The sequence below is a fragment of the Colletotrichum aenigma genome, assembly GCF_013390185.1.
Source record: "Colletotrichum aenigma strain Cg56 chromosome Unknown KSG_Cg56_contig06, whole genome shotgun sequence".
Taxonomy (NCBI): Eukaryota; Fungi; Ascomycota; class Sordariomycetes; order Glomerellales; family Glomerellaceae; genus Colletotrichum; species Colletotrichum aenigma.
Genome location: NW_023500912.1, coordinates 422,289 through 552,013, shown reverse-complemented (window position 1 = coordinate 552,013; position 129,725 = coordinate 422,289). Strand labels below are relative to the sequence as shown.

The following is a 129,725-nucleotide window of genomic DNA, read 5'->3' as shown; positions in this document are numbered from 1 at the left end:
GTAAAAAATAGTTAGATATAAATAGAAATATAAAAAGAGAAAAAAGAGACTTATTTACTCTTTACAATATTTTATTAATAATAAAAAAATTAAAATCAAAGTTCTAATAAATTAAATTTATAAGTACTAAAAATTAGTAATTAGAGGAAACTAAAGAGTTTAAAAAAAATTATATATTATTTAAGAGAAAGTTACCCTCTTAAGTATCCTTAAATTATAAACCTATAAAGCTTATACTAGTTATATAACTTACTCTTTTAGTAAAGCTTACTAAAGAGGCTACATATATAAAGCAGAAGATATATTATAAGATTAACTATTATAATATAAAATAGTTTTTATTAATTATAATATATACTTCTATAATTATATCTAATGTAAAATTACTTATATAGATATTTTTATCTTTTATAATATTACTATTGTTATTTTTATTAGTTATAGTAGTATTAAGTATATTAATAGGGGAATTTATTTTAATAGCTATATTAAAGTCTTTTAAATAATTAGCTAAATCATTATTATAATTATTTCTTTTATTAGATTATAAATTAGAATTTAATATAAAGGTTTTAGTATTGAAATCTCTAACAATAAAAGCTTTATTTAGTAAGCTATTATTAATATTATTATTAAGATTTTTAGAGATATTTTAATTTTTAAAAGCTAATGCTAAATTTTAATCAAAATATTTATTAATATTATAGCTAGTAATTTTATAATTATTATATTATTATAAGCTTTCAGTTTTTTTAGTTAATTTTATTTTTACTTATTTTATGAGATTTATTATTAGAGTTATTATTATTTTTATAATCCTATTTCTTTTTATAAGTTTTATAATTAGTACTTAATATTTTTATTTCTTTGTTTTAGAGTTAATTCTCTCAGATTTATTTATAGTACTATTAATTAAAATAGTTATGATATCAAAATCTAATTTATTTCTAAAGTATCAAGTAGTATTATATATAAAACCTTTAGATATATTATTATTAAGCTTATTTAAAATCTAAACTAATAATAAGTTTTTAAAAATATCTAATTTTTAAACTTTTAGCTTATTAGATATTTCTTTGACTTTATTAATATATTCTTCAATATTATTACAATTAAATAACTTTTTATTTAGGAAGTCCTAAAAGAATAAGTTATGAAAACAGATCTTTTAAAATTGTAAGTTTCTTTTAATATATCCTATATGGATTTAGTAGTTTTTATATATTAGATTTATATGAGAGGATTTGTTTTAATATATATAAATATTAAGCTAAAAGCTTCTTTTATTTCTTTGATAATAAGATTTTCATCATCTATATTAGAATTATTATTATTAAGTTTATAGTTATAATATAGCCCCCCTACTTAAGACTATAGCAAAATTCACTCTATATATAGGTATAATTATAGAAATTTTATATAAATACTTTAACCTATATCTTCTATTAATTAAAGAAAATAGTATAGAAACCTTATACATTCTTATTAGTAAGTAAACCTTCTGAATATTACTACATAAAATTAAATATATCTCTTAGCTAAATAGACTAATAGAATAGTAATAGCGCTAACTATATAGCGCTGAGCTAGTAGCGCTATATATAGTAGGGCTAATTATATTAAGGCTAAATAGGTTACTAAAGCTTTTATGGTTTAATAATAGCTTTATTAAACTTTTCAGTGAGGTACTATAAATATTACTATATAAGAGATAACTCCTTAACTAAAGAGGTTATTAAAAGAGGTTCTTATAGCTAGAAATATAAAAACTCTATTATATATAAAGCTTTATACTTTTCCCTCTTCTTTTTTTTTATTTAATAACTTATAATAAATCCTAAAATATCTTTATAATATCTAAATTATGTGAAGTATTTAAGTTTACTAAATATAAACTAAATAATACCTTTATCTCTATAAATAATATATAATATATTTAGAATAAGTTTAACTTTAGTAAACTTAATAAAAAGCTCCTATTTAAAGAATAATCTAAAAAAAAACCAAAAACGTCTTATTTTAATAGCTCTATTAATAAACTTCTCAGAAACCTTTATAAGTAGTAATATTATCTCTCTTACTAAAAAAGCTTTAGATAACATTAACACAAAGTTTAATTATATTTTTAGCTACTTTAATAAATAGAACTTCTTCTCTAAAATACGTAAAGGTACTAAAGAGGATATAAACCTTATATAGAGGAGTATAGTAAATACGCTTTACACTAAATAGAGAGAGCGTTACTAATAATAATATAACTACTATAAAAGCGTTAGCTAATTTAATTAAATAGTAAAACTATAATAATAACAATAACTTAATAGCAGATAGTAAAGCAGTTATAAAGATAGTGTTAATAGCGTATGTAATACGTGAGAGAGAGAATAGGTAAACAGTTTAGTAGTCTATAGTAATTAAGTAATTATAAAATATATTATTACTAAAGTGAAATTAAAGATTACAAGGATGTTTAGTGTGATATATATATATAAATACAGCTGAGGTTAAGAGAGGGATATAGTTAGAGATTATAATTATATAATTAAAGGGTATACATATTATTAAGAGGTGTAGAGTTAGGAGGTCTATCGCTGTAAAAGCGTGTATAATGGAGGTAATGTTATTAAGAGTAGGGGTAGTATTTAATATAATAAAAGGGGGAAACTTTTCGTTTTGTTGATTATTATAATAGAATTCCTCGTATTCAATAATAACCAATTATAACCAATATAAATAGTTATTACTAATATAAAAGAAATACTACTAATAATAATGAATAGTAGGTAGTAATAATAAGTAGTAGTTAAATGGATAAAACTGTTGAATTGCTTGCTTCCTCAAAATCTGTTCTAAGTGGAAAAATCCATCGTATATATAATACATTTTTTCCTCGCAAACCTTTACTTAGTTTTTATTCGTTTTAGCTAATCGTAGGAATTACTATAATAAGTAATTTATATAGCTACACTTTTTATTCTAATTAGATAAAGTTATATAATTAATTTATTCCTTTTTGTTATATTAATATATAATTAATAGGTATAAAGTTATTTACTTAATTATTAGGTATAGTTTTACTAGTTACACTAATATTAGTAATACTAGCTCTATATCTTTTTTATAGTGCTAGTTATATTTAGTTTTACTTAAATTCTCCCTTAAGTATTTAGTTAGGACTTAGTAGTTTTAAAACTTCTTTAGTTAGCTAGTATTCTTTAATTTGTTATAAAGGTTTTGTTATTTAGCTATTTTATTAATCTTGTTTTATTACTTATATTGATTAAGCTCTTTTTATTAAATATTTATAGTTTCTATAGTTAGTCACTATAAGTTCTAGTTATATCTAAGAGAGAAAAAAGTTAAATAAAGTTAATATTATAAAAGTTAGAGTTTTATAAATTTAGCTAATAATTAAAGTTTATATAAAAGATTTAGATATTAATAAGATTATTGGTAATAAGAATAGGAAGCTAAGCTCCAGCTCCTTAATATAAATACTTTTATAAAATAAGATAAGGAGATTTTTATTATAAATAGAGTTTTTATATCAATAATATTAGAGTATATTAGTTTACTCAATATTTTTTATTTCTAGTTACTAGCTTAGATACGTTAAAGCTTAAGTATATAATATATATTAAATTAAGTTATATTTAATAGTTATAGCTTATATCGAACTTAGATAAGATGTCTATTTATTTTTTAGAAGTTTTAAGTTCTTTTTCAGCTTTTAATTAAGCTATATAGTTAATATAGCTCATTAATTATTATAAATATAAAACTTAAAATTATATTTAAAGTTTTAATAACCAATTAGCTTAATACTTAGCTATGTAGAATATTACTGTAAGGGGCTGGCCCCTAGGCTTGTTCAACGTAGAGGTGCCGTCGATTGACTATTCTAAGCTGAAGAAGGAAGAAAGGACTTTACAAGAGTAGGCACCTAACAGCGGTGAAGCAGGCCGGGTTAGGCGGCGTACTGCGGCAGAATAGTGGGTCCAACGGAGCCGGATCTCAGTAACTGCTCCGGCGAAGCCGGAGATATCAATCCGGGCTCTAGCCCGTGACAATTACTAAAGCTTATAATTATTACTAACTAGTTAGTAAAGAGTTTAGTATTTTTATTAATTAGATAAAAGTTATATTCTTTAGGTTAAAAGGGATATATAAATAAAAGTTAGCTATATATATATTAAAGCTTTTAATTAAGAGAATTAATATAGTTGTAATCTTTAAAGTTATACTACTATTTAATAAATCCTATACTACAAAGTAGATTAACAAGTATATATAAAGATACCTTCTTAATAGCTATATTTATAGTTATACCTATAGCTTTATCTATAGCTAATATAATAGCTATATTAATACCTATAAGTGGGGCTATTAATTAGGCGCATTATTTAGCTATTACTACTTTAATAATATATTACTAATTAATTAAAAAGTACTTATTAAATTTAAAAGTCTTATTAAGCATATAGACATTATTTTAAATATCAATACTTTTAACTATTTATCTATAAAAAAGCATATTTTATAAAGGATTAATATTTTTATAGTTATATCTCTTATAATATATATATATTATAAAGGATTTATTATAAATTAGAAAGGAAGAAGAAAAGAGATAAGTATAAAGCTTTATATATAGTAGAGTTTTTATATTAATAGCTATAAAACTCTCTTTTAGTAAGCTTTTTAATTAAGGAGTTATCTTTTATGCAATATTATTTATAAAACTTTATTAAGAAGGTTAATAAAGCTATTATTAAATTATGAAAGCTTTAGTAACTTATTCAGCCTTAATATAATCAACTTTACTATATATAACACTATTAGCTTTATACTACTAGCTTTATACTACTACCTTTATATTATATAGTCTAAAACTACTAAGTACCCCCTAAAAGGAGAATTTAAGTAAAACTAAATATTACTAGCGCTATAAAAAAGATGTAAAGCTAAGATTACTACTACTAGTGTAGCTAGTAAAACTACACCTAATAATTAAATAAGTAACCTTATAACTATTAATTACATATTAATATAACTAAAAAGAATAAAGTAACTACAACTTAGTCTAAATTAGAATAAAAAGCACACTCGTATAAATTACCTATTATAGTAATGCCTACGATTAGCCAAAACGAATAAAAACTATATATTAGGTTAGTTACCATAAAAAGTATATATCAACGGAACAACAATTCCCTAAAAGTTAATAATACAGTTATTATTGACTAAAGTTAATATTAAGTTAAGATTTGAAACCAAAACAACGGAAACTAATAATCCGTAACAAATCTATAAACTATAACTATAATAATACTACGGATCTAGAATACCCGAATCGGATTAAACAAAGCCGTAATAATTAACTTTATAATAAGGTTTTTACAGTTAATTACCTATTATAGTAATTACTTAATTAAGTAATTACCTAACTAAGTAAAGGTTTGCGAGGAAAAAATGTATTATATATATGATAGATTTTTCCACTTAGAACAGATTTTGAGGAAGCAAGCAATTCAACAGTTTTATCCATTTAACTACTACTTATTACTACTACCTACTATTCATTATTATTAGTATTATTTCTTTTATATTAGTAATAACTATTTATACTGGTTATAAATGGTTATTATTGAATACGAGGAATTCTATTATAATAATCAGCAAAACGAAAAGTTTTCCCCTTTTATTATATTAATAACTACCCCTGCTCTTAATAATATTACCTCTATTATACACGCTTTTACATATAGCTCGCGTTATTATTATTCTATTAATTTGTTTAGTTAAAATATATATCTAACTTTATAATATTTAGAGAGGTTTATTTACTAATAAAAATATATAAAGTTTCTATAACGTGGTTCATCAGTCAGCAACAAATATCAGTCAGCGACAAACTTTTTCCCAAACGCGGTTTGCACCAAACCACTTAAAGCTTCGGCGCGTAATTACTCCGCAACCATCATGCTAATTTACACACAAGAAGACAAGATACTTCTAGCTATCGAGGCGATCCGATCAGCCTGCGCTGCCGGCCGAAAGCTAAGTGTGTTGCGTGCTGCGAAGACTTATGGTGTCCCTAAAAGTTCCGTACGCTATAGAATGAACGATCGACCCCGACGCAAACCTGCCCAACCCTAACGACATAAACTTAATCTAATTAAAGAAAGAACACTTCTCTAATACGTTATTGAACAGGATTCTAAAGGATTTCCTTTACGCCTCAGCAGTGTGGAAGATATGGCTAATCTCCTGCTGCTCGCGCGTAATGGCAAGCCTGTTGGCAAGCGATAGGCCAGGCGGTTTATAGACTCACAGCCTGCTCTGAAAACCAAGTTCAATCATCTATACGATTATTAAAAGGCTCTGTAAGAAGATCCTGAGGTTATATTAAAGTGGTTTGCACTATTACGCAACAAAATGGCTAAGTATAGCATCTAAGAGGGGGACCTAGATAATTTCAATAAAACTGGCTTCATAATAGGCATAATCACTACGTTAATAGTAGTAATATACGCTGATTGACGCAGCAAAGCAAAGTCTGTCCAGCCTAGCAACTGTGAATAGGCTATAGTCATTAAATATGTTAATTTGGGTGGGTGGTGCATCCCTCCGTTTGTGATTATTAAGGGCGTATGTCAACTTGCCAGTTAGACCATGGAATCAGGTTTTCTGGGCAACTAGGTGATTAAACCCACAGCTAATAGATGGACGGATAATCAGATAGGCCTTGACTGGATTAAACACTTCAACAAACACACTAAGAACTGAATAGAGGGCGCCTACTAGATGCTTATTATTAACAGCTATAAGAGCTATTTATCAGCTGAATTTAATAATTACTATAAGCAGAACAATATTATAACTATTAGTATGCCTGCACACTTATTATATCTACTACAGCTATTAGGTATTACCCTTTATTCACCTTTAAAACGCATATATAATGATGAAATCAACCTATTCATCAGAGCCTCTATAAATCACATCACCAAGTCAGAGTTCTTTATTGCCTTCTAACAGGCCCACAATAAGGTTTTTAATAAGGAAGACATCAGGTCTGCTTTCTAAGGCGCTGGAATTTCACTATAGGACCTAGACCATGTTATCAAAAAGCTTGATATGTATTTACAGACGCCTACACCTCCTATAGCTAACCTTTTAACACTACCACCTTAGCAGTCGCAAACGCCCTCTAACCTATAACAAACTATCTCACAGTCTAACTTCATCAAAAGTTATATCTCTACTTATTAAGGAAGCTTACTAACACTAATTATTACTGCAGTTAAGCAATTATTAAAGGGTGCATAAGTAATAGCGCACTTAATCACTATTTTGACTGATCGGCTTCATACCCTTGAGGATGCAAATATAGCACTTACTAAGCGCCAGAGGGCTAAAAGAACGCAGGTCCAGCTTAGAGGGGCACTTAGTATAGAGGAATCTCAGGTTTTGCTTGAAGGGAAACAAAAAGGGAAACGTCCAGCACCTCGAGAGGATGAGGAGGGGGTTCTATTAAAGAGAGCCCAGCTAGCTCAGAGACGCTATAGTGTGTGTGGCGAGACCAGTCATAATGCGAGAACCTGTTCTAAGGATGTGGAATTGTCAAATGATTTGAGTAGTAATGAGGAATAGTTAATTGAATGTGTTGTGGTTGTGCAATAGTAAATACCACTATGTGGATAGGAAAAGGTTTGTTGCTAACTGATATTCGTCGCTGACTGATAAACTATGTTACTATTTTCTACTATTAATAGAAGGTATAAGTTAAAGTTTTTATATAGTGTTTTTAGAATTATACTTATATATAAGGTGAATTTTACTATAGTTTGTTTTATAAGTAGGCTGCATTATAACTATAACCTTAATATAAATATAACTTTTATTAAATTATATTCATTTATAATTTCTACTATTTTCATTTCTTAAGTTATATAGTTTTTTAATAAAAAGTTAATTATTAGAAAGAAGTTATGTAGTACTATTTTTATGATACCTTTTTCTTCTTAAGTTTTAAATAACTTAAGAAATATAATAAAACAATTAAAATAAAATAAAATTAATTAAAATTAAAAAAGACTAATAATATTTTCTTTTATCTAAGTTTTAAATAGTAGAACTTAAGAGATATTTACTTTAAATTAAACTGAAAAACTTTTATAGCTTACTTTAAAGATTACTTACTAAGCCTATTTAATAAAATAATAAATATAAAAAAAACTATTTCTTATTTATTAATTTAAGTTTATTATTAATTATTAATTAAGTTTATATTTATGTATCTAAAAACTACCAACACCTAACTAAGTACCCCCTAAAAGGAAAATTTAAGTAAAAGTAAATATTACTAGCGCTATAAAAAAGATGCAAAGCAATTCAACAGTTTTATCTATTTAACTACTTATTATGACTACCTACTATTCATTATTATTAGTATTATTTCTTTTATATTAGTAATAACTATTTATACTGGTTATAAATGGTTATTATTGAATACGAGGAATTCTACTATAATAATCAACAAAACGAAAAGTTTCCCCCTTTTATTATATTAAATACTACCCCTACTCTTAATAACATTACCTCCATTATACACGCTTTTACAGGTTATGAGCCCAGGGGTTTTGATTCCTCTGAATACGACAAAATACCTGATTATATCACTTATTTTCACTTAATACCCGATTTAAACCTATCAAAAAAGGAGGATTTCGAATTTTATTATACCACAGAACCTGGTATTAATGAAATCCTATATCAGGAATTAAAAGAGTATCTTTCAAGAACTTTTATTCCTATTTTTTAAGTCTTAAAGGGACTATTTATCTAGAAATAGACAACCTTTTAATAAAACTATTCCCAGTTTTTATTAAAATATAATTCCTATCATAAAAGATCTTTATCTTTTATATTAAAGGAATATATAGAATTATAAGCATCTATCAGTCTTATAATTCTTTAAAAATACGCATCTATCAGTCGTATTTTAATCTACTTATATAAGTAAAATTAAGTAGTTTTGTTTTATTTTAGTATAAATAATAATAAATATATTATTGTTAATATTAAAAAATGGACTCTTCTAATAATAAGTCCCTTTCTATTCCTAAGCTTAAGGGTAGTATAAACTATACTACTTGGGCAGTTAGGATGCAGGATTGTCTAATTACTAAAGATTTAAGCCACGCTATTATAAAAAATCCTATTAATGATAATAGTGATAATAATAGTGATAATTCTGATGTAGAGGATAAAACTCCTACTATTAAGGAAACAAAAAAAAAAGGCTTTTAGCCTAATATTATTATATGTTGAAGATGGTCCTCTTATACAAATCCAACACGCAGAAACTGCTAAATCTGCGTGGGACATATTAAAGGAAACCTATAATCCTAAAGGATTTACTTCAAACAATCTATTATTTCAGGATTTCCTAGATAATAAGTTATCCAATTATAATAATATTGAAGAATATATTAATAAGGTTAAAGAAATATCTAATGAGCTAGAAGCTCGAAAATTAGATATTCCTAAAGACCTATTATTAGCCTGGATTTTAAATGGGCTTAATAATGATATATTCGAGGGTTTTATATCTAATATTACCCAGCACCTTAGAAATAAATCAGATTCTTATACTATAACTACTTTAATTAGTAGTATTATAGATGAATCTAAGAGAATTAATTCTAAGGAAGAAGAAACAAAAATACTAGTTACTAATTATAAAACTTATAAAAAAGGGCAATATTATAAAAACAATAATAACCCTAATAATAAGTCTTATAAAGTAACTAAGGGCAAAAACAGCTGGAAAAAGACTAAAGGATTATGGTGTAATAACTGCAAAGTTACTAGCCATAATACTAATAAGTGCTTTTACTTAAATCCAGCCTTAGCCCCTGAAAATTGGGATATCTCTAAAGATCCTAATAATAAAATCAATAATAGCCCACCAAATAGGGCTCTTATTATTAGAGACTGTAATACTAAAGCCTCTACATCAGATTCTAACTCAGAATCTAATAAAACTAATAATTATGATGATAATTCATCTAATTATTCAGAAGACTTTGATACAGCTATCGAGGTAAATTCCCCTATTAATATACTTAATACTACTATAACTAATAAAAATAATAGTAGTAATATTAAGGAAAATAAGGATATATACATATATAATTTTGTATTAGATACGGCTGCAGAAGCACATGTCATAACTAATAAAAATTATTTTATATCCTTAAAACCTTGTGATAAACAAGTAAGCTGGGGAAAAGCAAAAACAACTACGATTAAATTACATGGAGACTGTTATATTAAATTTATAGATACTAATACTAAATTACTCCTTAAAAACTGTCTATACATGCCTCAAATTGGTATTAATCTAATAAGTCAGGGAGTTCTTAGTACTCATAATAATATAACTACTACCTTTACCAAAAACTACGCTTTTATTAAAAGAAATAATGAACTTTTAACTAAAGCTAGTAAAAAGAGAAATTTATATCATTTACCTATTAAAGTATTAAAAAATAATACTAATAATATAAATATACTAAATACTCTAAACAATGAAATGCTTATTCATAATAGGTTAGGACATATAAGTACTAACCACTTAAATAAACTAAATAATAGTACCATAGGTTTAAACCTACCTTTTAAACCTAATAATTTCACTACATGTGAAATTTGTATTAAATCTAACCTAACTAATAAAATAAATAAAATATCTAATAATGATAGGACTACTAAATACTTAAAAAAAGTCCATAGCGATCTATGTGGCCCTATAAGACCTAAAACCTATAATAATCAAAGATATCTTATAACTTTTCTAGATAATTATACTAAATATCTAGAAATTAAATTATTAGTTACTAAAGATGAAGCTTTTGAAGCTTTTAAGCTATTTAAATCAATAGCTGAGGCAAATAGCCCTAATAATGAAAAAATAACTATTTTAAGTACTGATAATGGTACTGAATACGTTAATAGTAGGTTTACAGCTAAATTAGCTGATTCTGCTATAATACATCAAAGGTCTAGTCCTTATACACCAGAACAAAATGGTACTGCAGAAAGAATAAATAGAACTTTACTTAATAAAGGTAGGGCTATATTATATAACAGCTATTTACCCTTAGAATTCTGGAGAGATGCTATTTGTACTGCAGTTTACTTATATAATAGAACCCCTAATAGTTCTATTAATTATAAAACTCCATACCAATTAAAATATAATAAGAAACCTAATATTTCACACTTAAGGGTTTTTGGATCTTTAGTTTATTATAAAAATAAAAATAATAAACTAACTAAATTATCACCTAGAGGTATTAAAGGTATCTTGATAGGCTTTAGTATAAATTCATCTCAATATAGGGTTTTTAGCTTAGAAACTAATAAACCCTTATGGACCAGGGATTTAGTTATTATAGAAAATAACTTTCCTTATAAGTATATTAATACCATTAATAATAATACTATTAACACTGAAAATATAGATATAGATACTATATCTAATTCTTTTGAAAATAATAGTGTTAATAATAATATTAATAGTAATAATAATGTTAATAACAATATTAATTCTTCTAATTCTATAGATGAATTAGCTATAGAAGAACAAGATGTTAATATTAATAATAGTAATAGTAAATTATCTACTATTACTTATTATAATAACGAAGAAGATGAATTAAATGATATATTGGTATTAAATACTAATATTGACGATCCTAATACCTATAAACAAACTATTAATTCAGCTAATAAATTAGACTGGGAAAAAGCTATGGATAGCGAAATAAACGAGTTAATAGCACAGAAAACGTGAATTTACCTAATAATAAAACCCCACTTAATACTAGGTGGGTATTTAAAAAGAAAAAAGATAAAAACGGTAAGATAATTAAGTATAAAGCAAGATTAGTAGCCAAAGGCTTTAATCAAATTATAGGTATTGACTATATATATGGATACCTTTAGTACTACCTGTAGGCCTGAAACCTATAGATTATTAATGATTATAGCACTAAATAAAGGCTATATAATACGCCAATTTGACGTTAAAAATGCCTTTATACACGCCCCTATAGACAAAGAAATTTATCTATACCAGCCAGAAGGTTATATTAATAAAAAAGACCCTAAAAAGGTATTAAAACTATTAAAAGCTCTATATGGGCTTAAACAGAGCCCTAGATTATGGTATGAATTTTTAGCTCTACAATTAGCTAAATTAGGATTTATCATATTTCCTTATGATAATGGCGTTTTTATTAATACTATAACTAAAGTTATACTATTATGCCACGTTGATGATATCTTGATATGAGGGCCTGAAAAAGAAGTAGAAGAATTAGCTATAAAAATAGCTAATTTAATGAAATTAGAACCTATGGGCGAAGTTAGTACCTTTCTAGGTCAACAAATTAATATAAATAAAGAAAAACAATACTTTACTATATCTTTATATAATTATACTAAAACTATAATTAAGAAGTTTAACAAGGAAAACATATATAAATATACTACACCAGTAGATTTAACCCTTAAGTTAACTAAGAATAAAAATCAAGCTACTAAACAAGATATACAGATATATCAGCAGGAAGTAGGCTCTTTAATCTGGCTAGCAATAAAAACTAGGCCTGATATAGCCTTTGCAGTAAATCAAGTAGCTAGATTTATGTCAAATCCTTCTATTATCCATTTTAAAGCCTTAGATAGGATTTGGGGTTACTTAAATTATAATACTAATTATGTGTTAATTTTTTACTATAACATTCCCATTGTAAGAATGCAGGGTTTTTCTGATTCTGATTGGGGTAATTATATACCAGAAAGAAAATCTACCTCTGGTTATATATTCTTTTTAACTAAAAATATAATAAGCTGGAATACTAGCTTACAAAAAAGCCCTGCTACTAGTACTTGTGAAGCTGAATATATGGCTTTAAAGGAAACTACTAAAGAAGCTATTTTTTTAAATAATATTCTTACTAGTATTAATAATTTATTAAGGTTTAATTATAACCTAACTATTCCTAGTATAATTACTGACTCTCAATCAGCCCAGTATTTAGCTGAAAACCCAGAGTTTCATAAAAGAACAAAGCATATAGATATAACCTATCACTTTGTTCGTTGGAATATTATGAATAAAAAAGTGCTTTTAACCTATACTAAGTCTAATAAAAATATTGCTGATGGCCTAACTAAGGGCTTAAATACTACGCAATATAGACAATTTATTAAATATTTAGGCCTGTATAACCCTACTAATTTTTTCTAATTTTAGGAGAATTTAAGTAAAATTAACATTACTTAACTTCTGGGGGGCTCTAAAAACTACCAAGACCTAACTAAGTACCCCCTAAAAGGAGAATTTAAGTAAAAGTAAATATTACTAGCGCTATAAAAAAGATGCAAAGCAATTCAACAGTTTTATCTATTTAACTACTTATTATGACTACCTACTATTCATTATTATTAGTATTATTTCTTTTATATTAGTAATAACTATTTATACTGGTTATAAATGGTTATTATTGAATACGAGGAATTCTATTATAATAATCAACAAAACGAAAAGTTTCCCCCTTTTATTATATTAAATACTACCCCTACTCTTAATAATACTACCTCTATTATACACGCTTTTACAATATAAGCTATTCTTTTTATAATAATACTTAATACTTAATACTTATTAAACTACTTATTTATCTCTTTATATTTAGGTTAAATTATTAACAGTTTTAAGAGATTTACCTCTTAAGATTTCTTTATCTTTAAGTAAAATATAAATCTAAAAGATACTATATTAAAAATCTTCTAATCAAAAGATAAATCTCTTAATAAATCTTCTAAGTAAGTTTAGGTTTTTAAACTTTAACTCTTTTTATTAGCTTAAAAAGGTTACTTTAAATATTTTAATAAATATTAATTAAATAATAAATTTAATAACTAAAGATTAAATCTTAAAAAAATTTATATTATATTTAACGATAAAAGAATTAATAAAGTATTTAAAGAGTATTTATAAATTAAATTATAGTTATTTCTAATAGAGATTTAAAAGCTTTTCTATATAATTTATACTAAAGTAAGTTTAAATAAATATTATAACTGATACTAAAGAGGTAATTACTAACTTAAGCATTTTATATATAACCTAGCTTAATAATTAGTAGCTTGAATTCCTATTATTAGAAGTATAGACTCTTAGGAGAATGCTATTAGATTGCGTTTTGCATAGATATAAAAGCTCGTTAACTTAATTAAACTTTTCATACTCTAAACATACTAACTCAAAACCATAATTAGGCACCCTTTGAGATGAGAATGCCATAGCTGTGTCAGCGAAAGATTTAGTCGCAGCGATCCACCGTGTACGTATACTTAACCGACGGCCAATCTGTGGCATGTTCTGACAACATCTGCGGATCTTCTAGTATGAACTTGTCTAACAGACCCCGAACAAGATATAGTGAGGTAGGAACCGTGGAAAAGGACCGTGATGCGCTGAGACAGACCCTACTGGCTGAATTCGGCACCATTCAAGCTTCCAGCCCGATCTGGCTCAAGTCGCAGCTGAACCAAGTCCCCCTTCCTTGATGTAGCTTGCTGATGCCCACGGCCAAACCTCCTCAATGGTTACATGGGTGGCCGGAAGATATGCGTTCTGAGCCAGTGCTTGGCCGGGAGGCTCAACAGCAGCGGCGCGCCAGTAGCCTTCGATGGTGCCAGGTTTGCAGACCGACCCAATTCCCGACTCGGATTGCCACGAGACCCTCTCCAGTGAGAGTCCTTGCCAAATAACCTTGAACTGCAGAGAAAGACCTGAGAGCTTCCGATGGCCAATGATGGCCATGACTCGGGGACAATGGATCCATCCACCATTGAAAGCGAGGACTGCTTCGTTCCGACCGCCAGGGAAGCGTTTCCAAAAGTCAAGCACCTTAGAGTGGGCCAACCAAGAGATGTCGTACTCAGACTTCCAGGCTGTGGATTTATCAGCGTATCTGACGTTCAGCTCAACGCCATCGACGATGTCTACCCTATATCCGAGGATAGAAACGATGACATCAGCGAAGGTGTTCAGGCAATCTGTGGTAGCCTTTTTTATACGGTAGCATCGAAGGTCAGCAAAATGTGTAGCGGTCAGGTGACAAGAATGGATGAACATACCTCGGGGGGAACCGCATGGTCTGCAACTTCTTGTGCGGGCCGGGCGGCGTCATCCTCCTAGGACTGGATCCGGACTGGCTTTTGCACACGGCGAGATCGGGCCATGGGAGACTGGAATCCTGGTGAGAAAGGGATATACCGGCTTGGAGGTTGAAACAGCTTACATCATCGAATGAAGCAGCGGCAGCAGGGGAAGCGTTTGGCGAGGTGCGTCTCTGAGCCTCTAGAGCGAGGCGTTCCGCTTTGTTGCGTCGTCTCGTCTCCCATCCTCGCCTCATGGCTTCGCTACGACTGATGGAAGTCATGGTTTGGATGTGGAGCGACGACTTTGAGAGTGAGATGGCGTAGGGGAGGGAAAAGGATAGGTCTTCCGGATCTTGAGATGACGGAAGGTAGTGCTCGCTCAAGCCAGACAAACCCCCACCCCACACCCCTCACCTTGGCTAGGGGCGTGAGACTGCCCGTGCGCCGGCACATAGTGGGGTTCTTGCCAGATCAGGCAGGATGCAGGGATTCGCACTACTGGCACTGGCGGGGACCCTTGCCCTGCGGCCAGCACCAGGTCTAGGGGGTGGGGGGAGGGCCTGATACGACGTCACTTTTAATGCTTCGAGATTTTGGCCTGTGACATGTTCGCCAGGAGCGTAGTATGCATGTGGACTCTGAAATATTTGTTACTAATTGATGAGTGTGTGGGGGAGGTAACATGGGATAAGTAGTGCCGGCCTGCTTTCTATTTTGACGTAGGATGTATGACTGGGGAAAAATCTATGCAGATTCCTCGTTATGGTTTCGAGAATTCCCAGGATGCAACTGCTTGTTTGATGTTGTTTTTCACCTTCGTTGCTCTTCCTATTGTTCCTTTCCCAGTGTTATGGGGGTAAACACGGCTGGAGGATGATTGGTTTTTCGTTTATTCACCCTGCGGCCGCTTTCATCCCCCGAGCGAACCAGAAGGCTGATGCCGAGTGTGGGTGGTGGAAAAACAACCCTTCACTTGTAGTTATCCTGCTTCTTGTCGACCAATCATCCAATCAGCCAACCAACAACTCGGCTGAACCTCATTTAAGTCGCAGCACTAATTCCCGATGAAACTGCCACCCACATCGCCACGGAGGAAACAGGGCCGCCGTCGTCCTTGAGATGAACATTCAGCCAGAGACCTCCATAATAAGACCATTTTGGAAGCCATGGAGACCCAACATCATGCTCTCTCACAAGAGGTCGGCAAACATGGTGCTAGGATAAATACTCGCTGGCGCTCATTCACCAGCAAAGAACGGGCTCAATGCTTATCGACAATCAATGGCACCAAGAGCCCCCAAAACCGGAAAGAGACTTCTTGTGAAGACATCTTCTTCGACATACCAGGCGTCAGCCTCCGGCTGCAAGACATCACTTCAGACCCGGAAGTGCTTCTGAGATGGCTCGAATGTCACGTAGCAGGGGCTGCTGGGGGACAAGTCAGGTAGGTTCATACCGCAGGCAATCGAATCTCATGCCCGACTTCCAGCGAAGTTAGCAAGATGACGATCCTCGACAACCCCGATGAAGTCCATGGCACTGACGAGGAAAATCTTGATGGCAGCCGCAGCGTCACCCTGCCAGAATCCGAACTTGCCCCAGGAGAAAGTATCCACTCACCATGCGCCGCCCAATTAATCTCCCCCCAATATCAACTGCACATGCTCAAATTCCTGAATGAAATACTCGCCCGAGTGCTCAAGTTCCGCCCCCGAACTGGACAGAGACAGGAGCGACAAGCAACAGAAGAATTTTTACCCGAAATCTCACGACTACAGGTCAGAGACGTATCAGCACCACGCAAGCTAGAATATAAGGAAACGCTCAGCACTCCGGCCCCGCCGAAGACAGTCAACTTGGTCACCGCTGAGGCATTCTGGACCATCATGGGGAAAAACAGAGCGAGAACAAGAGTAAGCTGGAACGCCTTTGAGAGAGCAATGGGATGTCTAGGGTTTTCAGTAGCACGGTGCTCCGGTTCGGCAGTGACTTTCGCTCCGGAAGCTGGAGCGATGGAGAAAAGATCAATTACACTGCACCGTCCTCACAACGGACAGATCGAGGGATATCGCAGCCTGATACTAGAAAGACGACTGGGGAAGGTCTACGGATGGGAAAAGAACCCCTTGTTTGAATACGATGGCGAAACATTCATTGTTCGCCAATACAGTTGTCCGTCCTGCCGAGGCCGAGAAAAGTTGAATTACACTCCCAGGAGGTTCTTTTCCCAGTTGACGATCAAATAAAGTGGAAGCGCGGTAAGACGGCCTACCACAGGTATGAGGCAAAAAAGAAAAATGCAGGTGGGCCGTCACGAAAACGCAAACAGCCTCGTTCAACTTCTTCTGCTCAACTCCTATCGAGAAAGCAAGCAATATCTAGTTCTAAGTCAAACACACAAGGGCTAAAAGGCTAAGAATTATTATAGATGAATAAGAAGAAGAAGAAAAAGAAAATAATAATAATAATAATAATACTTCTTATTAAGAAGGTAATAATAATTATAAAGAAGAAGATAATATATAATGCTCCCCTACACACCTTTATATATTATATTACTATCTCCTACTTCTACCTTTAGTTAATGAATTACTATATACTTCTAATATTTACTTAATCTATTTTTATTAAGTGTTTATATATATAAATTTATTAATATATACTTAAAATAATACAATCTTATTTCTATTATATTGATATTTTTTTGAGTTTTTTTTTTTGAGTAAATACTTTTTACCACTCCTATATAGGCCGTTATGCCTACCTAGAGAGGTGAAAAGCTCAAACATTTACCTCAAAATGCAACGAAAGATTGGCGATTGTTGTTCAGGTGGTTGAGGTAGAATATAAGAAGAGTTGGACTGGTTTTTCGATTGGAAGATGAGAAGGGTTGGACTGACTTGTCGATGAGTGCGAAACGCTCGACGAATATGAGCTTGTATTTCGTGTGCTAGATGTCTTGAATGTAATTTGTGTACCCACGTCTCCTCGCACTTGAAGTACTCGTCTCTACGTAGTCCACATACCCCTCGATCCAGGCCGCAAATTGGATGATGGAGGCAACATATGAATGCATGATTCCGAAATAGCATTCGAGTTGTTCCGCAATTGCTTCTCTGAGACTGTGAGTGGTACAAGACCTGACCATGAACCAGACAACTGACGTGCATCTTCACAACGATTCGCTTATTGAGTCCCATCTGCATCAACTATCGCAGACGTCGCCTAAGCAATTGGCATTTACCCTAGCTTATTGCTCAATGCCATGATCACCAACATTGCCGAAGGAGTCGCATCTCTGCGAACATCCCTTCACTGACCTGAAGGGCGTGATTTGACGCGACCACATTCAAGGAGAGACACTCATTCAAACAGCGTCACTCTCCCAAAAGGATGTCTTCATTCCTGTGTACTAAGTGAGAGTCTGTTGGCCTTGCGCTTGACATTCGAATTGCTTGACTGATATTTATTATTCGACGAATGCTGCGCCTTGGCTACTTTGGCACCTTTGCAACCTGCAAGGCAGCTTTCTCTGCGCGAGCGGTCAAATAGATTTTCCAGTCATTATCCACTGCATCCTTGGCTTAGACTTGGACGTTTTCTTGTTGATCCCGATGAATCCGTAGCCGGCATGATGAACGATACGTGCCCCTTAACCCACGTCGACGCGGTCATCACCACGCATTCTGTCATGCAGTGCCGAATTTTGCATAGACCTCCTGCCCATAAATTTTGGCCGACCGAGCAATTCGAATCAAGCTCCCTCTTTCCAAGTGCCTCTGGCAGTTTGCTCTCTCCAGTTCTAACGAGGCAAGACTCTTGTTCTTTTCTTCTCTCTTGCCAGTTTTGTATGCGTTCTCCACGTCTTCTGTAACATTATCATTTAGCATACGTCAAATGAACATCATCATCAGGTTCAGCATTATCATTAGATCTATTCCCAGTCGGACATTTCCTAGCTTTATATTCTAAGAAATAATATATTCTAAGAAATAATATATTCTAAGAAATAATATATTTTAAAAATAATATTAAAGTTTTTATTAAATTCTTTTAAAACATTCTTTAAATCTTTTTAAAATCTTTTTAAATTTTTTATTAAGTCTTTTTAAAATCTTATTTAAGTATTTTAAAATATTTTAAAGTTCTCTAAATCCTCTTTAGATTCTTTTCAGATAATATTTATAAACTAAATATAGAAATATAGAAATATAATATAAAGAGCGAAAAGTAAAAGAAAAAAGTAAAAAGAGAAAAGTCAAGAGAGAAAAGTAAAGAGAGAAAAGTAAAGAGAGAAAAGTAAAGAGAGAAAAGTAAAGAGAGAAAAGTAAAGAGAGAAAAGTAAAGAAAATAAATCTTATAAAAGTTGAAAAAAAAATATTAAAGAATTAAATAAATAAAACAGAGACTTTAAAAGGATTTAAAAAGAATTTAATAATAAAATATATAAAATAAGTATTTAAATTAATAATAGCCTTAAGAAAAATATTAAAAATAAATATTTACTAAACTTATATTAAGAGTTTATATTGAAGTTAAGTTTAAACTTTTAATACTAACTTATAAATAATACAATAGCTTAATTAAAAAATAGTTAACTTTTATAATTACTTAACGTATTATATTTTAAGATATTACTTATACTTTTAAAAGCATCATAAGGCTAAAAGTACATTACAGTATTGCCTGAAAACATTGCATCTGGATATTGCTGAGAGAACTGTGGACTTCAAAAGTAGGTAGGTCACTGCAGACGGTTTAAATAAGGAATTAGTTTTAGGAGAAGAAATACCTAGTGTATCAAAGTATCACAAGAGACTAATCATAGAAAGGGAAGGCAGCTTATGAACAAAGGTCTGGGACATTTATTAATATTGTGTACTGCAGACACAGCCTAGTTGTTACAGTCAGCTATCTGACAGTAGGGTCTGCTAACAGAAGCTGGGGATTGATACGTTCTAACAGTACACTAGGGTTGTGGTCTGGGTCTGGGTTGTAGGCTGATAGTAGATTGGGTCTTCAGAGGCTAAGGTGATCAGTCTTAGACTTAATAAGTAATTCGCAGTGAAGGTAAGCTGAGAGTATCTGTGAGGATAAATACTAAGTTGATTGCTGAAGAGCTATAGAAGTCTGACCATAAGCTAGGCTTAGGGTTATACTATATATAAGTCTAATTCTGAATATATTCCTTTATACCTTAGGTTGATCTGGATCATTCTGATCCAAAATGATCGTTTAGCCTCTAAGTTGTGTTAGATCATATTAATCTAATATGATCATTATCTTATCATCATATAACTTAGACTATAGTTCTTCTGTTACTAAGTGAGTCCCTGTTATTCCTATGATCCTGCAGTATAAATATCCTGTCCTAGCCGCCTAACGCCTAAGTAGGGTTGGTCAACTGTTATCTATGTATAACAGGTTGTAATATTAGGTCCCCTCTCTAAAGGTCTTATCCTTAAGACCTAATATAAGTAGGTTGTTAGTCCTAGGTTAGGGTCCTATTAATTATGCTTCCTGATTTATCTATAATACTGACACTATATCAGGTTGCATTCAGAAATCAGATTCTCATGAGACTTATCATACTCAAATTCAGCGCAACTGTAAGGCTCTCAGTGCTCTGGTCGATCACTATAGTTATAACGTAATACCTTATTCCCCTTGTTTTCAGCATAATTAAGTGTGCAAAATAGACCTTGCTAACTTAAAGCGTTGCAGCAAGTGTGTGAAGCAGGGTTTCTCAAACTGTGATAATAGTAATATAGCAAATACTTATGAGTACCTTAGCACCTTAGTGTTTCCTGGTGTTGCTGATTTGTCGCAGTAGTGAATTGTTATTTTAATAAGCAAAAGAAAGTGGAGTGGGAGGAGGAAGAGGCTGAGGAGGCGTTAGAGGTGTTGCAGACTTAGCTTGCTGCTGCTCTAGGTTATTTGTCTCATCTTTAGAGATAGAAAAGGTTCTTAAAGGAGCGTGGTTTAGATCTGATTTGTTAGGGAATACAGTCTGTAGATAAATAGGAGGCTGAGGAATATGCTCTAGAAGCTTAGGAGTCCTGGGTGATAGAGGATTTATTGCTGTGGGGTGCTCAGAATAAGTCAGATTAGTCTTCTATAGGTACTAGGGTGGTTAATTTAGGCATTCCTCTAAACGTGGGTTCTTCTGAGGTTTCTTAAATGGCTTCAGGTGTTCCTAGGTGGATAAATAGTTTTCCTTATTGCAGTCAATCTGCTTCAGTAGGTGGTCTGGTGAAGCGATATAGGTGTCTGATTCGTTTATATCTAGCATTCTTCTGGACTAATATAATAGGTGCTAGTATAGCTTCTCATTCTTAGTGTTATTGCCAGTAGATTATAAGTTCTTCTGCTGCTTTAGTAATATTTTAAGCTGGTTCCTATATATTATCTTTATATCTATATCCTTTCTATTTGATAAGGTATCAGTATTCTTCTGGTTCCTTGAGATAGTTAATAATTTGTTTAACTTTATACTCTGGTTTGTTATCTTCTATAATAATAATATTATTTATCTGTGATCTATATAGTGCTGGTTTAAGGAGTGAGATATAGAATACTAGGTGACACTTCATGGTTTCTAGGAGACTGAGTTTATAGTTAACTAGTGAGATTACTTATGAAATTTTGAAAGGTCTGAGTTTTTTATAGTTAAGTTTGTCGTTTGGTTGCTTTGTCTTAATATTTCGCTGTATAAGATAGGCGCTATCTCCCTCTTTTAAGGTTGGTCCCTTAATCCTTTGTTAGTTGCTAAACCATGCTATTTATTATTATATAAATTTGAGTTCTTTGCATGCGTTATCTTAGATATCCTTGATTTATTATACTGAGGCGACAGCTTTAACTGCAGCTAGGCCTGGTCGCATATTTCTATAGGCGGTTGGTTTAAATCTGTAATTAAGATAGAAGGGGGATTCCTTAGTACTTTCTCCTACTGCGCTGTTATAGGCGAACTAGGCTATTAGTAGCAATATAACCTAATTGTCTTAGTTGTAATTAACATAGGTGTGGAGATATATTTCAAGGATTTAGTTAATTCATTCTGTTTGTCCGTCGGTTTGCAGGTGAAACGCAGTAGATATTACTTACTTAATGCTGAGTTATGATATAATTAACTTCTAGAATTTAGAAGTGAAGATCTTATCTCTATCTGATATAATTTCCTTAGGTGTTTTATGATTAGCGATAATATATTTGAGAAATATGTAGGCATATTCTTCAGCGTTGCTTGATTCCTTATATAGGATGAAGTAGGCGTACTTCATAAGTTAGTCCATAATAATGAGAACGCTATTAAAGTGTACTCCTATAAGGGGTTCTTAAGACTTTAGTAATTTGATAATAAAGTTGAGGGATATAGATTGCTAAGCGGTTTGCAGCATAAGTAAGGGTTATAGCATACTATAACGTTGATATTAAGTAGGTTTGCTTTTGAGGCAGACCTCATAATCCTTAATTGCTTTTGCCACTTATTCTCTAGTGACCTTTTCTCTATATTGTTATCGTAGTTATTTCTAGGTTTTTATGATTCCTTAGTGACTATATATAGGGCAAGCATGAAACTCCATAATTGCTTTGTCGTCTAGTTCGCTAGGCAGGCTAGTATTAGATCGTCCAGCTATTATTAAGAGTTTAGTTGCTAATATTAGGTCTCTATCGTTATTTCCTTTGAGAATCACCTAGGTTTCTTTAGGTATTAGGACGTTATAGTCTAGTTGTCAGCTAAGAGCGTCAGCTCTACTATTATCTGATCCCTTGCAGTAGATAATTTAGAAGTTAAATTCTGATAAGAATTCTAACTATCTAATCTGTTGTTTATTTAACACTTTTGAAGTTATGAAGTATGAAAGGTTCTTATGGTCTGAATATATAAGTACTTTGTGGATAGTCCCTGAGAGCTTAGGTCTCTATTCCTTAAAGGCTTTAATAATTGCCATAAGTTCTTTATTGTGGATCTGATAGTTGAGTTCAGGTCTGTGGAGCTTGCGAGAGAAGAAGGCATATAGATATAGTTATCCTTCTGAATCTTATTGAGATAGTTGCGCTCTGATTGCATAGTTGGATGCGTTAGGCTCTACTTCAAACTGCTTTGTTAGGTCTGGAATGATTAAGACGGGCTTACTAGCGATAAGGTCCTTAATCTTCTGGAATACTGTTTGTTGTGGTTCTTCCTATATAAAGGGTGTGTCTTTGCAGCTGAGACTTATGAGAGCTGCGTTAATCTTGCTATAGTCTTTAATAAATTTGCAGTAGAAGTTGACGAAACCTAGAAATCCTTAGACTTCCTTGAGGTTGTTAGGTACCAGCTATTCCTTGATGGCTTTGACTTTGTTTTCTGATATACAGACTTTTCCAGGGGTGATAGTGAATCTGAGGTATTCCACCCTCTGTGTGTAGAATTCGCTTTTCTTAGGTTCAACTAATAGCTTAGCTTCTTAGAGGGCTTATAAGACGTAGTATATATCTTCTTTATATTTCTCAAGTGTTAATAAGAAGATGAGGATATTATTAAGATAGACTACTATGCAGATATTAACATATTTGCTTAGGACTTAGTTAATTATATTCTGAAAAGTCGCAGGGGCGTTAGTAAGGCTGAAGGGCATAACAAGATACTCAAAATATCCTTTTTATGTCCTAAAGGTGGTCTTCTATTCTTCGCCTTGCTTTATTCTGATTAGGTTGTAGGCTCCTTTGAGGTTGAGAGCTGTAAACCAGTTGGCTCCATAGAGGAGTCGTCTCATTTTGTCGATAAGCAGTAGTGGGTAGCAGTTCTTGATCGTCATCTCATTAAGTATGTGGTAATTAACATATAGTTATAACTTTCCGTTTTTCTTAGGTATAAATAGGATTAGACTTCCTGCTGGTGATGTTAAAGGTCTGATATCTCCCTTCTTAAGATTTTCGTTAAGATATTTATCTAGGGCTTCTATTTCTGTTTAGTTAAGTCTGTAGATTTTATTGAATCGTGGTTCTTTTCCTTCTTTGAGGGGTATTTTGTGATTAAAACTAATATGTTCAGGCAGTCTGGTTTCTAGCTCAGCTGCAAAGAGTTTCTTATAAACTCTATATTCTTCTGGGATAGACAGAAGTAGATCGTTCTTTTGTTTAAGATCTGTCGTTATTATTAGTTATGATACAGCTTCTTTTACCTTGAGGTAATAGAGGTATCATTTTGCTGTTCCTTGTTGTATTGATTTATTTGAGGCCTGGTTCTGACAGGGCTGCTCAGGGACTGAATTATTATAGTCCTAACAGAGTTAGCCTTTACTCTAATCTATCTGTGGGTTGCTTATTTATAGCCAGGGTAATCCTAGTACTATGTTGTATATTCCTAGATCGGCAATATTAAATTAGATTCTTTCTTTTTGATTCAGGTAGCTTATCTCAAGGGGTGCAGTCTCATTATAGATAGTACCTCCTTTATACTTGAATTCTTCTCCTTCTGCCGTATATAACTGGTATGGTTGCTTTTTTCCTCCCTATTATACTTCTAGCCTATTGATGGCTTAGGGGGCAATGAAGTTTGCTTCAGCTCTGCTGTCGATCAGCGTAAGTGTTATCTGCTGGCTGATAGTAACTTCAAGTTCTATATTATTCTTATGTCCTTATGACATCTGGTAGATAGATCTTTTCCTTATTACCTGTTGTGATCTGTCGTCAGTAGGCAAGTCTAGTTTTTTGACTGCTCTGGTTGTCCTAGGTAGGTGATGCGTTTTCCTTCCCATACTGCCTTAGTGAGGCTGTTCTCACGGATTTTAACCTGAGGGGGTCTTAGTCCGTTCTTTATAATTCTCCACGCGCAGGCCTTATCTTAATAATAGACTTAATATTCGTCGCGCTGGCATTTGTTCTATTTCATACTGTCGTTATGTTAACATCTCATAGGGAACTGTGGGCTTAGCCTGAAGGCTGTAAGGCTGTCTTTAAATAGTACTATAGTCCATCTAATCATAACGGAGGTTAAGTAGATCTTATAGATAGGTTCGTTATTATGTCTTCTGGGGTAGAACTAGTAGTTATGCTTTTCTCCTATATATTCCTTGCATTTGTTGTGGAAGCACTAGGGCCAGAAGAGAGTTCAGTGAAGTTAGTGGTTGCTTCTCAGCGCAGGGTGGTCTTCTGTATATAGTTGAGGGTGGTAGTCCTAATCTTATTAATTTGCTGAGGTGCTATAAAAGTGGCGTTACTGCTTATCTTAAAACATATTGATTTCCTAGTACTTCAGGAGTTGCTTGATTCTATCTCCCTAGTTGTTAAGTTCCTCTGTAGAGCTAGAGTCGTCCACACTGGGGGTGAACCTATAGGTGATCTCTGTCTGAGCGCGTTGTCAGGCAACGTCGCGAGGTTTATCTGAGTTATAGGAAGAGCTTTCTCCTTCTCTGAAAGCCTAGTTGTTGGTTATACTGAGGAGTTGTTATTCTATCAGAGGATTATGTTGGTGTTCTGGTTCTTCTTCTGATTCTTGTTGTTAATATAGTTATACTTATCTGTCGTCTTCTTGCTGGATTAGCTCTATTTCCTTCTTGATTTGTTGTTCTTTATAGTGGAGTTGCTGGCTAGTTATATAGGGGGTGATTAGTTCTAATCGCTGAATTCGTAGCATCTCGTTAAGTTGTTTAACTGGTTTTCTAGCCACTTTGCTGTTGCTGGAATGCATTATTGCCAGGGTCCTAGGGCGAGTGTCTAGGATGGTCATATCGTAACCAGACCGTCCAGGGTTGCTGTCCCTTAGGTAGTGTCCTGATATTTCTTTGTCTTTGAGGTGAATTCAGCAGTTATTGTCGTAGCATCTGGTCCACGATTAGGATGCATATAGGGCTTTTGCAATTATGTTGACTTATCGAGGTCGTTCTGCCACTGGTCTCCAGGGGAGCTTCTTAGGCTGTCTGCAGTCTTTGGCGATATAGCCTTGCTTGTTGCAGTTATAGCACTTAGGGTTCCAAGGTTTTTTGTTGTTAGGTTTAGTCATTATGCTGAGATCTATAGGTCTGCTGTGTTATCTATAGGCAGTGCTCTGGCGGGTGTTATTCCAGTTGTTGCAGGGTCTGTTGTCGTTCTGCTAGCTGTTAAACTTCTGTTGAGGCTGCTATTAGTACTTACATCCTGAATTTAGGTTTTATTATTTCTCTCCTTATTCCTTTTGTTGTTTATAGAGGTGGTTATCAACCTTAATAGTATGTTCAATATAGGCGAGGAAGCTAGGAGGTGTTTCTAGTTTAGCTATTTCGTCTTTAATATCATCCTTAAGTCCTTAGTAGAAGGCAAAGACTTTGCTTTCGTCAGTTATATAGAGTCTTATAGCTAATCGCCTAAACTCTGCAGCATAGAGCGTAGCTGACTTAGTTTGTTGTAGGTAGGATAGGTCTCGCTCAGCCTGTCTTCGTTTATTAAGGTTAAGGAAGAGGGATTCTAAGGCCTTAATATAGCCTGTAAAGCTGAAGAAGATGCTCTTTACTTCCTCGCTATACTTCTCAATCGGGTTATCAAGCTATTCCTGTTGGAGGGGTTTGAACCAGGCAAGGGCTCATCCTTAAAGGAAAGTGGCTATATATATATCACGTTTGGTGTCGTTCTAGAAGGTGTTTATATAGAAGGCCTGGTAGGTTTGAACCTATACCAGGTGTCCTTTAAGTTGTCCTAGGGTTCTATCGAAAGTGGAAGGCGTGTTAAGCTTGAGGCGTTCTCATCCTTCAACTGGGGCGGATATAATATTAGCAGCAGCTTAGTGTTACGACCCGTTATGCATGGATAACAGTTGACCGACCCACTTAGGCGTCAGGCGGCTAAGACAGGATATTTATACTCTGCAGGATCACAGGAACAACAGGGACTCACTCGGAATAGAAGAACTATAGTATAAGTCACATGATGATAAGAAGGACTGACAAGAGATAAGCAGTCCTAACTTAGGACTGACATAGAGAAAGCGGTCCACACCTAGGGACCGCTCAGAAAGACATTAGTCCTCAGAGTAAGGAAACCACCTTAGACTTATATATAGTATGACCCTGAGCCTAGCTTATGGTCAGACTTCCATAGCTCTTCAGCAATCAACTTAGTATTTATCCTCACAGATACTCTCAGCTTACCTTCACTGCAAATCACTTATTAAGTCTAAGACTGATCACCTTAGCCTCTGAAGAACTGATCTACTACAGCCTACAACCTACAACCACGACCTAGTGTACTGTTAGAACGTATTAATCCCCAGCTTCTGTTAGCAGACCCTACTGTCAGATAGCTGACCGTAACACTTTGATTGCTCCTATTCAGTAAGTTGACCATTAATTCCTACTAATAGTAACAAATAATAATATCTTCCCACGCCTCTGTTAAGTCGCCTACCCTGGGATCCTCGTCTACTTCTAGAGGACGAGCCACCTAAAACCTAGCCTAAGAACTAGGAGACCAGAAGATAAAGGACGACTTAGACAGCGAGGACGACACCAAAGAACTTAAGCGCCAGCTTAATAAGACTAACAGCAACTTTAAGGCAATGCGTGAAATATTCAACCAGAACGCTGCAGCCCTTAGCGAACTCCAGGAACAAGCCTGCAAGACTTAGGAACTTGAGAAAGAAGTCCAAACCCTCTAAGCTGCTGCTAACGTCATATCCGCCCCAGTTGAAGGATGAGAACGCCTCAAACTTAACACGCCTTCCACTTTCGATGGAACCCTAGGACAACTTAAAGGACACCTGGTATAGGTTCAAACCTACCAGGCCTTCTATATAAACACCTTCTAGAACGACACCAAACGTGATATATATATAGCCACTTTCCTTTAAGGATGAGCCCTTGCCTGGTTCAAACCCCTCCAACAGGAATAGCTTGACAACCCTATCGAGAAGTATAGCAAGGAAGTAAAAAGCATCTTCTTCAGCTTTACAGGCTATATTAAGGCCCTAGAATCTCTCTTCCTCAACCCTGATAAATAAAGATAGGCTGAGCGAGACCTATCCTACCTACAACAAACTAAGTCAGCCACGCTCTATGCTGCAGAGTTCAGGCGATTAGCTGCAAGACTCCACATAACTGACGAAAGCAAAGTCTTTGCCTTCTACTAAGGACTTAAGGATGATATTAAAGACGAAATAGCTAAACTAGAAACACCTCCTAGCTTCCTCGCCTATATTGAACATACTATTAAGGTTGATAACCACCTCTATAAACAACAAAAGGAATAAGGAGAGAAATAATAAAACCTAAATTCAGGATGTAAGTACTAATAGCAGCCTCAACAGAAGTTTAACAGCTAGCAGAACGACAACAGACCCTGCAACAACTGGAATAACACCCGCCAGAGCACTGCCTATAGATAACACAGCAGACCTATAGATCTCAGCATAATGACTAAACCTAACAACAAAAAACCTTGGAACCCTAAGTGCTATAACTGCAACAAGCAAGGCTATATCGCCAAAGACTGCAGACAGCCTAAGAAGCTCCCCTGGAGACCAGTGGCAGAACGACCTCGATAAGTCAACATAATTGCAAAAGCCCTATATGCATCCTAATCGTGGACCAGATGCTACGACAATAACTGCTGAATTCACCTCAAAGACAAAGAAATATCAGGACACTACCTAAGGGACAGCAACCCTGGACGGTCTGGTTACGATATGACCATCCTAGACACTCGCCCTAGGACCCTGGCAATAATGCATTCCAGCAACAGCAAAGTGGCTAGAAAACCAGTTAAACAACTTAACGAGATGCTACGAATTCAGCGATTAGAACTAATCACCCCCTATATAACTAGCCAGCAACTCCACTATAAAGAACAACAAATCAAGAAGGAAATAGAGCTAATCCAGCAAGAAGACGACAGATAAGTATAACTATATTAACAACAAGAATCAGAAGAAGAACCAGAACACCAACATAATCCTCTGATAGAATAACAACTCCTCAGTATAACCAACAACTAGGCTTTCAGAGAAGGAGAAAGCTCTTCCTATAACTCAGATAAACCTCGCGACGTTGCCTGACAACGCGCTCAGACAGAGATCACCTATAGGTTCACCCCCAGTGTGGACGACTCTAGCTCTACAGAGGAACTTAACAACTAGGGAGATAGAATCAAGCAACTCCTGAAGTACTAGGAAATCAATATGTTTTAAGATAAGCAGTAACGCCACTTTTATAGCACCTCAGCAAATTAATAAGATTAGGACTACCACCCTCAACTATATACAGAAGACCACCCTGCGCTGAGAAGCAACCACTAACTTCACTGAACTCTCTTCTGGCCCTAGTGCTTCCACAACAAATGCAAGGAATATATAGGAGAAAAGCATAACTACTAGTTCTACCCCAGAAGACATAATAACGAACCTATCTATAAGATCTACTTAACCTCCGTTATGATTAGATGGACTATAGTACTATTTAAAGACAGCCTTACAGCCTTCAGGCTAAGCCCACAGTTCCCTATGAGATGTTAACATAACGACAGTATGAAATAGAACAAATGCCAGCGCGACGAATATTAAGTCTATTATTAAGATAAGGCCTGCGCGTGGAGAATTATAAAGAACGGACTAAGACCCCCTCAGGTTAAAATCCGTGAGAACAGCCTCACTAAGGCAGTATGGGAAGGAAAACGCATCACCTACCTAGGACAACCAGAGCAGTCAAAAAACTAGACTTGCCTACTGACGACAGATCACAACAGGTAATAAGGAAAAGATCTATCTACCAGATGTCATAAGGACATAAGAATAATATAGAACTTGAAGTTACTATCAGCCAGCAGATAACACTTACGCTGATCGACAGCAGAGCTGAAGCAAACTTCATTGCCCCCTAAGCCATCAATAGGCTAGAAGTATAATAGGGAGGAAAAAAGCAACCATACCAGTTATATACGGCAGAAGGAGAAGAATTCAAGTATAAAGGAGGTACTATCTATAATGAGACTGCACCCCTTGAGATAAGCTACCTGAATCAAAAAGAAAGAATCTAATTTAATATTGCCGATCTAGGAATATACAACATAGTACTAGGATTACCCTGGCTATAAATAAGCAACCCACAGATAGATTAGAGTAAAGGCTAACTCTGTTAGGACTATAATAATTCAGTCCCTGAGCAGCCCTGTCAGAACCAGGCCTCAAATAAATCAATACAACAAGGAACAGCAAAATGATACCTCTATTACCTCAAGGTAAAAGAAGCTGTATCATAACTAATAATAACGACAGATCTTAAACAAAAGAACGATCTACTTCTGTCTATCCCAGAAGAATATAGAGTTTATAAGAAACTCTTTGCAGCTGAGCTAGAAACCAGACTGCCTGAACATATTAGTTTTAATCACAAAATACCCCTCAAAGAAGGAAAAGAACCACGATTCAATAAAATCTACAGACTTAACTAAACAGAAATAGAAGCCCTAGATAAATATCTTAACGAAAATCTTAAGAAGGGAGATATCAGACCTTTAACATCACCAGCAGGAAGTCTAATCCTATTTATACCTAAGAAAAACGGAAAGTTATAACTATATGTTAATTACCACATACTTAATGAGATGACGATCAAGAACTGCTACCCACTACTGCTTATCGACAAAATGAGACGACTCCTCTATGGAGCCAACTGGTTTACAGCTCTCAACCTCAAAGGAGCCTACAACCTAATCAGAATAAAGCAAGGCGAAGAATAGAAGACCACCTTTAGGACATAAAAAGGATATTTTGAGTATCTTGTTATGCCCTTCAGCCTTACTAACGCCCCTGCGACTTTTCAGAATATAATTAACTAAGTCCTAAGCAAATATGTTAATATCTGCATAGTAGTCTATCTTAATAATATCCTCATCTTCTTATTAACACTTGAGAAATATAAAGAAGATATATACTACGTCTTATAAGCCCTCTAAGAAGCTAAGCTATTAGTTGAACCTAAGAAAAGCGAATTCTACACACAGAGGGTGGAATACCTCAGATTCACTATCACCCCTGGAAAAGTCTGTATATCAGAAAACAAAGTCAAAGCCATCAAGGAATAGCTGGTACCTAACAACCTCAAGGAAGTCTAAGGATTTCTAGGTTTCGTCAACTTCTACTGCAAATTTATTAAAGACTATAGCAAGATTAACACAGCTCTCACAAGCCTCAGCCGCAAAGACACACCCTTTATATGGGAAAAACCACAATAAACAGCATTCCAGAAGATTAAGGACCTCATCGCCAGCAAGCCCGTCTTAAGCATTCTAGATCCAACAAAACAGTTTGAAGTAGAACCTGACGCATCTGACTATGCGATAGGAGCATAATTATCTTAATGAGATTCAGAAGGACGACTACACCTATATGCCTTCTTTTCTCGCAAGCTCCACGGACCTGAACTCAACTATCAGGTTCACGATAAGGAACTCATGGCAATCATCAAAGCTTTCAAGGAATAGAGACCTGAGCTCTCAGGAACCACATATGAAGTACTTATGTATTCAGACCATAAGAACCTTTCACACTTCACGACTTTAAAAGTGTTGATAAACGACAGATTAGATGGTTAGAATTCCTATCAGAATTCAACTTCCAAATTATCCACTGCAAAGGATCAGATAATAGCAGAGCTGACGCTCTCAGCTGACGACCAGACTATAACGTCCTAGTACCTGAAGAAACCTAGGTGATTCTCAAAGGAAACAACGACGGAGACCTAGTGCTAGCAACCAAACTCTTAATGATGGCCGAACGATCTAGTACTAGCCCGCCTAGCGAACTAGACGATGAAGCAATTATGGAGTTTCACGCTCGCCCTGCATATGGTCACCAAGGAATCACAAAAACCTAGAAACGACTACAACAACAATATGGAGAAAAGGTTACCAGAGAACAAGTGACAAAAGCAATTAAGGATTGTGAGGTCTGCCTGAAAAGCAAACCCGCTCGATATCAGCCGTATAGCATGCTATAACCCTTGCCTGTGCTGCAAACCGCCTGGCAATCTATATCCCTCGACTTCATCGTCAAATTACTAAAGTCTCAAGAACCCCTTACAGGAACACACTTTGACAGCGTTCTTATTATTATGGACCGACTTATAAAGTACGCCTACTTCATCCCATACAAAGAAGCAAGTAACGCTGAAGAATATGCCTACATATTTCTTAAATATATCATCGCCAACCACAGAACGCCCAGAGAGATTATATCAGACAGAGATAAGATCTTTACTTCCAAATTCTAGAAGTCAATCACATCACAACTCAGCATCAAACAATTAATATGCACTGCATTCCACCTGCAAACCAACAGACAAACAGAACGAATTAACTAAATCCTCGAAATATATCTCCACGCCTACGTCAACTACAACTAAGACAATTAGGTTGTGTTGCTACTAATAGCCTAGTTCGCCTACAACAGCGCAGTAGGAGAAAGTACCAAGGAATCCCCCTTCTACCTCAACTATAGATTCGAACCAACCGCCTATGGAGAACCCCAAACAGGCCCAGCTGCAGTAAAAGCTGTCGCCTCAATACGCTAAATCAAGGATATCTAGGAAAACGCACGCAAAGAACTTAAATTCGTACGACAAAGAATGATAAAATTCAGCAACAAACGAAGGATTAAGGGACCAACCTTAAAAGAGGGAGATAGCGCCTATCTTATACGGCGAAACATTAAAACAAAGCGACCAAACGATAAACTCAACTATAAAAAACTCAGACCTTTCAAAATTTCATAAGTAATCTCACCAGTTAACTATAAACTAGGACTCCTAGAAACCATGAAGTGTCACCTAGTATTCTATGTCTCACTCCTCGAACCAGCATTATGTGGATCACAGACAAACGATATTATTATCGTTAAAGACAACAAACCAGAATATAAAGTCGAACGAATCATTAACTATCTTAAAGAACCAGAAGGGTATTAATACCTCGTTAAATAGAAAGGATATAGATATAAAGACAACATATAGGTGTTACGGTCAGCTATCCGACAGTAGGGTCTGCTAACAGAAGCTGGGGATTGATACGTTCTAACAGTACACTGGGTCGTGGTCGTAGGTCGTAGTTCGTAGGCTGTAGTAGATCGGGTCTTCAGAGGCTAAGGTGATCAGTCTTAGACTCAATAAGTGATTCGCAGTGAAGGTAAGCTGAGAGTATCCGTGAGGATGAATACTAAGTTGATTGCTGAAGAGCTATGGAAGTCTGACCATGAGCCAGGCTCAGGGTCATACTATATACAAGTTCTGAACAGTACCCTTTACTCTATCACTGATCCCTCATCAGGTACCAGTGAGCGCTCATTGACTGTTGGTGAGCGCTCAGTAACTCCGACTGAGCGCTCAGTGACCCACACTGCCTGCTCAGTCTTATCTTATCATCACGTGACTTGTATCATAGTTCTTCCGTCTCCGAGTGAGTCCCTGTTGTTCCCGTGATTCTGCAGTACAAATGTCCTGTCCTAGCCGCTCGACGCCCGAGTGGGTCGTTCAGCTGTTATCCTTGTTTACGGGTCGTAACATCAGGTCCCCTCTCCAAAGGTCTTGTCCTCAAGACCCAACATAAGTAGGTCGTTGGTCCCAGGTTGGGGATCCGTCAATCGTGCTTCCTGATTTACCCATGATGCTGACACCATGTCAGGTCGCGTTCCTGAAAATCCTGCGATTTCTACTCTTCGTCGTTATCGTCGTTCCTTTAACATTGCGGAGAACGGGTTCGAAGTCATGCCTTGTCGTCGCTGTCGGTCCAAGGGGTTGCGCTGTAAAATGCTGCCTGGTTCCTTGGTTTGCGGGGAGTGTGTCGCCGTGGGTGGCACTCGTCGCTCGTGCAATGCTTCCGACGATGCGATCTGTCAATGTTCGTGTAGTTCCTGAGGCCCGTTGTGTCTTTGTTCATGCTAATTCATGTGTAGTGGAACGTTTGATGGTTGAGTCTCGGCGTTTGGACGATGAGGAGGAAGAAACCGAGGAACTGTTTCGAAAGAGAATGGAGGTGCTGCAGAAGGCGCAGGCTGAAGTGAATGAGGCGCTTGCGAAACTGGATCGTGTCCGCAAGGCTAAGCGGATGGTGTTCAAAAAGGGCCGCAAGGAGACTTTGGTGGTGGCTGAAGAGGAGGGGGCAGCGAGTCCTTCCCTTGTTGAGTCTTCCTTGGTCCTTGAGGCGCGGTCGGTGGGCGCTTTTGGTGCGATAGACCTGGATACCGTTCTTGGCGATTGGAATCCGGGCACTCCAAACTTTTTATCGGAGGCGCCTTAGTTGATTCCTGGTGTCCCTAGGCGGATAAACGGTTTCCCTTGTCGCGGTCGATCGGTTTCAGTGTGTGGTCTGGTGAAGCGATGTGGGTGTCTAATTCGTTTATATCCAGCGCTCTTTTGGACCAGTGCAACAGGTGTTGGTGTGGCTTCTCGTTCTTGGTGTTGCTGCCAGTAGATCGTGAGTTCTTCTGCTGCGTTGGTGATGTTTTTGGCTGGTTCCCATGTGTTGTCTTCGTGTCCGTATCCTTTCCATTTGACGAGGTATCGATACCCTTCTGGTTCTTTGAGATGGTCGACAATTCGTTCCACTTCATACTCTGGTTCGTTATCTTCGACGATGATAATATCGTTTGTCTGTGATCCACGTGGTGCTGGTTCGAGGAGTGAGACATGGAATACTGGGTGACACTTCATGGTTTCTGGGAGTCCTAGTTCGTAGTTGACTGGTGAAATTACTCGTGAAATTTTGAAAGGTCCGAGTTTTTTATAGTCGAGTTTGTCGTTTGGTCGCTTTGTCTTGATGTTTCGCCGTATGAGATAGGCGCTATCTCCCTCTTTTAAGGTTGGTCCCTCAATCCTTCGTTTGTTGCTGAATTTTGTCATTCTTTGTCGTACGAATTCGAGTTCTTTGCGTGCGTTTTCCTGGATATCCTTGATTTGGCGTATTGAGGCGACAGCTTTTACTGCAGCTGGGCCTGTTCGGGGTTCTCCATAGGCGGTTGGTTCGAATCCATAGTTGAGGTAGAAGGGGGATTCCTTGGTACTTTCCCCTACTGCGCTGTTGTAGGCGAACTGGGCTATTGGTAGCAATACAACCCAATTGTCTTGGTTGTAGTTGACGTAGGCGCGGAGATATGTTTCGAGGATTTGGTTGATTCGTTCTGTTTGTCCGTCGGTCTGCGGGTGGAATGCAGTGGACATTGATTGTTTGATGCCGAGTTGTGATGTGATTGACTTCCAGAATTTGGAAGTGAAGATCTTATCTCTGTCTGATATAATTTCTCTGGGCGTTCCGTGGTTGGCGATGATATATTTAAGAAATGTGTAGGCACATTCTTCGGCGTTACTTGCTTCTTTGTACGGGATGAAGTAGGCGTACTTCGTGAGTCGGTCCACAATGACAAGAACGCTGTCAAAGTGTGTTCCCGTAAGGGGTTCTCGAGACTTCGGTAATTTGACGATGAAGTCGAGGGATATGGATTGCCAGGCGGTTTGCGGCACAGGCAAGGGTTGTAGCATACCATAAGGTTGATGTCGAGCGGGTTTGCTTTTGAGGCAAACCTCACAATCCTTGATTGCTTTTGCCACTCGTTCTCTGGTGACTTTTTCTCCATATTGTTGTCGTAGTCGTTTCCAGGTTTTCGTGATTCCTTGGTGACCGTGTGCAGGGCGGGCATGGAACTCCTTAATTGCTTCGTCGTCTAGTTCGTTAGGCGGGCTAGTACTAGATCGTCCGGCCATCATCAAGAGTTTGGTTGCTGGCACTAGGTCTCCGTCGTTGTTTCCTTTGAGAATCACCTGGGTTTCTTCAGGTACTGGGACGTTGTAGTCCGGTCGTCGGCTAAGAGCGTCGGCTCTGCCATTGTCTGATCCTTTGCGATGGATGATTCGGAAGTTGAATTCTGATAGGAATTCTGACCATCTAATCTGTCGTTTATTCAACACTTTTGAAGTCGTGAAGTGTGAAAGGTTTTTGTGGTCTGAATACACAAGTACTTCGTGTGTGGTTCCTGAGAGCTCGGGTCTCCATTCCTTGAAAGCTTCGATGATTGCCATGAGTTCCTTATCGTGAACTTGATAGTTGAGTTCAGGTCCGTGGAGCTTGCGAGAGAAGAAGGCACACGGGTGTAGTCGTCCTTCTGAATCTCGTTGAGATAATTGTGCTCCTATTGCGTAGTCGGATGCGTCGGGTTCTACTTCGAACTGTTTTGTTGGATCTGGAATGCTCAGGACGGGCTCGCTGGCGATGAGATCCTTGATCTTCTGGAATGCTGTTCGTTGCGGTTCTTCCCATATAAAGGGCGTGTCTTTGCGGCTGAGGCTTGTGAGAGCTGCGTTGATCTTGCCATAGTCTTTGATGAATTTGCGGTAGAAGTTGACGAAACCTAGAAATCCTTGGACTTCCTTAAGGTTGTTGGGTACCGGCCATTCCTTGATGGCTTTGACTTTGTTTTCTGACATACAGACTTTTCCAGGGGTGATAGTGAATCCGAGGTATTCCACCCTTTGTGTGTGGAATTCGCTTTTCTCAGGTTCAACTAATAGCTTGGCTTCTTGGAGGGTTTGTAAGACGTGGTGTACGTCTTCCTTATGTTTCTCAAGTGTTGATGAGAAGATGAGGATGTCGTCGAGATAGACTACTACGCAGATGTCGACGTATTTGCGTAAGACTTGGTTGATCATATTTTGGAATGTTGCAGGGGCGTTGGTGAGGCCGAAGGGCATGACGAGGTACTCGAAATGTCCTTTTCGTGTTCTGAAAGCGGTCTTCCATTCTTCTCCTTGCTTCATTCTGATCAGATTATAGGCTCCTTTGAGGTCGAGGGCCGTGAACCAGTTGGCTCCATGGAGGAGTCGTCTCATTTCGTCGATGAGTGGTAGTGGGTAGCGGTTCTTGATCGTCATTTCGTTTAGCATGCGGTAGTCGACGCATAATCGTAGTTTTCCGTTCTTTTTGGGTACGAATAGGATTGGGCTTCCTGCTGGTGACGTTGAGGGTCTGATGTATCCCTTCTTCAGATTTTCTTCAAGGTATTTGTCTAGGGCTTCCATTTCTGTCTGGTTGAGTCCGTAGATTTTGTTGAAGCGTGGTTCCTTCCCTTTTTTGAGGGGTATTTCGTGGTCGAAACTGGTGTGTTCAGGCAGTCCGGTTTCTAATTCGGCTGCAAAGAGTTTCTCGTAAACTCTATATTCTTCTGGGATAGACAGAAGTGGATCGTTCTTTTGTTCAAGATCCATCGTTGTTGGTGGTGGTGGTACGGCTTCTTTTGCCTTGAGGTAACAGAGGTATCGTTTTGCTGTTCCTTGTCGTATTGATTCGTTTGAGGCCTGATTCTGACAGGGCTGCTCAGGGACTGAATCATCGTGGTCCCAATGGAGTTGGCCTTTGCTCCAATCTATCCGTGGGTTGCTTGTTCGTAGCCAGGGTAGTCCTAGCACTATGTCGTATGTTCCTAGATCGGCAATGTCGAATTGGATTCTTTCTTTTCGATTCAGGTAGCTCATCTCGAGGGGCGCAGTCTCATTATAGATGGTACCTCCTTCGTACTTGAATTCTTCTCCTTCTGCCGTGTGTAACTGATATGGTCGTTCTTTTCCTCCCCATCGTATTTCTAGCCTATTGATGGCTCGGGGGGCAATGAAGTTTGCTTCGGCTCCGCTGTCGATCAGCGCGAGTGTTATCTGCTGATTGATGGTAACTTCGAGTTCGATATTACCCTTATGTCCTTGTGACATTTGATGAATGGATCTTATGTCTGTTGCCTGTCGTGATCCGTCGTCGGTAGGCGAGTCTAGTTTTTTGACTGATCCGGTTGTCCTGGGTAGGTGATTTGCTTTCCTTCTCGCCGTGCTTTTGCGAGGCTGTTTTCGCGGATCCTGACTTGTGGGGGTCTAGGTCCGTTCTTTGCGATTCTCCAGGTTCGTGCCTTTTCTTGGTAGTGAACTTGGCATTCGTCTTGTTGGCATTCGTCCCATTTCATGCTGTCGTCATGTTGACATCTCATGGGGAACTGAGGACTGGGTCTGAAGACCGCGAGGTTGTCTTCGAACAGTACCATAGTCCATCCAATCATAACGGAGGTCGAGTAGATCTCATGGATAGGCTCGTCGTCATGTCTTCTGGGATAGAACTGGTAATCGTGTTTTTCTCCTATGTGTTCCTTGCATTTGTCGTGGAAGCACTGGGGCCAGAAGAGGGTTCGGTGAAGCCGGTGGTTGCTTCTTAGCGCGGGATGATCTTCCGTGTGTAGCTGAGGGGCGTAGCCTCGGTCTCGTTGGGCTGCTGAGGTGCCATAGAAGTGGCGTTGTTGCTTGTCTTGAAGCATGTCGATTTCTTGGTATCTCAGAAGTTGATTGATTCTTCCTTCCTGGTCGTCGGGTTCCTCTTCAGAGCTGGAGTCGTCCACACTGGGGGTGAACCCATAGGTGATTTCTGTCTGAGCGCGTTGTCGGGCAACGTCGCGAGGTTCATCCGAGTCATAGGAAGAGCTTCCTTCTCCGAAAGTCCAGTTGTTGGTCATACTGAGGAGTTGTTGTTCCATCAGAGGATCGTGTTGGTGTTCTGGTTCTTCTTCTGATTCTTGTTGTTGGTATAGTCTTACTTGTCTGTCGTCTTCTTGCTGGATCAGCTTTATTTCCTTCTGGATTTGTTGTTCTTCATAGTGGAGTTGTTGGCTAGTCATGCGGGGGGTGATTGGTTCTAGTCGCTGAATTCGTAGCATCTCGTTGAGTTGTTCGACTGGTTTTCTAGCCACTTTGCTGTTGCTGGAATGCATCATTGCCAGGGTCCTAGGGCGAGTGTCCGGGATGGTCATATCGTAACCAGACCGTCCAGGGTTGCTGTCCCTTGGGTAGTGTCCTGACATTTCTTTGTCTTCGAGGTGAATTCGGCAGTTGTCGTCGTAGCATCCGGTCCACGATTGGGATGCATGTGGGGCTTTTGCAATTGTGTTGACTTGTCGAGGTCGTTCTGCCACTGGTCTCCAGGGAAGCTTCTTAGGCTGTCCGCAGTCTTTGGCGATGTGGCCTTGCTTGTTGCAGTTGTAGCACTTGGGGTTCCAAGGTTTTTTGTTGTTGGGTTTGGTCATCATGCTGAGGTCCATAGGTCCGCTGTGTTGTCCATAGGCAGTGCTCTGGCGGGTGTTATTCCAGTTGTTGCGGGGTCTGTTGTCATTCCGCTGGTTGTTGAACTTCTGTTGGGGCTGCCATTGGTACTTGCGTCCTGAATTTGGGTTTTGTCGTTTCTCTCCTCGTTCCTTTCGTCGTTCATAGAGGCGATTATCAACCTTAATAGCATGTTCGACGTAAGCGAGGAAGCTAGGGGGTGTCTCCAGTTTGGCCATTTCGTCTTTGACCTCGTCCTTGAGTCCTTGATAGAAGGCAAAAACTTTGCTTTCGTCGGTCATGTGGAGTCTTGCAGCTAATCGCCTAAACTCTGCGGCGTAGAGCGTAGCTGACTTGGTTTGTCGTAGGTGGGACAGGTCTCGCTCGGCCTGTCTTCGTTCATCGGGGTCAAGGAAGAGAGATTCTAGGGCCTTAACATAGCCCGTGAAGCTGAAGAAGATGTCCTTGACTTCTTGGCTGTATTTTTCGACAGGGTTGTCAAGCCATTCCTGTTGAAGGGGTTCGAACCAGGCAAGGGCTCGTCCCCGAAGGAAGGTGGCTGCGTGTACAACGCGTTCGGTGTCGTTCTGGAAGGTGTTTATGTGGAAGGCCTGGTAGGTTCGAACTTGTACCAGGTGTCCTTTGAGTTGTCCTGGGGTCCCGTCGAAGGTGGAAGGCGTGTTGAGCTTAAGGCGTTCTCGTCCTTCGACTGGGGCGGATATGACGTTGGCGGCAGCTCGGAGGGTGGCGACTTCTTTCTCCAGATCCTGGTTTTTGCGGGCTTGTTCCTGGAGTTCGCTAAGGGCCGCGGCGTTCTGGTTGAACATTTCGCGCATTGCCTTGAAGTCGCTATTGGTCTTGTTGAGCTGGCGCTTGAGTTCTTCGGTGTCGTCCTCGCTGTCTGAGTCGTCCTTCATCTTCTGGTCTCCTAGTTCCTGGGCTAGGTTTTGGGTGGCTCGTCCTCCTGAAGTGGACGAGGATCCCGGAGTAGGCGACTTGACAGAGGCGCGGGAAGACATTGTCGTTCGTTACTGTTAGTAGGAATCAATGGTCAACTTACTGAACAGGAGCAATCAAAGTGTTACGGTCAGCTATCCGACAGTAGGGTCTGCTAACAGAAGCTGGGGATTGATACGTTCTAACAGTACACTGGGTCGTGGTCGTAGGTCGTAGTTCGTAGGCTGTAGTAGATCGGGTCTTCAGAGGCTAAGGTGATCAGTCTTAGACTCAATAAGTGATTCGCAGTGAAGGTAAGCTGAGAGTATCCGTGAGGATGAATACTAAGTTGATTGCTGAAGAGCTATGGAAGTCTGACCATGAGCCAGGCTCAGGGTCATACTATATACAAGTTCTGAACAGTACCCTTTACTCTATCACTGATCCCTCATCAGGTACCAGTGAGCGCTCATTGACTGTTGGTGAGCGCTCAGTAACTCCGACTGAGCGCTCAGTGACCCACACTGCCTGCTCAGTCTTATCTTATCATCACGTGACTTGTATCATAGTTCTTCCGTCTCCGAGTGAGTCCCTGTTGTTCCCGTGATTCTGCAGTACAAATGTCCTGTCCTAGCCGCTCGACGCCCGAGTGGGTCGTTCAGCTGTTATCCTTGTTTACGGGTCGTAACAATAGGAACCAGCTAAAAACATCACTAACACAGCAGAAGAACTTACGATCTACTGGCAACAACACTAAGAATGAGAAGTCACACTAACACCTGCTATACTAGTCCAGAAGAACGCCAGATATAAGCGAATCAAGCACCTATATCGCTTCACCAAACCACCTATTAAAGCAGATCGACCGCGACAAGGAAAACCATTTATTCGCCTAGGAACACCAGAAACAAACTAAGACGATACTGAAGCACCACTAGCATCAGACACTAAAGGGCCCAGATTAACAAAGTCCAGACTAAAGCTAAACTCTTGCCACTCTGGATCGTTAGGCACCCCAGCAGCCTGAAGATCGTTCACAACCTACTTCTCATGAGCATCTAACGCTGGAAGCACACCATCCTCCTTGTCGATTTCCTGCATTCCCCGCTCAAAAGCCTCAGTCTGACGCTCTCTCACTAACTTCCTCGTCTTACGAATATAACTTAAGCGGCTAGCAGCCTCTGCTATTTGAGTCTGCAAACGAGCAAACTCCTGATGAAGTGCAAGCAGCTCCTCACCAGCCTTCTCTTCTTTTTCATCCCACTCCTTTTGTTGCTTATTCAACTTTTGCACTACAACACAGTTAGTTATCGCTCAGATAAATTAGGATCAGAAGTCACTATATAAGTCGAAGCCACTAGAACGCTATCATAAGGCTTCTTCGCCTCGATACATATATGACACCTAGACGATTTCTCACCAAAACGGCAAGGAACCTTTGCTTGAAAACAATAGGTATAAGGCATATCGCTAGCCAAAGAATGAGACTTAACGTATTTAATCAAAGCTTTGCGCTCATAATCCTTGAGCGTAGTGACGACCGATTTCTTTTTCGATTTTTAGATATAGCCTGACATAGTGTCAGCATTATAAGTAAATCAGGAAGCATAATTGATAGATCCCCAACCTGGGACTAACGACCTACTTATGTTAGGTCTTGAGGATAAGACCTTTGGAGAGGGGACCTGATGTTACGACCCGTTATATATAGATAACAGTTAACCGACCCACTTAGGCATCAGGCGGCTAGGATAAGACATTTATACTGCAGGATTATAGGAACAACAGGGACTCACTCAGAAACAGAAGAACTATAGTATAAGTCACATAACAATAAGATAAGAAAACGATCAGTAGAGTATAGGAGGGAACGCTCAGTGATCAGTTGGTCTTGCCAACTGATCGCGATCACCTTACGCACTTAGGTGATCACTCTGGGATAGATAAAGAACACTATTTAGAACTTATATATAGTATGACCCTGAGCCTAGCTTATGGTCAGACTTCTATAGCTCTTCAGCAATCAACTTAGTATTCATCCTCACAGATACTCTCAGCTTACCTTCACTGCAAATCACTTATTGAGTCTAAGACTGATCACCTTAGCCTCTGAAGAACCGATCTACTACAGCCTACAACCTACGACCACGACCCAGTATACTGTTAGAACGTATCAATCCCCAGCTTCTGTTAGCAGACCCTACTGTCGGATAGCTGACCGTAACAACTAACTTATGAATAATACAATAGCTTAATTAAAAAATAGTTAACTTTTATAATTACTTAACGAATTATATTTTAAGATATTACTTATCCTTTTAAAAGCATCATAAGGCTAAAAGTACATTACAGTATTGCCTAGAAACATTGCATCTGGATATTGCTGAGAGAACTGTGGACTTCAAAAGTAGGTAGGTCACTGCAGACGGTTTAAATAAGGAATTAGTTTTAGGAGAAGAAATACCTAGTGTATCAAAGTATCACAAGAGACTAATCATAGAAAGGGAAGGCAGCATATGAACAAAGGTCTGGGACATTTATTAATATCGTGTACTGCAGACACAGCCTAGTCTTATAGACACAATAATGATTGCTAAACAAGATAATAGACTCCTACATTCTTGGGGATTTCAGGCATAGTGGTGCAAACTCAGTTGATTGTATACTAATCGCCAGCAAAATGAGACTTCAGTGGCAGAAGCACCAGTGACGATATTCATCCATGAACGAAAAAGTAGACAACCAGGACATACTAAGTGGACAACAAGTCTTTCGATTAGCAGCGACTCAGGCAAGTATAAGAACGAGACCGCCTATTTTTCCTGTGCTATGTCGACTACTTTTCCTGTAGCTATTCTACTTTATCGCTATACTTCAATATTCGTCGTCGCTTTAATAGTCGTTATTACTTCTATTATCATCGTTATCGTTGTTGTCGTTATTATCTTTATTGTCTTCATCGTTGTCGTCGTTGTTGTCTTCGTTGCTACTACTATCGTCTTGGACAGGAGTGATAAAGTACATAGGAAATATAGCTGCGCAGACACAGGAAAAATAGGCGGTCTCATGAGAACGAAGAGGAAAAAAGAAATGCCAAGCAGAAGACAAAGAAAAGCAGTCGGCTTCAACAGGCAGAGTACCTCGCCAAACCTTCAATTCACATGTCCAAATGACAAAGTAGATGATTGGATGAAGGGCTGGAGCCTTGAGCAAATGTGTCACAGTACCTATTCATGGTAGAGGAATTAAGGGGGGAAGCAACAAAAAACCTCCAAGGCGGGCCCTTCCTGGACGGCATTGGGAAGATGCAGGTAGATCACAGAATCAGGTGTGCAATTGAGCCAGCGCCTGCCTTCCTTCTTAGTATGCATCAAACAGACCATTCTTGGCCTGCTTGCACTTCCGTCCGCGTGAAAAATTTCCCATTACCGCCTTTCGACTTCCATCCACCGCTCTCTGCTCTTGCCCTCTTTTCTACCACGAAAGAATTTACCTCCCTGCTCTTTCCATCCCACCTCCGTTCCGTCCACGAATTCTTCGAGCTTTTAATTACAACACAATCCCACTCCCCGACTTTCCACCTCCAGTCAATCTTAGCCACCACGCCCACTCATAACCCACCTCAGATCTTAGAGAAATCCTCTCGGTATGTGCCACTGATCAAGCTAGGTCTTGTGTACAAACTGACAGATTGAATGGTAGATAACGTACATCAACAATCACGATGCCGCGCAAGACCTCTGCCGAGATCATCATCGATGCAATCGTCGAGAATGGCGACGCCCCCATGGACCGTGCTGCCCTCCAGGACTTCTTCATGGACCGAACCAACTCTTTTGTCGACTTTCGCAAGCTTTGGGAGTTCTACGAGGCCTTCATTGGAGGTTACCGCATCACCGCTAGATCACTCAACACCATGCGCTCCAAGGGGGGCAAGGCGTTCGCTGCAAAGATAAAGGCTCATCTCGACTCTGAGCCTGGTGTTGTCCCCGACCACCTCATCGACTTCTTCAGCAACCACCAGTACATTTGGGACTCTTCCCTAGGAGATGGAGACACCCAAGCTGAGCCTGGCCGTCTGCCCAAGGAGCTGCTTGACCAGCTCAAGAGGGTCTGTCCTGACCGCCAAAGCTTCGAGAGCCTCTTGATGCAGCAGATGACGGCTCAGTCCGTGCCGTCCGGTATGAACACCGAAGTGACAGCCAAGCTCATGAGGGCTCGCGCCAAGGAAGTTGCAGAGGAAGTCTTTGGAAAGGACGAGTCGGTCACTGATGGGCTCATCGCCGCAGTCAAGAAGGGATCCTGTCCTAGTTTTGAGGTGACCAAGGCTTTCCGCGGCTACGGCTTCGAGGTCATTTGTCACCGAGACGACGTCGCCAAGCTCTTCGACATCTATGTTCATCTCATAACTACCTGTGGCGTCGACCGAGACACGCTCAACGAGTGGATGATCTCGGGCAAGCAGACGCTTGGTCAAAACATCAAGGCTGAGCTGGAGAAGAAGCAAGACACCATTCCGGCCGGTCTCATCCCCTGGTTGGATGCGAACCAGTATATCTGGGCCCGCGGCAGCATTGCCTACTCCGGCCAAACCAATGCGTTAGTTCGCCACTCTGGCGTCAAGGTTGTTTTCCAGCGCTTCGTCAAGCCGGTAAAGCCCGAGGAACATGCCAAGATCAACCAAGAGATGCAGGAGCTGGTAGACTCTTTCCACAGCCTGAAGCCTGGTGAACCGGAATTTGACCTGCAGGAGGAAATTGAACGCAGGGCTAAGAAGTATGGATGCTACCAGGTGGCTATGACTTATCCCAAGAAGGATGAGATCAGTGATGTGAAGGACGAAATCGGCACTGAGGGCAAATAGATGGATGCGGTTGTTTCCCCCAAGGAACATCTTCTTTCTGCCACAACAATGCGAGCAGGCTGGATCACAATCTTGATAAGATGACGCAAGCTCTAGATGCGAGGGATATTTGGAGGTAAACTTGTTGGTTCCAGCGACCGGTAGAAAGGGACGGACGATCTTGTCAGGGAGAAGGGCCGGGTACTCAGTAGATAGGTAGATAGATTTGGGATTCCCTGCACGCAATGACATGCGGTTTCTCAATCGGTTCAAAAGTGAACCCTGCTCTTCCACGTTGATGTTTGGTTCCTGAGTAAACCGAGCCAAGTAGCAAGATGAGTGAGAGTGAGTGATTGTCGGCCCAGAAGCACCCGTCGCACCCCTGGTACACTTTCCCTGCGACTACATGGAGTCACCAACGGAAGAAACCAACAGGGCAATGACACCGAAACAGCCGCACCAACAACCATGAAGTAGGTGAAAAAAACGACTGCGTATGATCTCCGTACTGTATGTTACTTCCTGAGATTTTGATGATTGGCAAGAAGGTGTTTATAGCGCATATTAGTCATGGTGTGGCGGCTTCAAGCAGCATGTCGCTTTCGGGACAGTGAAGCCCATTTGGACTGCCTGTGCCGCACCAAGTGTTCCATAACGAGCTCCACAACACACGGTAGGTGCTGTGATGACTATGTGCCGCTTAACAGATCCATCGGCTGAACTGGATCGGCTGAAAAGAACTACTGCCAGGTCTCTTTGGTTACCAGCGCTGCAAACAAAATTGCGATCGCAGGGAATATGATCAAGATTTGCCGCTTTTCAACCTGGGTTGCGCTATTTAGTTGAAAGCTGGAAAGCGGCAAAGGTCCTACAATCAGCCGTCATTGGGCAAAGCAAACAAACATCTCAAGCCAATAGACACCAGACTCAGCAAAGACGGCCCAACCAAAAATTTGTGTCGGTTACTTCCTGCTTCAACCTGAACCCACTCTGGAAGCAAACTTGACAAATGTGATCTCCGCTTTTTCCACTGTGTAGTTCCATATCCGGGTTTTGCCTTGCGTGTATTCCTAGCCAGCTGACGTTCGTGTATTAACCCCTTTTGACCGGGCCATCAGACGATCAATCAGGCACTTGCTCCACAGATATCCTTGGGCGGTGAACATACTATAAGTATTGAATCATCGCCAACGTTGACATAATTCTCAATGCCTCCAATGCAATTAGTTTTTAGCATTGCTGTCTCTCGTATCTTGCGAACCAACTTTTGGGAAGCCAACTTCATTGCTGCTGTGAATACCTTCAGCCTGTTGCAACGTTTTTGTTTTCAACAATTATTATGTTCCCTTCCGAAGAGCCGCAGAGGACCGGCCTTGACACCGCCGAAGAACTCCATCCCACAGAGTTTCTGTCCGATAGAGCGGAGGTGAAATAAATGAACGCCATCTGTGCGTCCTTCACTGACATTCACTTCAGAAACCATTGGTGAAAGCCCACGTTGGGATCAAGGAGCTTCGACAGGCCATACCAGCTCATTGCTTCAAGCCTAACCATTTCTGGTCATTTTTCTACCTCCTCCGCGATCTTTCCTACGCAACACTGCTCTGTTATCTCTATGCAAAGATTTCGGAATTCGGCTGGGAAGCGCCGTACTTGTACATCAAGTATATCGTGCTTCTGACTCACAGCTTTGTCCAGGGCCTAGTTTGGACCGGCCTATGAATAATTGCCCACGAGTGCGGCCACAGCGCCTTTTCCACGATAAGCGCCGTGAACGACATCATTGGCTTCATTCTTCACTCCTTTCTCCTTGCCCCGTACTTCTCCTGGAAGTCGACTCATCGCCGTCACCATATCTACGCTGGAAACATGGGGAAAGATCACAACTACGTGCCGCCTCTTCGAAATGAGTACGCAGCTAAGCTCAGCTTGGAGCCTGGAAAGCTAGACGAGCTTGGCGAAGATGCACCTGCCTGGCTTTTCTTCAGAATCGTACTGCAACAAACTGTCGGCTGGGTCTGGTATGTCCTGACCAACATCGCGTGCGCGCCGTCTGCCGTAATTAAACCAGGAATGCCATTCTGGCGACATAGTCACCTGGATCCTTGGGGATCCTTGTTTAGGAGTTCCGAAGTCACCGCCGTCATTATTTCCGATATTGGATGCTTCAGCACGCTCGTCGGGCTTTGGCTGTTGTACAAGTACACCGGAACATTTTCAGATGTCTTCTGGCTGTGGATTGCACCATGGATGTGGGTTAATCACTGGATTGATAAGTAAAGTCGAGCAAACAGACGACCTTCACTAGCTCAGCTGCAATATTTGATAGTCATGATCACTTACCTCCACCACACCCATCCTGATATCCCAAAATACACCTCTGAAGAGTGGACATTCGTCTTGGGCGCAACCGCCACCATGGATCGGTACTTTTCATGGCCATGGGGTTTTATAGGGGTGCACTTCTTCCACAATATCTCCACGGACCATGTCGTTCACCATATCTTCTCCAAGATCCCCCACTACCACGCCCGGGAAGCGACCAATGCCATCGTCCCTGTCCTTGGGCAGCAGTATAACAGAGGTAACTTCAGTATCAGTGAACTGATTCTTTCATTCACAAGATGCCAGTGGGTTGAAAGTGACGAGACAAGGACAAAGAATATCCTACAAATAGATCTGCGGGAGACAAGAAGGCTGGCTCTCTAGGCGAGATGCCTCGGGGTCTGTGGTACAGGGGAGGGCCGAGCCCAGCCCCTGAGTATAAGATGAGGATGGATACCAAGTGCGCACTGCCTAGCAGAGGGGTTCAAAGCAAATCACTTCTTTGAACGTCAAAAGATTGTTGTCTGGTGTGTTAGCCATTGAGACGCAGCTTTGTAGAGGTTACCTTGGGGGGGGGGGGGGGGGCGTGTTGACAGGATCCTCGACAATGGGCCTCTTCCGCGGAATTTCAATCATTTCACTGAGATTGAAGAGGTGAGATTTAGATCCAGGGAAAATAGTGGGCACAGTTTACATATGTAGAAGTAGAAGGAAACCAATCATACCCGCAGCTTGATAGGAAACTTGGTTTCACTGATGTGGTGTAAGAAGCATTCATGGGTGGTCAATGCGACTCTCTTCAACAACCCAATTAATCAGAAGCATGTAGTTCGATTTCTTTATCAACTCACTGAAAATGCGACAGCAAGATGCGAAAGTCAGGCTGGAGTCTGTTCATAGAGAACCCCGAATTTGTGCGGTCGTCCGGGCCGGGTCCCGAAGTGGAGAGTTCCGGCTAAAAGGTTGTCTGCCTTGGGGTATGCTATTCCGATGGATTCGTGTCCTCGGGTCTTCGTTCCAGCTGTGCTCAGACGTTCGTTGCGGGGAATTGAGTTCTATGTAGAGTTCGGCGCTAGTTGCCCAGCGGATGTCCGCTTGATTTCATCCCACCTACTGAAGAATAAGGCCCTGAATGGTAGGGTTCAGGGTTCGCTGTCGTATCTAAACTCTGAAGGAGAATCTCCAACTCCGAAGTTCGCCTTCGTGAAGACCCGTCGGTAGGAAATATCTCGACGAAAAAGCGATGCCAGCTGGGTGAAACCGGAGATGGGGCGTCGCCGGCAATGGTCGATGGGAGCTCACCAGAGTCGTTTGCTGCCGATCCATGACGTCCCAAAGTAGCTGGTACCCATTGCCTCCTTGGGCTGTGGAATAATACAAGGCTGTGAAGATATCAAAGAAACGGGCGTCTCTTGGCGCGGAGGCAATCACTCTCTGATAAGGATTTGAATGCGTTCCAAGCTCAGAGGCAAGCATCGCATGTAACTAAATTCAACGAAAGGGGACTTTCAGTCTATCCAATCTAATATCAAGAAATCGAAAAGTTGAAGGGCTATATAGTTAGGGCGGTCAGTCGAACATAGCAGTCGTGGGGCTCCCTAGTAAGCTTGTCGTACGCGCCCGTCGTGTTAAGTTCATCTGGCAACTCTTCAAGCTGAAAAACCCACAAAATCAACACTACGAGCATCCTCATCTGTACATATGCCAGCTTGCGCCCATAGCAGCCCCTTGGTCCCATGCTAAAAATCATGTTCCTCCCTCGCGTCGCATCGAAAACATCTCTACCGCCGTCCCCGGACTTCGCTAGCCAACGTTCAGGCGCATAATCCGCTGTCCTAAACCCAAAGTCTTCGCCGCCGTTTCCAGACCCTTTTGCTGACGCCTGAACCGCTGGAGTCCGCAGCCTATCGTCAATAAAGAAGCCAGGTTGCGTATAGCTTGCCTGATTCCAGACCTGAAACACCACAGTTCCCTTTGGAATGTGGTTACCAAGAATCTGCGTGTCTTGAGTCGAACTTCGGACGCACATTGGCGCTGTCAGTGATGTGCGGAAAAGTTCCTCGATGCTGGCCTCCAAGTATGGGCAGCGTATCTGCATGATCTCTTGGGCTGTTGGAACACGCAACGTGGCCACCCAACCCCCAAGTTTCTATGGCCAAAAGCCTGTATGCCCGTCTACCCGATCCGTTACGCTCTCTTGCCAGCTTGATCGAAACACCGAGCACCGACATGGAGTCGCTGCAGGCGTCGCTGTGCGATCGCGCCAGCAAGGATCCTCAATCTTCAACCAACCACTTCATCAAACTCCCCAATGAGCTTGTCCTCGAAATCATCAACCTCTGCCAGACGCGCAAAGCTCTCTCCCGTGTCAATAAACAGCTTCGCTCGTTGACGATTCCCTACATCTTCCGGCGGATGAGAAAGTGGATCAACGAGGACAAGCTTTTTGACAGCCTTCAGGTCATCGAGAAGAACCCTACCATCCTGTCTGCCGTCCAGTGCGTCGCTGCCCTCACCTTCTACCCTAATACATCGATTCTGATATTTGCAGACATTTCTCTCTTTCATCCGACGGCCCCAACAGACCTGCATCCCGCTGGGACTTTCTTGACTCCGCCAGTGGTCCCTGTCCTGCAGCAACCCCTGCTCTGTTGGCAACCGTTCTGCAAAAGATGATTAATCTCGAGGAGCTCTCACTCAGACTCCGCTACGGCAACAAGACTCTATCAGGCCCTCTTCGCAAGGAACTTCTCGATAAGAACATCGTCTTAGCATCCATCCGAATCTTGACCTTTGGCAACACATCTACCATGAACTTCGTCCCCAGCACTTTCATCAACTTACGTGTGCTCAGTGTCACCGTCAAGACATCTCCCAAGAAGACGCCTGGACTGCAAGCCGCCTCGACGAAATTGCAGCTAGAGGTCCTCGAGCTCAAGCAGGACAATTGGACGACTGAAGACGTTGAGGAAATCTTCGAACTCTTCCCTCAAGTCTCGAAGCTTCTCGTTGACGGCGAGCTGAAGAACACCAGAGTCTCAGTGAGTCCTGAAGTTCCGCCGAAATAGTCGAAACTAACAGAATCAGGCGCTCATCCCCATATTCAAGCAATTCAACAATCTGCGATATCTTGCTCTGACCACTGTTCCCAAGGTCTACCCCCGTCCAGGTCTTTTCGACGACAGACTCCTCGATGAGATTGATGATCTTCGCGAGACACATCCCCTCAAGGAGGATCTGATAATCAATGCTGTGGAGCTTTTCCGGCAATGCCAGCAACTAGAGACAGTATGCTTGAAGGATGTTTTCGACGGACACGTCTTCCTGCCCACCAGAAATGGTAAAGAGATTACTGTCGATGACACCGTCTTCACCGATGAGGATGGGTTTACACTCGGTTGGCCGGTTCTTTCGACTATGTAAGAAGGATTCAAAAAGTGGTGGACGGGCTTTATTTACTTTGCTTTGACGGACAAGATCAGTGTTAGAATGACTGTAATTGGCGGTGGAAGAAAACGGCAATGAATGGGACGATAAATGAAACTTAGTTATCTGTGCCTCTCCGCCCCCTTTGCTGTCTTGCTTCGCGCGCAAACATGACATCAACGCAGTCCAACGCCTCATGCTCGGTGCACTCAAAGCCACATGTTGAAGTTGCTGGTTATTTAATCACTCGACTAATTTCCGCAGACGCGGATGGCGCGCAGGAAAGCGCGGCGGGAGAAACGCGTGCGGGGCAAGGTTGCATCGGATATGGATCGGCATTCGCGGAGCTCATCCCTCCTCGCAATGATTAATCCCGCCCGCCCAATGGTCGACGAAAGTTGCATCACTCTGCAGAGTCGGCCGAGCACGAGCAGAGACCAGACACGAAGCAAAGAGACATCGTGCCATCTGCCCTATTTGCGCAATGGACGACGGGCAGGACACACCCACCAAGCCCACCTCCGGCACTCGGGCCGAGGACGAGACCGGTCTCACGCCTCCGCGCTCGACTGAAACGGCACCTGGACCTGAACCTGGACCTGGACCTGGACCATCCACACCGCTGCCCGCGCTGCCCGCAACCCCGACCATCCCGACAACTGAAGAGCAGACGCCCGGAACTCTGCGCCGCCTTTTCCAGACTCCGCCACGGCGGCCTCGCCGGTCCAGAGCCGCTGCCGGGCTCGAGGCCCAGGAGCCGAGCCCTCTTCGCCCCCTTGAGACGCCACCTCGCCGACCGCCAAAGAGGGCTCGTTTTACGACTGGATTTGGCAGCCCATCAAGCCCGACTGGCTCTGGTGGCCCCTCTAGCCCAGTTGTTTCTGACGCCGAGGCTAGTTCGGCTTCGAACAATGCGTCTGTTCAGCGGGAAGGGGTTGCGCCCAAGACACGACGAGATGCAGCAGCGGAAGGAGATGGTACGGATACGGAGCAGAGAGGCGATGCATTTGTGGTGACGGAAGCTGGGCCGAGTGGGGATGCAGAGCGAAAGGGTAGCGGCGGTGGTGGTACACTTGGTGGTGGTGTAGAGGAAGACGATGCGCTTTAGGCCGGGCGTCTTCAGGGGACCGACCCACGCACCATGGTAGGTAGGTACCTTAGGCACGTACGTAGGTAGGTAGGTACCTATGGAAGAGAATCCCCGACACCGACGTACTCGACCCCCAACCCGCCGCCGACAACCTTCATTGCCCAGCCGTACATGATCCTCCAGGAGAGCCGGCGCCTCATCAAGCGGCGGGTTTTCCGAGCCTCGATAGTGACTAGCCCAGGCCAACGCCGGCGGAGACGCACCACCAGCTGTAACATCTTCTTTGAGCGCGGCTTAGAAGTACACGCCGCCCAAATTGCCCTTGATGTCCGGAGTCGCTGGTATCGCCGAGGCAGACGCGGATCCCAGGCATGTTGCGTTCTATGTAGGTGCACGTGGGTCAGTCCGGTTTTCTGGCAGACGCTGCGATGCAGAGACAATGACGGGATGGGAAGGTAAGGAAGGTAGTTAGTGTACACACTGTAGATGCCCACCACACAACCCGCGACGCGCAGTGTCCAAGTGCGATTTCCCTGCCATCATAGCCGGTGCAGTTCTGCGGAATGCTCGGATTGTGATTAAAGCAGCGCAAACCGACGCGAATACAGCGACGCGAAGAATAAATGCCCTCCACGACCAGCCATCTTCACCTCCAGCCGGCCTGTCTGTCTGTCACCTCAATCAGTCAATGGAAGGCGGCATACCGAGATTGCCGCAGTCACCGACACCATGCCCGGGCCTTGCATGCATGTACCCTTGGCAATGCAGCAACGCACTCACCGGTTGACATATCTGGCTGGTAAGCACCATTCGCTGACGCGGTTTCCGCCGGGAATCTTCAGCGGTCCGTTTGATCCCAGCTTCGACAGGTCCCAGCCCGTGTCAAGAAGCTTCTGCTTCGGCACAGATGTGCCTCACATGTCTCGCGCCCAGCATGACATGCACAGTGAGCCAGGCACGTTGCATCATGGGTGCACCTCATGTGTTTAGCGAGTCCACGGGCATGACCTAACTAACGTACTCAAACCTCGTCTCCAAGTTCCTCCCCACCAACACCTATGTCCCTCGTTGAACATTCCACATCGCACCCATTTGTCAACGTTCTCAAAAACCTGGTTACTCCCAACACTTTGTCCTCGGTGATGACCCATCGCCCCTGTAGAGCCACATCAATGCCGTTGTACAGACTGGTCTCCGCCTGAGGGACGCCGTGCTCTATGATGCCATCGCCGGGAGTGCGTGTGATTCGCACCGAGGCTGGATGGAACACGAACCGCGTAAACCTTTGAATCCTGTCTACCATTGATTTGGTGATGTACTCTTCGCGAAAACGAACAGACCAGGTAGCCGAGTGATATCGGCGAACCGTGGCTGACGATGCTGGGGCTCTAGAAGAAGGGCTGTGGGCTGCCGAGGTTTCATGACAGCTTTCTGATGCTGACAGGCCGGATATAGCGAAGAACTGGTCGTAACCCGCCAGCTCGCAATGGCCCTCTTCTGGAGCTGCTATGCGTGTCAGCAGAGAAATTGGAACTTGGGCCTCCGGCAAAGCCAAGGGAAAGATGGATGGATACTTACTCCCGACGAGAAAATCAGCAAGGTACGCATCTGCTTCTGCCGCGCGTCGCTGTCGAGGCGTCAAGCTTGATGATGATGTTAATGAAGTCGATTGGAAGAGGCGGCGGCGAGGCGTAGAAGGTGGTCTCGAGGGTTCACGGTTCGTCTGAGCCGAAGTAGGTGATTGGTATGGGTGAAAACGCTCCACGGTCCGACGACGATTGCTTCCGGCGGGCGTCCTCCTGCTACTCATCTTGGCGTATTTGACGATGGTGTGAAGACAAAAATTTCAGGTGCGCAGGTGTCGCGGCGACTGGCGTCGGAAGGGTTTCCTTATGATGACGATGGCAATACCCGGTAGGCAATGTGGTTAGCCGCCAGGCGCACCCACTTCGCCAATGTGGTGTCTTTGCAAGGGGTCGTGAAACCTAAGCGTAGTGACTTCAAGACTGAAAATCAAACTCAACGAGCTAATACTTTGACATCCGATGATGAGGGGACGTGAAGTGCCTGAGGTTCCCCTCTTCAGCTGTTGTATTTGTTGTGACGATAGGCTGGCCACTCGTTGCCTGACTGAAAGCAAAAGATGTAGTTGTGGAAGAAAGAAGGGTGGGAAAGCCTTGCGGGCGGGAGAAGAACAGAGCACCAGAACAGGAGTTTACAACGCTACTTAGCCCTTCTGTTTTTCTAACGCTTTATTCTAAGCATAATTGAAATAGGCCATGTGGAAGGAGGCCCCAGTAAGCCCTTGCTGTTAAAAGTTAACATATCTTAAGAAGTTTAACTAGTTAATTTCTTCTCTTTATCTGAATAGAATAAGTAATAAAAGATATTAATATAACTATAGTAATTATAAGTAGTATGTTAATTAATAAGCTGTCTATATAAAGGCTTAACTTTATTATGTTTCTAACTCTTATACCCTTAGAATTACATTATAATATATATAGTTATATATACTAGAACTGTAGAGCATGCTTTATCTTACGCCTAAAGCAGTCTTTTAGACCGAGATCTAATGGAGTCTTAGGTCTAGCAAGTGCATTAATAGCTCGTCTCCCAGATCGCCCTTTACAAGCCACCTCTCTAGACAGAAACTTTTCATACCATCCGTCTCTCAAACTCTGATATCGCTTTCTTTGGCGGCAGTTCCGCATGATGAGCTTCGCATTTTCTCCTCAACATCAAATCCAGGTTCTATAAAGCTCGGGCCCCTGCTCGCAATGAACACTTTAGGGCCCTTTAGGATGTAGTGACCCAGGACTATTAACTCCATTGCATTGCAGATCTTACGCGATGGCGGTGTACAAAGGCGCAAAATTTCCTCAATAACAGCATCTAGATATCAAATGTCTGGACGTGTGATTTTCTCATGGGAGGGCAGACAAGTCTCAGCAATAGCCAAAGAATGAAATTGACGTAGATGAGCTCGAAGTCTGCTTTGACCTGCCGAATTATCTGCGGGAAAATTGACGCACCAACAGAGAGTAGTATTTGTTGTGTCATGACCAGTAATGACGAAGCATAAAGCCTTCTTTATTGTCAACGTTTGTTCAAGTGACTAGACGATCGACGTCTAAGTCTTTCAAAGTCTGACATTAATACACCGGCTGTCTTTCTTGCTCTCTCGCCACGTTGCTGGCATTCATCTCTTGTGTCTGATATCGTTTGGCAGCCTCCAGTATTTGAGTCCTGTGAAAGGTATCTCTTGCCCTTCTCATTTGCTGCACGCTGGGCTTCAGGCCGATCAACCACCAGGCAATGTCGGGAGAACCGCTCAAGGTCACTCCTGTGACATTTTCTGCTGCTTCCAATGTGGCCTCAAATGCTGGATCAGTTGATGCTGGCAGAAACAAGATGAAATCTTACTTTACAGTAGTCTCATTGTATTATTGTTTGTACTCGTCATTTATTGTGAAGAGTTTTCCAATCGGTGGAATAAGTGCTCTTCCCACCGCGGAATTCATGGACCCAAAATCAAAGACAGCGTTGAGGGCTGCATAGAAGATGTGACTTCCAACGCTTGAGAGCTTCCTGGGAGCAACGTCAAATTCAATGCCCGTAGATCTAACAGTCGGGTAAAGGTTGTATAAATGTTCGGATGACTACTTCGTATAGGGCCTTCGGAGTCATATGGTGTTGAAGCAGACGGCGATAAGCCTTCCATGCTTCTCCGGTACGCAGTTGTAGATTCCCCACTACCAAAACAAGCTCGTTAAGTTCCAAGAAATATGACAGGGGAAACGTCGAAACACCGACTGTGTAGCCAGCGCCAGACGACGAGAACGCATGAACGACGTTGAACCACGGATTCTGTGCGCGGAGTGTTTTGAAAAGGTGACGGAAATTGTCTTTCTTACCCTAACGGATAAGTCTATATACATTTCTTAACGTTGTTGTTGAAAGCTGATCATGTTCTCAAACATGCATTGGCTGAAGCTCTTTTCGCCGCGGACCTGACCTTTAGGCTTGAGGACTGAGAAGCAGATCTTCATCGTGGCAATTCTCAGGAAGATCAGGCAACTGAAACTCCGAAATGCCTTTCGTTGACAAGCACATATCTGTATCGCGCTTTTCCATCCTCCATGTCCACTATTGCTTGGTTGGCATCGTTCATGGATCTCGTCTGGATCCAAGGCTTGACGTTTTGCCTCACAGCAAACTCTAGCATTTCTTGGATTTGACTCACAGACCCAATATTGCTGCCGCCAACCTGAATGTTATTCATGATGAGTGTAAAGGCACTGATTTCGGGCAGCTTCCCTCCATCAGGAGATCTGAAAAGTACGTATTAGTTAAAGGTGGTCAAATGTCGCTTTTTCATTCTATTGCGTGCATTCGAAGTAGACTTACCCGACTTGAACGAACGATCCTCCCCATTTCAACAAGCTCAGATATTGCTGAAGAGGCATATCAGAATTTGAGACTGTGCAAATCAGAAGGTCCAAAGTTCTCCTGTTTTTCCTGGCCCATTTCTCATCGTCAAGAGTCGCAATATACTCGTCCGCTCCGAGCGCGAGTGCATCGCCTTTTTTCGATCGTCGCCTTGAGATTGCTACCACTCGGTCGGCGCCCATAGCTTTGGCAAAAAGGACTCCAAAGTGCCCTAATCCGCCAAGCCCGATGATACCCACCGTCTTTCCGGGACCGCATCCGTGGTTTTTCAAAGGTGCGTAGACTGTAATACCGCCACATAGCATTGGTGCCGCCGCCTCAGATGCCAGGCCATCGGGAATCTTGAATACGAAGCGGCCGTTGGTGCGGTTATAGTCCGCATAACCACCCATAGACTTCCCTTCGCCATTTGGGTAGATAGACCCATAGGTGTCGACACGTTCTCGAACGCAGGCATTCTCCTCTCCGCGAGAACAGTCTGGGCAGTCGGTCCGGAGACAACTCCGGGCCTGGGCACCAACCCCAACGCGATCACCAAGACGAATGTGGCGCACATTCGAGCCGACACGAACGGCTTTCCCAATAATTTCATGACCGACACAGCATGCTGGAAGAAAGTTAGAAGAGGATGTTCGCTGCTTTTTCAAAGACGCGGAAGACTTACGATAGTCAGTCTTGCCCCAGCCAGAACGGAGTGTGTGCAAGTCAGATCCACATATTCCGCAGTGGGATATTTGAATATCGATGTCATTTTCGGTCCAAGCCTTTGGTTCAAAAGAACCCCATTCCATCTTTCCCTTCGCAGAGTCCGGACCCAGGCCTAGCCATCCTTCAAACTTAATTGCCAACATCTGGGTATAGAGATCGTCTGTATTCCGCATTCCAATCTTTATGACTGTGTGTAGGATGAGAGACATGAGAATCCGGCGCCTTTTTGTAGCCGAGTTTGGACCGGGGGTTTGCCGACACTCGAGCCGATGTTCCTGGAGTGCGGGGTTTCGAACCACCATATGCTGTTGGGACTTGCACTTGGCGCACGCGGCACAGCTACACATCTGGGGTGAGAATCTCTCAATTGCGGGGAAGATTGGTGACTTAACAACCCATTGCAATTCCCGAGTCTATCAAAGGGAAAAAAAGAAAAAAAAGGCAATGCAGTGATTGATTCGCTGCGATCGACGAATTCTAAAGGCCATCGAATCAATTCATATAACCAGGGACTAAGTTCTGCACGTTGCTACTGTTGCTGCCACTAGGAATCATCACCCCCCAGCAAGTAGACTGCACCACCTCTTGGCATCATGTAAGAATGGCAAAGACGGGCAATTGCAGTTTCTTATTGCTTCGAGTGATTGCTGAGGCATGGAAGCTGCTTGGAATCCATGGCCAATAAGGTAATTAAAATGCAAAAGGCTGCGGCTCTGACTACCGCATAATCTTGTCTTACATGTAGCTATTTCGATTCAAAGTCTGCGTTGCAGAATATGTATATGATGTAGTAAGAGTCACTTGCGGAAAACTGAGGTTTGCTTCACGTAGGCGAGTGTTGCGGAGTATTGAGATCTTATACCTGTAGCGTGGCCTATTGTTGCGTGTCAGACGAGACAATGCCGGTGCGGGGTAATAAACTGGACGATGCAGAGCTGACCCATGGAGGCCTTAACAATGATAAGCTCTCGTAATGCAATCAATCTTTCGCGCGTTTTCGAGTTCTAGGATCCTCACTACAACTGAGGGTGATGAAGTGTTAGCAAACACCATTGCATTTGTTCTGCCCTTTCACAAGGCTACAGCTATGTGAATTTCGCTGGTCACTTTCCTATCTGGGTTGTCGCTCAGAAGCGAAATGTTTGCCGAATTTGACAACCAATTTGGTTGGTCGCACCGAAGCGAGTCTCAGAATTAGTCTCAAAGGTCATCCCTGGTTGACCGTAGAAGCGTAAAATCGAATAGTTTCTCCGTTCCGTGCCATGATTTCTCACGGCATCCTCTCAATCCTAGTGGATTATTCTTCGAATGAATCGTGAAGTAGGGCTGGTGCGGGCATCATTGATAAAACAAAATTCTGAAGTCAGCAACCTTCAAGTCAACCCCTCAGCATTGACAGGGGTAATCCTTTGTTAGTCGTCCTCCGTTGGAACCTTCCCGCCGGGAAGAGAGCTATGACGAAAAACGAATATTCCGAGTGGCTCGCGAGTTAAAATACCGTGGCTTGGAACGCGTGTGTCTGCCTTAACATTGCCGGATACCCTGAAATGCATGTATAGTCCTAACCCCGTCAAAAAAATTTTTGGGGTAAGTCGGTTCATGAATCGTGGGCACTGTTATGACATACCTTTCTGGGATAGACTCGGATGGAAAGTTCCATTTTTGTTGGAAGGTAATGCCTTGACCAAACTCTGCTCATGTAAACCAGCAAAGACCACCGGAAAGCCGTTTCAGACCGACGTTTCCATGTGTTAAAACTACGAGGAGTTCTTCCAGAGGTTTTCTAGCGCTCCCCTACCTATAGTCCATTCGGTCGTTCATCGAAGCTGAAATCCAACAGCGTCCCTCATGGTGACCGGATTTTTCAGCCATCCAATTGCCTCTATCGGTCACTGGACGCGGCTGAGGCATGCCTTCCATGACCCCGGAGGAGGATTCGGCCTTCAGAGCCGAGAGTCGAGCGGATGAGGTCTACGCGATACATCTGACGTTCTTCCTTCTGTCAATTATCTCCGTGTTGGCGAGATTAGCTGCGGCAAGGGTGTCGGGGAGGAGGTTTACGTGGGATGATTGGCTGGCTATAGCAAGCCTGGTATGTTCTTCTGCCCGACGAAGACCTCTCGGTCCACTGCGGTCGAAACTTCACGCTGCTTTCCTGTGATGGGATGACTTGAATGGCTTCAACTGGAACATAACTAACCAAAGAGTCACAGGTATTCATCGCTGGTGTGTTCACCGGGACGATGCTTTGGCTACGGTTCGGTCTCGGCAGACACGAAGTCGTGGTCCAGGAGGAGGATCCGATGAACATTGTCTACTTCTACCAAACAATATTCGCCAACGAGATCTTGTATCCGTTTGGACTGGCGACTGCGAGGCTATCTCTCGTGGTGCTATACCATCGAATATTTGGGCTCTTTAACGCGCGATACTACTTATACGGCTTGATGGCCTTCATCATGGCTTGGGCAATCTACGCTGTAAGTAACAATGTTGTATTGCTCACGAACCCTCAAGGACACACCCTTTAGCGAATTCAATTGGAGTGGCTGGCTAGCGATGAGTAGGAAGCTCGCTGACAAGGTTATGTCAGACACTACCGCTGATTCTGGCCTGCAATCCCGTCTCGAACTTCTGGACAAACCACAAAAACTGTATCGATATTTCGAAACTCTACATCAGCATAGCGGTCGGCAGTATTATCACCGATTTCATTCTTATCATTCTTCCGATGCCTTATGCGGCACAATTGCGGATGTCATGGTACAAGAAGATGCTTTTATTGATGTCCTTTGTGTTTGGCGGCTTGTAAGTCCTGTCTGGCTCAGCGCGTAGCTTTACGTTGGCTCTTCTACACGGCTTCTAATACTAGGGGTTAGCAATTGTTTTATAACCATTATCCGTCTAGTCAAAGTCACAACATTCGACTTCAAAGATCCGACTTGGGGGACAGTCGATCTTATGATCTGGACCGGTCTGGAGGCATACTGGTATGTGTACAGGCTCAATTGCCAACGTGGGTGGAACCTATTGACCAGTTATTCAAGTGCGGTGATATGTTGCTGCCTACCAACACTCCGTCCTTTGTTTAGCTTCCATCGAACTAGAGAACGTTCCGGGCAAAAGTCCGACAAGAATGTCAAGGACTCTGACCCAAGTACGGAAGGGACTCTCACGGTGCAAATGGCCGAGGCCCACGAACTTGATGACCAGCTGAGAAAACCACGTCCCGCCCACCGCACACTGGAGGAGCAATTTAAAGACTTTGACTTTGGCACAACGACTTTGAATGATCTACGAAGATACGGCAGAGCTTCGGACTTTGATGACTAGCAGATGATAATAGATGAAAGAGAAAATGATTCGAGTTCCAAGAAATTCTACTCAACACAGTTCATAATACCAGCACAAACCCCACCTAGCCGTTACAACCGCCGAGTGGAAACTCCGTGAGTCTGACTATAAAAACAAACAGATTGTCTGACGTAAAATCGTATTCGGCGGGCATTCTGCGGGCATCACGTGTACATCCGTCTGCCAGAAGAACATGTTTAGCTGTTGACAACAGAACACTTAGTAGGTCTGGGGGGTTTGCCCCATGCAAGGGCAGTGCGATGTATTGCTGCCAAGGAGTGAAAGTGTAGCAGCAGTCGCCGATCCTCGCCTAACGTGTCGCGGCTATTTTTGAGTCGGAATCGGCTTAGACTCGCCGGCTTTGCATTGGCAAGGTGACTAGATACCGTGGAACCCGCGGGCCTGTCGTGTTTAGCACCCATGTCAAACGACCATTCCGATTATTCCCAGAGGAACAAAAATGGTAAGCTTAAGAGCAAATCCCAAAATTCCGCTTGAATAATTAGGAAAGAAGTTTTGCATGGAGATAAAATGGCAATATCAATACATCAGGACAAGGAAGACGTCATGCGAATGAGTGATATTTCTGTGAGTTCTGTCTCATTGTGTGATCAAACCAGGAGGGAGTTCTTTCAGAATAGAACCAAGTAGGTTTCTTTTGGAACTTCATGCCATGAAAGCACGAGGTACCATGACGCCCTGCATCGAGGTGCTAACTTCTTCTTCCACAGTACAAGATTTGATTGGAGCGGGGTGTCTCCTCCCGATCAGACTCGGAGGGCTGAAGTGGTAACTGTGCAGACGGGACCCAAGGCTATGGAACCCAGCTCTCACCAATGCCTTGAACCCACTTCTGTGGTACCAGCAACCTGGATCCAACGACTTCCCTTCCGCCATTTTGCGACAGCTGACTATCACACTTTCTGCTGCTTTCAACAGCAGAGTCACTCCGAAGACATCTCTCAACAACAGCTGCGGCAAACCTGAAAGCTGACGATGGATCGCGGTACCAACAAGCAGTCCAAAAACAAGGATAAGGACGACTCTGTCGCATCCACCGCGGCTGTCGACGACGCTCCTCCGAGCCCTTCCTCCCAAGCATCTGACTCAACGGTGCGCTCTTGTAAGGCAATCACCCCTTCTCAAGCAAGTCTTCTGACATATTGACAGTGATGGCAATGGATCAAGCTACCGAGAAGCTGGTAAACCTCGCGTGCATGGTCGCTAAAGCCAGCATCGACAGCGACTTCCTGCAGGACACCGAGCCGGCTTTCGCCAGCGCCTTGGAAGTCTTCTCCAGTGCCGCTCGTACGGTCGCCATACTGGCCGGCGATCGCAAACTGAACTGAGCACCTGCGGCACGGGCTAGCAAGCGTCTGTCGGCAGTTGTGCAGAGTCTGCCAATCTCCATCCAGGCGAGTGGAATGAGTCGCTTCAAAGATACGCGCTTGAAATTTGTTGGGAGTGAGTCACACCTGCTTGTAAGGCCAGTTTCCTCGACACCCGAACTAACCTATTATAGTGACAGCTTTTTAATGAGTGCCACGCCGGCACAAGGTCTGGAGGATCTGTCAATGGGGTCGATGACGCCAGATGCGTGCGCATTACGAACAGAGCAATCGAATTTTCTTTCCGCAATAAGACGGTGCAACCCTAAGATTACCAAGTGTGAATGCTCTTGAGCTGAGCCCTGTGAGGTTTTTCTGCATTGCTACGGAGAGGCAATGCTATTGATGGGGAGGCAAGCGAGCAAAGTCGACCTTTGAGCAGCCGATGTCGTGTGATGCTCTCCAAGCTCCGCCAAAATCGTGCTTCTGAATTGCTTGCCCGGCATATGCGAAGACAAGACGCACAGATGCCCTTAAACCCTCCACCTCATAAAGACCCCATGGTCATCGGCCAGTCTGGTTGAATATTGAGCTCCAGCGTTGTTTCCTCCACAACTTCTTGCAAACCGTACGGTCCAGGCTGTACGGCGATGGTCTTCCAGTAGTCATCCATAGTGCGTGCGTCCATTTCCTGACCAACTTGGACCTTCCAATCCTCCACCCAAATGGGATTTGGAGCCACCCCTTGGTACAGCACCTTGAGCTCAAGCCGGCCGTAGCGTCTCTTGCGATGGCCAAGGACCACGAGAACTCGCTTCTTCAGGAGAATGGGGCTGATTGAATTGATAGCGCCATCGCGTCCTCCCGGGAATGAAGCCCAGTACGCAGTAACCTCAGACAGGGCGATCCAACTCAGTTCCAGCTCCGTCTTCCAACCGGTTCCGTACATGTGGTTTCCTTTGATAACGGCGTAGAGCTGAATGTTATGAGCTCCGTCAGCAAAGACGATGCGATGAGAGGCGATAGAGTCGATGACGTCGACCCCTCGATTGAGAATATCCCACAAAGTTTGAGAGCCTCTGCGGCGCTCACCGACTCGATATTGGGTTATTTCCGCTGGGAACTGCCTGTGTCAATTGCGTTGCACCTAGTATGAAACGAAGACGTACTTCTATCTCTGATTCTCGTTCAAAGATCTGTGGAGGCTGCTCTGCTTCACTGCTGCTGTTGCATCGGGCTTGGATCCTTGACATGATCTCCCGGACATTGAATGTGACCATTAGGCGAGCCGGTTCTTGAATATCGGACGCCGTGCTGTCAGCCTCTTTGTCGCTTTTCCCCATGCTTCGAATTTGTTCAGCTATCCAAAGTTAGCAATCTACTCATTTAGCACGGTAGAACTTACACTGTAACTGAGAAGTCGTCAAACTAGCCTGTGCGTTGGCTTTTCTGGCTGCTTGATTCTTTCTTCGGGTGACCCATGCTTTCTTCATTTTCGCTGAGTGGTCAAATTTCCCCGGTTCCTTACAAGCCCTGGAAGACGAAACTCCCGAGTCTTGTTTTGCTCTCTTGTTGCGCAATGGCAGGCTGAATGACATTGTACGAAGTGCCTTGGTGATAACCGATTGGGAAGTGGGGGTTTGAGGTACGGCGTTCCAAAGTCGCCTGACGAAAACGAAATTGGCGGGCAAGCTCGAACTCGGCTTGATAGGCGAGGTCGTGTAGGTAGAAGAAAGGCTGTCGGCTTGCTGAGGACTGGACTTTACGAATAGAATGTTGTCAAAGCCGCTGCTCAAACCCACAGACAGAACGCGTGCTGTGGAATTTTTGGTGGCAATTGACGGTACCAAAACGCGGCCGGTACAGTCCCAAAGCCTGGAAATTGGATATGAGGCACTTTTTTGACGACGACTTTGGCGTATTTTAGATCGCAGATGAAAGAATCGATACCACCGCAGCGGGAGATGATCTTGAAATTGTGGGGCCATATCCAAGCCTACCTCCATGACGAATTTTCAGAGACGGCAGGTGTGCTGGCAAGCAAACAGCCCTAGGCCCGAAAAGAAAAGGAAAAGGAAAAGGAAAGCATTCCCTGGAAGGTTCCAAGAGAGACGGCGGACTTTCAAAGGTTGATCTCTGCTGCTACTTACTTCTTCAGATCAAGACATGCCCAAAACTTCAGCTCTTCGCGGAAAACAAATCGCTTACTGGTGGTGTCAGCACTTTGACAGCTGTTTAATGCTGCTCGTCGGCAATCTGATCATCCCTTAGGTGGCATAAAGCTGTATGTCTGTTTCTCGATATTCGCCTAGCACTGTTGCACAGCACAACTAGTGTCTGGTTCCAAGAACGAGGCTTTCCGATTTGCCCTTGTTCCGAGACAGCCAAGACATACATAGGCCAGTCTGCATTGTTGTCTTCAAAACTTACGGCAGAAATGTGTTGCTTTCTACATCATGGCGTTGTGTAACGCAAGTATGTCATGTGCTGGTAATTTGGGCTAGATAAACGTAGTTCCCCCGCTCCCATTCCTCTTCTCTCCCCGTTCTGGAGGTTGCCATCAACAGTCCAGGAGTTGTTGCCATAATGCCTGGTCCATCTTCTACCATTATCACTTGCGTTTGAGCTCGCGACATTCTAAAACAGTTATTGATAGCATCAGAACATCCCTTGAGCAAATGCCGCCTGAACTGATCGAAAATGTCCTGGATAGGCTTCAACCTACGAACTTGATATCAACCATGCGGACATGCCGAAGCCTCCAAGCACTCTCTGGATCCGTCTTGCAGAGGAAGTTCTTCTTCTCCTACATGCTGCCACGGCTTGTCCTTTGCCTCATTGATTCCAGTGGCACCGCCGGGTTGGAAGGCGCAACCGCCCATATCCAACAAGTAGTTCTTACTACGCTGAAAATGAGAAGCCGATACCTGGCGGAAAGTCTAGAGGTCTTTGTCGCTGCGGAAATCTATACTGCGGAATTGGAACCACTATCATGTTTCAACATGCAACGAAGCCAAAGAGCGAGGACCCATGTTAATCGAGCATTTTGGAATGCCAGAATCAATCTACTTCATGCCGCTGCCATGTCTGGCGCCGACGATGTGGCTCAGGTTTTGTTGGACCATGGCGCGAATGTGAACAATGGCGCCGCAGTGGGCAGCTCTCAAGACGGCTACGATTCCTTCCCTAACTTCACACCCTTTGAGTTGGCAATCGCCTCCCAAAGAACAAATACTGCAGTTCTTCTTCTATGAGCCGGCACATCCACTGGTCGTGGACGGGAACTGGCTTTTGGATGGGGGAGAGTTGGAGCTGATTCGATTGATTTTAGCTCATCATCCCGTCACTGCCAAGAGACCCATCGAGTCTGATGTCGGTCCTCCAACTTTTGGGACATTTTTAAACAATCGACGTGGATGGGCACTGGCTGGCAGGGTATACAGTGCGCCTCCAGCCGACGTGGTGTCCGAGCTGATACGCGCTGGTGCCGACATGTACTTCAAGTGGAAGTGGGATGATTGCGACGCTGACCAGTCACCCATGCGTGCGATCCATCTTCACTGGGTTGAAGTAGCTATGGTCCTCACCACGGAGTGGGCTGACAGGAGCTGCCTCAGTCAGTTGCTCGCCTGCAAATGGACCCCAGGAAACAAGCAGTTGGCATTGCGCTGTATTCACATACTCAAGGCCCGTTTCAATGACAGGGTGGCAGTCAATCGCAAAGAAAACATGGCAACTGCGGCTCAGCCAGGGGAAGCGGCGACGAGGACGACTTGATGCCATGTAGCGGTGAAGCTTTCGGTCATGTAATTGTAAAGTCTATTTTGCCGTCGGCGGTGTCTTGTTGGTCAGAACTCATATGCTCTCATCCAACGACCCCTACCCATTCCCACTGTCAAGTACCTAAGGGGACTAGCCGCTCTCGGCAAACTCAAGCATCAAAGTGCGAGATGTCTGACGGGATGCGACGCAAGCAAACTTGAAGCAAACGTTTGTAATAAGTAGCTGGAGATGATGGCGCCAAGCCAGGTTGCTTCGGCTTCTCAAATAGGAATGAGGATCAATTTGTTTCAGGTGAGATATATGTAATCTACGGATGCACTGCGGCAGTTTCTCGTGGCGAGCACACGTAATTAAGATGAAAACCCCGGGCGGCTTTCAGCAGCAAGGATGTCGAAGCTAGTCGGGAGGTTGCGGAACCTCACAGGATGCCCTGGCTCTGACCGGAGATTCGGAACTGTTCCCGTCTCGAGCCTGGCTTCGTTCGGTGAGAAAAAATCATCTCCGGCGGTTGGTTCCAAGACTTGAAGACAGGGCGCCCCGCTGTCATTGGACACCCACCCTTCCATGGCTCTGGGCCCGGAAGTGGGAAGTGAGAGCCCCATTTCGACATCGGCCAACCACAAACACACAAACAGCTGCGGCGGAGCCTCAACTCCGCAAATTCTGGTGCCGAACGTCGACCGTTGGGAAATGTTGGCTGGGATCAAATCCGCCCGCAGCTCCAGTGTGTCTGAGTGGATGGTAACGAGACAACTTGCGGGGGTTCTCTGCTGCTGATCAGGGGTTGAGACTGGAAACTCATTTCGCTAACTTGGCAATGGAGCCGGGTGGGAATTTCTGAAAGCGGCTTCTCCCTTTCCAACGGCCAGACACGAACCTCGCGGCGGTCGCTGCGTGCTCGATCTGCAAGGGTATTGACGGGCCGGGGCCAAAAACCGTTGCCGATCAAGCTCCCGTGGAGAAGCCGCGGTTGTTGAAAAACCTGTCAACATCATCCTCGACACTACCTACCTTACCTTACCGACCTACGTATTATTGAACAGACGGGAAGACTGTGGACTTGACCGACGTGTCCTTGCCGAATCGCACTCATCAGTTGACCAGCAGAATCCGCGAGACCAGACTCCGCCACAACGTACGAGCAGCTGCATTAACAGAATCAGCTAGCGACCTGCGAGTTCCGCCCATCATGTCCACCACCCCCGAGAACGAGGCCACGCGCGCGGAGGAGCGGTCGCGCTGCTGGACCACCAACGTCGAAGAGAACGCTGCGGATGAATCGGAGCACCAGCACAGCGGAGGAGGATTCTTGTCCGGATTATCCGGCATCACTGTCACGACCGAAATATCTATTCAACCCGTATGTTCTCGCGATACAACGTTTACAACAAACTCGCTGACAGGCTCTCAGCACGAGGAGACCACAGAAACGACAATGACAACAACAACAGCAACGACAAACTCCGAGACTGGCCCGGGGAGTGACGACAAGAAGACGGAGAACAGCCATCAGTGAGACTGTTTGACCATCCATGGGAGTGGCAGGGCTGGGAGGACCATTGCTTTTTGTGCTTGGAGCCAGGATTGCGAGGGACACATATTGTGTAGCGTGCATTTTAAAAGCAAATAATACATATCGATTTTTCCCATCTTCTTCAGTACTTTGCCTCGCAGCCGACAAGTCCCGAAAGAAGACAGGTAGGATGGTGGCCCAGCAATTTTGGATTCAGGTGCGGCCGCCTTTGGACCTACGCAGTACCACACGCATCTGGTTTCAGTAGATTGGGGAGCTTCGTGCCAGCTGCTTAACTTTCTCTTGGACACGACCGACAGCAAGCCTTGACTCTCAGCTACAGAATGCCTTGTGTATCCCGCAGAGCGGCAAGTGGCCGTCCTCAGTGCCAGGGTGGCAGCATCAGGCAGTCTAGCAGGTTCTTTGAAGAGCCTGCATCCGCAAACAAAAGAGCCTTGCATGGCCGAGCCGGTGGCCACGTCCTCTGCGCCCTCTTTGTTTTTGCCTGCTCGAAGTATTCATATTTCTGTCAGTTATCGAGTCTCTAATAACCCTGTCCATCTGTTCTGAGATGAATGCGACGCGCCTCTTTTCGATTGCAACCATTCTGTTGCTCCCAACGTCTTTCCCCCTTAGGAGCCGCCAACATGCACAGCCCAACAAAGGTTACTTTTCTCCATGCTTTCTTTTAATGTTTGCGTACATTGCTAAACAGATCTCTCGAGAAGGCGCCGACTGTGCTCTGCGAAGCGCACCACCGGGTGTGATCAAGACCAAGTCCCATCGCCGTCTCAAGACCAAGTCAAGCACCAGATCCGACCAATTCAAGTTTGAAGTCCTCCATCCCGATGACGCGACAACTTGGGAGCGGGAAGTCGCCCTGCAGGTAACTGCGACAACCGTGTTCTACTGTTAGCGCCGGTCAGGCGGTCGCCGCAAATACATATCGCAACCTGACGTCTAGGTCTACGACAGGAACAACAAGAACCCTGCAAAGTCGCCCGGGAACAGCACCCAAGAGATTGAGGATGGCGATGAAAACGACGCTTCCTGGCGCTCGAAACCCTCCAAGAGACAAAGAGATGGTGACTATCAGGCTCCCATACTCCAGTAGCAGTTGGGATAACTGCGGCTTAACGCTTGTGGTTCTTACGAGAGATTCAGACCATGTTTGGTCTTCGCAGACTCTGGCACCTTGGCCCTCATACCAACACGAAGAACGGTGTGAGCGACGAGTACGTAATGGTGCAATCGTTAGTAGATAGTGAGGAGCCCAAGTGCCTTCTATGAGCTACGTGTAGACTACTTCATGGTTTGCTGTCACAGTATTGTTGAATGCGCTCACATCTCTAAAGTACAGTTCTTTCGTTGTCTTTCCATCCAAGCCACTAAAGCCGAAAAGCTGCCTGGTCTGCCCAACCCCGGTGGTGACAGTATTGTCACCATACCGGGAGTAGTTGGCAGTTCCATTTCTCTCTGTTTCCAGGACACTTCCGACCCAAGCGCCTTTGAAGGCCTCGGCACCAGTGGGAAAGACTCCATCCCCGCTCATCTCGATCTTGAGGCCTTGGTCAAGCCGGGCCCATAGGGTTAGGTTGCCCGCCGGAAGATACTGCGTCGTTGTGTTACAAAATAGCGGGTATGAGAAGCTCGTCTCATATTGCCGACCCGTCACCTTTGCCGCTTCTTTCCCGGTGATTAAAAAGGTATTGATACCGCCGTATCCATTCAAGTACAATCCACCCGCATTAGAATATTCTAAGCTTTGAGACCATGTGGCTGTGCTGTTTCCTTTCTGAGTTTTCAGTGCGGAAGAGATTTCAAAATCTCTCTTGACGGAAATCGTGTAATCCAAGGTCTGATTGAAGCCGGTTGCGTTCTGGCTCAGGCTCTGCTGAAAGCCGATCATTGGTTCTGCAGTAGCTTTACCCAGAACGCCTGTTGTTATGCTTCCTTCGTCATCGAGCCACAAGAAGACCTTGCCGACGAGATACCAGCTGCTTTCAGTGGTGTTGGACAAGGTTGCCGTTTTCCCGTCATCATTGAGCCCCACAACCTGTATGCCAAAAGTGTGCTCTTTTCCGTCACATAGCAGCGGTAACCAGGGACTGATGTCGATCTCGTGATCCCGTAAGTCAAACGCATCGATACCGACAATGGGCCTGTGTAACTGCGGCACGACACCACCGGTGAAAATGGTTGGGTACGGCCAGTAAACACCTGCTAGCATTCCGTCAATCAGGATCTGCACTTCTCGAAACGGCGAGTATCCTGGGTACGTGCCAACGTCTGGCTCGAATGCGTTAACGGCAGATTGTGGTACGTTGCTCCACCAAAACTCGTCATTGCCTTGAGCTTTCACGTTTGCCGAAAACACAGCTCTGTTCACATTTCTGGGAAAATTCAGGGCGACGCTGGCATTCTCCTCGGGATACGTCCAAAAGCTTGCGGTAACAGGGCTCTTCGCGGCGGATACCGGCAAAATTAAGTCTGCGGGTGGTTGCTCGGTTTCCAAGTCGGCTTTGAAAAATGTTGCGGTAAGGGTAGAGTTCAATAAGCCAGTGTAGATGTCGGTGATGACGTTGTCGAGCTGGAAAATCAGCGTCTGGGGTTCCCTCCACAGCGAGAGGTACGGGGTGACGTCCTTTCGCCAAGTCCAGGTAATGCCGTTTTGGGTGGGCTCGGCGGTGGAAGTCGAAAAAATGTTGACATTGTCTAGATACACGGTGCCCCATCGGTCGAATTGGCGACCCTTGACTTCGACAGTGAAGTTGATGACGACGCGGTCGAACTCAATGTCAGGGGGCGTATAGTCGCCCACGAATGGGGAGCCGTAGCTGTTGGCGAACTGGTGATCCATCAGAGTTATGGTGACAGATTCGCCTTCGGCATGAAGAACAGGTTGGGCAACCTGGAAGCACTCCAGCAGGGGCGTCGTGGCCGGTGCAAGGGCGGGAGCGGCAGCGGTATCCATCTCGTAGGCAAGCCTCCCCAATCTGGCCAAACGATTCTCTTTGGCGGGGGTTCGTGAACCGATGAATCTGGCTTCATGCTGCGATGCGGGCTGGGCCTGCAGAACGGTGCCGTAGACTGATGCCGCTGTCGCGAGTCCGACCACAAGGGCCCTCAGCAGACGGCTCCCTGCGCATGACATGGTGAGCGAGGGTGAAGATGATACGGGAATACAGTGGCTCGACTCTTGGCGCAATTGAGAACCATGGACGCGCGGGGTTTATGAGGGCGTCGCGTTCGCGTGATACACACGGCGGCTGTCCGGCACCGGCGGAGATGAAGCTCGTGGGCGCAACAATGGACGAAAAGGGCAGGTGACGTTGAGCCATGATAAGGTGCCATAGCGCGACAGTCCGGGCCACACTGATTGGCTCGGCTGCGTGGGGGCCGACTCGGAGTCGCTGCAGACGGGACACTTACGGAGGGACGTACCTTACCCTCACTAGGTACCTAGGTACCGTACCTCAGTCGTTTGCTCGCTTCGGAGACGTGAAGATGAAAACAATGTTTTATTCGTCTTTCCTGTCCAGTCTTTTGCAATGCTTGCCTAGATTAAGGTACTACCGTGCACTGCGCCCACGCACCCTTGGTGGTCAATTGCCGAGCAGCACTTTCAGCACCAAGGCTAGTGCGCGATCGCCCGCCGATCGATCCACCGGGCTTCCGGGCCGTCAAGTCGGAGGAGACACCCGAGATTGGGGGCTTTCTGAAGCGCCTTGCCCCATGACTGAGCCGATCCGAATCCTGGCCGGCTTTGAAGAGCGCGGGACGTACGCTGGACCGTCCTACACATCCCTGTCCCAGATCTTGGGGCCTAGACTTCGGAACAAAAAAGGCAAGTCTTTTCATTCCTAAAATCTCGCAATCGTACTTCTTCGCCAAGGCGCTCCACTGTCGTGACCTGGCTTCTCTCAGACAGTCTTGTCGTCGTGATGCAGGCTGTTTCGGATGTTCGACTCCAGGAATGAGTTACTCCATAGCCCGTAACTACCCGTCCATGATCTGGTCTTTCCATTGTTGTTTCGTTCATGTGCAGAGAGAAATCATCCACAATTTTATGAGAATGCTTGCCAAAGGCAGCTCGTAATATACGAAGAAATTTTGAGGTCGCCAAAGGTATTACTGGATGATCAGCATGCATGATCTGTTGTTGAGTTATGCGCTTGGACGACATGGGAGTGAGTCGGGTCTGGCGAGTACCTTCCGGACTTTAGGAATAAATCCAGGACACGCCAAAGAGTCTCTTCTTCCCGCGAGCCTGCGCTAGACTGTGTGCCTCTCAATCAGAGACTTGAACCGGGATGAACGGCATTTGCCAGGACGAGGGAACACGGGCAGACCATCGTTGTTCATTATTCACAGTCTTGAACTTGAAAACCAGTATTGAGTGTTTTCGCTGAATGGAGAAAAACAACATACGAAAACAAATAAAGAAAGGAAGAGCATATCAATAGGTGGTTTCAATTCAAATCCAAAGCTATTGCGGCATCCTCCTAGTATGCGTACTTGTCAGTCACTGTTGGCAATCAGACTTGAATCGTTGGCCAAAATCCAGGGACAATCCCTACTCGGCTCTCACGGAGGGAAACGGGGTGGGTCGAGAATGAAGACGGATGCTTACAAGCGAGATTACTTGTGGACCCAACTGCACTCAGGGGCAATGTGCTCTCAACCTCCAGAACTTTTTCCTGCAGTCGTTTGCTTTGCCTTTGCAGCAGGTTCCGGCCATTGACTCTAATGGGACGCTTAGAGAACGAGCAGCTTTCCACTCGCGGACAGACCAAGAGAAGGGACAGTTTCACACCGTCTGAAGCTAACGCCGCGACCCCGCTGCACGACCTCAAGTGCTCACCCAACCGGCCCGTCTCCCGCCACGGCCCGGGCTCTAGCCCCGATGCCCCTCGGTCGCTCGTAGTTCCGGTTCCGGTACCGGTGCCGGATTCGCCAGCGACTGGAGGTGGTCTCGCTCCGTCACCGCTGCCGGCATCCACATCGGCGCCCGCCGTGACTTCGTTCATCCCCGACCACAAGGGCTGTCCAACGTGCGCGCTTCACCAGCTTCAACGGAGGCATACTTCCTTGTGGCATGCCCCCGGGGGGACACAGAGCATCATCCAGCTCGTAGTACAACATGCTCGCCGACCGTGGGAACAGCCCACGCTCAACGACGAGATAAACATGCGCCGGGTGTGCTCGCTCGTCAACCAGTACGCCAATTGCAACGCCAGCAGGCGCATTACGTCATTGGAGCTATGCGAAGACTGCGAGGAAAGATATCTCTTTGAGATGGACTGATTCATGCATCCTTTCACCGTAAGTATATGCCCAATCATTGACTTCAAGTTTAGTCGCTGATCAGTGATCAACACAGAACTCCCATTGACCTCTTTCAATGAAGTGGGGATCATGTGCAACTGGTTGGCCGGTGGTTTATAATGTCGTGGAGCTTCCATGGAATTCGCAATCATCGATGAATGTCAAGGCTCAGGAAATTAGACGACGGTCACATTTAGTGCCGCTAAATCACGCAACTCGCTTCTTTATGCAGACCTGCCGACTGCTCTAATCAATTCATTTGATATTTCTCGTGGATCACTTGCTCTGTTGCCACTTCGACATTGCTTACCGTGGCGTCTTCGTAACTTTGCTCATTCCGCTGTTCCGGATCTGTCCTATTCTTGTCACAAACGCAGTCCAGCGGGCACAAAGATGCCGATGTTCTTTACCTCGAACCCCCGAACAAAACTACAAAGAGGTGGCGTGTCCAATGACCGACGCTAGTACCTGACTGAAAATTTTCGTTGGGCGCCTGGACATGTCGCGAGACCACCCAGAACCTTGACACTGATCGCAGATAGGTCAATTTGCTATATTGAGGGTAACACGGCGTTTTGATTGCTCAGAGCGACCTCCTGTTATGGTTTGTATGCAGCTAGTGCAGGGATATGTCCGCTTTAACCGCCAACCAACAGAAATCTGAGAAGACCAGGATGTCGCAGAGCGGCACAGTCACCCCTTCTTGGAGTCCGGATATAGAAACAGGTTGGCTTTCCCTGACAAGTGAACAATCAAAGGCCTGCCCATTGGTTATTGAAAGCTAAGCCCCAACTAATAAGTCGGCTGAACGGGTGGATAAGATTGCCCGGTCCGACGAACAACAACAACCTACCACTTGACATCCCTTCCTGCGCTCGTCTGCCCAGAACGCCAAACGCTGACACCAACTCACACAGTGAGCAGCGAGTTGTGAGCTGTGCCAGATCTCCACCATGCCTGCGCTTGGAAGCGAGGACGCGGCGTCAGCGAACCTAGCCAATAACCTTGTCTTTGTATCTCTTTCTCATCCTGGAGAGATAACAGCATGCGCTACCACGATCCGTTCCCACGCAGCTCGGACCGTCCATGCTCGTCGGCAGAAGTCCGTCAAGCGTCACCATCCTCGTCCCGAGAGTGACAGCTCGGATGACAAAAAGCCACATTCGATGACCCTGGTCAAGCAACGAGGGCCCGTACCCCAACAATATTTTCAATCCATACTGTGGCCGAAGGAATTCGACCCTTTCGATTCGTTTCTTAGATCACTGGCTCCAAATGAGGATAAGCTGATCAGGGTTTGTAAGTTGGCAGTTTCAGGATGAATCTGGGCTTATTTCCTCTAACCTTACGGTCTAGTCGTTCAGCACCGAGTGCTGAAAGCCATGTCATACCTTCCGGATCCACAGATGTCGTATATATCAGATCTCGATAGGTTCTGGCATTGCGTCACTATGTACTGGGTTCAAACGGCGCTCTGGAACAGCGGCATGCTCGATAGTTTGTTTCTCTTGACCTGTCGGTATATAGCTGACCGCGCTCCGGGCTGGAAGTCAGGATTCACACATCAAGCGTTGCATTACAAGCGAAGGTGTCTGCGTGGGATTGAGCACTCGGAGTCATTTACTGACCACGTCATAACAACACGAATGGCTATGGTAGCCGATGAGGTACGATTGTACCCTCCTCTCGCATGTTTCAAAGTCTGAATGTGCTGATAACTGACACGTCTACACAAGACCATGTTTGGAACCTCGACTCGGGTGGAGCGACATCTCCGAGAGGTTTGCGACCTGCTGCGGACAAGAGCGGCCAAAGAACGCAAAGAAGTCGTTGCTTTCAACAGACGCTTTGGAAATGTGTTAATAAGCTATACTCAAGGATGTGGTGGGAGTAGTCTTGGATCCGTGGGATGGAAGCTTCCAGATGCAGCTCCAGGTGATGAAGGTGAAATCGGGTTGGTGTTTTACCTCGGCAATGGGGATGCTTCAGCTGTGAACTTCTTTGCAAAATAGGTCACTGGCGGTTTCAGCATGGGGCTCAAAAGGGAGGTTCAGGGTCAATCAGTGACCATTGATGAATTATCTAGAACTTGGGAGAAACTAAACTATAGCGACTTCTGCATCTTCAGTGATGCAACCAGCCTCCGAGAGACAACTCATTCGGTCCAAATCTCCCTGTTGAATGTAAAAAGTGGCTCCAGCTCCCAATGTCCAGTGAAACTATCAATATAGGTGTCCTTAGCAGAATCCCTTAACCCTCTGACCAAGCCGACGTCTCCTGCCAGATCTCAATCGAGAATCGACTGAATGCTTTGCGGCACTTAGCATTGAGATCTTCTTGAACCAAAGTCCTTCATTTTCCTCATTGTCTGCTTGAACTTGCTTTGCGTCGGGGTTTGTGGGGTGACCATTGTGCCAGTGACATCTCCGTTGTCGCACGCGGGGTCCAGTGGCTTCCTCTGGCGCAAGTACAAGCCGCGGAGACCAGAATGGCCTCGCACTAAAGGACCTGGCTCAAAGATACTATCGTATTCTGTTTCATCATCATCAAAGATGTCCTCGTCTTTGTTGCCGTAACGCATTTTGCAAGCCATGCTCGAGACAACTTGGAGGAATTGAGTGACGGTCAGTGCAGGGTGAGCGAGTGCTGTGATGCTGTTCTGGTTCAGAGCCTTGGATAGCTGAATTGCCCTTGCAAAGGGACTGACAGTGTTGCCCTCTGCGCTGTTGTATTGGTGATTGTCGAAGTCGCTCTTATCTGGGTCGAGGGATGGATATGCGTAGTTGGACCTGACTATCGTCAGAAAAGTTCGGAGAGACGGATGAATTGGGATATTCTCTCACCTTCCCGGGCATTGAAATTTCTGCCGGAAGGAATTCTCGTGGTCTTGATATGAGATCAAGACGAAATCGTCATCACAGGAGTCGCAAGCGGTGATGAGACGGACCATGTTGATGTTTTTCGAGTGAGGATGCTGTTTAGGGATGATGTTGTCGTTGGCATATCTGCCGCCAGTTGTTTTCCAGCTTGCCTTCCTGATGTTGACGGATTTGTAAAATGATGGAAGTGGAATCTGAGCGAGCCTTTGCGAGCGACCTGGAGGCTGGAGTCAAGTGGGTGACGTGAGTGACGTGAGTGACGTGAGTGACGTGAGTGACGTGATTCAGTGAAGTACCTGAAGACAATGCCAATCGGGGGCAGGAGCGAGGACACGACACAAATCGCTCCTTCCTCTCCAAGTAGGCTTCTTTCTCTCTCCTGATCTGCGCTTTAGTGCATTGTCACTTGCCTCCTCTGGCACTGTGGGTCAAGGTGATGGATTCTAAAGAGTACGGTGCCTACCTACACAGGCACTCTCCGCCGCTCATCAGGCAGTCTCAAGATATGCAGCAGAATCACTAGACCTAGGGAAAATTTGCACAGTGCACATTATTTTCTTTAACTGTGCTGAAGCTATTCCCATCTCCCCGTCAAACGACCAGCGGGACGCGTAACGGACCATCTCAAGATCTTCCCCTCTCAGATTTCAAACCTCATCTATTTTCCTCTCCGATTTTTTTCGACTTCTTCCTGGGCATTGCAATCCATGCATACGAGCAGTCGCCGCATAGCAAATACCTTAACCCATCTTTTGTGTTCCTTCCAAATACGTCGAAAGTCGTGGACTTCCAAGTTCCTTCCCATAAGTTCCCCACAACTAGCACTATCGCTACATGTATCCGAACCTGCCAATTTTGAACGATCCAAGCAAGTCACAACGTTGCTATGAAGGAGACCAGCGACAGTGTCTTCGGGAAGTGGACGGAGAAGTGGGAGGACGATGTCGAAAAGGCCAAAGCAGCAGAAGCTTTTCTCCAACGTCGAAGACGTGAGCTCAAAGCAAGAATCACCGCAATCCGCCGCAAGAGGAAGATATCTCCTAAGCAACAACATGAAAAGAAGCCTGCGAGGCCCGAGAAGCAGGCTGCCTCGCTTGTGCCAGCTGACAATCGGGATATCAAAGCACTGTCGGTATCGACTTATTTCTGCAGGAACGACAAATGCTAACTCTTCACGGAACCACCAGGCCACGCGGACACCGGTCGAAACGGGCCAAGAAACCTCCTCAGAGCTTGCTAAGGACGGTGCTGATCGCCAAGAACCGTAAGAACATCGATCTTCTGTTGGTCAGCAGAAGGAAGCGTGCTCAGAGAGAGAGTGTGGCTCAGGGCCACGATGGCGGCGCGGCAGCGAACTCTTGATAAACGTAAGGGGAGGACATGGTAGCAGGTCTTTAATGGGCAGCTGGACTGCAGGGTTGGTGATCTGGGCGCTGTTACGTGGGGATGTCGTTGTGCTCGAGAATTTGTTCATCTTCCGAATCGCAAGATTGAGTCGAAATCATTTCACGCCCGCAGTGTGACAAAATAATTATTTTTGAGCATTTGCATGAGAAGGGCTGTTGAAATAAGAGGAACCAGCGCTAGGCAGGATCCCGCGGGCGTCTTTCCGTATGTTCTATACCTAATGAAGGAGGCTCGTATTAATTTGATTCGGTAGGTAGTTGGGCCAGCTGAAGTTGAAGTGCTGCTGGTGCTAGACACTCAGTCATCAGTGCGGAAACCAACTCTTGCTCCCACACCATTGCTTTGGTGAACTGGGTATACAAGAAAGGTCAAGTGCAGAAAAGAAACGAGATAAAAACAACTTTATTGTCCAAGAGTTGGATAATTCGTTCTACCCGCAACACACAAGGCCTATCCCACCCTCAGAAAACCAGCCCTTCTGCTCGTTACGATACCTCGACCACTGCTGTTCCTTTTCATACCATTCACCGAGTTCAAATCCATCCATAATGGTCTCTCTTGAGAATGCGACTTCGCCCGGCAGCGCTAAACTTACCCCTGCGCCCAGTCCGCAAAAGGATCACGCCTTGATTGAGTGCTCGTCAGAGGATGAAATCGTCACCAGCCCTGTCACGCTTGGCGGTCCCTCGAAATGTGCCTCGAGTTGCAAGAGGCGTCGCACGACCCTTCTCACGGCGCCTACGTCAACTTCTTCAATCTTCTTGCGTGATCCGCCCGCATCGCCTACCCCCACCCGCTATGCAAGACATTCTGGCCATGCGCGAAACTCTAAGGTTTGCACACTATTCAATTGGCTTTTACATTTTTTTGTCACTAAAATTCTTCCAGGCCTCCGCAAAGAACCCGCGCAAAATTGCGGTGGTCAAGAAGTCCCTCAATGACAAACCTCCTTCCCAGAGTACTCCCACAAAAGATGCACGCCCGTGGGACTACGACATCTATGACGTGATGGCGGAGCCGGAGATCCCGTCTTTCTCCTCTCCCACCGCAAACTTCGAACTTTGCGATGCCGTCCAAAGCTCCAGCTCGCCTGCTTTGACGTCGACAGCAGCTGCCCAGAGCCTACTCGGCAGCGTTGTATTCACGGCCGCAGAGATCTCTGCTATCATCCAAGATCTAGAAGATATCGAACTGCGCCAGGAAGGGGACGAGAGGCTGAGGATGCATATCAGGATGCTGAGGGAGCGTCTTGCGGAGTGAATATGACAGTTCTCGCCCGAGTGGAGACGGTCGAGCTGTGCGCAGCGCTTCAGGGGATTTGACCATGGTGGGATGAGGTCCTCTTGGCTTGGATAAAAGGATCATGATGTCGTGGAGGTTTGAGAGGTCGTTTACTTAAGTGTACAAACCTCTACCGTCCTGAGACGTCTCTGAATAATGTCCCTCAGTCAGGCACAAGGCCGTCCATGGTTGTTGTGGAATGCATTTATGAGGTGGTATTGGCCGCCTTCGTCAGAGACTTCAGCTTTGAACAGTTTTTTTACCAGTGAATAGTTGCAATCAGCTTTCCACAATCTCATCAGTTAGCAAGAGTCAGCAATGCTTGTACGAGCCCCCATGGCGATACAATGATTCTCCGATGAGACGCACGTAGCTCGTCTCTTCTAGTTCCTGGGATGTTGCTGATGCCGGCCGCTAATTAAGCTATCACCAGTCCACGAGTAAGGTCGAAGACTCCAAGTCAGCTGATGATCTCGCGGAAGGGCGCGAAGTGTTCTTGTCCCTGAGTAGCGTCATCGGCTCCGCTGTGGGGCATGCCAACGCGGGATCGGCAACTTCTCGCATGACCCGTAATCTCAATTCCCGGGTCACAATCGGCAAGCACCGAGTCGGCCTTGTCGTTTCAGGGCCGCCATCCCACATACCGTTTGACGCGCCACATGCCGTAGCTCACGGACGCGGGAGTGACTTCTTTAGGCGGTGATTCCGGTCTTCGGGTCCCACAATGGCGGAGACGGGGGCCGCGGGTCTCGTTGCCGTTGCCCGGCATTCGAACATTCTGGCGCCTTTCTACGCATGGCCCTACACTAAATATAGTCTATTCAGATAGTCGGGTCAGATGTTTGTCGGTTTTGACCCGCAGTAGCCCTACAAACAAACAAACGAGAATCGGAGATAAAACCAAAAGAGGGAAATCCATCGCTGTCGAGCATAACATAAGAATAGTGCTGATGTCTACCCGCACGTCCACATGGTGCCCTCACGATGATCCAGACAAGACGTGATGGATATGAGAAAGAAGAAGAATTGACCCTACCTCATTCGATCTTGTCTAGCCAAGGAAGGGCAGCAGACTGCTTCACCCCTGTGTACCCCACGATTCCCGAACATCCCAAACACGCCCACCTTTTCATGACATGGTACCACCAATTGCGGCTATGTTACCAACGTGCCACCACAGTCTCTAGACATCGTTGTTACGAAGTGGTTCAGGATATTTACCGGAGGCATGTCCGCCGTATGAACAGCCAGTATGGACCTCTGCATGTTGGGAGTGCGTCTCCCCTACGTCTTCGTCGAGAGATGTCAATGCCAGGGTCAAGAATCGTCCAGCTAGGTTCGAACTTGTGGACCAGCCTCAGTTCGCGACGGACCCCTGCCCACCCCATAAGTATCCCAGATCGAGCGAGTTAGCCCTGAGTTGTACATGAGGCTCAGTCAACAGGACCTTGTTCTGACTCCCTTTTAGGGTCTCATTCGACCCGGAGATCTCCAGCCATGCAATGGGGGTAGAATGGAGAGAGTCCGGTGGGTCAGTGGAACTTCACGACTAGGAGTCGAATTATTCATGGTTCAGAAAGAGAAAGAGCTATGCGTCGGAGGCTGAAGCAATTTATTCAGATGTTCGCGAGTCAATAGAACAATGATTTCACATAGCCCGCAAAAAGACACCAGGAGGGCTTGTATAAATAGAGAGGCTTGCCGCCAACTGAATGGCATCTTCTTCACCTCACTCACTCACCCACATTCATTCATCAATCAATAGTCCCAACTCGTTTATTCACCCCAAGTCTTCAACTCTCTTCCAGATCTCTATTCCTTAATTAACACCTTCAACACCACAAAAATGCAGTTCTCTACTATCTTCCTTGCTGCTGTCGCCTGTGCCACTGGGTGAGTCACCACACTGAACTGGGAGCCACAAGCCACGAAGTTACCTAATACAGATAGCGACTAACTTCAATATGAAGCGCCGTTGCAAACCTTCACACTCAAGCTTGGTGCGTCACCAACGGTCTCCAGGACAACGACCCCAAGGTATGGACGCACCCTCTGAGTGAGATTGTGTTGAAACTAACAATCACAGAACTCCGACGCCACGCAGGCTGCCTGCGCCCAGTACAAGCAACGACACACCGGAAATGACCAATGGGACATTTGCCCCGACTGCGAGATCGTGAGCCTTGTCATCCAGACACGTTGAATAACACTCCAGCTAACGTGAACCAATAGGGTGTCAAGGACAAGGACGTCCAGGTCTGCAACTCAGCTGCCAAGCACATTGGCGGTGACGAGTGGGAGGAGTACTGCATCCAATTCGGGGCTGAGAAGGGCAAGGCCAACTAAGTCTCTCACTCAGATGAACAAATCATGGAGGCAGGAGCATTTGCTGGAAGAGGGCTTTCGGTAAAGACTGCAACCCACCTTACCTTAAGACTAGATGAATGATAATGGGTTGCAAAATGATGTGAACGTTGGTGATCAAACGATGACAGAAATGGCCATCCAGTTATCGAATGCCTTGGATCTGCTCGCTTTGACCGGCCAAGACAACACAGAGTACCAAGGCCGATCGGGAACCCCAAGAAGAGTCAACGATCCATGTGAAAACTTGGCACTGCAGGGATCGGATGACTAACTGATGCATACCGAGTGGTATGTAGCTGAGCCCTTGAGATATGTAATCTTGGCTATCAGAGTACGAACAATAGCCAAACAAGGGCGAGAAGCGACATTTCATTCCAATGGGGAGCGCGGCCCCAATCTCAGGCTTCTCATGGCTGAGATAAGACTGATGAGGGACTAGATGAGACACAAACCAGCCCGCAGGCAACGAAGCGGGGCTCTGCGACATGTCTGTGCTGGGCACTATTGCTTTTGACCACATAAAAGAGTGCGGAGCTGAAAATACGGGCAAGCCTCTTATTAAAGGGCTTTTTGCTTGAAGGGTCTATGATAGAGCCAGGGTCAAAACTACCTAGGAAGCGCCGCTATAGCCGTGCAGACTTCCTCTTTTCTCTTTTCTCTATTTGTATTGTCTTTTTGCGGCTGTTTGAGATTCGATTCTGCATTGTTTGCACCTGTTGATCCCTTCGAGCGATGATCATTCAAGCCCGCAAAACTATCCACAAATGTGCTCTTACAAATATTTCGTTCAGAACGGACATTATTACATAGGAGGCATTGGTTATGTCAAACAGTCGCATTTAAAGCAACAACATCGCAAAGTTCCATTCAGATGGGTAGAATCTGTGGTGCCCTGCCAAGAAATGATTGGTTCAGCTTGAGGACACGAATGTTAAGTAGACGCAGTGCACTGAGTATACCCCTTAACTGAAATCAAAGAACCAAAACATCGGACTAAAGTAACCGCCTTTTTACTGACCCTTAGCAAGTATTGCCCCATGACGCTGCTGCGTCTTGTCCCCTCAAATCTCGTCCTCCTTCTCAGCTGCTAGAATATGAGCGATACTCGAGTTGATTAGCGAAAGCATCATAGAGAGTGGCAGGAAGAAGCTCAGGGGAGAGAAGTGTAGCTAGTAGCTGGCGAACATATTTACCTGTTACCAGCCTCAGCTCATAGCTTTTTAAGTGACGGCTGCCCCGATAATGAGGGTTATCGAGACCCGCGACCAGCTAGAATGGCTTCGTATAGGCAACAGCCAATATAGTAAGGGTTGGGGCGTTGCTTTGTCTTTGGTCAAGCATATCCATCGGTGCTGGAAATACCACTGCTGTTACAATTTGGACGAGTAAAATTGTGTTGATGACGCGTCACCATATGAATAGCCAGACTTGAAGTCTTGGCTGTCTCTCGTCAAAACATCCCAAGGTGATGAGAATTACAAGGTAATCAGCTCACAGGTCCGGCAGGCATAAGATTACTACCACGGCAGGCTGTATATAAGCCGGAAATAGCTGGTAGTAGTTTGCTGCACCTACTTATGCTTTGAACCAAGGCATCACGCACTGGTTACTGGCGTTCTTTTGGCGGATCAGGTGTCTCAGTGCCGGATAGCGGAGAGGGAGTTGGAGGTCTCAGCGGTGTGTCTCAAGCCTCGCCATCGATTATTACCGGACAGCGCGACAGCCAAGCACCACCCGCAAGGGTGGTTTGTGTGTGAGTGTGGCATGTTGTGTAACCTCATCCATTCCCTCCGGCGGGTTCCTCCCAGTCCTTTGGTAGGGTAGTGGAAAGTTGCTTATTTTGGCCGATCTTTTGTTCTCGCCGAAAGTAGCGAGCAGGCCGTCTTCACTTGGTCTCCATCGCCGAACCTTCCCACTTCGTCATGTTAAAACACACACATTCTCATCTATAGTCCCTCGTTCTGCAGGAGTGACTTAGTCGCCATTTGACGGGTTGAAAAGTTAGCTCGCGGAGCTGGATCCGATAGGTCTCATGCTGTAAGACATGATGCCTCCGAAATAGTCGCGTTCAACCAAGCGAGAAAAGAGACTCTTTCGTCTCGAGTTCTGTCCAGTTACGCACCACATGTTGACTTCTCCTGTTCAGCTACGTTGCCGCTTGAACAGGGAGGAAGAGACAACAAATCGACCAATGAAGTCAATGCCAGAGCCTCGTTTTCATCTTACATCGCAGGTGGCCCATTTTCGCTTGATAACTCGGGCTCGCATTGGTGTATCTTGTCAGTACGAGGATTTCCAAATGTTCTCGTTTGGCCTTCATAAAACCTCGCCTCTCACCCGTAGCTTTCAACAAGCGTTTTATACTTTACGCCTTCACTCGCTCCCCAACACACCCGAGACTCAGCCCACGTCATCACCAACGTACCGATATAGCCTTCGGACCCTCTTCAGTAGAAAGCCCCAGGTTTTACTAGTCACTGTCAACGTTCATTACCCCGAAACATGTCGTGCTCGGCGCATGATTACTACGATTACCATGAGAAAAGCAGCCTTTCGAGTCCCTCATGGTGGGATACGGTCTTGAATTCAAATGAAGCTGGCCAGGGAGATCGTCAGGAACAAGGGGCATCGTGTAGTCCATCCAGCTATGCCAGCGGTGGCAACGGTCTTGGCGATTACTTTACACACACCGAAATCATCCACTGCCACCCACAGGAGCCAAAGCTAGACCTCAACATCAAACAAGCTACCAAAGCCCAACTTGAATGGTTTCTGACTACCCATTGGGGCCAAAATGATTGGCTACCCATTCGATGGCAAGATTCCTCAAGTACATACAGGACAGTTCTGGCTCAGTTAGCACTGTCAACCAAACTATGGCTGCGTCACCAACCGCTCATACCATTGCCTTGGCTTTGGTATGAACATTCGGATCAGAATTTGTGCGGTGCTTTTGTACGTGCCATCCACCAACGCAAACCTGGGACGGTTCCTCTGCTCACAGCCGACAATGCGAAACGTGCTGTCCAGCTTTTGAGGTCCCAGTTTTGGCACAAGACGAAGATCAATCCATCTGAAAAACGATATCTGGAGGACCAGGAGGGTTCCGGCCGCACATATACTATGGCAAGTACAGCCGCTGATGGCTGCACGTATGACTAGTATATGTGGTGCCAAGAAAACTGTGATACATACTGATGATGGTTGGTGGTAAAAGGTCACGGTGGCGACGTTGTTCGCTCAGATCAAAACTAAGCAGACGGTCCCAAATACCTAGGAGATGAATCTGAATCGTAACCTTTTATTTGGTCAGCAACGGAATACTCATAATATCTCCCCAGTCTTCAATTTAAGAGTGAGCTCTGTTCTAGTGTGTTTTTAAAATGAGGACTTTGCTGTTCTTCTGATCCTATTTCTTTATGCCGCCTTTAGGATTGATCTTAGGTTGTGGACAATCTTCGATATTTAGACTCCAATTTTAAGAGCTTTTCGGTCCAGGCGGATAATTAGGGCGATGAGGATGACGATAGAAGAGACCATGACCTGAACGATGAGCATAGAAGGGGCCGGCATAATGAAATTTTAGTAAATAGAACCTCGTCCTTTGGATAGCAGTAACAGCAAAGCCCTCGTTTCAAAGCAAGTCTTCAACGTCTTTTCCACCCGCCTCCATCAGGTAGACATCCCGTTCGTGTTCCTCTACAACGAATCTGCCTTCCTTGATCTTAAGAATATAATTCAGCACTCTCTCGATCCATTCTCGGGCCACCTTTCCCCATTTAACCATGTCGTTTGCATTCATTCTAGGGCCGTTCAGATGGGATCTCAAGATTTCGAGAAAACCACGGTAGTTTTCGGGGGCGGTGAAATCGTTGTAGGACGTGGCCGCGTAGAGGTCGTCGGTGAGGCCTGCGGCTTCAGCTCGTGGGCCATACTTGCGTCGCATGTGTCGAGCCCACCTGGCGTTCTCAAGATCCTCGCATAATTCGACAGATGACGACCTGCCGTTGCACTTTCCAATATGCGCAGCAAGTGCGGCGTCGCTGATGCGTTTGTCGGTGGGAATGCAGCGCCATTTCTGGATGAACTGGCGGGAGATTGTGTCCATGTTGCCTGCCGTTGTTAGCTAGGTGTCGCTCTTGAGGATCGTTTGATGCAGGCGGACGGGCATACCTTTCCGGCGATCGCTTCAACTCTTAGTTTTCTTGGGCTTTCCAAATGGAGGATGTTTGTCTAGGTGGATTTTCTGCAATATCTTCGGCAGAGAAGGGCACATCCTGTTATTGGTTGGATGGTCCAGGTTAGTTCTTTTCAACATCGCCGAATAAACGGAGATAGAATACGCAGTCTTACTGGCTCCTTCAAGTTTCACTCATCCAATCAGTATATGTCTCGCTTGTTCGCTTTTTTCAGATGTTTTTATCATTGATGATGAACAAGACGCAGTTCAGAGAGCGGCACGGCCTGGGCTTGGAAGCACCCGACCCTCTTTTTCCTTTGGGAAGGACCAGATTCCCCCACCACCTTCCTGACGCTCTGAAAAGTCCGCAAGGGGGCCTCCTACGTCTTAGAAAATCTAGCAACACTGCTGAAAATTGCTTGAAATCTGTTTCACATCTTACTTATGCGAAGTATTGTTTTCCATGAGCATTCTCGCAAATACACCTTTCTGCTCCGATATCCAACATGGCTGACAAGAGTCCCTGAACCGGCGAGGTCTCCTTCTCTGCCATCATCCTCGCCGAAGGCCAAACGATGAGAATTCCAGCAGTCCGCCACGAAAAGAACAATCCCCTCGTCCGAATCTATCTCAATTTCTGCGACTCGTTGAACCTAACTAAGAACATCGCTGTCGCCAAGTCCCATACCACCCCAAGCCGCGTCCTGCGCTCCAGGCACACCCTGGAACTCATGGAAGCTGCTACCGCCATGCATCAAGCGCCTCATCGCGGCTTCTCAACGACTATCGACAGATCTACACGGTCGCCCGACGTCAGCAAGAAACCAAAGGCCACGAAGGCCGGGTTGGATGCCGCCATGCATGTTCTCCGAAATTGAAAGATCACTGGTCTGCATACTACAGTTTCCAAGCGACAATGCCTTCGTACACGCCACGGGCCTTCTGAACCCGAACCCGTCATTAACGAGACCACAAAGATTCGAACGGGAGGTAAGGGGGAAGGAGGCACGCCGAACATCCACAGCAAACCGTCGTCCTTGGCTAGTCACAGGCACAAGCGCATTGACGAGCGTGAATGAACATGAATTGGGGAGTTGCTGAGTGGCGACAAAGGGTTCGAGAGGACATGGTCCAAAGTACGTTTCAAGTATCAGAGATTTGCTTCGTGGTATGCTAAGATAAGCACATGCTGGCCTATGACCGGAAATTCTTCGCGATAGAGCAGAGCTAAACCATCTAAACCGTGATCACTTCCATTCCACCCCATTCCAGAGCCCGAAAAGTGCCTGCACTCTTCATTCCTGCCACATCAATACCGATTCTAGAAGACCAATCAATGGCCTCTAGTTCCGCCAGAGTTTTCTGTCCGTGAGTTTGTTTGAATGCCCCACGGAAGATGAGAAAGACGCGAGCAACTGTGTCAGGTCGGGGCTCAATCTCCAAATGAGCAACCTTCTGGAAGTCTGATTGGGGCACGAAGTCGAACGCAATATCTTGGCCCCTGTCGCGGATTTTCATAAACTTGGGCAACCAGTACACAATGAACTCGGTGCGCATGGCTGGTGTCAATGTCAGGGTCTGCAGGACCTTATCGAGATAAGGCAGAAATTTGTCGAAGGACAATATGTGCGCGGCTGGGCCCTTAAGGCAAAGGTGTGGGCTCTGAGGGTTGAAAGGATAGTCGGCTGAATGTTCTGGAGCGACGCATCCGTCTGCGAAGGCCTCGGCTTCCCAAAAGAGGTAGCTGCCCTGCAACTTGGTCCCTGAAGCTCCTAAAGTCTCGAGCGTGCCATCCGGGCATACAGAGACTTGCCACGTGACGCGGTATTTGCCAGAAACGATCGCGGGCTTGACGATCGGATAGAGAGTAGAGAATCCCCAGTGCTGTGTGAGGGTAACGTCTACGGAGACAGAGGAGAGTTTTGTCGGAGACATGAGGTAAATGGCAGGCTTGCCCCCGCAAAGTCTAGGAACGAAATGAATCAAGTCGTTGTTCTTGACTGAGTAGGAGGCCAAAGTCCGATCATCCTCCATTTGACTTCCCTGAAAGATGAGTCGTTGGGCCTCGGGAGGCGCGCTCTCCCATTCATAGTATAGAGTTTTGAGCTCCCCAACCGTGACTGAGGCTTTGGTTTCTATGGGGGTGATCTTTCCAGTCACTAATGGATCCATGTGAGCATACAAAGACATCGGGTGAAGAGGGAGCACAGGGGTTATACTTGTTTTGACGTGAACGACGAAGCTTGAAGTCGGCTGAGGGGCTTTCCCAGTCTTCGTCCGCTTTCTCTTTGGTCCAGGATCCGTAGTTTGCTGTGAATGTAGCTTGGAGAAGAGGAGGATGCTTTCGTTTGGGATGGCGTGGGAGGCAGTAGGATCAAGCTCGACCTCTTGGTCCAGGAAAGGGGGCGTGAATTGAACAAGCAAGTCGGCATCTCCAAGATTGAACTCCGCACGCGCCTTTTGGATGAGCGACTCATACGAGTCGGGAAGTCCGATGAGGCGGCGACGATGATCAAAAACAATGATAGCCACAGACATGGCGAGGCTTGCTGGTCAGCGTAGTCGTGGAAGAATATGCGTTAGAGGCGACGATGACAGATTCAGACTGTTGGAGAACGATGGTGAGGAGGGAGACTTGCGATGGGGAGATCCAAATTAATGGAAAGCTCTTGTTGAGATGATTGTTCAAAGAAGAGATTTCAGTTATTCGGTAGAATTTGACCGAAGCCTAAAGGCGAGGAGGTCCTGTATCGGGGAAGGAACGGTGAAAACAAAGCTGACTGTTGTCGAAGGTTCAAGGCAGGAAGGCTCCACGCAGACCCGAGTACGTTCTGGAAGTGGCCACCTGCCCATTCTGCTGAGTATGGTCATGGGATACTAAGTAGAAGCAATCATGAAAGTAGAGACGACGACAGCAAAGACAACGACAGTAGTTTACATTTCCTCCTCAGCTACGTTCTTTGACAGCGAGATTGTCAGTCAACGCACCATGGTCATATGCTGACGGGAAGCGCGAATGATCACTATTTCAGGGAGACCATGGTATGGGTAACTATCAAGATTCCGTTCTATTGCCCAGAAAACCTTTTGGTACGATAGAAAAGCACAGCGAAGCAGAGATCCCGATCCATCCCCGAAATTAGACGCTCGCTGCCCATAAACCAGGTACAAAAGTCCTAAAGAATGATGCTTCATGCCACCGCCGTCCCCCCAAAAGATATCCTTCATCCATCTGGGCGATTCATGATCCAAACTTTCTGTCCGAATGGTCCGCCGGGTCTTGATCAATCGTCGAGGCTGACCATGCTCGTAGTGGTAGGATCAACGTCGCAGCCAGAAAACAACTCCTGCAGCAACCTTTTGCCGCGTTCAATGAGCAAGTCGTTTACTGGGCCGTTCCGAACCAGGAATGTCACAGCGGCATAGTCGCGGCTCGAGGTAGTCGTGATCTTCTCGTTTCTGTGAATGGCTGGAATTTGCAAGCGGACTTGGGTTGCTGCGGTAGGTCTGAATGGACTAGTCGTTGCTGTTTGGCGGTCGAATGCGGAAGATCGGGGGCGTATCTGGGCGGTGGTTTGACGCGAAGATGTAGTATTGTAACGGTCTGTCTGGGACTGGATACTTGCAACCTCGTCATCATCGACATCGAGCGCAACTACCGAGTCGTCTGACGAGGAGTTGGGTAAGTAGTGTTCATTGTTGGTGGAAGCGTATGATCCGTCAGAGCTATCTGAATTCGAAGATCACGTCAGCCGTTGTTGCCCAGAAAAGATGTGAACAGGCATACCGTCGTCAGTAGAATGATAGCGAGCAGCTGTCTTACTCTTCCGCACAGGACGAGACACTCGAGCGGGAGTTCGAGGAGCCGGCGCAGGACGCGCATGGGGTGTCGATCGGTGAGGCTTTCCAGGTTTAGGAACCTTCTTGGTCCGGAGCCTGACCTTCTTGCCCGGGTCGTGGGGCAGGATTTTGGCATGTTGCTTCTGACGAGACATCGTGTGAGCCAAGCGCGACTAATCTGGTGCGAGTGGGTTTCCTTGGGAAGGAGCAAAGCGATGAGCCAATTAAGGTTGAGAAGTAGTAGTAGTGATGTCCGACGTCCAGTCGAGTTCTGTGGGTTTGAGCGACAAGTCGGGAAGTTGCCAGACGGGGGCAACGATAGAGTGAGAAAGAACGAGTTACCTGACTGGCGAAGGTGCCTGCCTTCGAGAATGGGGGAAAGAGCGGGCTCTCTTCGTCAACGTTCTCAGTCGACCCTTCTTTGTGCTTCTGGTGCCGAGTTCCCTACCACACGTGTTCCAGGCAACCACCCAAGTGTCAACATGAAGATACAATGCTCTTTCTCGAACGACGCCGAGTGTTCCTAGTGGCGTTGAGATCCGTTTCAATCCAGCCAGCGACTGGTCTCGTCCGCCATTCTTGGTTGCCTTCTCCAGTGTCTAATTCTCCAGTCGCTTGTATTCCGTCTCCGATTCTTCATCTGTCATTGTTCACTTGGCCACACTATTATTTAGTTTCATGTGAAACTATCACGCGACATCAAACTGTGAAAGAGATGACAATAGGTCAATTGCGGTGCGCAGTTCCTTTGTATAATGGCGTTATGCTGAACTGTGCATTACAACTGCTATTAATCCTGGACAGCAAATCTCTGGATTTCCGCTGGATAACAACAAACCACTTTGCTGTGTTGAAATACGTATTGAAACCGTTTCCTGAAAGAGCTTCATCGTTGATGTTTGTCTCATCATAGTCTGGTTCTCGAGTCTTGCGTCTTTTCCCAGCGCTCCGCTGTTTCCATTGGCCAAGTCATGAGCAGTCTTCGCTGTTGTCGTCATCTTCATCGTCATCGTCACCGTCGTCGTCGTCGTCCTCCTCCTCCTCCTCGCCGTCGCCGTCGACTCTCAGCCTGAGTTGCTCTTCCTCTGTAATTTTGAGTCTCCGCCGGCCGTGGCTCGTTGTCCACGGTGGCCCTGGCGGGTCGTCAGTATCTGTCTCCGCCCGGACCTCGGCGATAGGTCTCGGAGTCCGGAATGTGGGAGGCCTTCTGCAGACGGAACCGGTAATTTCTGAGACCCGATCAGAGTCGCGGAAATCATCGCTTGCTCGTAGAAGCCCCATGAGCCTCTAATCCTTTTCATTGTGACATGGCACCTTTGCGCATCGAACCGATTTAGGTGGGCAAAAACTTCTGCGAGTCGCTCTCCTGTTCAGAGAAGCTCTGAGGGAAGGCAGCAATGCCGGCTACAATGGCGATTGCCATGAAGCAGAGACTGATGAAGACCCAGATAAGGCCCCAGCATCGAGATGAACCGCCGTATCGCTGGGCAAAAACGCTTGCATCCGAGCTGTTTACTTTTCGCATGATGAGGTCGTCACAGATATCCCAAGCAGAGTAAAGAGCGGACATTACTCCGAGGAAGAGCTGCTGCCGCGTTAGCTTTTGGGAAGTTTGGTCTGGGTCGGGCACTACCCACAACAACGAATCTCAAAGCTTGAGCATGAGAAATGAACCATGCAGCAACAAGCAGCCCGACAGCGAGAAGAACCGTCAGAATAGTGAGCCAGTCTCGTTTTCCCCACCAAAGTGTGAGTAGGAAACAGACTCCGAGGACCATGGACGCGATCTTGGATGCGTTGATGTTGAAGCCGCAAAAGATGAGCAGACCTCCGATGAGCGAGGAACCGAGATAACCAGCCGGCAAAGTGATAGCTTGAACACCTCTGAATGAAAATAGTCAGCGGACCGTTCGAATGAAGAAAGCAGCGTGTCCGTTCAGGCCCCGCCGTCGATTCAGGTCATGGTTGATCGTAGTTTCAGCAACAACAACATAAATTACATCGCCAGCATCGCAAAATTCATGAGAAATGAAATAAAACGAACCCCTTCATCAATGTGGCTCCCCCTCTGATATTTTTGTCAGTAAAACAATGTTTTCATGATGAAGCTTTTGATGATACCTACTCATTAGGATCCAGTGTGATTGATACAACACGACCGCCGGTACAACACGCGGTGATGGCGTGGCCAAACTCGTGAAACGCTACCGTGAGCATCTTAAAAGGCCAAAGAATATTTCGAAGATACGGAACGTTCCAAAGAATGGCGATGGCGACGACGTATGCTGCGATAACACCAAGGGTGACACCCTGAGTTGAGTTGACACTCAAGTCACGGCGAGCCAATGCATGGTGGGTCGCGCGCGCGACTTCTGGCGCAGCTAATATGGCTGCCCTTTTCCATACCATATTAGCGACATTACTGGCGCGAGCAAGCGTTTGTCGCGCCGTCGTTGGGTTGACTGGCGCCATGATTCGGCGGATTGGTGAGAAAGCGAGTGTAGGTGTGTGCGCGAGAACGAGTGTTGTAGCGACCGAGTAGCAGCGGTTGGCAGGCCAAGTGCTGAATGAGAGCAAACAGGAAAAAAGACAGGTCGTCAGCAAGTTCTTCTGGAGGGACCGAATGACTTTTAAAACAAGCGATCGTCAAAGCAATGCACACGCAAAAATACGTAAACAAGCATTACGCGGCGGACACGGGCTGGGCTGAGGCTGGGCTGCATTCCCCCCGTAATCAGCCCCTGTTTCTCCCCGGGCCCCTTTTTTTTTCCTTGCTGGCGACCAGAGTGCGCTGCACTGACGCTGCTGTCGCCTTACGAAGAAAAGGTTTGGCAGATGAACGGCCCCACCCCGGCGTCCGGCACTGGCCTGCACTGCCACCATGCGACATGTGCCGACGCTGTGCTGAGTGGCTGGGGCTGCCCACGGCGGCGGCGTTGGCCGGCTTGGGTCTTGGGGATCGGGTGAACTTGCCGGCTATTTTTAGGAGGCTTGGCCCAGCGTGTCGAAGCTTTGAGAAGTGGCTAGTGCCGCGGCTGGTGCTGTGGCTTGACTGACGCACACGCCAATGACATAAGCAATGATTAGATAAGTCCAGTGTCTTGATCTGTGCGCAGCAACGGACGAGGGGACGTGCACCTGCCTCATGCAGTTGGGCGTTTTAGCTTCCAGAGTTTCCCAACGGAAAGCTGACGTCTCTCTGCTCCTCCCCTTACCCAACGTGTTGAGTAAGGTAAGGTCACGTCCTCACACCTCAATTACCTAAACCGAGTACATCCTCAAGAGACGAAGTAGTATGGCTAGTCAAGTACCTTTACCGAGGCCGGGCCGCGGGACACGGGACGACCAATGGCCCGTCACCCAGCACCCAAGCTCCCGAAGCTCCCAGCTATTCATCCGCTCCGTCATTTGGATCAGTCGCTGGAATCACTTATTTCTGAATCATCGTCGCAAGTGAGCCATTGAACTCATACATAACCCAAACCCTTTACTATTTAACACCCATTCGGCCTCTGTCTCCAACATGGCCGCCGCGGTAGACAGCTCTACCACGCCGCTCAGCCAGCAATATGACACCCCGCTCGGCTTGGCTCACTCCACGATGCAGGCCTTGAAGGACAGGATCAAGCTGCACTATGATCTTGCGAGTGATTATTATCTGAGCCTCTGGTACGCTTTCCTCCGTGCGAAACTATTCTGAAGGATGTGCTTGGTATTGGCCTGGGATGCAGAATACCTGGCAATTGGAGAGTTCATCCTCTCGTCCGAACACAAGTTCGCTCCACAGCCCGACACCCGGGTGGCATAGCAGCTTCCCTTAGCAACTCTCGGAAGCAACGCATGACTTTCAAGTTGAACACTATCTAACATTGCCTGTTTGCAGGGGCGAGCACATCCACCACGGCTACTGGGAGAACAATTCTCAGACCAAAGAGGAAGCTCAGGTCAACCTCATCCAGCTGCTCCTCAGAATCTCCAAAGTAGGCGACAACAGCACAGTTCTGGATGTCGGGTGCGGAATCGGCGGCACCTCCCGATACCTTGCCTCGACGTTGGGGTGCACCGTGACCGGCATCACCATCTCGACCAAGCAAGTCGAGATCGCAAACCGACTCACCAAGGCTGAGGCGGCAAAAGACCAAGAAAAGAACGAGGTGGAGTCCGACGTCGATGGCTTCATCAAGCTTGGTCGAGGCAAGGTGCGCTTCATCGAGCTTGACGCAGAGAAGATGGGTGACTTTTTTGCTGGGCAGGGGGGCTCGTTCGACGCCGTCTGGATCAGTGAGGCTCTCAGCCATTTCCCCAACAAGGCGCTTTTCTTCGAGAACACTTCTAAAGTTCTGAGACCTGGCGGCAAACTGGCGTTGGCGGACTGGTTCAAGGCCGAGAACCTGAGCGAGACAGATTTCAACAATGACATCAAGCCAATTGAGGGTGAGGACGTGCTCTACACACACAGCTCTTGGTCCCATTCAAGCTAACCAAATTCTCACAGACGGCATGCTACTCCCACCCATGTGCACGCAGCAGGGATATGTCGACCTGGCGAAGAAAGGCGGACTCGATCTACTTGATGGGCCCAAAGACATTAGCAAAGACGTCGCAAGAACCTGGTAAAGACCCGCCTGTGTTACACTTTGGCGTGTGGTCGCTAACATGTGCTTCAGGGATATTACGTGGTCTCTCATCCAGAACCCCTCACTGTGGGCTTTCGCCTTTAGCCAGGGCCGCGACGGCATCGCCTTTCTGCAATCCTTCCGCGCGATGAGGCGAGGTTACGCGAACGGGACCTTCCAGTACGCTGTGATCTCCTTCGAGAAACCCGGTGGAAACTGAGATGGCGGGTGTGAAATACGGCGCCGAACTGAATTTTCGGATGCTTGCTTCGAATGGAACCACTATATGCATTCACGACAGATGATTGAATTGAGAAGCACCTTGGATCAGGTTTGCCCAATCATGTGTGTTCTCTCAGTTTCGATGATCAGTTGACTAGAAATGATCTGCGGTGATCAGCCTGTATTTTTTATGTCGTTCATCATCAGACAGCCAGGTCTTCAGCCTCTACATTCGTGCGATGCGTTACTCAGCGAGGTGGCGTCAGAAGAACTGACTTTTCGAATAAGAAAGATTACGTATCCTATCTGAGCCATGCTTCAAAGGACAGGAAGGTAAATGCGGTCTCAGACGTAGTTCAAATGTACCAAGCGCCTCGTGTGCGAGCATAGGTAACGTAGACACCGTGAGGCATACTACAGAGACTGCTTTGATACAATTCTCTTAGCCACGTTCTATCGTGATGCCAGGCACTATCCTTGTTCAAAGTGAGCTGCAAATAGCCGCAGCTGACTTTTGGTTAGCTCTTCGGGTACCCAAATCAAGAGACCACCTGATTTTCCTATGCCTGCGCGGCTATATTTGCTGTGAAGTAGAAGTCATAATAATAATACCAGCAGCGGCAACGACAATAACAGCAACAACGATGACACCAGAAACAAAGATACATGTAGTAATAGCGACAACGAGGACGACGGCAGCGGCGGCGATGACGACGACGACGAGGGAATGTTGAGCTACGAGATGTTTGGCTAGGAAATGTTCGGACGGGATATTTTCGGCCGGGAACTGCTAGCTCATTTCGGGAATGTTTAGACAGGGAATGGTTAGTCTAAGATGGTCTCGCTGATGATAGGTTTATTAACGATATATTTGATGATAAATGAGACGATAAGAATACAAATAGATCTCATAATGATAAGTGTAGCATTTGGAGATTCCAGTATATCGAGAGATTTCTCAAGGCATGCCAAGCTGGGTTGTCACGTCTTCGCCTCCATCAAGTCTATGACTTTCGCAGGACACCCGCACGACAGTAGCTTTCAGTCGCAGAACATCGACAGTTCCAGCCGCGATGTCGTGAATCGAAAACAGGGCTAGTGCCACAACGACTTACATGAACCTGTTACTGAACCGCAACCAATAGGACGACACCTGGTCTTCAATAGGATGAAAAAGCGCGGATGGTATTGCTTGTTTCCTTTCCAAAGTCCCGCCAAGTTGTCAAACCAATACCATACTAGCTTGACTTAGCAGCTCTGCCAGGCAAAGGAAAGCGCCTCTGTCACAGGTGACGTTGAGGAAACGCGCTCCCTACCAAACACCACTCTACCGCCTTCCTGCGCGATGATCCGGAAAGTAACATTCAGAATGCCCACATAACCATCGCTACCAACGCAAGGCGACGATGACTCTAGGCGCTGAGCGATAGCTACATTCCGAACAACAGCGCTGGACCCCGAGGACGTGCTCGTCTGCTTCGTTACCTTGAAAACCGATATATCAGAATCTTGAGAGAGATTATCCCAGCATGCGATGATAACACGACTTACCGTATGAGACGCTGTCTCGCTCCAGTATGCCGTCGTGTAAAAGTCAACCTTGGAGTTGGGGCTCAAGTAGAGCCCGCCGCGGACGACAACGTCCTGCAGCACCAGCGACTTCCCGGACTCACCCTGGTCGACGAGCAAGTGAACCTGGCAGCTCGTCATCTGGCCAGCCGCAAGAGACTCGCTAAAGTCGGGCAGCGTGATCGTCAGGTCGCTGAGGTCGCCGGACCATGTCACTCGGGCATCTTGGGGACAGCCAGGGCCGCTGTGCGTGAGGGATCTGATTCGGGCAGCGGAGGCAGCGGCAGCTGCCAAATATAGGAGTAGCGGAAGTAGGATCATCTTTAGCATTGTTGCTGGAAGGCTCGATGTCGACGGGTGTGTCGCTAGAGGCAACTTACGATGTACGCAAGTCGATGGGGGGAAGGCAGCTCCTCTTATACATCCACGGAGCTTATGATGGCACGAATCAGAGTCTCGGGAGGCAGCCAAATCTGGGTCGCTATCGCTGCGGTCTTCCAGCAAGGAAGGGAGTCTAGACCGTTTAACATGGTGGTAGCTGGCGAGGCGGTATCGGTTAATTGGGCAGATATATCCAGCAAATTACCCCGGCAGCGACGAACCAAATTTGCCTTTCAGCTTTTAATCTACAGAGGTCGTAGTCAATGTTCTGGACCTTGATTGACTGGCTCTTTCTGGACTTCAATCTGGATCACATGGTTTAGCCGCCGCCACATATCTGAATGGAGATCATCCGGAGACATGGTCGACACACAACAGCAGGTATCGTCCTGCGTCGGATGAAGATGCTCCTGATTGAAGTAAAAACACAACATTCGCTTGCGACACACCCGTTGTGTTGTGAGAACAATGATGGCTGCCGGTAGAGACAACTACGCATACGTACGGTTTGAAGTGGTTTGAATTCCAAATAATCATCTATGCGACAGGATGGTTCGTTTGACACGTCTCCAGCCGCCTACCTCTACAATGCCGTGTACCGCAGATGCTACACCAAACTCCCAACGATGCTAATGTTATCATGTGTGGACTTCAAAGACCAAAGCCTAAACCGAGCTCCCTTTATGATGCAACCGCCCATGCAATGCCTCTTCAATGACTACGATGGCTAGTCCCAGCTCATCCAATTGGACCGCAAAACATCGTCTTCATCTTTCGTATGATTGGCCGCTGGATTGGCAAGCTCATTTCCCTTCTCCGTCTTATTTTCCTCGTCCGAGGAGCTCACCCTCCCGTCTACTAGTCAATCCCAAAGCCCTCCCACGGAATCGTTCACCGCAATGACTTCACGGCTGCTAATCTCGGGTAAGTCTTTGCCTTCCTTGAGGGCTGGGTCTATTTCACCGGACCCTTCGCGGAGCCAGTGACTATCGCTGTATGGCTCTGGGTCCGACATGTCGGTATGAGACTCGACATCCCCGTCGGAGGAATGCAAGTCTGATGTTTCTAGCTCGGTGTGGGATGTCGCCTCGCCTCTCGACCCCGGAGCGAGAGGGTCCATGTCATTGGCTGGTGTCATGGCCAAGCTGGCGCTGTGTGCCAATGACCCCTCCGAGTGTCGTGACCGGTGCAAAGGAGGCGTCACGGGTTTTCCAAAGTCAAATTCGACGGCCTCAAGATGAGCCGGGTTTATGGGACTAGTCTGAGGTCCCCGTGCCAAAGAAACATTGAAATGGCTCTTAGCTGCTCTCTTGAGACGAGGCTTGCGAACAAGAACAGGTGACGTGCTTCCGTGACCGTGTCTTGCCCGCATTTCTAGACGCTCCTCTTCCTCTGTCTCTTCATCAGTGAGCACGTCCTCCATCAAGCGTCGGTGGTGAGCCATGAGCTGTACACTGCTGCCCGAGCATCGGCGCTGACGGTTCTTGACGATCTCTGTATCCAGAGTAAGGGCTGGGGTTCCGGATGGTGCAATCTTCGCACCCCCTGTCGACTTCGGCCACGGTGGCGGCAAGACAATGCCAGTGGTGAGTCGACGCAAGTCGACTTGGCTGTCAGAGAACACAACACGAGCGCGTAGACGATGAACAGCTCGATCCAGTGCGAGTTCGATGGCGCAGCGGTCACGAATCCGACTTAGTTTCGGCCACGTTGCGCGTTCGCCCATCAAGCAAGCCCGTAACATGAAATCGGGGCTTGGGTTGCTAAGGATCTTTGGTATGTCGTGGATACTGATCTCTGGTAGAATGTTGATGTCGCCAGAATATTTCTGGCTGAGAATACTCTTAAGCTTCGTGACTAGTGTTGGAAAGACGCCAATCTCGGCCAGAAAGTGCAGGCGATGCAAGGCTTCATCCTTGGCCAGAGCCGTCAGAGTGTATACCCAATCAAGCTCCTGTTTGCTGGGCGAGAGACTGGTTCTACGCGCTGAGGTATCATCAGGGTCGAGTTGGTCATCACGCGCCAAGAAGGGCACGACATGCGGGTTGACTTGCGAGACGATGAAATGATTCACATTGAACATTTCCGCAAGCCTCGTCATGGGTAGATCGTTGTCGACGGAGCCATCAATCCATCTCTGTGGCGTCGGATTCCAGGGCATATGCTCGCCGGTATCAGGATTCTTGACTAGCAACGGAGCCGCGCTGAAGACCAATGGCACCGAGCAAGAAGCGGCCACCGCCGACCAAATCATGACGTTGGGAGCGGTGATGTAGTTGAGTAAGCGAGGTAGTTCGTACATGGACTCGGTGGATACGCAAATATTGAGGACTCGCCGTGTGCGGTTGTAAGCTTCTTGGAACGTGAGGTCTCCCACCAAACCGCGCATCACACGAGTCAAGTGCTTGATGTCGGACCAACTCCCCTCGGTGAGCAATCGTCGCATATGGTCAAAGACTCCATCAGGGTTCTCCTCGGCATCGAAGACGGCGAGGTCACCGTACGGGAATTCCCTAACAAGACGAGGAATCTCCTCGTCGGTTCGGGTGCAGATGACGGCAGACACGATGGAGCCAGCTGAGGCACCCGATATGATGCGCGGCAGCAGCTTGACCTCGAAGAGCGCCTTTAAAACACCTATATGGGACATACCCAGGGTTCCTCCGCCGCTCAACAGCAACGCGCTTCGGCCAAAGCTTTGGCGAGCGAACAGGACGCTCTCCAAGATGTCTCTCTGGCCCATGCCCTCGGGTAATGCGTATTGGCTCTTTTCAACGAGAGCGTCAATGGTCTGGATGGCCGAGTCGACATAGCGCTCGATGAGATTCTTGGTGCCGACGTAGGAGTGTCTGTATAGATCAACATTCCCCATGCCACCGAGGTCTCTGCACAATGCTGTGCGAACGAGGTGCATCATGGCTCGTGTATCGCAATTTGTTCGGGCATCGTCGAGCTCTTTCAGTCGTGCCTCGATCAACTCGGGGTAGTAGTCGCCATCGTAGGGGTCCACCTTCCACACGTCGTTCTCTTCGAGTATATCAAGTTCCTCGGCGGCTTCCTGCCATTCTTTGCGAGATTCGGCCTAGACAAGAGGGTTAGTAGGGGCAGGGCCTCTTGGTGTTTCCGCAGTGGTCGCGTCGGCAGTACTTGCATTCTTCATGCGGAGAGACAATATCTGCTTCCTCTCTTCCTGTTTCCTCTTGTTCTCCCTCTCGAGCTCGGACAGACCATCCCGCAAGGACAGAACAAGGTTGTTGGCGCCTCTGATGGCGCGGGATATGGAATCGATGGCGGCATTTCGGGGCGGCGATTGCGGCTGTTTCTTAATCGACGAGGACCTGCCGGTTTTGAGCGAGGCTGTAGGGCCTGATGATGAGGATTTGACCCTTATGGCCGGGAGAGGGTGCACGGGGTTGATGAGAACGTCGTTCATGGTAACGGGGAAAGCAAGACGACGAGAGGAGAGGGATTCGGTTGGGCTAGAAAGAGCTTCGAGAAAGACAAAAGCTGACGGACGAAAGGCAGCCCTGTTGCCGTCCGTATCGCATCACAGCCTGGCAGCGTATCGGTGCAGCGGGCTTCTGACATGTGCTTTGGGGCGGTTGTTTGGAGCGGGGCGGTCAGAGTATGCCCGCGTCGGTGTATTGTCGCGACGGCGTGCGGCTTGGTGTGCCTTGGAGTTGGGGGAGACGGAAGAAGAGCCGACGGTGGAGGAGGGGACGCAAATAGATGGGGTCGGTCTGCGGTGCGGTTGGCGTAAAGAAGGACAGACGGGTAGGAGGTGTCGTCAGGGCGTCCAAGACGTGTCGGTGATGCAGTGCTAGGAAGTAGGTAGCGAACAAGAGAGTGTTTTGGCGTGTCGAGTCGAAGGGACAGTCAGATCATGTCAGGACAGACTAGACATGGGAAGGACGCAGATCTCTGGGGAGCAGATGACCGGACAAACGGGTACAGAGTACGACGGGGTGTACTTGGAGCGAAGGTTGGGGCGGGACTGCGGAGCAAATCAGCCTGCCCTATGAGGGAGGGAGCGTCGGCCGAGAAGGGGAAAGGAAGAACAGGCGGGCGCAAAAGGCGGACGATGGTTGGCAGAGGAGCGGAGGCGGTTGGAGCAGAGGGGACGAGATGAAGCGACGGACTCGACGGACGGGATTCGCAGTGCGGCGGACGAGAGACGGCGGTACGAGGGAACAACGAGAGATGTGTGTGTGAGAGAGAGAGAAAGACAGAGGTTCGAAGGGAGAAAGATTTTGCGTAGGTCGTCAATTCTGTAAATACTGTAGTACTTCTGTTCAGCGGCGGAGGGCCAGAGGAGGAGAAGATGGAGAATGGCTCGAAGAATATCGTCAGCGAGAGACAGAAATGTTGGTGGAGAGCGAAGGCCAAGGAAGGACAGCGACGATGGGTGTGGTGATGACACCTGCAGGGGCCCCCAGACGGGGACTGTGACCGCCAGAGGGTTTGGTGGGTGGGTGGGTCGGTGGATGAAATGTGAATCCGGTGCAATGCAAGATACAACAGTGGGGCCGTCCAGTCCACCCCAAGCGTCTTCCCCCACAGAAACCTCCACAAAATCCTCCACAGGGACCCCGAATGCGCTGAGTCCCCCTCGATGCGGGTGCATGTGGTAGCGCGGGTGCACTGTATCTGCCCTTGGTAAGGTACCTAAGACCTTAAGGTATTGACCGGGCAAGTCCAGAACACGCGACCGTCACGGAAAGTACGCAGGCGACCTGGAAAGCGAGCATCCAACGTAAAGACACAGGAGCAGCAGAAAGGCAGGCATCAGGAGGAACAGACATCAAGATGCCTACAACGTGTGCAGGGCAGACATGGGCTTTTTCGATTCCTGTTTTCCATTCCGCGGAGGCACAACGGAAAAACTTAGGTTCGCTGTGTGTTGGCCAGAGGCGGGGTACGTAGCGATCAGGACCCCACGTGCCAGTGTCACCGTGTCACAGCAGACGTAATGGGCAACTCGACAGCAACCGATTGGCCCTATTCTCGTCAATTGCCTACCTTAAGGCACCTTGCCTTACCTCACCCAACACATACACAAGCATAAGCACTGCGCTGATCTACCAGTCTGGAGACTGGACCGAACCTGCCAGAGGACGAAGGGCGAATAGGAGGCGGGGGAAAGGGGGGCCCCAACCAGGCCAGATGACCCCCCCAGATTCTGGGAATCCTAGGGCAGCACCGCAGCTCTGCGTCCTCCGCTTCGAGAGGGGGGGCTGAGACCATCCTACAGCGAGCGCAATGCATCGTTGCCATTAACCGTTGTCCAATCAATATCTGCCGCACCACACCCACCCACCCAGACACACCAACGACTTTGGAGAAGACGGGGAAGACTTCACATTCATTCTCTCACCCACCACCCACCACCACCCACATGAATTCACTCACCCTCCGCCCCAACCGTCCCGCCGGGGAGCCACATGACGCCGTGTCTTGGACAAGTGCTATATCTCAGCCGGTTATGAACCGCTGGGGAACTTGCTGAGACAGCTTCAGTTGTCATCCCCACTGCTGCACTCTCTGAAAGTAGACTACATCTTGATGCTGCTCGTCCTAAAGCTCGACCACCAACAGGCAGCCAGGCGGCCAACCAACCTGCTTGTCTCACCGTCTCGGATGTCACAAGCCAGGATAGGGCCGTTCGGCGAACTCTCCGCTCTCCATCCAATCTTCCACTTTTTACCTAATCTTGAGCATCAGCTCAGTCGGTCACCTGCCTCTTCCCATTTTGGAGGTCAATACCTACACATACTATGCGCAAGTTGCGAGCGTCAGTCTGTCTGGCTAACACTGGACGTCTTTATCGTTGCGGAGACCACGCTTCCAACGGCCTGCCTGTCACACCCCTTTCAACCTTTGCCCGCCGTTGTTTGAAGTCTCCAAAGCCCATCTGCTAGGCTCAGGTCTCGACCAGCTCCAACGCGACCAATCACCCGTAACTACGTCTGGATGGCTGCAACTCAAGCTTGACTTCCCTGCCTCATGAATCAGACACTCATAAAATGCCCACTGAGGTGTCTCATGCAATTCATTCTCTGACAGTACTGATCCTTGGGTGACTTTTTTCCCTGGGCCCCGATTAACCTACAGTGTGTAATCCTGCTTGCGGACGCACGTTATTTCCCTGCCACCAAGCCCCATCGAAAAATCTAGATCCGGAATTATCCCCAAGCATGGTGCTCCCGTCTCCGTTTCCTCTGGCTTCTCCCCATTGCCAGCGGCGCCTGACTCGGCTTGACGAGTGTTGCACGCCTACCGTGTCATCGAATAGAGTGATCCCTAGACTCTGGAACACGTTACAATATTGTACGTCATTATTATCGTTTCCCGACTCTAATCCGTAACCTTTTCCGACCTCAATGCTCTCTAACGCCGATCTTGTCTTCGGTGGCAGCTACGGTGTCTTCGGCAGCGTGCACATCAGCAGATTCTCAGACTCATCTTGCTTGACTCGGACCGTATCGTGCATTATGAGCCAACAGCGCCCCCTCAATGCACGCCTGTTGATGTGTCCACGCTATCCTGCTGTACGAGGAGAGCAGCGAACTCGGCGACCTTGTCGCGAAGGACTGACGCTACCTTTCCCTCTGTCCAAAAGTGGCCCGCCGTCGCGACTTCTTCGCCATGAAATCGTGAGCGTTCAACGCTCTCTAACCTTTCTACCCAGTTTCTAAGCTTGGCCACGGGCACGAAACCGTCTTTGTCGCCGAACAATGCCAGCGTTTGGTTTTCTACCAACTTGGTTTCGCTCAGCTGCCGGTGGTCAGAAGTATAAGTTGGCGCCCCCTGCTCCCGGGATCTTGTCGAAGCTTTCGCAAACAGTCCTCGTCCTGCAGACGTGGGAAGAAACGACATCGTCGCCAGGTGAGTGATCACTCCTTGCAGTGGGGACACGAGCAGGTACGCCGGTCGCACCTGCGTCAAACCCCCAACCTCATCTAACGCGAGAGGGGTATTCTGCTGCTCGGAGGCAGCAACTGGGGCGGCGCCCTCTTTTTCCTCGGGAACAACGTCGCCGCCCCTGTGGTGGAGGTGATGGTGGTGTCGTCTTGTTTTGGCTAGCAGCTCGTTCACACCTCGTCGGATCTTGTCCTCCGCATCCATGGAAAACGACCTCCTCGAATCGTGGCTTTTGCGCTGGGTATCCTCATCCCCGCCGACCCGCATGCCTAGATATTTCTTACGTGGCGACGTAGACTGGGCCGCCCTGGCGCTGGCCAAGATGACATTCTGCTGTTCAGCCAGATGCTGCGCTCGTAGTCGTATATCGGCGGCCGCCGAACCGACAGCAGGTGCCTTGAACTGTGCAAGAATGTTTGCAATTGGCGGTATCTGTGTCGTAATCATCGCGCCGTACGAGTAACCGCCGAGGAGGAGAACCGGCTGATCCGATGGAGACGACCCTGGCGGCGCATCCGGGGGCGAAGGGGCTCGGGCTGTTGACGGCGACCGTGATATGCGAGGACCGAACGGATCGAGGAAGTGCATGTAGTAGACCATAAACCCGATAAACGACATGTAGTCGCTGCGTTCCGGCTTCGCCGTCCATGAAGTGCGCCCTGCCGAGCCCGAGGCACCTCTGTTCCGAGATTCTGTCAGCAACACTTTGTTTTCCTCAAAGGTCTCCCAAAAACCAGTGCGGCATCTCTGACCTGAAATTGAAGGTTCCAACCAGAAACCCGTGGCGTAGCAGAGTGCCCGCGACGATGTCAACAATCGGGTCGTCGTAGCATCCTCCCAAAGGCGCGTACGGATGGGCCATGATCGCAGCGTGCCGTCTCCATGGTGACGTATTCGAGGCGGAAGGGCTCAAAGCTTGGCAATGGTAGACTCGGCAATCGAGAACAGTGTCGTCATGGAGGCTGGGGAGCGTGAAGCTCAATGTTGGTTCGGGAAGCATTTTCTGATCTTCATACTGAAAACATTGCTTGAATCGTCAGCGACGCGGTGGGGGTAGCACAGTAGGCTCCAACAGTCTGGGTTTTGGTAGAGGGTTCGCAGTCAGAATTCGACAAATCGGGACCGCCGGGCGGAGGAGCGTAAGGATTGTGGTCAAATGGTGGAGGGAGAGACAAAAGACGTGGGTAGGTCCTCAAGACGGGATGAAATGTTCTTGTGATCAGGTCCCTGCGCCCAATGATTGACGCACGAGAGGGCCCTGCGAATATTCACCGACGGGGAGGGACGGGATGGCGGGAAGCGTGGGACGTTGGGCAGGCACAGCAGCCCCTCGCATGCAAGGCGAGCAAGCAAGCTTCGTGGTGGCGTAGGAGCGCAGGGGCTGGAGCACCAGGATCTTCACAGCGATTACGTACCTGGGCTGGCACTCTGCGCCCCTCTATGTAACCTCACCTTGGCCCGGTTCAGCTCACCGACATTGACCGACGAAAATGCCCCACTAGAGCAAGCTATCGGAGCTCACCTCGAGATTGAATGGGAACATGATGTGACCCCGGGCAAGGTTGCGGTCGCAGAGGACCCAGAAGTTTATGGTAGCTTGCCCATACGTCATCTTCTCCTCTGCAAAAAGCTAAGAACAGATGCCCATCCTTGAACAACAACGGCATGTTGACATGCTCATAAAGCGACAAAGCGATTGACACAGCAGCTGTGCTGTCTTTTGGAGTGCAGCAGCAGAAGTGATCAAATAGCATAGCGATTCAACTCCAGTTGACATAACAAGTTCATTGGTGGTATCGACTTATCCTATTACAACTTTTTTTTATTGGCCTCGGCCTCAGCTCTTTCTCGCCTCCTCTTTCTCCACGCCTTAATCTCGTTCAAGAGACCCATGACCAACGGGACGCCCACCGGCCCGAGGAGTGGCAGATAAACGGCAATCTTGTGCTCGTCCGGGAAGTAAAGCTGCCCGACCATACTTTTCTCAAAAAAGGCTCGTTCCGCCTCAGCCTCGGCAATTCTGGCGTGCTCAAGACCCTTAGGGCCACCCAAGCTGGCACAGGCACGCTCCAGATGATGCATTGTCTTGGCCACTCCGTCAGCCACATTCCGTGGGATTGAAATGGATGGCAGAGCTAGCGACAGCCGAGCCAAGGATCCCAGTGTCGACGACGCTCGCAGCAGCAGATCTGCCGAGCGGATGCGGGTGAGCGTTGAAAGTCGCAGCGGAAGGGAACCCGACTGGGGCGTTCCTAGGAGAGATAACAAGTGGCCCGCAAATGTCAGCATCGGCTGCTTGAGTATAGCTGCCGATACATGTGACGTCGTTGACGGCAGTGACAACAGATAGACTGTTCCCCACTGCGGAATCAGCCAGGACTGGGATGTTTCGGATCCTGAATCCAATCCAATGGTCTGGTTCCCGACGAACAAGAGAAAGTTCACCGTCGGGGCACCGCCGATGGATGGTGATAGGGGCCATTCGGCGGCGTTGATAAAGGAGGCAAGGTCGTCCTTGCTGAGAACCTGGGACTGCGCGCCCGGCGTAGCATACAATTGAACCTGGGTGTCGATTGTAAAATTGTGAATGGGACTGAGGACGTCTAGCATGGGCTTCATGTAGTCCCGGATTGCCGCCTCTACATCCCATGTGTTCGGCACAGACCCGCTCGTGAATAGGGAGAAGCTGAGGTGATAGGTTGGAGAGTATCGAAGTGAGCGGGTTGTGCGCTTAGCGAGTGACTCTGCGGCCTCCGGTGATACGCCCTGTGGCTTCGCATCGGTAGCTCCTGATGCGGCCAGCAGAAGATACGAAATGATAGCTTGCTCTTCGGCATATGTGGATCGTAATTCACTTGCAATGTACGAAGCAAGGGCGGACGAGGACGACGTCGGGGATGGTATGGAATTCGAGGGGTATGTAATATCGAGAATTGGGGAGTATGGGTTCAGAGACGCCGTGGTCGACTCGCCGGGACTGAGACGTATTGTCAGGGCGACTTGAGAGTCGTATTCGGGACCCGAAATATGGCTATCGCGAGGGGCAAGTTGCAGGCGGAGATGGTGGCCTGAGAAGTCGTTGAGATCGTCGAGGGCATGCTGGGTGAGACGAAGCAGGTTCTGTGCTTCCTGCTCCTGAAGCTTGTTTGCTTGCACAGAGATTTGCAAGGGAAAGACGGGGCGACAGGCCTGACATCAAGATTGTCAGCCATGTTTCAACGTCGTGATGCGACCTCGGAGCGTTCATATGTGCCCTACCTTTCCATCTGCCCAGTCGGCCATGCCAGAGAGGGGCAAATTTGCACGATAAATGGTCGTAGTCATCCACCATATTGGCAGTCCCAGAAACAACACAATTGCCCAAAAGGAGAGAATGACGAGAGAGCGGCGGCTGACATCGGAGGGCTTCTCAGGGGGCGGAGCCTTACGGGAATCGGGATACGGTGGTGGGACGGCCGTGGTCTTCTCAGCAGCCTCAGGAGCCGCGCTCCCTACATCGTCGTGAACCGGCATTTTGGCAGCATTGGCTGCTTGTGGCGACGATGAGGATAAGCTGCGCGGTGCTCAACAGCTGCGCGAGAGAGGAAGTGGTGATGTGGCCGGCAGGCGGACGTCAGCGACACAACGCGACGCAATGAGACGTGGTTATTCAGGTACGGAGGTACGTACATGGAATTGAGAGCTGCCCACCCACCCATTGATGGTGCCTTACATAATTAGGTTGGCGCTAGACACGTCACTCCCCCGCAGCCGTTGGTCCTGATCACATGCAGATAAGGCAAAGCATTATCGGATAACGATAAGGTGGAAGAGCCAAGAGCCGTACGGAGCAATCAACGGCAGCACAGCCACAACGTTAACTTGTCGCTTCCCGCCTAGGTACTGCATCACATCAAATGTCACTGCTGCACCGTCAAGGCAAACCCGGAACTTGACAAGTCGGTTCACTTCGGCTGCCTTGGTTTGTCGTCTTAGACGAGGCATCCTGGGCAGCGGATAAACCGACAACGACGAAACAACCTTCGAGAAGGGCACGCTGTCCCTGCATATCCTGCCACAAGCGGCACGATGCGAACGACATGGAAGTGCAGGATCCGTATCCGTACATATCGGAAATTACTTACCGCGATACATTGTCTCTTCCTCATCAGTTGCATCTGATCTCTACAAGCCAGGAGAGGTTGCAAACCACCAGAAGAATTGGCGCGCAAGGGCTCCAGGGCGTTACGCACGCAACGAAAGAGCACATCTTTATCTCGTCCTACAAATATGCACTGCGGACAGTTACGCGAACTCCGTCGGCGCACCGGAGTCCGTGACCCGGTTCCTCTCCACCCTGATATGCAGGAGCAAGCGGAATCGGCCCTCGCTTCTGTGTCGCCGATCCCCCCGACTTGAGTGACCTGACCGTCAGCCGAGGAGCGCTGCCCCCAACCGTCCCTCCAATCTGCCGTAATCGCTGCCATTTTCTGGAAGGTCGGCATCGCGCAAGTTCGGAAGGGTGGTTACTCAATCGGGAAAGCGTTGCATCTTCAAGATTCCGGGCGTGTAATTTAGGTCGGATGCAATGCTCACCAGCGTCGGTGTCGATCTTTGTCGACGCGCTTGTCAATCCCACGACACAGATGGATGAATGGTCCTCGGCTACACATTGTATCGTTCGAGTCAAGACTTCGCGTCAACGATGGGCTAGGGATGGATGCCTAAACACCTTTCTTCTGCTCGTCCTTCATCCATCCTCGGGCCATTTCGAGGGATGAGCAGACGCAACACCACACATACCACACATACATACCGCAGTACACACTTTCACACACACACACACACACACACACACACACACACACACACACACACACACACACACACACACACACACACGAGGTCACGGTCGCATCGGGCCGCTCGCCGTTGCTGAAATATGCAACATCCCTCCAGAAGTTGCGAGACGTTGGCCAAGCTGTTGATGTGCCACAGCTACGACTAGCTAGCTGCGTTGGACAGTGGGACAACAGCCACACCGTGGACCGTGAACAATGGATGGACCAGGACGACCCAAGAAAAGAAGGCCAACCAAACACCTCGGCAACTCGTCTGGTTTCCAAAGTTCATCAGAAACACCAAAGGCGCAGGACTATGTGACGCGTTGCGGTCCGTACCTTCACCGCACAGAGAGAAAGAGAGAGAGAAAGCGAGCGGGACGTTCGTTTCCAGCAGAACCAGTCGTCTGGACGTTCAAGACATGGGGCAAGGCTTCTTGACAGGGACAGGGGCAGGGAAGAAGGATCAGGAACAAGGCCCAACCCCGCTGGCGAGCAGCGAATCGCAACTCGCAAACACGTCCATCGCAAGGGAAACTCCTGCGACTCGTTACCCACCCATCCCGAATCGAACACGCAGCTAAAACCAGCCCAGCGCTGGCGCACTCGCAAAGCGCACGAGCTTCGCCAGATGCCGAGGCTCCCGCCTCCAATCGCCCGCTCTTAAGCCCAGTTTGGCAGGCCAAGCCCAGCAGCGCAGCGCAGCGCAACGCAGCACGACGCCTCGCATCGCATAGCATCGCGGAGCGAGCATCGATTATGAACTGCCGCTGCTAGTGCTGCCACTGCTGCCACAAGGGACCTTGGCGGGCACCTTGTACTCACTCTATCGACGAGTGACGGTGAGGAGAGGAGAGAGACACAGAGTTGCTGCCCCTTCGCATCGCATAGCGCATGGCATTGCATGGCATGGCATTCCTTCACTCGAACCACACACTCTTTGCTTGGGTTTGTGGAGTAGCTGCCACCCTCCCAACTGGCTTACACCGAGGCATTCAAATCGAAGCCTTCCTTACAGCTGCAGCACCACGGGCAAGCTACTCGCTTGCTCTTAGTCGTCCAGCAACAGCGACAGCACCAGCGCCAAACAAAGCAGGTGAGGTGAGGTGGTGTTCCTCGGCTGTCGAGACGTATGTTACGGCCATGACCTTGTCCACCATCGCCAGCGTGGAGCTTCTCCGCCACGCATCCCAGCTCCAAGTCCAGGGCCCCGTCCCAGTCGTTCTTTCATCCGGTCACTGGTGCTTTATTTGTTCGATGGGGGTACGTGGGCTCACACGGCCCAACAGCCGATGGTTGAGGTCACCACCGCAGCTTCGGGTAACATATGATTGCCCGGCCGGTACAAGATTTGCTTCACTGCGCGCACCTGTGGTGTTGTGCCGTGTGTCGTGTCGTGCATGAGAGAAAGCGACGGGCTGCTTGTCCCATATGGATCCTTCAAACGAGGGTCGACACACCCAATGCCGACTGCGACACTCTGTCTCCTTCACTTGCTTCCTTTTAATCTTGTGACAGCCTCTACATCCCGTTACAAATACCAACCTCCGTCCGCACGCCATTGCCCTAAGGCACGTTGTCTCGTCACCTTTTATTCCTTCCACGGCTTCTTAGCTACAACAGTTACAACGGTAAACGGTATCCTCAGCCACTCACCCAAACGAACAAAATTGGAAGCTTGCGACAGCCACCGTCGGCGGCCAGTACCAGCACCACACATCGTGACGTCTGCCCACTCCCCGCCGCCCACTGCCACGCTATCCATTTGAATTCCGGCCTTCTGTCGACCTCGCCCTACTCTCTCTGTCCGCAGAGTCGCAACCGTGGAAACAAATTTCTTTACTCTGTCTTCTGGACTGGGACGTTGTAATATACCCTGTACCTATAGTCACAATGCCTGGTAAGTACGACCTCTCCATACCAAACCCCATGGCAGACAGACCTTTTGCTCCGGTCACCGGCGTCTTCGCCCCCAAAAAATTACAATCCCACCCTCACCCACGCCGCCGAAGCTCCATTACCTCAGCCGAGCAACGCTTTCCCATTGTTGGTCCGATCGCGCGCTGACTCAAACGTTTTTTTGCAATCATTAGTGCCGCTGGCTCTCGCCTTACCAGCTGCGGCTGCGGCGTATTCGTACATCAACGCCCGGATATCGCTGTGGTACGATAGACACTTGCTTAGCTGCGCCCTTCCCGCGACCCTTTCTGCGCTCTGGCGCGAGCGAACCGACCGATTGAACCAATTCTACGTTCTCGAGCGAGCTGCCCAGAGCAAGTCCTCAGCGAACCGCACTTTTATCATATTCGAGGGCAAATCGTATACCTATGCCGAGACTTATGAACAAGTTCTGAAGCATGGCACCTGGTTGAGAGACCGCTTTGGCGTGAAGCCCAAGGACATCGTCGCCATCAACTTCCAAAATTCGGACACCTTCATCTTCCTTTGGCTGGGCCTTTGGTCAATTGGCGCCAAGCCCGCATTTATCAACTACAACCTGACGGGCAAGCCGCTCGCGCATTGTGTCAAGGCTGCCACGACATCGTTGATGCTCATTGACCCTCACGTTCTTCACAATGTTGGAGACGACGTCCGCAGTGAGCTGCCTTCGGTGAACTTCGTCGTGGTCGACGCAGAGCTCCAGCAGGAGATTGCGGCTACCAAACCACGACGCGCCCCCGATTCCGATCGATCCGAAGACCAATACCAGAACTTGGCTATTCTCATTTACACGTCCGGCACGACGGGCATGCCCAAGCCGGCCATTGTCTCGTGGGCGAAGTGCATCGTTGGCGGTGTCTTCACATCAAGATTCACCAGCAATGGGCCAAATGACGTCTTCTACACGGTATGCAATTTCGTCGCACTTGAAGCTTTCGGCACTAACGTGACATGCGCGACAGTCCATGCCCTTGTACCACAGTTCCGCTGCCCTGTTGGGTTTCGGCAATACCCTCGAAGCCAATGGCACGATCTGCATCGGAAGAAAGTTTTCCACCAAGCTGTTTTGGGAGGATGTTCGTGCATCCAAGGCCACCATCATCCAATATGTTGGCGAAACTTGTCGGTACCTGCTCGCTGCGCCGCCTCAGATTGATCCGGCCACAGGCGAGAACCTCGACAAAAAGCATCACGTGCGGGCAGCTTTCGGCAACGGCCTGCGACCGGATGTGTGGAACAGGTTCAAGGACAGATTTGGAATTGACACGGTCGCTGAGTTCTATGCTGCCACCGAGGGTTCATTCGGAACATGGAACCTCAGTCGCAATGATTTCGCAAAAGGTGCTGTTGGCAGAAATGGTACTCTCTATAGTCTCGTCATGGGCATGGACGTTGCCCTCGCCATCATGGATGAGAACAACGAGTTTCCTGTGAGAGACAAGAAGACTGGGTTGTGCAAGCCTGCCAAGGCCGGTGAGCCTGGAGAGCTGATGTTCAGACTCTCACCCACAGATCTGGAGCGCCGTTTCCAAGGGTACCACGGTAACCCAGACGCTACCAAGGCGAAGGTTATGCGCAACGTCTTCTCCAAGGGAGACGCGTGGTTCAGAACGGGCGACGTGGTGCGATGGGATAGCGAAGGGCGCCTTTACTTCTCTGACCGCATTGGAGACACCTTCCGATGGAAGAGCGAGAATGTGTCGACGCAAGAGGTTGGCGAAGCTGTCGGCTCGCATCCTGCCGTGCAAGAGGCGAACGTCTACGGCGTGGAGCTACCCCACCATGACGGCCGAGCGGGATGTGCTGCGGTCGTCCTGGAGGGTCAGCCATCAGAGGAGACGCTGCGCAGCATCGCGCAGCATGTGAAGCTGTCACTACCAAAGTACGCGCTCCCGCTGTTCCTGCGAGTCATGCCGCCCGAGGCCATGCAGACTACTGGTACCAACAAGCAGCAGAAGCACGGCCTTCGGGCACAGGGAGTGAAACCAGACAACACAAATACTGGCAGCATGTATTGGTTGAAGAACGACACCTATGTGCCCTTCTCCGAGCAGGACTGGGACGAGCTCAACGGCGGGCGAGTGAAGTTGTAGAAGATTCTTTGGGATTTGATCTGTCGCAAGCGAGATACCATTCTTACTATTCTTCATCACTTAGAACATAGCTTACCATGGCTCGGCTGTCAACGAAGCACGCGCGTACATATTATCAAATTAAGCTATCCTGTTTAACAGACCAAGAGTTTGCATTTCGCTGGCGTGCTGTTCCAGCGAATTATCCATTTGGGTTTGCTAGTTACTCACGTTGGCGTATTTGACATCGGCTGTGTTGCCCAGAAAGATGCAAAAAGACGATGCCACCAGGGGCGGTGGAGGCTTGCTCGACTGGACGTATGAGCACGAATGACCTCGATGCCTGCATTCAACATCTATGTCTCGGTATTACAATGTCTGAAGCTGCACGTTGGTCCAGGAGAGGTTTGCAGTGAAGATGCCGTTCCCTCCAACAGTTCATCACCGCTCCAAGCTGCCGGGTCAGGGAACACAATTCACCATCAACCCAACTTCCTGAAAATAATTCACTGTTGATCAAGATTGAACATAAAGACCTCCAAACTTCAATCGCTCAGCATGAAAAGCACATTCATTTCCCTGGGTATAACCACACCAACACCACCATTCAATACAGCGTGTATCACTTTTCTTTCTTCTACACCTCATCGACATCACAACCGCAGCCATGAGCAACAACGGCCCTCCTTCCCCTGACACCGACCCCCCGACTCCTCCGGCCACGCCTCCTCCTCAACCTGCTCCCAACAACAACCGCCGTTAACTTAATGGACGCGACTAGTTAAAGCAAGAAATAGTGCAGTGCAAGTAAGGCCGATGCAGACGATCGGCAGTCAATGAAAACTAGACAATAGACTTCAATTACGTACCCACAAACGAACACCGTGACATTTGGATGTGGTGACATTGTCTGGACAGGACCTCGAATTATATAGCCCCATCATTCATTTTCATAGAAAGAAATGTCTATGTTGCACGTGCTTCTATATCTTTCTGGCATGGCGTCGTCTATGAGAGGCAAAAGGCCCTCACCTCATCCCAATTGTGTTTTCAAACGCCATTAACTCTTCATCAGCAATGCGCGTGCCAGGTCGCATATTATTTCCTCGGCCTTGTGGATGGCGAGACTGACGTGGCCCTCGTCATCAGAAATCCGTAACTCGGCGCCTGGGACGCATTTTGAGGCCTTCTGCGCCATGGCTACTGGCACATTCGCATCCTCGGCGCCGTGCCACCAAGTCATTTCGCTCTTCTGGACGTGCAAATCCTCCAGCTCAAACCCCCAATGACTCCCTGCCAGTTTTACATCTTCCGCCGGCCCTTTTCCGCCAGGCTTCATCGCCTCTCGAACGCTAGCCACCATGGCCGACCGGACGCCGCCCAAGTCCGGGTCCAAAACAGCGAGGTCAGCCGCAGGGCGAGATTTCAGATCCTCCAAGACAGTCTGCTCAAGCCTCTCGGGGTGTTCCTCATCACGGGCGGCCCTACACAACGTCCAATCCATCCCCCAGGCCACGACTGGTGCGATCCACGGCGCGAGCGTCAGCATCGCGCGGCCTTGAAGCAACATCCCTGCGAAACCCAGAGACGGAGGGTACAGTCCAGAGCAGATGCCCGCCGTTACCAAGCGGTCACGGGATATGATGTTCCAACATGACAAAACATAGGGAGAGCCGCCCGAAAGACCTAGAACGCCAAACCTTTGGATGTGGTAGTGATCCGCGACGGCAAGGACGTCGACGGGCCAGTCGATGATGCGTCTGTTTGGCTGGAACGTCGAGCCGGCGTGGCCTGGGCGGTCGAGGGCGATGAGCTGGACGCCGTGCTCACAGGCTGCTTCGTGAAAGATGAAGGCTTCGTCGTGGCTGCTGGGAAATCCGTGAAAGTAGAAGATGGTGGGCTGATTCGGGCTGGGCGAAGCGGTTGGGGGAAGGTCTCTGGATCCGGCGCCGTATAGGCCGAAAGTTAGGACTCGATCATCCGGTAAGATGACAGTCCTGGTATTGGCTTTGAAGAATGAACTCATGCTGGCCAGTTCTATGCTATGCTGTGGTGACGATTATCAAGTTGTCAGTATAGTCCAGTCATCTACAAGCAATCACAGTGAGCACTTTCGGGTCTTAAAAATGGCTGGTACGGAGGCGATGTCCGAAGAACGATGTGGTCAAGGCAGCAGCGCCAGCGATACCGAACCCTGGCCTTTTTTGGAATCACCAGGTTGCTTGAGCATGAATGCCTCTGCGTGATCCCATAAAGCCATGTAAAGCTGAATATTTGATGGCGCGCGTCCTGATCCTTCGAAGAGGCGCAGCATTAGCCGAGATGAGGATGCGTGTAAAGCAGCGAAGCAGCTCTCTTCCACTTGAAAGAGACTAGACGGACTGATATTGCAGTGACGAAGGTGATCAACTGAGCCCGGACTCTAAGGATACGAGAACGGCGTCTGTTGTAAAACAATGGCTGATGACGGATGTTCCGAGTCTTGCCGGTCCGGAGGACGCCGGGAAAGTGGCAGGGGCGTTGACTCGGATCACACAGTTGACCTGGAGCTTTGGGACCGAGACACCATGTCAGCAAAGAGACTTTTACTTCGGCTGGTTCATATCATCGAGTAACAGTGTCTCTCTCAACTCTGGGGACATGTGTCCGGGCTGCCTCTGGGTTTGAATGGAAGAGGGATGATGCCAAGACATTGCTATATGACCTTCCAAACTCTCTTGGATTAAGTATTGCGGCAGCTCACTCTTCAAAGGCCAGCCGGGGATCGGGCGGCCGGCAGTCGGTGCGGAACGGACGAGATCGGCGACCTGGGGGATCCGGGGAGGTCGGTTGTCGGCGATGGCGTGCGAGGACAGACCGGGGCGGGAGATGGGACGTGGCGTGCTGGCGTGGGTTCGTTGGATTCTTCGAGGCCAACGATAGGATAGGCGCCGGTACGGTACATGCGCATGAAGCTTCGTCGTGTGGGGGTTGTAGCAGATGTGATTGTCTCGAGCCAGGCTGAGGTGGGTGGTATTGGACAGGGCGTGGGTGAATTGCCTCCATACTTGAAATGAATATTCTTCCACGTTGGGGGGATGGATGGACGTGTAAGTCGACGTCGAATTTTGGAGATATTTTCGGAGCTACTGCTGCTGCAGAACCCGCGATGCGCTCTCCAGACCCCTCAAAGCAGCTTAGTGACCGCGCTAAAGCTCCGACAAGGCCTCGCTGCTGGCCCGTTAGCGCCCTCAAGGTGTGCTGTGATGCTGTGACGGCCTCTTTCAGGGAGCAGTCTCCATGATGTGCCCTGGGCCAAGGATGATGTAATCGAGCACGCCATCGAGACTAGCCCCAAGAGGGACATGGAGGGGCACCGACACCTGAGAAAAAAAAGCCCCTCCAACGCGGGGCACCCAACGCACCCTCCCCTCGCCTTGTCTATCGAGGCCAAGGCTGGCCTGGCCTGGCTGGCTGCTTGCTTGCTGTCGTGTTGACCAGGAGATTCTGCGACATTCGATGCCAATCCCAATGAATGGAACGCTCAGTACCCGTTGACACGGCAGTCTCATCAGTTCGAGTGGGGGGTGTCGTGGGCAGGTTTCGGGGAGCAATAACACGACTGACAAGAAGAGGTCGGCGAGTCGACTACTCCAACGCGGGGTCCTGTTCCGTCTCCAATGCCATCCATGACAAAGCCAAAGCCAGGTCGTCCGTACCTTTTCTACTGCGTAGGTAGGTATGAAAGTACCCGGATGCTAATGAGCAGGTCATAGTCACTAACTGTCAATGACCATGTCTGACCTTCTATGCATTTCTAAGCATCGGCGTCTAGCCCGACGGGCTTTGCTCTAAGATCAGACCGGAGCTGAGCCCGGCTGACGGATGATGAATCAATAGGTCTTGTCAGAGAGAAAAAAAAAGGACGTTGACAGAGGGACTGACAGGGTGAGGAGGAGGAGGAGGAGGTACTTAGACCCCTACCGCCCCAAGATCAGCCAAGTCTCCGTAGTTCAGGCAAAGTATCGGAAAGTACGTGTAGTACCGTAGACAGATGCCTTAGACTGTCCATTGCCTCTGCACCTATTTATTTACCCGTGTCCCTCTCACTTGTCCTGGCTGTTCCCTCCCCTCTTCCTTCTGTTCAACCGACTTGCCGTCTCCCACGTATAACTCCTTTCATCCAACCTCCCACCTGTAATCAGACACAATGGCTGACCAGCGCCCCGCTCCGTGAGTTCAACCCATCCTCGTACTGCTGCCGCTGCCCCGCGCTGGCTACCCCGCCACCGTCCGTCCTCGGCGCCGTCTCCATCGTGGGCTGTCCTCGCCACGACAGAGAACGACACGTCGCTCCAGTATCACAGAGCCATGGCTAACATAGCTTGCCCGCAGCCTCCGTCTCGGCACCGTTGCCCCCAACTTCAAGGCCGAGACCACCAACGGCCCCATTGACTTCCACGAGTTCATCGGCGACAACTGGGTCGTCTTCTTCTCCCACCCCGAGGACTACACCCCCGTCTGCACCACCGAGCTCGGCGCCTTCGCCAAGCTCGAGCCCGAGTTCTCCAAGCGCGGCGTCAAGCTGATCGGTCTCTCCGCCAACACCCTCGGCTCCCACGAGGGCTGGATCAAGGACATTGACGAGGTCACTGGCTCCCGCGTCGCCTTCCCCATCATCGCCGACAAGGAGCGCAAGGTCGCCTACGCCTACGACATGCTCGACTACCAGGACACCACCAACGTCGACGAGAAGGGCATCGCCTTCACCATCCGCTCCGTCTTCATCATCGACCCCAAGAAGACCATCCGCACCATCCTCTCCTACCCCGCCTCCACCGGCCGCAACTCCGCCGAGGTCCTGCGCATCGTCGACTCCCTCCAGACCGGCGACAAGCACAAGATCACCACCCCCATCAACTGGGTCCCCGGTGACGACGTCATTGTCCACCCTTCCGTCAAGACCGAGCAGGCCAAGGAGATCTTCCCCGAGGTCCGCATCGTCAAGCCCTACCTGCGCTTTACCCCTTTGCCCAAGGAGAAGGCCACCGTCGCCTAAGCGCGAGTGGTGGTCTGGAGTGGAACTTGGTTTGGGGACGCTTCATTGAGTGACGACCGGCCGCTTGCTTCCTGCGTAGCATAGCACCGACGACAACTGATGGATGCGAGGCCCCGAGCGGAAAAAGTAAAAAAAATCAAAAGCCAGTCTTCTCTACGTGTTGGAGAGGATTATACCCAGACGGCAGGACACGACGCGCAACGCGTTTCGTCCCGCCCGATACCCTTAGGAGGCCAGGCAACTGGCCGAGACAACCGTAGAACGTATGAAATAATGAGACATGAACAAACACGGGACCCCATCTCGCTCTGTCTATCGTGATGACGGTGATGGTCTCACAGAGCATGTCCTCCGCAGAGGCTCCTCCATTTTAGACTTTGGAGAAACGATGACTTCACCGGTTCTGCCGTGGGCACATACGAAACACGGCGGCGGCTCATCACTCCGCCAGCCAAGACCACAGGCATCTCGGCCACAGACAGCTCGAAACTCGTCAACTGCGACATTGCTCCGTGTCATCAACTTCAACAAGCGGTGAGTTGACGTCAAGGGGCTTCGCAAATGAACGCTTCCACATAGGATATTACAGTCATGATTCGGAATGGAGATTGATGGACGAAACGAGGCGTTTGGCCGACGCACGGAGAGCAGACGAGGAGATGAAGTCGGATACACCCGTCGTTATACCTCTGGGTGAAGCGTATCACATCAAGGACCTGCACAGACAAGGGCGTTGCGTAAGCGAAGGCCGACCTGAAGAGCACATGGCTCTGGACTTGTGGAAGGCGGCAAAGCCATGTGTCCGTAATTTAGCAGCCGCATGGGGGGGCCACCGAATTGATCTACATTCGGCCGCCTCTTGAACCGTGAACGGCCCCAGGGGCTTGTTGCATGTTGACAAGCGGCCCTCGTGGTCTTGGGCCCTCTCTCTCTCTTTTGATGGCTGTTCATCTCCTTGACAGGCCTGCTTCTTCTCCAACCCTTGACTCGGCCGATAGAGATGGATGAGACCGGAGGAAACGGTCGGCGTCTCTTTCAGAGAGGCCAAGGCGCCGCTAGACCGGCCACCCACGAGGCACCTTAATTTGGTGCCGCTATCTAGGCGTGCATAGTATCATTCTCGGGGTCCGCGCCGAGCTGGACGGCCTAGACGCGCCGCGGCAGTAGTAGACTCGTAGTAGATATAGCACACGACCAGATGAAGTAAGCGCGGCACAGGTGGTGTGCCTTCTAGGGAGGGAACAGAAGCAAGCACAATCCTGGCGTGACACGAGGCAGCACCGTCTTCCGGGCTTGCAGCGAGGCAGGAACAATTCCAGATTCCAGATTCCAGTAACCCACGGCCAGGAACATCTGGGGAAGGTTGAAACATTGACATCCACCAAATGACAACTGGCCGGGTTCCCACGTTTTTCCCGCGTACTGCGTTCCCGACTGTCCGCTGACGCGACGCGCGCGCAGGAGAGAGGTTTCCGGTTCCCAAGTGCCCCGAGACATGGCGGCAGCAGGACCAGGGAGGTGGATGGGGATGGGAGAAGCCCGGGTCGGCAGGATGCCTGTCCCGGGGGTGGATGGCTCGCCTGAGACTTGACAGGCCAGGCATTGTTTGTTTCCGACGGCGAGCTGGGCGTTTGGCGTGAGGGGAAGCTTGGGTGTATGGCAGCGTCATTTTCGTGCCGGTCGTGCTTTGCTTGGTCTAGCTGGTATCGCGAGGAGTGTGATAGCATGATAGCATCAGGAGTTGCGGTTCTTTGAGATGAACGTGACGTCGACGGTGCCATGCAGGCCCTGTCCGTGATATACTGAGAGCGGGCCACAGACGGGCAAATGCCAACAACGTGGACAGACTGGTCACTGGACGGCTGGAACTGCGGCGGGCAGACGGCGTGAATGCGTGACAGGCCCAGACGAGCGGTGTCGACGGGGACTAGGACCAGGACAGGGGCAGGGACCAGGTTGCCATGAATTTGCTGCCTGCCTGGCATCTGCCTCCTTTTTCCCTCGCTCGGTGACTTGTTGGCCTGGCCCGCTCCAAGTCACTCTGCCAGCTTCTCCTCTTCTCGGTCTGGAGACTGCACGTCTGGTTTGCGGTCTCTGCTGGTTTGTTAGAGCAGCAGTGCAGCCAACTGCCTGTGAGCTGGTTTCCGTATCGCCAAGCAGCAGAGAGTGACCAGACACTCAGACTGGGACGTGTCGCCGATTCCTCCTCTGTCTGGCAAGGATAGGAGACCAGGATGGCGGTTCAAAGGTTCACAGCGGTGGTGGTTCTCCTCGTCGTCCGTCGTGTTCTCCCCTCTGTCTCGCTGAGCGGATTGGGGATGGTGCTAGACTGGTGGCACACACAGCGAGGCGTAGCGCAACATTTCTGCAAGAGAAGGAACGGAGAAAAAAAAAAGGGTCCTGTGTTGCAGCTCGATCGTCTGATGTTTTTTTTTTCTCCTACCGCAGCCGCGGGATTCCGATTGAAGTTGTGCATGGACCGCCTGGCGGGAGAGAGAAAGAGAGAGACGGTGTCGGTCTTGTCATGTAAGGTACCGTGCCATACTGCGTGCGGTAAGGATTCAGAAAGTATCCGTACTTGAAGAGAGTACGAGTACCTATCCGTACCTTAGGTATTCACACATGGTAGGTATATCTCGCAGTCGGAATGGTCATCGGGCAGCAAAAGGAGCAGCCAGGTTGCGATGATGCTAATTAACCGGTGCTTCGATTTTTCTTCTTTTCAGTTTCTCTCGTCTGCTCCCGCGGATAGAGGGGCCGTGCGACGCCTGGTGGGGCCGGGGGCTGGGTGTTGGATGCTGGATGCTGGATGCTGGGGTCCCGACAGCTGGTGCCGGGAACCAGTACGTACCTCACCGTTTGGGATGTTTCCGGTCTGGAAAGCGCGGACCAGGAGGTCAATGCGCTCATTCCCTGATGCTGCATGCATAAAACAAACACTGAGAAGAGGTACGGATACATTCACCTCCTTTAGTGCATATTCCATCATCAAGCATTCGCTAGGTACACACATGGAAGTCCGAGGTGCCGAGTGCTTCAGCAATAGCTTCCACACCTCCCTGACTTCCCAGCGAGGTTGGTTGCATCGGATGTTTTAGTAGTGTTTTCTCTTGTGTTTGTCTCGGTTCTTTGGAATATCTCGACGGTCTGCAACACATGCTGTCAATATGATTTTTGGTCCTCGCAGCGCGCTATCCTAACGGAAAAGCAAGGGCAAGTGTGTGTGTGTCCAGTCTTGCTTGATCTGCAGCCCTTTCCCACATTGAATACCTACCTCACGACTCGCGACTCGGATGCCTCAGACGCCTGCCTCCGCCCGCCTTACTCGCTGTGGCTGGGCTGAGAAAGCGATGGCTGACAGCTTTGACCAGCCAAAAGTCCCAAGTCGTTCTCAGCACTGAGTAGCAAACATGGGACCAGGCACTCCCTTCAACCTCGTCAACCTGACCGTTGACTTTGTGTGTCCTGCATCAACTTTGACCTCTTCCCTTCCCCTCCTTTCCTCGGGTTTTTTTCTTTTTCTTAACCGCTTCGCTCCCCCCGCCCCATCGTCCCCTTTTCCACTTTGGAGGGCACGTTGGACCAAAGTAACTGCCACCGCCCCTTTCCAATGTGCGTGCGCGCGGTACCTCACCATATTCGCGGCGCCTTGCTAGGTACTACTGGATATTTCCAATTTAATTTGCATATGCGGAGTATCGCTAGAGACAGCAACTGACTTGTGCCGCAATCTTGTGCACAGAGACCTCCACTGCAGTAAGTACACTACCTACCTAATGTCTGCACAAATGGCCCCCTTTTCCCCTCCCCTCCGCCCTACAATCCAATCCCGTGCCCAAAAGCCCATCTCCGAGCCCCATTTTCCCATGTAGTGTCTCTCACAGCTCTATCCGTGCGGATACATCGCACATATTCATCATCGCCGTCGCAATGCATATCCATGCTCCGTATCGGCGTATCGACCTCCTCCCACTAGACGCTGCCTGACAGTACCTTACCTATCGTATCGCATCCGCATCGCCTGCCGCGCTCCGTTTTCTGCTTCTGCCCTTGGCTTGTCCTATTACCTCCTAGCCTGCGGTCTCTAAGGCTCTGCACGGTGTGCCTCGCGTTGCAGTGTGCAGAAGCGGCTGCAAGTTGACGCTCTCACCTTCTTCATCTGCCCTTCTCTCCCTCTCCCCCTTTCATCATCACCCTCCATTCCATCCATCCACCTACCTACCTTACCTTACCTTAGCCCCCAACCCGACCTCCGTTGTCCGTTCTCCGTCAAACCCCCGCCGCCGCCGTCCGCGTCTGCTGCGTATGTATGTGTTCATTCGCACAATCTCCCGGCAGTAGTGGTACATGCAGATACTCACACGGGTCTTCTTCCAGCTCAGAGGCCCCCCGGAGCCTCTCGTTCACAGCATTCGACCCGCATAATCCACTTCTTCCCTCGCGTCCGCGTCGGACTTCAAACTGCTTTTCAACTCTTGACCGGCCTCTAGTCTGTGCGTGGTGCGCCATTCGCTCGACCCAGCCCAGCCCAGCCCGGCCGGACGAACGAGCAGCGAGCAACGCCTATCCATCCGTATCTCTATCTGTACTCTGTCGCCTCACCTTGCTCGCCCGCGGCTCCCACGCGCTGCAGTCACTTCGTACATTCTTTGCCTTTTACCTTCCTTGCCTTACACACACCCCCTTCGCAGTCCTCGGCCAGAACCAAGACGCCATCTCCTTTTTTTTTTTTTTTTTTTTTTTTTTTTTCGCTTTCCAAGAAGCCCCTCACCCCAACTAACTACTGGCTTTCCTCGACACACATCCCCGAGGCCCCAAAAAGAGCAGGGCAGGCATCTGGAAATTACCAATTGCAACCCTGCTGGTGGTCTCGCTGCCAGCGCCGGCCGTTGCCGCTGTCCGTCAAGACTCAATCCGCTGTCTCCTGCCCGCCTGCCACGACACGCTACGAACCACATACCCAGTATTCGTACCGCCGCGCTGTCACCGCCGATTCTCACGCAGCACTGCTTGCTGGCTGACGCGCTCCTCTTTCACCCCCTTCCCTGACGACGCTCTATTTTGATTTTGTACCCTCCCGTGCCTGCCTGTCTGGACTGGACTACCTTGCCTCGCCTTGAGCCTAGGTACCGACCGACCACTGGGGATTGAGTTGGTTGACTCGCTTCCCTGAGCCTTCTCCTGCGCCCTGAGTCGCTTCGCCGTGGCCCAGGTCGCTCGCCTGCCCGCCGCGCCTTCGCGGTCTCCGTCGTGCGTCGTCGTCGTCACATCGTTGTCGTCTCCGCCATTGACCTGATCAGCTTCACCGGCTATTCGCCCGTCTCTGCAGCAAGCATCGGCAAGCAGCAAACAACTCGCTTCCTTCGCAGCAGGCCTGGTTCGAATACACTTCCTACCTACCTTCCTGGAATCGATCGACTCGTCTCGACGGGACCAAAGTCGCCCGCGCCGCGATCCGTCTTGACCAAATCTGTCCTCGAACCCCGTTGATAGAATTCGACACCCTGCGCCTCCCCGGTTCAAGGTGCGTACCTTGCGCTTTTGTCTATCCAACTCTGATTTCCGCGCTGCCCTTCATCTGCCCTGTCTGCTGTTGCGTTGCTCTGCCTCGTGCCGTCCCCTCCCCTCCTCCCATGCCCATTGCCAGGTCCTAATCCCCTCCTGATCCCCATCCCCATCCTGATCCTGTCCCATTTAGCCCTCCACTACCCAGCCCACATCCCACTCTATCTCTTGTGCGCCGCTTTCTGTCAACTGTGGGGAGCAAAGGCAGAAACGGAGAGCCAGCCCAGAAACACGCACAAAACCATACGGGCAAGGCCTGTCTGCTCAGCCCAGCCCAGCCCAGCCAGCCAGGCGTGTCCACCTCACAGACACTCGCACACACACACACATATCCACACATATCCCACATTTACACATACACACGCACAACACACCTTCACCACACTCAGGAGAAAGAGACAAAGACGGAGACCTAGGCATGCCATACTTGCCTCTTGAGAGAGAACCACAAACAACCGTTAGCCAGTCTTCTGTAGACTGAAGCTGGAGCCTCGGTCAGCATCCCAGCCGGAACCGCCGCCAGAACCACTGTCAGAGCTGTACCCGTCATCCGGACAGGGGCCCTAGCAGAGTCAGGCGAACGAATCATCCTTGGCTGAGTCGCTTGATCCAGGGTCCCCGTTCGATCCAAGATAGCTCTGTTTTTCGCTTCTTTTCTTCTTTTCATCTTAACCTGGCTTCTGGTTTTTTGCGGCTCGGCTCTCTCTCCGTCTTCTTGTGTCTTCGCCTGGTCTTGTTGTCGTTACGTTGTTGAGACTACACCACCAACAACAGCAACGATAACTTGACCGTCGCTTGCTCCTCCGCCTCCACCGCTCCTCTTTTGCTTCGGTCCTCCCATTTCCCGTCATTGTTACTACTCTCTTCTGGGGGGGCACTCGCTGGTTTAAGGCATTGGTGTCGACGGCAGACCTCGACGATCTTGTCTTGGACCGGTCCTTGTTGACCTCTTGCGCTTGATCACCCCATACCCACGATCCCGCCCCTCTTACACCACATGCAAACCCTCCCAACCTCCATTTCGAGCTTCTGAGGTTTCCCCCCTCGACATTGCCGAACCCGATTTGACTTTGCGCTACTTGCTGCGGCTGTTTATGCAGCCTGCGGGTTGATACCGCCGCAATGTCTGGCTCGGGACTAACCTCGAATCAGTCAGACCTCTCCCGCTTTTCCGATTCGGAGACGGAGCAGGACCGGTCGCCCCCCTCCGGAAAGACCACGGCCGATATCCTCTCGGGCGTTTATCGGGGCTTCAAGAAATTCGCTCCGAGCAGAGACGACTCTTCCAAGCTATCCAGACAGCCGTCACTGTCCCGCCTCGGTTTCAACAGCAACTCCCCGAGTTTGACTTCTTCCCCCTCTCCGCCCCCGTCCGCGACACCGACGCCCATTCCAGGCTCAAGCTCTTCCAAGATTCGTGCTCTTCAGCATGCAAGGAGTCTGAGCCTACAGAGCAGTCTCGCCAAACCCCTCCCCGAACCGCCACCAGAAACCTCGCCCGTCGGCCCCGATACCCCTGCTGCCACACACTACAACTACGCGAGTCTTGGTGCTATCGAAGAGGCTCCGGCCGATGATATGGAAAGTCGCACGAGTACGATGGACTCGAGCATATCGGTGGACAGAGCACAGATGTACAGCAGCGGAACAGGATACAACGCAGACATGTCCAGCAGCCAGAGCAGCCTGGCAAGCTCGTCCAGGCAAGATGGAGGCGAAGAGATGCGTGAAAACCTGACGCCACGGAGTAATGGCCCGTTATCTGCAGGCCCTTCACCCTCGTCCCAACCCAACAGAGCTCCTTCAGCCGCCGGCACTCCTACCCCCTCATCATCGGCGCACCTGTCCGGCCTCATGTGCAACGTGCACCGTACGACCGGCAGAGAGCCGCACCCGCTCGTCGGAGCCACGACGACCATATTGGGCGACAAGCTATACGTCTTTGGAGGAAGAATACTGTCTAGAAGCCGGCCGGCTCCACTGACGTCGGATCTCTACGAACTTGACCTTATCCGCAGGCATTGGTCGAAGCTAGAAGCGTCAGGCGACATCCCACCGCCGCGCTACTTTCACTCCATGTGCCCCCTCGGCGACACCAAGATGGTTTGCTACGGAGGCATGTCGCCAACGCCTAACCAAACCGGCGCAGGTCCTGACCAGCAGCCCGAGGTGACGGTCATGTCCGACATTTATATCTACGATGTGCCGACGCGGAAGTGGACGTTTATTCCCACGCAGGATGTTCCTCAGGGTCGCTACGCGCATTGCGCCTGCATCCTACCTACTTCGGCAACTTTTACATCGCACAAGGCGCCGCTGTCGGCCCTTCAACATAACCCATCATCAGGAAATCCCAACGAAGGCAGGATAGGAATCAACATTGATGGTTCCGGCGGCGCTGAGATGGTGGTCGTGGGTGGGCAGGACGGCGCCAACCACTACATCGAACAGATTAGCGTGTTCAACCTGCGCAGTCTCAAGTGGACCTCGATTGAGCCATTGGATAAGAGCTGCGGCGCCTATCGGAGCGTCGTCGCGCCATTGCCTCCTTCAGTCAGCACGCGTATTGGCAAGTCAAGCTTGAATGGATTCCAGCAGGGCGGCAACGTGAGCCAAGAATCCCGAGAGGCCGGATCCTCGATGCTGATCTACTCCAACTATAACTTCTTGGACGTCAAGCTCGAGCTTCAGATCAGATCTTCGGACGGCACTTTGACAGAAAAGCCCATGTCAGGCTCCTATTCACCCCCGGGTCTGCGATTCCCCAACGGTGGCGTGATCGACACATATTTTGTTGTTAGCGGCACATATCTCACATCTTCGAAGCAAGAATATGCGCTGTGGGCCCTGGATCTGAAGACGCTGACCTGGTCACGAATCGATGCGGGCGGTGCCGTATTCAGCCAAGGCAGCTGGAACCGTGGTGTGCTATGGAACCGGAGAAATACGTTTGTGATTCTGGGCAACCGGAAAAGAAGCCTCGTCGACGACTATAATCATCGGCGAATCAACTTTTCCAACGTTTGCATGGTCGAGCTGGAAGCGTTTGGTTTCTACGACAACCCGAGAAAGACGAGCCCGATGTCCGGATTCGTGTCTGCAAGCAGCCCCTACACCGGCCCTGGCTTGAGCTTGGCGAGGAAGGCGGGTTCTACAGCAGGCGGACGCTTCCACTCGAAGGCTGCCGAAGAACTCGGAGAGAAGGCACTTGCCTTGCGTGAGCTGTCCGATATGGATATACTGTGTTTGCATGGAGAAAGAATACCTATTAACTCCAGGATCGTCGCCCGGCGTTGGGGTCCATACTTTGTCCAGCTCCTGCGGGAGGGCACGGCGACTCAGGACGGCAGCGATGCAATGACTTTGCGGTCCGGTCTCGGCAGTGCGGTCAGAAACTCCGTCTTGACCATCACGCCATCTCGTAACACCCACGAGAGCACGAACTCTGTGGCCAGCACAGTGCTCTCGTCTGGATCATCGGCCAAGCCTCTCAGCACAGCTCCGACCAGCGCCTCCGCGGCCTCGTTCTCCATTCCCGGTTCAGGTGGTGCCGACCCGAATACCGTGAACTCGGCGCCGACTCCGAGATCTCTGCCGCCCAACTCGCGACCTCGGTGCCTCTACCTTCCTCACACATACCTGACGGTCCAGGCTCTGCTTCACTTCCTCTACACGTCGTCGCTGCCGCCGCCGTCGTCTCCCCTGTGTACGCCTCCTATCCTCTGCTCTCTTCTGCAGATTGCTCGACCATACAAAATCGACGGTCTGCTGGAGGCGGTCGTCGAACGTCTTCACGCGCTACTCGACTCAAGAAACGCGGCCGCCGTGTTTAACGCAACTGCCATGGCAGCCGGTGGCGGTCGCGGCATCGACGGCTCCCTCAATCCCAATTTCTTCGTTCCCGTCGACGCCATGGGCTCCCCGCTCTATCCCGACGGTTCTCAAAACGGCAGCAGTGCAGATCTGCAGAGTCTTTCTTCTCGCGCGGGAGGTTTACGCATCAACACGGCCATGTCTTCAGGTCGACCATCTAGCGACGAGCTCAGTGCCACGACGAGCGTCAGTGGGTCAGAATGGAGTTCCGAAATTGGCGATTCCGAGCGTGGAGGCATGCGCGAGATTTGGGGCGGCGAGCTGAGCTCCGTCATTGGCCTGCAAAAGCGCGGGTTGCGTGGGCTCATGGAGGGTCGGAGGATGCGCGAGCGTACCGGGACCAACTCGGGTACGAGTATGAGTGCGGGCATGGCGCCGTACGGCAGTCAAGGCCGCGTCGGTCTCGGCATAGCTGGATCGTGATTCGAGCTGTTGCAACAGACTCGGGGAGATCTCGGCCCCATGGGGGGGTGTGGAGGTAATGAAGTTATGATAGCATGTCCGATGCAGCATTATTCCCCCAGGAGAGCGACGCAAGTTGAAGCCCGTGGCAACGATTGCACGGGGAAATTGGAGAGCGGATGTTTTGAGAGAAATATGTATAAGCGGCCTCTTGGATTTGTACGCAGCCGACCGATGCCAAGAGCGAATCTACAATGATACAAAAGAAGAGAAAAGCCCGAGCCCTGCTTGCTTTGTGATCGCTACCCCAACGCCCCATGGTAAAGCTTCCATGCTCCATGTGTATATCTAACGGGAAGCCGTTGCTCGTGATAATGCCAATCCACCTTTTTCATCTCGAATGCCATCAGGCCCGCGAGCGAAGAATAGAGGAGAAGGGAACAGAAAGAAAGAGGATAACTGAAAAGTATCGCCGGGCAAAGCCGCTAGCCGGAGTAGGGACAAGCACCAGAGAAAGGGCAAGCACCGCGGCCGCGAGACTTGAGGTCCTCGACACCGTCAGCCAGCTCCTCCACGCCCTTGCCCATCTTCTCCTTGGGCCCAAGGTCCTCAAAGAGGTAGCCCTCGGGCATCATCTTCTCCGCGCCGGGAACGGTGCCGCCCAGGATGCGAGTGATCCAGCTCATCGGGCCAAAACGGTTCCAGAATGTGGCGGGGATGTAGTGAGGGTGGACGAGGTACTCATGGTGCTGGATGCGTCCGGTCTTGGGATCGGGCTCAGAGAAGAAGACGACGGGGGAGAAGCGAGGGAGCATGAGGTGGCGGACGACGAAGCGACGAGCGATGAGGGCTGCGTAGGCGGTGAAGGAGGCGTAGATGCCTGGCTCGGCGAAGCTGATATCTCAACGTCAGCGGCAGGCCTCATGTGTAAGAGAGAGCTGAGGCAGGCCAAGCAAGCCAAGCCGGGCACACGAGTACTGTACTCACCAAAAGGTGTCGCGGATGCGGTCGCCCATGAGCACGGTCAGAACCTCCTGGGCAAAAGACTTTGCAAACTTGGGGACGTGCCAGATCATCATCTCCATGAGCTGGGCGCTGGCCTGGATGTTGTTCTTGTGAGGCTTCATGGCGTCGATCTCGTAGCGCTTGGCCCAATCGGTGATGTCCCGGGCGAACTCAATGCCGTCGGCCCACGAGTCCTGGGAGAGGTAGCCCTTGTACTGGATGTCCATGGAGTCGCCGAGGGCCTTCCAGTGGGTTCCGATGGCGCAAAGCTCCATGTCGGTGAGGGAGCGCCACTCGTAGAGCTGCATGAAGCGGGTGGGCTCGGTGACGCAGACGGCGAGGGTGTAGAGGAAGTCGGCGTTGGAGATCTGGCCGCGGGCCTTGTAGCCGCTGTGGAGGTAGTTCATGCGGGAGATGGCCTTGAGGCAGCGGTCCGAGGTCGGGGGGTTCATGGAGAACTCGCCAAAGATGATGACGGTGTCCTCGTAGCGCTTCTGAGCATTCTTTGGGTCGGCGAGGTTCTTGGTGGCAACGATGAGCTTGGAGATGGTCTCGAAGCCGTAGGTCTGGAGTGGTGTTGTCAGATTGACTGAGGGACCAATTTGATCATGGATGGGAACGATTGGAAAAATACCTTGAAGATGGCGAACTGGAGAGCCAAGGTGTAGAACTTGGGGAACTCAAACTCAATCATGTGCTTCAGGATGAGCTGGGCATCGTTGTTGGTCATGCGCGCGAGGGAAGCGCGGTCGGTGTAACCCATTCGCTTCTGGAGGTTATTGATGCGTCTGAAGCGGAGAGAATGGCACAGGACGAGGTAGCCTGCAAGGAGAGACAGCAGCATGGACAGGGTGGGAAGGGTCGCAGGCATGGCGACGGTGATGTCCATGATGCGCGTCGTATAGCCCTCAGAGGCGGAGTGGGTGAAGTTGGTATCGGAATCCATGGTGCTGGCGGTGCAGTGTAGATGGTCTGCACAAGGCTGCACTTCTGGGAGGGTGTTGGTGTTTTTGTCAGGTTGAGGTGAGAAAGTAGGCAGAGGCTGCTTTGTGGGAAATGTCTGGGTGTAAAGGTGAATGGATCAAAGACCCCTGGGTAGTGCGAAAACGCAGGAGCGGCAATCTCAAGGCTGTCCTCCCAGCTGGGAAGAACAACAGAGGGGAGGGGATCTGCTGGACGTGCGTGTGTAAGCTTGGGAGATCTAACAAACATTCATATGATGGCTTGAAAAAGCGTTCTTCCAGTACGATGCGGAGGAGGGGTAGCTGTGTTTAGCAGATATGCCTACCTTTGTCTCAGACAGCTGTCTTTTTGTGTGTAAGAATGTTGGTTTACCTTGGGTAGTGTTGTTAGGAGGTTTTACTTAAACCTGAGTCAAAAGTACAGTGAATGCTCAGGATTGAAGAGTAAAAAGACAGAGCCAAGGCCAAGGCTGCTGCTGACCAAAGGAAGTGAGGGGAGAGGTGAGATTTGAAGAAGAGCAGATGGAAAAGGGCAGCAAACACCAAAAGCCCCTTTGACACCCTGTTGACACGAACATGAGGAGGTCCAGATGGGGGAGGTAGCAGGGGGGGGGGGGACCCTGGGCCTTATCGGGGACGCGTGTAAGCCTCGTGGAACCGTCGCTGTCAGTCGGGTTTGGCCTAGACAAAGGAGCTGTGGTAATTGCCTCTCTCGGGCACAGATGGCAGATCTGCCTGATTTCCCTCAAAGTCTGAGATGCTCGGAAATGTCCCCGATGCCAAACGCCAAACGCCAAACGCCAAACGCCAAGTACCTGAGGATGCCCCGGGCACGTGGTGAAGCACACGACTCAATACCTAAGGTAAGGTAGGATGCTTACACTCTAAATTCCCAAAGCACCAAGGAAGAAGCTGGAGGGGCCAGAGCATCCGACTACCTAGCCAGGGTACCTTACCCCTCATCGACATTGCCGGCTTACCTTACCTTAGCAGCGGGAGGCGCACCCCGCACCTCCCCTATTGGCCGCCGCCATCTCGTGAAGAGTTCCGGTTCCGAGGATCAATTGGGCCTAACTGCCTTCTGACAGGTACGAAAAGGGGCAAAGAGATGAGCCAGGTGTGCGTGTCGACATCTAGAACTGCTAGCACCAGCCTTAGCCTCAACTCCTCCGTCGGGCTTGCCACCGGCAATTGTCAGGCACCTGTGGCTGGACCTTCTGACTCGACCCCTGGCTGGATTCCAGTGTCAACGATCGACTCTGGAATGCATCGCCGGGAATTAGCAAAGAGCCCCGTCAACGGCTTGTGTCTTGGCAGGGCCGGAGCTGAGCGCTGATATCAGCCACAAATGACGGAAGGTAGGCTACCCATGGATAACCGTCCTCGCGGGTTTTCTTCAACGATTAGCTAATGACCGCAGATGTGCAATGGGAATCTCCGCAGTATCGCCGCTACCATCTATCTGCCGTGCTGTCTGGGATGTCGAGGATCGTCCAGCTTTGACTTCTGATCTACGGCACATCTGTGACCATCTTCAGTCGTGAGACTCGAGGAAAACGTCCGCCTGTCGAGGCTGCGGGATCATCATATCTCCATGTCTTGCAAGTGGCGGTGGTGGCCTGTCTGCCTCATGTCGAACGACGGAGGCATTGCTTTGCGAATAAATAGAAAAGGTCTCAGGCTGGGAGAGACACGGGGTATCATGGAGATTGTCGAGGCTGTTCAGCGGCGGACCATGGACGTCACAGGCGCTCCGAGTGGAATCATCGTTGGCGATCTGCGCACACAAATATTCTATTAACGACACGCGCTTGAGGCGGCGCATGGCGGTGGGGTTGACGGTCTCTGCTCGTCTCTGCTCGTCTCTGCTCGTCTCTGCTCGTCTCTTCTCCGCCATCGTCACCTCGACCGACGCCTGCAGAAACAAGCGCTCGGCTGTGTGTGGGGGAAGCGAGGGTTGCTCTGCAGAAACGCTGCACGGTAG

General features: G+C 47.7%; 36 protein-coding genes across 36 annotated transcripts; 19 read left to right on the top strand and 17 right to left on the bottom strand.

Moving 5' to 3' along the window:
* Window positions 1–5,982: 5,982 nt before the first annotated feature.
* CGCA056_v009164 (uncharacterized protein) lies at window positions 5,983–6,312 on the top strand (the record flags this gene model as incomplete). The annotated part of the gene is made up of 2 exons (XM_037324411.1): window positions 5,983–6,108; window positions 6,217–6,312. The coding sequence occupies 2 exons, from the start codon at window positions 5,983–5,985 to the stop codon at window positions 6,310–6,312; spliced, it is 222 nt and encodes a 73-aa protein (XP_037176616.1).
* An 8,305-nt stretch (window positions 6,313–14,617) lies between these two features.
* CGCA056_v009163 (uncharacterized protein) lies at window positions 14,618–15,530 on the bottom strand (the record flags this gene model as incomplete). Its single annotated transcript, XM_037324410.1, has 2 exons — window positions 14,618–15,095; window positions 15,226–15,530. The coding sequence occupies 2 exons, from the start codon at window positions 15,528–15,530 to the stop codon at window positions 14,618–14,620; spliced, it is 783 nt and encodes a 260-aa protein (XP_037176731.1).
* Window positions 15,531–16,415: 885 nt separating this feature from the next.
* CGCA056_v009162 (uncharacterized protein) lies at window positions 16,416–17,495 on the top strand (the record flags this gene model as incomplete). Its single annotated transcript, XM_037324409.1, has 2 exons — window positions 16,416–16,693; window positions 16,739–17,495. The coding sequence occupies 2 exons, from the start codon at window positions 16,416–16,418 to the stop codon at window positions 17,493–17,495; spliced, it is 1,035 nt and encodes a 344-aa protein (XP_037176610.1).
* Window positions 17,496–33,687: 16,192 nt separating this feature from the next.
* Window positions 33,688–34,491, top strand: CGCA056_v009161 (uncharacterized protein; the record flags this gene model as incomplete). Its single annotated transcript, XM_037324408.1, has 5 exons — window positions 33,688–33,720; window positions 33,762–33,819; window positions 33,889–34,092; window positions 34,133–34,350; window positions 34,378–34,491. 5 exons carry the CDS (start codon window positions 33,688–33,690, stop codon window positions 34,489–34,491), a joined length of 627 nt encoding a protein of 208 aa, XP_037176611.1.
* Window positions 34,492–38,002: 3,511 nt separating this feature from the next.
* Window positions 38,003–40,333, bottom strand: CGCA056_v009160 (Retrotransposon-derived protein PEG10; the record flags this gene model as incomplete). Its single annotated transcript, XM_037324407.1, has 1 exon — window positions 38,003–40,333. One exon carries the CDS (start codon window positions 40,331–40,333, stop codon window positions 38,003–38,005), a length of 2,331 nt encoding a protein of 776 aa, XP_037176612.1.
* A 3,641-nt stretch (window positions 40,334–43,974) lies between these two features.
* CGCA056_v009159 (uncharacterized protein) lies at window positions 43,975–45,114 on the top strand (the record flags this gene model as incomplete). Its single annotated transcript, XM_037324406.1, has 1 exon — window positions 43,975–45,114. The coding sequence occupies one exon, from the start codon at window positions 43,975–43,977 to the stop codon at window positions 45,112–45,114; it is 1,140 nt and encodes a 379-aa protein (XP_037177271.1).
* A 1,318-nt stretch (window positions 45,115–46,432) lies between these two features.
* CGCA056_v009158 (Oleate hydroxylase FAH12) lies at window positions 46,433–47,373 on the top strand (the record flags this gene model as incomplete). Its single annotated transcript, XM_037324405.1, has 3 exons — window positions 46,433–46,519; window positions 46,570–46,757; window positions 46,842–47,373. The coding sequence occupies 3 exons, from the start codon at window positions 46,433–46,435 to the stop codon at window positions 47,371–47,373; spliced, it is 807 nt and encodes a 268-aa protein (XP_037177270.1).
* Window positions 47,374–47,511: 138 nt separating this feature from the next.
* FAD2 (Delta(12)-oleate desaturase) lies at window positions 47,512–47,732 on the top strand (the record flags this gene model as incomplete). Its single annotated transcript, XM_037324404.1, has 2 exons — window positions 47,512–47,677; window positions 47,725–47,732. The coding sequence occupies 2 exons, from the start codon at window positions 47,512–47,514 to the stop codon at window positions 47,730–47,732; spliced, it is 174 nt and encodes a 57-aa protein (XP_037177277.1).
* Window positions 47,733–48,970: 1,238 nt separating this feature from the next.
* CGCA056_v009156 (Cytochrome P450 monooxygenase TRI13) lies at window positions 48,971–49,516 on the bottom strand (the record flags this gene model as incomplete). The annotated part of the gene is made up of 1 exon (XM_037324403.1): window positions 48,971–49,516. One exon carries the CDS (start codon window positions 49,514–49,516, stop codon window positions 48,971–48,973), a length of 546 nt encoding a protein of 181 aa, XP_037177276.1.
* A 131-nt stretch (window positions 49,517–49,647) lies between these two features.
* Window positions 49,648–50,841, top strand: CGCA056_v009155 (uncharacterized protein; the record flags this gene model as incomplete). The annotated part of the gene is made up of 3 exons (XM_037324402.1): window positions 49,648–49,916; window positions 49,970–50,459; window positions 50,506–50,841. The coding sequence occupies 3 exons, from the start codon at window positions 49,648–49,650 to the stop codon at window positions 50,839–50,841; spliced, it is 1,095 nt and encodes a 364-aa protein (XP_037177279.1).
* A 487-nt stretch (window positions 50,842–51,328) lies between these two features.
* Window positions 51,329–51,952, top strand: CGCA056_v009154 (uncharacterized protein; the record flags this gene model as incomplete). The annotated part of the gene is made up of 1 exon (XM_037324401.1): window positions 51,329–51,952. The coding sequence occupies one exon, from the start codon at window positions 51,329–51,331 to the stop codon at window positions 51,950–51,952; it is 624 nt and encodes a 207-aa protein (XP_037177278.1).
* Window positions 51,953–56,006: 4,054 nt separating this feature from the next.
* ADH7-0 (NADP-dependent alcohol dehydrogenase 7) lies at window positions 56,007–57,177 on the bottom strand (the record flags this gene model as incomplete). The annotated part of the gene is made up of 3 exons (XM_037324400.1): window positions 56,007–56,268; window positions 56,345–56,993; window positions 57,051–57,177. The coding sequence occupies 3 exons, from the start codon at window positions 57,175–57,177 to the stop codon at window positions 56,007–56,009; spliced, it is 1,038 nt and encodes a 345-aa protein (XP_037177273.1).
* A 1,835-nt stretch (window positions 57,178–59,012) lies between these two features.
* SAT4-2 (Satratoxin biosynthesis SC1 cluster protein 4) lies at window positions 59,013–60,427 on the top strand (the record flags this gene model as incomplete). Its single annotated transcript, XM_037324399.1, has 5 exons — window positions 59,013–59,186; window positions 59,308–59,574; window positions 59,688–59,902; window positions 59,974–60,084; window positions 60,187–60,427. The coding sequence occupies 5 exons, from the start codon at window positions 59,013–59,015 to the stop codon at window positions 60,425–60,427; spliced, it is 1,008 nt and encodes a 335-aa protein (XP_037177272.1).
* Window positions 60,428–61,444: 1,017 nt separating this feature from the next.
* CGCA056_v009151 (uncharacterized protein) lies at window positions 61,445–61,797 on the top strand (the record flags this gene model as incomplete). Its single annotated transcript, XM_037324398.1, has 2 exons — window positions 61,445–61,571; window positions 61,619–61,797. The coding sequence occupies 2 exons, from the start codon at window positions 61,445–61,447 to the stop codon at window positions 61,795–61,797; spliced, it is 306 nt and encodes a 101-aa protein (XP_037177275.1).
* A 526-nt stretch (window positions 61,798–62,323) lies between these two features.
* Window positions 62,324–63,269, bottom strand: CGCA056_v009150 (uncharacterized protein; the record flags this gene model as incomplete). The annotated part of the gene is made up of 3 exons (XM_037324397.1): window positions 62,324–62,899; window positions 62,946–63,136; window positions 63,182–63,269. The coding sequence occupies 3 exons, from the start codon at window positions 63,267–63,269 to the stop codon at window positions 62,324–62,326; spliced, it is 855 nt and encodes a 284-aa protein (XP_037177274.1).
* A 3,479-nt stretch (window positions 63,270–66,748) lies between these two features.
* Window positions 66,749–67,075, top strand: CGCA056_v009149 (uncharacterized protein; the record flags this gene model as incomplete). The annotated part of the gene is made up of 2 exons (XM_037324396.1): window positions 66,749–66,919; window positions 66,971–67,075. 2 exons carry the CDS (start codon window positions 66,749–66,751, stop codon window positions 67,073–67,075), a joined length of 276 nt encoding a protein of 91 aa, XP_037176686.1.
* A 1,288-nt stretch (window positions 67,076–68,363) lies between these two features.
* Window positions 68,364–70,226, bottom strand: PNAA-1 (Peptide-N4-(N-acetyl-beta-glucosaminyl)asparagine amidase A; the record flags this gene model as incomplete). The annotated part of the gene is made up of 1 exon (XM_037324395.1): window positions 68,364–70,226. The coding sequence occupies one exon, from the start codon at window positions 70,224–70,226 to the stop codon at window positions 68,364–68,366; it is 1,863 nt and encodes a 620-aa protein (XP_037176687.1).
* A 1,595-nt stretch (window positions 70,227–71,821) lies between these two features.
* Window positions 71,822–72,379, top strand: CGCA056_v009147 (uncharacterized protein; the record flags this gene model as incomplete). Its single annotated transcript, XM_037324394.1, has 1 exon — window positions 71,822–72,379. The coding sequence occupies one exon, from the start codon at window positions 71,822–71,824 to the stop codon at window positions 72,377–72,379; it is 558 nt and encodes a 185-aa protein (XP_037176673.1).
* Window positions 72,380–73,353: 974 nt separating this feature from the next.
* Window positions 73,354–74,294, top strand: CGCA056_v009146 (uncharacterized protein; the record flags this gene model as incomplete). Its single annotated transcript, XM_037324393.1, has 6 exons — window positions 73,354–73,382; window positions 73,445–73,502; window positions 73,558–73,699; window positions 73,757–74,067; window positions 74,137–74,181; window positions 74,244–74,294. 6 exons carry the CDS (start codon window positions 73,354–73,356, stop codon window positions 74,292–74,294), a joined length of 636 nt encoding a protein of 211 aa, XP_037176691.1.
* Window positions 74,295–74,720: 426 nt separating this feature from the next.
* Window positions 74,721–75,350, bottom strand: CGCA056_v009145 (uncharacterized protein; the record flags this gene model as incomplete). Its single annotated transcript, XM_037324392.1, has 2 exons — window positions 74,721–75,189; window positions 75,244–75,350. The coding sequence occupies 2 exons, from the start codon at window positions 75,348–75,350 to the stop codon at window positions 74,721–74,723; spliced, it is 576 nt and encodes a 191-aa protein (XP_037176688.1).
* Window positions 75,351–77,502: 2,152 nt separating this feature from the next.
* On the top strand, window positions 77,503–77,946 carry CGCA056_v009144 (uncharacterized protein; the record flags this gene model as incomplete). Its single annotated transcript, XM_037324391.1, has 1 exon — window positions 77,503–77,946. The coding sequence occupies one exon, from the start codon at window positions 77,503–77,505 to the stop codon at window positions 77,944–77,946; it is 444 nt and encodes a 147-aa protein (XP_037176819.1).
* Window positions 77,947–79,813: 1,867 nt separating this feature from the next.
* CGCA056_v009143 (uncharacterized protein) lies at window positions 79,814–80,313 on the top strand (the record flags this gene model as incomplete). Its single annotated transcript, XM_037324390.1, has 4 exons — window positions 79,814–79,860; window positions 79,938–80,004; window positions 80,054–80,143; window positions 80,200–80,313. The coding sequence occupies 4 exons, from the start codon at window positions 79,814–79,816 to the stop codon at window positions 80,311–80,313; spliced, it is 318 nt and encodes a 105-aa protein (XP_037176677.1).
* A 3,655-nt stretch (window positions 80,314–83,968) lies between these two features.
* Window positions 83,969–84,442, bottom strand: CGCA056_v009142 (uncharacterized protein; the record flags this gene model as incomplete). The annotated part of the gene is made up of 1 exon (XM_037324389.1): window positions 83,969–84,442. The coding sequence occupies one exon, from the start codon at window positions 84,440–84,442 to the stop codon at window positions 83,969–83,971; it is 474 nt and encodes a 157-aa protein (XP_037176700.1).
* A 1,308-nt stretch (window positions 84,443–85,750) lies between these two features.
* Window positions 85,751–87,052, bottom strand: CGCA056_v009141 (Polyubiquitin; the record flags this gene model as incomplete). Its single annotated transcript, XM_037324388.1, has 2 exons — window positions 85,751–86,673; window positions 86,734–87,052. The coding sequence occupies 2 exons, from the start codon at window positions 87,050–87,052 to the stop codon at window positions 85,751–85,753; spliced, it is 1,242 nt and encodes a 413-aa protein (XP_037176675.1).
* A 746-nt stretch (window positions 87,053–87,798) lies between these two features.
* Window positions 87,799–88,509, bottom strand: CGCA056_v009140 (uncharacterized protein; the record flags this gene model as incomplete). The annotated part of the gene is made up of 2 exons (XM_037324387.1): window positions 87,799–88,244; window positions 88,302–88,509. The coding sequence occupies 2 exons, from the start codon at window positions 88,507–88,509 to the stop codon at window positions 87,799–87,801; spliced, it is 654 nt and encodes a 217-aa protein (XP_037176676.1).
* A 1,178-nt stretch (window positions 88,510–89,687) lies between these two features.
* Window positions 89,688–90,826, bottom strand: CGCA056_v009139 (uncharacterized protein; the record flags this gene model as incomplete). The annotated part of the gene is made up of 4 exons (XM_037324386.1): window positions 89,688–89,939; window positions 89,992–90,238; window positions 90,399–90,422; window positions 90,480–90,826. The coding sequence occupies 4 exons, from the start codon at window positions 90,824–90,826 to the stop codon at window positions 89,688–89,690; spliced, it is 870 nt and encodes a 289-aa protein (XP_037177114.1).
* A 1,051-nt stretch (window positions 90,827–91,877) lies between these two features.
* CGCA056_v009138 (Tocopherol O-methyltransferase) lies at window positions 91,878–93,190 on the top strand (the record flags this gene model as incomplete). Its single annotated transcript, XM_037324385.1, has 4 exons — window positions 91,878–92,023; window positions 92,238–92,788; window positions 92,850–92,967; window positions 93,022–93,190. The coding sequence occupies 4 exons, from the start codon at window positions 91,878–91,880 to the stop codon at window positions 93,188–93,190; spliced, it is 984 nt and encodes a 327-aa protein (XP_037177113.1).
* A 576-nt stretch (window positions 93,191–93,766) lies between these two features.
* On the bottom strand, window positions 93,767–95,091 carry CGCA056_v009137 (uncharacterized protein; the record flags this gene model as incomplete). The annotated part of the gene is made up of 2 exons (XM_037324384.1): window positions 93,767–93,982; window positions 94,744–95,091. 2 exons carry the CDS (start codon window positions 95,089–95,091, stop codon window positions 93,767–93,769), a joined length of 564 nt encoding a protein of 187 aa, XP_037177119.1.
* A 913-nt stretch (window positions 95,092–96,004) lies between these two features.
* On the bottom strand, window positions 96,005–98,575 carry TGL4 (Lipase 4; the record flags this gene model as incomplete). Its single annotated transcript, XM_037324383.1, has 2 exons — window positions 96,005–98,208; window positions 98,290–98,575. The coding sequence occupies 2 exons, from the start codon at window positions 98,573–98,575 to the stop codon at window positions 96,005–96,007; spliced, it is 2,490 nt and encodes an 829-aa protein (XP_037177118.1).
* A 3,077-nt stretch (window positions 98,576–101,652) lies between these two features.
* On the bottom strand, window positions 101,653–102,925 carry CGCA056_v009135 (uncharacterized protein; the record flags this gene model as incomplete). The annotated part of the gene is made up of 2 exons (XM_037324382.1): window positions 101,653–102,742; window positions 102,816–102,925. 2 exons carry the CDS (start codon window positions 102,923–102,925, stop codon window positions 101,653–101,655), a joined length of 1,200 nt encoding a protein of 399 aa, XP_037177117.1.
* A 947-nt stretch (window positions 102,926–103,872) lies between these two features.
* GPI17 (GPI transamidase component GPI17) lies at window positions 103,873–105,576 on the bottom strand (the record flags this gene model as incomplete). Its single annotated transcript, XM_037324381.1, has 2 exons — window positions 103,873–105,252; window positions 105,322–105,576. The coding sequence occupies 2 exons, from the start codon at window positions 105,574–105,576 to the stop codon at window positions 103,873–103,875; spliced, it is 1,635 nt and encodes a 544-aa protein (XP_037177116.1).
* A 3,200-nt stretch (window positions 105,577–108,776) lies between these two features.
* On the top strand, window positions 108,777–110,917 carry FAT1 (Fatty acid transporter protein; the record flags this gene model as incomplete). Its single annotated transcript, XM_037324380.1, has 3 exons — window positions 108,777–108,783; window positions 108,977–109,731; window positions 109,787–110,917. The coding sequence occupies 3 exons, from the start codon at window positions 108,777–108,779 to the stop codon at window positions 110,915–110,917; spliced, it is 1,893 nt and encodes a 630-aa protein (XP_037177123.1).
* Window positions 110,918–111,956: 1,039 nt separating this feature from the next.
* On the bottom strand, window positions 111,957–112,922 carry CGCA056_v009132 (uncharacterized protein; the record flags this gene model as incomplete). The annotated part of the gene is made up of 1 exon (XM_037324379.1): window positions 111,957–112,922. The coding sequence occupies one exon, from the start codon at window positions 112,920–112,922 to the stop codon at window positions 111,957–111,959; it is 966 nt and encodes a 321-aa protein (XP_037177122.1).
* Window positions 112,923–115,085: 2,163 nt separating this feature from the next.
* Window positions 115,086–115,934, top strand: CGCA056_v009131 (Peroxiredoxin PRX1; the record flags this gene model as incomplete). Its single annotated transcript, XM_037324378.1, has 2 exons — window positions 115,086–115,108; window positions 115,271–115,934. 2 exons carry the CDS (start codon window positions 115,086–115,088, stop codon window positions 115,932–115,934), a joined length of 687 nt encoding a protein of 228 aa, XP_037177121.1.
* A 6,687-nt stretch (window positions 115,935–122,621) lies between these two features.
* Window positions 122,622–125,795, top strand: ral2 (the record flags this gene model as incomplete). Its single annotated transcript, XM_037324377.1, has 1 exon — window positions 122,622–125,795. One exon carries the CDS (start codon window positions 122,622–122,624, stop codon window positions 125,793–125,795), a length of 3,174 nt encoding a protein of 1,057 aa, XP_037177120.1.
* A 464-nt stretch (window positions 125,796–126,259) lies between these two features.
* mpaB-2 (Mycophenolic acid synthesis protein B) lies at window positions 126,260–127,725 on the bottom strand (the record flags this gene model as incomplete). The annotated part of the gene is made up of 3 exons (XM_037324376.1): window positions 126,260–126,668; window positions 126,762–127,345; window positions 127,414–127,725. 3 exons carry the CDS (start codon window positions 127,723–127,725, stop codon window positions 126,260–126,262), a joined length of 1,305 nt encoding a protein of 434 aa, XP_037176495.1.
* Window positions 127,726–129,725: the final 2,000 nt, after the last annotated feature.